The sequence below is a fragment of the Solanum verrucosum genome, unplaced genomic scaffold, assembly GCF_900185275.1.
Source record: "Solanum verrucosum unplaced genomic scaffold, falcon-dt-bn FXZP01000060.1, whole genome shotgun sequence".
In the NCBI taxonomy this organism is placed as follows: domain Eukaryota; kingdom Viridiplantae; phylum Streptophyta; class Magnoliopsida; order Solanales; family Solanaceae; genus Solanum; species Solanum verrucosum.
In genome coordinates this window covers 1,009,674-1,117,369 of record NW_026020129.1, presented here as the reverse complement: position 1 = coordinate 1,117,369, position 107,696 = coordinate 1,009,674, and the positions used below count along the sequence as shown (strand labels likewise).

The 107,696-nt window shown below is 33.7% G+C and overlaps 11 protein-coding genes and 2 non-coding genes across 15 annotated transcripts; 6 read left to right on the top strand and 7 right to left on the bottom strand.

The window, feature by feature from the left end:
* Window positions 1-9,355: 9,355 nt before the first annotated feature.
* On the bottom strand, window positions 9,356-10,385 carry LOC125826296 (uncharacterized). The gene is made up of 5 exons (XM_049505616.1): window positions 10,257-10,385; window positions 10,125-10,181; window positions 9,878-10,060; window positions 9,665-9,757; window positions 9,356-9,472 (listed from the first exon to the last, which is right to left on the bottom strand). Exons 1-5 carry the CDS (start codon window positions 10,383-10,385, stop codon window positions 9,356-9,358), a joined length of 579 nt encoding a protein of 192 aa, XP_049361573.1.
* Window positions 10,386-11,035: 650 nt separating this feature from the next.
* On the bottom strand, window positions 11,036-13,989 carry LOC125826294 (uncharacterized). The gene is made up of 9 exons (XM_049505615.1): window positions 13,400-13,989; window positions 12,814-13,297; window positions 12,477-12,680; window positions 12,247-12,351; window positions 12,044-12,109; window positions 11,796-11,960; window positions 11,606-11,680; window positions 11,367-11,512; window positions 11,036-11,129 (listed from the first exon to the last, which is right to left on the bottom strand). Exons 1-9 carry the CDS (start codon window positions 13,987-13,989, stop codon window positions 11,036-11,038), a joined length of 1,929 nt encoding a protein of 642 aa, XP_049361572.1.
* A 1,315-nt stretch (window positions 13,990-15,304) lies between these two features.
* Window positions 15,305-21,756, top strand: LOC125826977 (uncharacterized). Its single transcript, XM_049506332.1, has 7 exons — window positions 15,305-15,581; window positions 16,191-16,427; window positions 18,679-18,787; window positions 19,329-19,374; window positions 19,501-19,586; window positions 20,624-20,682; window positions 21,328-21,756. Exons 1-7 carry the CDS (start codon window positions 15,514-15,516, stop codon window positions 21,428-21,430), a joined length of 708 nt encoding a protein of 235 aa, XP_049362289.1. The 5' UTR covers window positions 15,305-15,513; the 3' UTR covers window positions 21,431-21,756.
* Window positions 21,757-22,518: 762 nt separating this feature from the next.
* LOC125826838 (uncharacterized) lies at window positions 22,519-26,544 on the bottom strand. The gene is made up of 5 exons (XM_049506182.1): window positions 26,193-26,544; window positions 24,999-25,590; window positions 24,704-24,851; window positions 23,898-24,619; window positions 22,519-22,881 (listed from the first exon to the last, which is right to left on the bottom strand). Exons 1-4 carry the CDS (start codon window positions 26,528-26,530, stop codon window positions 23,940-23,942), a joined length of 1,758 nt encoding a protein of 585 aa, XP_049362139.1. The 5' UTR covers window positions 26,531-26,544; the 3' UTR covers window positions 22,519-22,881; window positions 23,898-23,939.
* A 3,672-nt stretch (window positions 26,545-30,216) lies between these two features.
* Window positions 30,217-38,523, bottom strand: LOC125826968 (uncharacterized). The gene is made up of 8 exons (XM_049506320.1): window positions 38,169-38,523; window positions 33,214-33,363; window positions 32,892-33,026; window positions 32,708-32,773; window positions 31,541-31,591; window positions 31,325-31,438; window positions 30,918-31,002; window positions 30,217-30,681 (listed from the first exon to the last, which is right to left on the bottom strand). The coding sequence occupies exons 1-8, from the start codon at window positions 38,364-38,366 to the stop codon at window positions 30,482-30,484; spliced, it is 999 nt and encodes a 332-aa protein (XP_049362277.1). The 5' UTR covers window positions 38,367-38,523; the 3' UTR covers window positions 30,217-30,481.
* Window positions 38,524-41,547: 3,024 nt separating this feature from the next.
* On the bottom strand, window positions 41,548-55,728 carry LOC125826592 (tryptophan--tRNA ligase, cytoplasmic). The gene is made up of 11 exons (XM_049505944.1): window positions 55,258-55,728; window positions 54,969-55,154; window positions 54,309-54,360; window positions 54,161-54,226; window positions 53,521-53,604; window positions 52,049-52,141; window positions 44,694-44,774; window positions 42,936-43,007; window positions 42,657-42,725; window positions 42,402-42,512; window positions 41,548-41,808 (listed from the first exon to the last, which is right to left on the bottom strand). Exons 1-11 carry the CDS (start codon window positions 55,602-55,604, stop codon window positions 41,758-41,760), a joined length of 1,212 nt encoding a protein of 403 aa, XP_049361901.1. The 5' UTR covers window positions 55,605-55,728; the 3' UTR covers window positions 41,548-41,757.
* A 4,579-nt stretch (window positions 55,729-60,307) lies between these two features.
* On the top strand, window positions 60,308-60,410 carry LOC125827223 (U6 spliceosomal RNA). Its single transcript, XR_007442974.1, has one exon. It is a non-coding gene; the product is annotated as a U6 spliceosomal RNA (small nuclear RNA).
* Window positions 60,411-62,296: 1,886 nt separating this feature from the next.
* Window positions 62,297-62,399, bottom strand: LOC125827242 (U6 spliceosomal RNA). The gene has a single exon (XR_007442992.1). It is a non-coding gene; the product is annotated as a U6 spliceosomal RNA (small nuclear RNA).
* A 3,118-nt stretch (window positions 62,400-65,517) lies between these two features.
* LOC125826782 (F-box/FBD/LRR-repeat protein At1g13570-like) lies at window positions 65,518-66,999 on the top strand. Its single transcript, XM_049506119.1, has 3 exons — window positions 65,518-66,331; window positions 66,446-66,607; window positions 66,686-66,999. The coding sequence occupies exons 1-3, from the start codon at window positions 65,531-65,533 to the stop codon at window positions 66,992-66,994; spliced, it is 1,272 nt and encodes a 423-aa protein (XP_049362076.1). The 5' UTR covers window positions 65,518-65,530; the 3' UTR covers window positions 66,995-66,999.
* A 438-nt stretch (window positions 67,000-67,437) lies between these two features.
* LOC125826896 (uncharacterized) lies at window positions 67,438-68,889 on the bottom strand. Its single transcript, XM_049506239.1, has 3 exons — window positions 68,800-68,889; window positions 67,919-68,133; window positions 67,438-67,723 (listed from the first exon to the last, which is right to left on the bottom strand). The coding sequence occupies exons 1-3, from the start codon at window positions 68,887-68,889 to the stop codon at window positions 67,438-67,440; spliced, it is 591 nt and encodes a 196-aa protein (XP_049362196.1).
* Window positions 68,890-77,826: 8,937 nt separating this feature from the next.
* LOC125826601 (glucan endo-1,3-beta-glucosidase 6) lies at window positions 77,827-79,762 on the top strand. The gene is made up of 2 exons (XM_049505951.1): window positions 77,827-78,215; window positions 78,611-79,762. The coding sequence occupies exons 1-2, from the start codon at window positions 77,872-77,874 to the stop codon at window positions 79,734-79,736; spliced, it is 1,470 nt and encodes a 489-aa protein (XP_049361908.1). The 5' UTR covers window positions 77,827-77,871; the 3' UTR covers window positions 79,737-79,762.
* A 2,460-nt stretch (window positions 79,763-82,222) lies between these two features.
* On the top strand, window positions 82,223-96,406 carry LOC125827220 (DDB1- and CUL4-associated factor homolog 1). The gene is made up of 14 exons (XM_049506586.1): window positions 82,223-82,603; window positions 87,683-87,764; window positions 87,868-87,984; window positions 88,072-88,250; window positions 88,337-89,219; window positions 89,300-89,397; window positions 89,527-89,947; window positions 90,078-90,674; window positions 90,758-90,937; window positions 91,014-91,598; window positions 92,643-92,753; window positions 93,712-93,830; window positions 93,929-95,522; window positions 95,663-96,406. Exons 1-14 carry the CDS (start codon window positions 82,347-82,349, stop codon window positions 96,344-96,346), a joined length of 5,907 nt encoding a protein of 1,968 aa, XP_049362543.1. The 5' UTR covers window positions 82,223-82,346; the 3' UTR covers window positions 96,347-96,406.
* Window positions 96,407-98,926: 2,520 nt separating this feature from the next.
* Window positions 98,927-106,848, top strand: LOC125826427 (probable N-acetylglucosaminyl-phosphatidylinositol de-N-acetylase). 3 transcript variants are annotated; one of them, XM_049505754.1, is made up of 11 exons: window positions 98,927-99,019; window positions 99,357-99,509; window positions 99,693-99,753; window positions 101,978-102,048; window positions 102,454-102,518; window positions 102,694-102,738; window positions 102,817-102,897; window positions 104,768-104,835; window positions 105,706-105,754; window positions 106,065-106,225; window positions 106,619-106,848. In XM_049505754.1, the coding sequence occupies exons 2-11, from the start codon at window positions 99,401-99,403 to the stop codon at window positions 106,683-106,685; spliced, it is 777 nt and encodes a 258-aa protein (XP_049361711.1). In that variant the 5' UTR covers window positions 98,927-99,019; window positions 99,357-99,400; the 3' UTR covers window positions 106,686-106,848. The 3 variants fall into 3 exon arrangements, with proteins under 3 accessions (XP_049361711.1, XP_049361710.1, XP_049361712.1); XM_049505753.1 differs by having other exon boundaries at window positions 99,357-99,515; XM_049505755.1 differs by lacking the exon at window positions 98,927-99,019 and having other exon boundaries at window positions 99,361-99,509; window positions 99,693-99,758.
* The last annotated feature ends 848 nt before the right edge of the window (window positions 106,849-107,696 follow it).

Here is a 107,696-nt window from a genome sequence, read left to right as displayed (position 1 = left end):
TACAATCAAACTTTGTTAATAATCATTCTCTATAATAATATTTAACTAATATCGGTTATGTGAGTTGTAGTTATGCTTAGACGAATTTTGTCTCTCTCAATTCCCTTTTTTTGAGTTCTGTTTCTCATCCTTCTTCTATGATTCTATAATTTCCCTTAATCGGGGAATCTTAGCTTAGTTGATTGGCTACCTAAACTATGAATTCGATTTTTCATCTTATAATTCTCTTTTTCATTTCCCTTTCTCTTACCCCATTTTTTAAATAAAAAAAATTAAAAAATTCCCCTTAATATTTTAGTTATTGATTCAACAATTAGCCTTCTTCTGTCATTGTGAGTGTTGGTATTTGGAGGTTGTTACAAGGTGTTGGTAACCCAAACTAAATAAAGTTTGCAACCTTACTAATTTCCACTAATTACCCACCATTCTTTAAGCACCACATATCATTATTGGGTAATTTGTTAGCTCATCTGAAAGTGAGTTTAGGAAGGTATTAAATTTTGTATAAGTAATACGTATTATGTTTAATAGCTTAGGAGGTAAGTCATTAATGTATAAAATTAACATGGTATTAATTTGGAATTTAGAAATTCGCATGACTAATGCTTGTTTAAGTAATAATGAAATTTTTTATGTTTTATTCTATACAAGACAGAAGGTAGAATAACCAAATCTTGTGTAACTAATATATACATAAAACAATACATGAACTCCCTTATAACTACTTCATTCATAACTTATACATACATAACTCCAATCAATTGAACAACCCTAAGGACAATGGCATAGCCAGTTTTGGGTTAACGTAAGTTCATCCGAACTTCCTGAATTAAACAGAAAATTACAATATTTATACATGATTAAATTATTTTTTTATATAAATACATAGTAATGATGATTGATGAACTCCTTTAGGCTAGTTGTGTGTTTACTCTTTACATTTTTTATTCCCCTTAGAATATCTTTTTTTTAGAGTAGTTTTTAGCTTTGTCACTATTTAAAAGTATGTATGGTATAGAAGAAAATATTTTGTAACAAAATAAGTGAGTTTCTTATTTTTATTCGTATCGAAAATTCTAAATTATAAAGAAAACGTGTAGGGCTTAAGGACGCGGTTTAAAACAAGAGAAGAGACATTCGAAGACATTTCTTGAACACTAGTAGTGTCGTTGTCTAAAATCCACTATTATAATTAGTAGAGTTGTCACTTATCATCGCCGAGGATTGGATCGGGATAAATAGAATTTTTTCATTCTTAATAAAAAAGAAATTGATTCGAGTTTTGAGAATAAAAGAAAAAAAATTGTGATTGGAGGGTTTTCTTTTAATGAGCTCTTATGAGGCACAAATCTAAATTAGTCGAGATAAATATGTATGTACTATACACAAAATGTTGAGTTGCCGATTGATTAAGCAATTTTGATTTATATCCAGATAGTGTATCTTATTGTCTCAGAGTATTTGTCACGATTTGCTTTTAGAGAGAAATTATATGAACTAATAATTAGTTCAGAATTATGATCAATATTTTAAGATGTATTTTCTTTTGGATAAGAAGATCTAAAACACCAGTCAAGGGAAGAAGGTCGGTAACAAAATGAAATCTTTCTTTTTCAGCTAAGTTTGCACATAAATTATTCACTTCCCGCCGATGATGTGATCATCTCTAAAAATATGCCTCAATTTGTGGCATATCAACTATAGGGGGAATGCTATGTCTGATGTATATTAAAAAAGATGGACAATCAAACCTATTTATCGATTCACTCAAAGAGGTGAATAGGGTCCCAAGTGTTGGGAGACGACCTTCCGCCGCGGTAATATGAGCTTTCCCTTTCCTTAATATTACACAGGATGCGCAATGGGGGTAGTACAAGAATATGCAAAAAATTGACAACTTATAAATTTTTCGTATAATTTTTAAATATCTAAATCTTAACTAAATATAAAATTAATCTAATCTAATTTAGCTCAAAAAATTAATCTAGATTGACTCTCGAAAAATAAAACTTACCTAACAACTATTTTGGGAGAGTAAGAATATTAAGGAAGGCATTATGGTAAAGCACTCAAAGTAGGATTAAATTAACTCCTTTAATAAAGATGTACTTCATTTATTGGCTTGATCTACCTAGGCAACATTGATTTGGAAACTAAAATGAGAATTATGGTTAAACCTTTCACTATCTCTAATTAAATTGATGTTAACCATCATATAAGTATTATTATTATATTATTATAAAGAAGATGGAAAAAGAATGTAACAGCCATGTGCTATAATTGCAATATTTTTGGCTCTATGCAGAAACACAGCCAATATTTTGGAGGTTAGCTAAGAACACAAGGCCAACTTGGGATCTGATTTTTTCTCTTGGTTTGCTAATTATCAGATACAAAAGAAATCATCTGGTTCTTCTTTTCCAGCTATTTTTTCTTTCTTTTTGGTACAAAAAATATTACGTGTTTTAGTTTATGTGGCACAATTCAAATTTCATTTAGTTAAAATTTTAAAGTCTAACCATGAATTCAGACATTTAGTTAGAATTTACAAAATAATATTTATATATATGTGTATAAACTACATAAAAAGTATTACAAATCACAATAATTAATAATTTAAAAGACATATCAAGAAAATAATGGTTAAAAAACAAAAGCTCGTACTCTTGAAATATAAGAGATATGGGGCGGACCCTTCTTTATCCCGGGGTGTCAAGCGACGCTCCTTTGTCGGAAAATTACATTGAATATAGAGGTCAAATTTTGGTTCAATAATTGTGTATACAAGTATTGACACTTTTTGACATATGTTAAAGGCTTATAGTCTAGTGGTTAAGGTGTTGTGAAAATTTCTTGAGGTCGTGTGTTAGGTCCTACTAGCCTCATAATTATATTTTTTACTACAACCATTGACACCTCTTAATGAAAATTTTAGGTCCACTACGTAAGAGATGCCACATAAATTGGGAGAGAGTTAAACATGCATCGTAATGGATTTGGAAGAAGAAACAAGATTTCAACTTTATGAGTTCGGAATTTTAGGATAACAACTTCAAATAATAATAACTAAGTTTTAAATCTAATATTAGTAAATATTTTATGAAAATTTCAATACAAATAAACAGTTGAATTAAGTAGGTGTTTGGTCATGTGCATATCGTGTTATGAAATCATAAGATGTTTGGAAATTTCACGTTGATTTCATCTCGTGAGATGAAATCTCAAATTCTTCAAAAATCATGATTTGGGATTTGTTAAATATAAAACTTGACCCACAAATTTATATTTTGTAAAAGAACCTTCTCATTTATATCTACTGATCATTTATTTTGATATATAAATAAAGTTATAAAATTCATACCATTACTTTTTAAATCATTTATATCCCATATACCAATTATTCTCTCCAGTTTGATATTACTTCAAATCAATTCCTACTTTACTATTTATATTCACCAAATTCAGAGTTAATATCTTAAAAGGTCATTGAACTATAGAAAATTATCTAGTAAAGTCAAAATCACTCAACTTAAAGTTTTTATCTTAAAAAATCACTCAGCTTCATTTATCATTAAAACAAATTTGACATGATAAAATATAAAGATTATTTTTATGTCATGTAATTATAAACCCCAAAAATAAATAACCTTATATAATCTATTTATTATTATACCAGATCCACCCATAAATTGGCTTCAATTTTTTTTCCTTATCTGTTTGATCTTATCAGTGACATTTTTGAATTCTTGGATGTTGAGGTCTTTCAGTGGTTTAGTCCATCAGATTTCAAGGTCCTCGACACAAATTTATTTTACGAATTATGTATGGAAATTTTAATTTGACAACTAATAACTTATGTAATTATTTAATGATAATGCACGTAGTATTTTAAAAAATATATATTTTTGATTTGCTGAAATGGAGGGAGTATTAGTTAATTTTACATTTTTATTTTCTACTATATAATTACTTGTTTCAAGTCTCATGACATTACACAGATAAGGATCTTCAATTGTACTAATATTAATTTTTCATATTATTGATATGTAAAAGATTGGACATGAATTTAATGAAGTTAGAGAATATTTTTTAAGAAGTTAATTTGTACAATGAAGGGAATAATTTGACCATAAAAAGATAAAGAAGTTGATTTCTCGTTTTTTTTTATGTGATGATTTAATTTCTCTAATCAGAACTAACAATTGTAACTTGCCAAGAACTTCAATTTTTCAGCTATACAATTTGCTAGAGGAAATAATGAAAATAAGAGCATGAATCGGATATATGGGTTTCAGGGTGGGTTGGTATAATAATAAATAAATTGTATAAATTTTATTTATTTGTGGGATTTATGATTACATGGCATGAAAAGTATTTTATTTTGTTGTGTTTAATTTATTTTAATAATAAATATAGTTGAGTGATTTTTGAAGATAAAAGCTTTAAGTTGAGTGATTTTATTGATACAAAACAAAGTTTAATGACTTTGTTAGATAATTTCTCATACTTCAGTGACCTTTTAAGATATTAACTCCCAAATTCATTATGTTAGATCAAATTTATTTACCAATCAATGTTCAATTTTGATTTTTTTATTAAATTAAGTTTGATCAATTTATGTTGTATTTTTTAGAATAGTTTTGTGATAGTGTATTATGAGATTTTGTAAGCTTTTACTTATTTGGTAATATAGTATAAAAATTTGAGACAATTTGAATAGTTTTACAACTTATGAGAGTTTTATGTATGAGAAACATACAACATAAAAAATTCGCATATCCAAATAAAACTTTAACTTCATCTCATAATTTCATATCACAAAGCCAAATTAAACGATCACTTCTAGATTAAAAAAGGAAAAGAAAAGAAGATATTACTAAGAATTTTTTCGTTTGCTAGTAAGTTGGCCACTTCTTTTTCCTTTTTTGGTTTCTCATTTAGTATTCGGAGCCCACATGGGAGTCCCTACTAAATTCGGATCACGCACTGCATGCATCGCATGACCCGTTTGAAATAGCGCATTCAACAAAATTTTCTTCATATACAAAACTCGAATCTTGAAACCTCTGGTTAAGAATGAAGTGCTCTTGCCACAACCCATGTTAGTTCAGACACATGTTCTTTTCATCTAACTATGAACACAGAATTCTAAGTACTAGTGGGCTATATCTGTATGGGGTACAAAATGTTAGTTGTCCTTGTCAAATGATCGAGTGGCTTAGGATTCACCAAGAAAATATCTTTTTGTTTATTGAGAATTAATTGGAGGGTAGCCCTACAAAAGATTCTACATGTTCAAAAAAAAATTAGTGAAAAAAATGTGTGCTATTTTCTTCAACTAGACAAAAAAATGAAGAATATTAAGGCTAAATAGTTGCATATTTTTTTTAATCAAAGGTTTTGGGTGTTGATTTTTGCTAGCCAAAAAGAAATATATGTATTGTGATGATAGAGGATAATAATCACTTTTTGTTGATTAATAATTAAAATGAAGAAGAAGATGTTTTTTGCATTTTTATTACCAAAACATGTTATTTGAACTTTCTTGGGTTGGTAAGAAATGTGTAAGTGAGATGATGTACAAGAAGTGTGAAATCAAATTATTTTACTAATAAAGGCAGTGATAAATTTGGAAAACGATAGATACTTAAAAATCAAGGCATAAAACACAAATATATTCTTTAATTTTGAATTCAAATAACATCTACGTTTTTCAATTTGGCCTATATATATAAACATACGCATTATTAAGCAAATCTCTTCTTTTTTCTTTTCAAGTATCTATTATTTTCCAAATCGCTATATCATTGTCTTTATTAGTATGATGATTTGATTTTACATATAGAATATATGTGTTTATTTGTTCAATCCTATGATATTTAAATTGTTTTAGTTTTGATTATCTTCTTGAACTTGATAGTGTGATTATCATGTTCCTGACCTTCGTAAATGTTGACGTATGATAAGTAAATACTTCAATTTTGAGTATGAACATCTAGACACCTCATCTTGTTTTTATTGTGTCAGTTGAATACTTCAACTTACAAAATCATTATTTAAACAAATTCAAAAAAATTATGAATCATTTCAACATCAGCTATTTACGAAACTCAGTAAAAACAAATTGGAGTGTTTCGTCTAAATTACAAGCATACATTGTTATAAATTTTACTGCTATGTACTCTGTCTAATGGAATATTTGTATTTTAAAAAATAAAAATTAAAAAGAGGTCCACTACTTAGGGATCATTTGGTCGGGAACAAGTTATACCAAGACTAGTTATCCCGGGATAACTTATCCCACCATGTATATGAGATAACTTGTCTCATCACTATGGTATAAATTGTGAGATAAGTTATCCCAAACACGGCAACCAAACAAGACACCAAAATTTTATTCTTGGACTATTTTTTTTTAATCTCAAGACTATTTATATTTATCCATCACACCAAACGAACAAATGATTAAAGGCTACTCAAAATTTATCCCGAAAGTAACTCCCCTTATCCATCACACCAAAGTCCAAACGACCCCTTATAGTTAAGTTAGCAATGGTTTAGTATATTTGGGCTTTCTATACTCGTTGGTCTCACCTAAGATGAGTTTGGGCTCTTTGAAGCCCAAAAAGAGAGAACCCATAAAAAAGTGGACTCTAAAGTCGGCCCATTTTTAATAAACCTATTAGTGTCCAGGCTAATTTAGGTGAACTATTCTATTTTAAGAAAGGTAAAATTGTATAAAATAGCAAATTATTAATTCAAATTAAATGCTATAATCACAATTTGATTTAATAGTAACCTGTAGCAAACAGTTGTCATTCGCCTCTCTCCCTAGGCTTCTCGCTCGCCAGTCTCTCCCTCGCCTCTCTCGCTTTTATACCAACACAAATGTATAAAATGCGTTTGTGTTTGTATAAAGCGAGAGAAAACTGTATATACAAATACGAATATATATATTTTCGTCCTATACACTTATAACTATACAAATACAAATCTTTCCCGGCCCAGTTCTCTTTTGCCTTTCTCTCTTTCTTGCTTAATACAAACATAGATTATACAAATTATAATGTATAATTTGTGTTGTATAAAGCGAGAGAGAGAGATTTGATATACAAATGTTTTATTTCGATTCAATTGTATAAAAATTCAAATTTTATGCAGATATATACAAACACATAAAATTGAATTGAGAGGCTGCCAACGATTTATACAAATAGCCTGTCAGCGAAATTATACAAATCTGAAGCTCCTGTCAGCGAGTTATACAATCTGATGCTCCATAGCAAACATAAAGTTTACTGTGAAACGCAATTATACAAACTATAACTATAACACACATACATGATTTTTATGTTTGCTATATGTGAAAGTTGTTATATGCAATAACCTTAAAAATGGATCGTTTTCAAATTTTTGAGCCCCCCCCCCCCCCCCAGCTAACCCCATAGACAACTTTTAAGATCAGAAATCAAAATATTTGTCCATAGGTCGAAATTTGTTAAACTTGATGTTTTACCCATGAAGCAAGCACAGTTTAATGATTTTTTTCCTATTTTAAAAAATAATGAAACTTGCTTTAGCTTAGTTTGCCTTTTGAATGGGGGTTTGATTTCCCTCGAGCACATTTAAATTTTTTATATTTATTTTTTAATTTAAGATAAATTGGAAATTCAAATCCGCTTATTTCATAGGCAACAATTTTCAAAATCAAAAGTCAAAACTTGTTGGACTCGAATTGGATTTCAGTTTCTTTTGTCTCTTGTTTAATGAAAACAAATGGTAATTCAAAATGAAAATCTATGTCTATCTGCCCAAGCCTACGTGGACAGAGTTATACAGTATACTACTGCGAGGTATCAGGCATTACCGTGTAAGTAATATTAGTTGAGGTCCATACAAGCTGTCCTGGACATCACGGTTATCAAAACACAAATGATTATGTAACTTGAAGTTTGCCTTGATGATGTTAAGCAAGTTAGTAGACCAAACTGTAACAATGTTCAATTAGTACACTTCAATGGAGTACAAAACAACCTCAGTGCTAAATGATCTTGGCTAGTAACTTCCTTTAATACACAAAAATCTCCTTTACAATGTATACAATCACACTCTTTACAGTAAGCTTTCTCACTCTACAAGTATGACTCTGCGATTTTTCCTGTTAGCTATTTCCGTTCTGTACATGTATCTATCTACTCAAAGAATGCACAAACAGTTTACTAGGTGGACAAGACGATGCGCAACATGTTTTGATGTGGTAAAGGTAATGTTTCAAATATTTTGGACAACACAAGAGGCTCCAGTTCTCTTTGGAACTTCTTCAATAGATTGATAATTCGCGTCCTAGTTTCTTCTGAGGCCAAATTGTTCCCAGCCCATAAAACCTAGAGGATAAAGACAAACTTATGAAATGGAGGAAATCTTAGTGCATATAAGATGAAGGGTACTACTGTAAAGGAAAACTACCTCAGCAAAAATTGCTATTATAATCGGTATATAAGATCCGCCAAGCCCAATAACTTTCTGCTCTGACCTGAAAGATCAAGGCACAGTTGCAAGCATGCATAAGAAATGTTGAAGTTCTGATAATCATTTATTACTTATTGCTGTAGCCTAAAGGGGAATACTTACGTCTCCATCATTGAACAAAGCAGTTCGTGACTGATTTTAGCCTCATCAAGATCACATGTTATTGGTAAGTGGTTAAGCCAGAGCAGGATGTACTGAGACAAGAACATTTATGATATGTCAGTCGATAAATGACAAATTTATCAAAACTGCAATCAAGAGAAATCGTATGTGTGTTCTAGTGTATGAAGTTTTCTTTTGGAATGATATAGGAAGGAGTAGTAAGAGAGCACCTCATAGGAGATGCCTTCTGAGACAAACTGGTTTAGCTTCCCACAGGTAGAAACAGCAGCCTCATAAGCCATGATGTTATCGGGGTGTTTTGCATTAGGATTCTCCAGTGCAGTTTTTAAATGACCGATTATTCCTGCAAACACCATTAGCAGCTAAGTCAGATGCTGCTAGTGGAGACAATAGATACCTTAAGCATATTATAACACACAAAGCTACCTTTAGTATGAGGCGTAAGGAAATCTGCTCCGAATTCAGCACAAATACCAATTGCAGTTGCCACGATCTGAAAAGATAGAGAATGTCAGGTTTGAAGGATACACAAAAGACTTACTAGGGAAACAAATAGTAAAAGAAGGAAAAAATAGAAAACCTGCGGAACATCTGGATTCTTATGATTGTAAATTCTAACCAGGAGAGGTATCCAGTCCTCATAGTACCTGATTTTTAAAATAGTAAAAAAGACGTTCAGCTAAGCCAACTGAGCTTATCATGATTAATAAGACACTGAAAATTGCAAGACGTGCCTGAATGCTTCTTCTCGGCACTGCTCAGCAACATCACGAAAAAGGTGCACTACAATTCTTCTTTCTTCTGCTGTTCTATCATTACTCTGTACAGAAGTATGTAGAAAAGTGAAAAGGAAATGTGTAAGGTCAAAGAAACCTTAAAAGTTCCCCTTAGAATTTATTGATAGACTGGTTTAACGAGAAGTTTATATCAATTTAGCCACTTATAATGCTTCAGTAAGAGGTGTCATGAATTGAATTGTACATAAAGTACATCAAAAGAGAGAGTGACTTACCCACATAAGTGATACATAAGGCAAAAACCTGTCAAAATGTGGCAAGAATGATGCCTTCAATTTTTTCACCATAGTTCCAAGGCAAATGCCAATCTGAATTCAGGAAAACAAAGAAACCGATGAAGGTAAGTCTAAGGTCCTGTTAAGTATATATATATATATATATATATATATATATATATATTAGAGGCTATGTTGAGATAAAACACTAACGTTTCTACATATAGTCAAGTGTTGCTCAGCTTCCTCCTTGAGTAGTTCCTGCTCCCTTGAATCTGTGTGTTCGTTAGCTCGTTTCTCTCTTTCTGTTTTGCGGTATGAGCATCTGGAGAGAACCTTTGATATGCCATCAACAAATTTTGCAGCTTGGTGTTTACTTAGACATGAACCCGGAACCTGTAGTAAGTACTTCTTAGTGCACAGACAAATAAGCTATACAGAAGACAAGAGAGTTATTAACCTGTATGCTTTCGTTGAATGCCTCCAATAGTCTTGCTTGAATTTGTACCTTTGACTCCTAAAGGGAAAGTAAAACTTCCTAAGGATCGTATCACTATTGATTAAACTTTTGCTGCAACACTGGGTAAATTACCTTTTTTAATGCATCAAGCAAAGATGAGATAATAGTGTCAGATAGCTTTTGAACTGGGGACTGGCCACAACCTGTTACAAGCAGCCCTTTCTTCATAGCACAAGAAGCTGAATTTAACAGTAACGGCATTGCTACGAAAAGGAATAAATGCAATTTAGCAAACAATCAGGTTTGGTTTATAATGCGGAAATGAATGATTAGAAGAAGACATATGTAGAAAATTTACCAGAAACGGCAGCCATTCTAACTTCTTTGCTGAATTTAAAGGTAAGATTCGGAACTAAAGCACTAACAACCTGCATAAACCACAAATTAAGTAAAAATCTGCATGCTACTTTGTAAGCCTTGTAAATGAGATTAGCTATGACCTGTCATTTTCTAGACAGACCTCATTAACCCATAAATGCAGCCCTTCCTTTAACTCAGTTGAGAAGAAGAATAGCATATGACAGGCCAAGGCCTTCTCTTCCAGAAGTGCAGCTCTTATCCCGATCTTTTTATTCCCAGCAGTGGCTTTGATCATGCTACAGAAGATATTTATGTCAGCTGAAGACATCCTCAATAACTTTATTCCATTAAAGTTGCTTATTTCACTTTTTTCCTGCAATTTCAGGTTACAACAACAACGACAACATACCCAGTGTAATCCCCACAAGTTGGGTCTGGAGAGGGTAGTGCGCACACAGACCTTACCCTTACCTTGGAAGGTAGAGAGGCTATTTCCGAAAGACTGCAATTAAAGGTTGGTAATAGAAATTTATCTCATCAAACTGTACTATTTAAGTGCAGTGACTAATAACCTCATAAAACATCTGTGAAACCTTAAGTGCCCGGAAAGACCAGATGTTTTCCTTTGACTCGGAGATGTTGTCTCTAAATAAACAGGAAGATACACAGAAGTCACTTAACATATTCACTTTATTTACGTTATAATTCGACATAGCAGTTTCATATGGTATAGCATGTGCGGAACTCTTAATACATCATGAAATGAAATGAAATTGTATGAAAACTCACAACCATCTACATCATTACATAGTGATAGTACTAATGCATATGCCATCCATCTAAATAAAACTTCGTACGAGTTGCTATAGTAAAAGATCCAACCTTTCATAATCAGAATCATCTGTATCTGAATTATCGGAAACACTCAAATAGTTCTTCAGCAAAGCAGATTTTAGCGCAACGGGCATGACAAGACTCAGATAAGAAAGGAAATCTGCCCCCAAAAATTTACATAGTCTACCGCATTCCTGTCATAGAATCAAAGTGTAAATTAGCCAAAAACAGAAAAGAAAAGAAAAGAAAATGAAAGTTGCACAAAATTCTAAGTTGTATCAACATACTAGTAACAAAAGTCTCCTCATTGGATCTTCTATCACCGTTTGAGTTTCGTGCAGTGAAATGAGTATTGCAGTGACCTAAAATAACATATCACACAAGGTAAATGCATTTTCAGATCTTAAGTGATGTTGATAGTTTCACTTTTATATAATGCCTGTTAAGTGCTAATGGAAATTTATAAATTGTATTCACCTTTTCAACATAATCATTGATTGCTAGATTTCCAACAGCCATTGCAGCCATGGTAATGCATTCCATGGATTTGGCCAGTAGCGTGCGACTTGTATCATTAGTAGCAGTTTCCAAGATAACTTTCAGATAAGGCATTAGAGAATCGTATAAGTATGCAGAGTCCTCCTGCAGTGTCCCAAGCAAATGAAGTTTAGAACTTCGAGCATTGGAAAAAAAGAGTTCTTTTTGAACCCCTGAAAGTAAAGTACCTGTGATGAAATAGCTAAAGAGGCTAAAGTTGCAAGAGATGCTTCCTTCATCATTGCCGTTCCTCTCTGGAAGTATGCAGCATGTTACTTGTTAAAGATAAAACTCAAATCACATCAGAGATATGACAGTTAAAAGCTTATGTCATTTACTCTTATACACATGAACAAATAAATATGTTGTAGATTGGTAAAGGTGACATTACCTGTAGAAACCCAACTAATTTACGCACTATATTGTGCAGGTAAGGTTTCAAGACATCTGCACTGCAATTTTGACTGAACAACTGTATCGCTGAAGCTGCACGTGTCTATACACAAGAGAGAATATTAGTCGGCAACCAGATGTACTTGCAATGGATAAGTTATGATATGTCAAGAGTTCTCAATTAGAGAACAAAGAGTTAATACATTGGTCATATGTCATTAAAAGTACCTGCAACCTGGGATTATCAACATCATCCAATACTTCTATCAAAGCTCGAAGGAGCTGCTGATGATATTGCTCTTGAAAACGAGGGCTCAGATATGTTGATAGCTGACCAATTGTACGAATTGTCGCCCAACATACTCGAGGGTGCTCATCATGGATTAGTTTCACAATAGTCTGCACAAGTTTCTCCATTTCCAGTAACAATGCCTGGGAATTTCCAGACCAGAAATCAAACTCAAAACGTATTTCATTTGCCAAAAGTAATCCAGTGTAATCCCATAAGTGGGGTCTAGAGAGGTAGTGTGTACACTGTGTACGCAGCAGAAAGAGTGAATACTACCTTTGAGCATCCTTCTGAAATCAGTCCAATTGCAGTAACGGCAGCATGACGAATTCTCCAATTTTGATCATGCAAGAGGTCGAACAAGCCCACAGCGCAACAAGGCACAATTACACTTCCCCCTAATGCAATTGCTAGCCTATCTAAACTCTCCATAGCATAACTACACATACTCAACTGCCCTTCATTTTCATCATCACTAGTTGCATTTCCCCAACAAGGGTCTTCTTTAATATGCACCAACATCACAATCAACACACTAAGCAATTTAGTAACTTCTTCTTTTGGTACCATCTGCATCATCCCACACCCAATTTCCCTATCCTCAGCCAAAGTAACAATAAACTCTATAGATAGCTGCCTTAACTTTTCCCCTAACTTCGAATTCTCAGCTATCCTCACCATATACTTAACCACAACACCGATATTAACTTTAAAAACCGCGGTCTCTACCCCAACCAAAACAATCAAATCCTCAAGAAGGCTACACACAAGATCTTCCTCACCAAGTGCCACAAACAAAGTCACTATCACATGTTCTAAAAGACCATAAAACTTGCAATAACTCGCGGGCGTTGAATATTACAAAATCAATTTCACAGAAGCCCTAGCAGCAGCAACCCTAGATCGATGATCTTCCAATACAGTAGGCATAAGGTCTGTAAACCCCTCAATCAAAAAATCAACATAAGGTACAAAAACCTCAGGACATTTTGGTATCAATTCATTCCATAAAAGCATAACACACAATTTTCCGTTCGATGAATTCGTACCCAAATACTCAAACATTAAGTGAAACAATAAAACCCATTCATTTTTAGGGAAAAGTAAACCCGCTAAACTCGATACACAAGATGAACAAGCCTTGAGTGTTTCATAATCTGTTTCAAGCCAAACCTTTTCATGTAAACGGATCTTCAAGTCATTTCGCTTACTTAACGAAAGTTTGGTCCAAAGGGATGGTAAAACATCGCTTAAAACATCGTAATAGAGAATACCTGTACGCGATCCTGGTGGGCTACATTCAATTGCTTGGAAAAGTTCCTCAATTAAAGAATTTGGGAAGTATTTTTTGGAATAATTGAAGAGAGTTTTTGCTGATTTACGAAGCTTATCATCGTCACTATAGAGGTCGATAAACGGGAGTTTCTTTGCTGATTTGGGTGTAGTCACCATTGAAGCAGAGCTGGTAAGGAAGAAAGTTAGTTTTTCTTGTTACAGGTTTTGGCGGGGTTTAATAGAATTTGAATATAGTGATTTGTTTTGTTTATTTGGTGATTAATTTAACGGTTGTGATTGAGTTTTGGTTAATAAGATTGGATGGCTAGGATTCTATCTTGGTTTGTTTCTTGGCACTCACGTTTAAGAATTTTGGAATAGAAAGATGAATACTCATTTTATCCCAATTTATGTGACACATTTCGTTTTCCGAGAGTCAAACGATTTAAGTTTGATTGAGAATTCGGGAATAACATCTTCAATTTTTTTTAAATGAAATTAATATATTTGCAAACTAAATAAAAAGTACGATAGGTCACAATAATTGACAATCTAGAATATTTAAAAGATATATGAAAAATTTACAATTAAAGATGGACTTATTTGAATCCGAAATTTAAAATGTGTCACATAAATTAGAACAGAGCGAGTATAATAGAATATGAGTTGTTATAGAAAATACATATATGGTGAATTGGTCTCTATTTTAGACAGGACATGACGCAACATCAGATTACTAATGATATGATTTTAAATACGAAGGTGTGATGATTGCGTATTAGGTTAGCTGGTAATAGAGTGTTGACTTATTTTTGAGGATACAGGTTGATTGCTCTATTCTTGTTAGTTCTAGTTTTTTATATCTATCTTCATCTATTCCACACGTTATTTGTGGGATTTCATTAAATTCATTATTATTGTTATTGTTGTTTGATAATGAGGCATATTTATTAATTGTATTAAAAAATTATTATGTCATATCATATCATAGGTGTTATTGATCCACTAACATTACCTTTCTTGCAGTCAAAATTAGCTCATAAAATTATAATTTGTCTAATTTATTCAAGTTTGAATTGATTATTGACCCGCTTATTTATTAGCTCAACTCATTTCGGTTCAATTCATTTTAGTCCATCAAAATTTGAGTTAATATCTAGTCCAAATTGATCATTTTAGCTCATGAGCTAATTTTATACATAACCTACCAATAAAATCTTTTCACATTATTTTTTATAATTTGGTAGGTTGTATTTAGTCATAGTAAAGAAAAATAATAATTTTGTCAAGTTATTAAATATTACAGTATAAAATAACAAATAAAGCAATAAAAATTTAATAAAAGTTGATTTAACCAATAAATTAAATAGAAAAAATGTAAAGTTTATTTAAAAGCTAGAAATTTAATTATAGACTAAATTATTTTATAAATTAATTTGAAATTATTATCAAAACCAATAAACTTTAAATTCGGACAGAAATCCCTATTTTTGGAGTAGCTTTTTCCAAGTTGTACACGTGAATGGATAGATATGGTGATGAGCCAAACTCCCCAACATGGAGGAACACATAATGTGCACACACCCACTTTCCCAGCTTAAAAAAAAATCATAACTTTGCTTCAATTTCTCCTTCAATGCCATGGCTATTACACATTAATTTGTAAATTAAAGCTTAGAAGCTGCCCATCAACAAGTAGTTATGATGGTTATTCAATATGGGTCTTGCTCAATTCCATCATTTCAATTCCAAGAATGCTCCTTTTCAAGGTGAATTTACTCTTATGCAACCCAAGTGGTGTTATCTTGTTTTGATTTTTGACTATGTTGCTCATGTTAAATTATGAAATTGTTCTTGTTGGGTTGGTGGGGTGGGAGGGGATGGGGTGGGGTGGGGTTAGTGTTATTTTGTTAAATGATATGATTTTAGTTCAGTCATAGTAGAATCAAGAAAAAATTTCACAAATTTGTTCCCATTGAACAATAAATTTCATGTTTTTTCAGAGATATGTTCATGACTTGTTGTTACCCTTATGCTTTGTCTGTTTTACAATGATAAGAGATTAAAGAGTAGAGAAGTAAAGGCAGGAAGGACTGAAAGGGAATGATTGTGTATCTAAGTAAATACTCCGTCTGTTTATTTTTGAACCATGTGGTCTTAAACTAAAGATATGTAGATTGTACGAAAATGCGTTTTAATTTTGTGGTTTTATTCATGTCACGTGGAAAGTTAGAACTAGAGAGTTGCCAAAAAAGGAAAGAGACGTTTTCTTTTAAACGGACTAAGAGGGGAAGTAAGAGAAACAAATTGAATAGTGAGTGTTCAATCTTCTTTTTTTCCTCATCCTATTATGGCTAAATGAAAATGAGGATTTTCAGGAAGAGAGCTGGAGTTGTCGAAGTGATCAAGTCTAACTTGTCAAACTCAGATGCTAAGAGAGCAAACCTTTCTGCCAGGAAGAAGGACAGAATTAAGCTCCCCAAACATGACAGTATTGGTGGAGACAATAAATCATTGCATATAAGTGAGTTTCTGAGCCATAAATCTGGTGTTGAGGCAATGTTGAACAAGAGAGCTTTGCAAAGCTTTGAATCTATTGATTCTAATACGTACAGGTAATGATTTGTATCTTCTTGCCTATTATTCTTGTCTAGGTACTTTGGTCCAAGGACATTCCATCTTTCTCTTCTATCATTTGTTCTTGCTGTGTGAAATGTTGCATTTTATTATTGTAGCTAGGTGTTAAGTAGTTTTCAAGTTATCTGCTTAAGTATTGAAAAACGAGTGGAAACATCATTGATACGTAGAAAAGAAGCTTTGTAGAACAAACGCCACTGTGCAAAGAGATGAAGCTGATTGAACTATTAGGATGCTGAAATAGTTAACCATATCATACAGTGTTATAATTACTCTTATACTTCTATTGGTATATGAACCATAAGACATAGGGAATTCGCCTCTATGCTGCATTCTAAATGATTTACAGATCCACATTCTGTACAGTCAGGTCATCAAATGTGAATGGAATAACTACTATAAATTTGAATTAAAATTAATTAGTGCATCTAATTTCTCTTTGGTAACTTGAGAAGCTTGTTTCTGAGATTCATCAGTAGTTAGAAAGGCTTAATGATTTCTAAGCTTTGTGAGTAGGTGTTGCCTAATGACCGCCTGATATTTGCTGACATAGCCTGATTCTTGCTTTCATATACTATGATGACGTGAGACTTTGGTTCTTTTTTGCTTTTGATTTTCAAAATCTTCATACATCCTAGCTGTAGGTTCTTTTGGTCTATGTACCGATATAAAGAAGTTTCTTGTGGTCTGTGCTAGTTTAGCAACAATAAACTCTTGGTATATCAGCCCCTCTCCCCAGGTTCACACTTCGATCTTCAAAAGAAGAATGTTATTAGCTCCCTGTGCTTGTGATATCAACATAAGATTATAACCTAAACATTTTTTATAATTAAAAGCTAATAAGCTAAGTGCTCCTGACCACAAGGCACCACCTTAAACCAAGACTTACTGCAACTCTTTGTGAAAAGAAACTAAAAACTGCCAGTTGTCGTATTACCACTTAGAAAGAAAGTAGTTAAAACAGAGGCTCATTTAATTAAAAGTCAATTCTTATGAGCATCCAGTAACACTAACCAAGTCACAACGGATGTTTGCAAGAGCCAATTGAATGTGGGGCAAAGAAATGTGCAACCAGCAGCTTACGCAACAAAAACTCCAGTGACTATCAAGCAAGATCTTCTGATGTATAAAGTAGAAGTGCATATAAATGAGATTCTACCCTCCAAATATGAAAGATGACTAATGAATTCCAATAGCGACTAATCAACAATGGACATGGTAAGTAGCCTACCTTCTTACTCAGATCTGAAATCCCACTGGATTTATGTTGAAAAGAACATGGCTATCATTTGCACTAATTATATACTACTTCAATATTTTTTTGAGACTTTTATGGAATCTTACTATAGCATCTTAGTGAGCAGAATATATAAATCTGGTTGTTCTGTAGCATAGATGACCAGAATTTGTCAACCTTAAGTAGATGATGTCAGATGATTGATTTTCTTAAATAAAGATACCTTTTTTAGTTTGGTAAACTCCAGCCCCTAATTCCCCTTCCCCGAGGCCTAACAGTGTTTTTTCATATTTACCTCCTGTGTGACTTAAACTCCCAACTCTTAGTTAGAACTTAGAAGCAAGGGGTTAGCAACCCTTTCTTGGCTTCTTGAATAGAGAATCAAACTTGGGGTAAAAATAATTTTCTTCTCCCCTTTAGTGTGTGGATATCATTACACATTAATTAACCTATTTAGCTTAACGGAGGAAATGATATGGTTAATTAGGTTCTCTAAGCATTTGGAAGAACAGATTTCAGTTCCAGAAGGTAACCACGGGCTTATACCTGGAAAACAAGTGTGTAAACCGAGAAGATATGAAATCCTCAAGAACTATATTGCAATCTTTGAGCTGTGTCTTAGACTTTTATTAGTTTATATGTTACCAATGTAAGGTTAACGTTTAGCATATTTTCCGTGTATGTTGAGGAATCCATCAAAGATATGGCACATCAAAAGAAAGGGTAAAGTGCAGCATAGATTAGGAGATCCGGATAGAACTGTTCAGTGGAGCTGTCAAATAATCATATTATAGAAATCGCTTGTAGTCTCTGAGAGCATTTGACTACTTTAGTGCTAGTACCTTTCTATTTGGTGATTGAAAATCAGGAACATTCATGTATGGATACTAGATACTCCAATCTTCATCAGAGAAAATAGTTCATGTGTCCTCCGCAGCCTATACATCCCATATAAGAGTTATAAGATCTTGCTGATTATGATTTAATTGCAGGTGTACTCTTCCACAAGTTCGACTTCTGAATTTTGAAGTTGCCCCTGTTTTGACACTAAAAGTGAACCCGACCAGCGAAGACTGCACTGTGGAGATGTTGTCTTGCAAGGTAAGGCTCCTTATTCTGGAAACATCACCCAACCGAAGGAATTAGTATCTCTGATGTGCTGTCCAACACCTCTTTCTTCTAGACCAAGAATCTTCAAAAGTTTCTATCACAATTGAGGTTCTAATTGATTTCTTTCACGAGGTAGCTAAAGGCTCGTAGATCTTTAGTTGTCTGAAGACTTATGAATTCATGTTTGTATGATCGCCAGTTATGCAATTGATACAGAGAGTGATAATGTTCTCATTTGCGGCAATCTGCTTTAAGGTAGTTAGTACCATTAGAGAAGAGGGAGTGATAGAAAGAGGAGGGGAGCAAGGAGTGAGTTAAGGTTTAATTTCCCCTGTCTTTGTACATGCAAGAGAACAGTTTTCTTCTGGACGTTAGCATCCCCCACATATAACTTAATACTCCCTCATTGCGATTGAGATACATGTCGTGGGATCTTCTTCTTTTTTTCCATTTAAATCTGAGATCTGTGTTTCTTACAGTTAAGTTATCCTTTAAGAAGATATATAATCCTAAATTCTGATGTTCATTGCAGTTTGAGGGTTCTGATCTGGTAGAGCAGCAGAATGACCACTTTTTAGGTATACCAAAACAACATTCGAGCATGACAATTTTTATCAAATTGAACGAAGCTGAGCTTTTGTAACATATTTATCATAATTTATAATTACATGTTTAAACACATGCAATGTATTTTTAACTTGCAGCATCAATGGTAAACCGTATAACGTGGGAAACAGTTGGGTCTCAGACTTTCCTCGATGTTGATGTGAAATTGAATATATCTCTCGAGGTTATTATCACTCTCTTCCCTAAATATTTTATGCTTATTCTTCATGAAAAATTTCCTTTGGCAAATGTAGAAAAGCTTCTCAGAAAAAAAAGGCCACCGGTTCTTCATCTTAAAATTTCTCTGGGACAACATCACTGTATGCTCGTGCATGTTTAGATACATACAACAAGGGATAAAGAGAGTACTTCCTTGTCCTCATATATGATTTACAGTAGCATATTTTTCCTAACTAAAAGAGCAGCAGGGTGCACGAAGCATCACACGTTCATGCAGGTCTGGGGAAGGCACCCCAAGGGGGTGTCATGTAGAAGCTTACCTTACCCTGACACCACATCAAGGGCTGATTCCACGGCTTGAACCCTTGACCCACACTAATCAGGAAAAGTAAATATTGTTCCTCTGTAGAATGATAGCCGCCTCTCTAGTTATCTATGCTTATTTATGCCTTTTGGATATGCTTCTATGAGGGACCTGCTATTCAGAGAAAAGTACTCTTAGCATGACATCCATAAAACAGTAGGAAACAAAAAGACCTATTATCAAGATTGTTAGATTGATAACACATTATATGTTTATAGTGTCATATATATGTATAGAATCTAAGGTTACTTTTCTCATCATTGACTTGTTAAGGCTTAATTGGAATAGGGATGAACTTTTTAACTGTGCTCCCTGTAAATTCTCAAGTTACAATTTCTTCTTTTGTTCAAGTCTGAACTTCCCAAGGTAAATATCACTGATCCATCTTGTTGTAGACTTGGAGTCAGGCATAGTGACATCATAACGTGGTATGTGGGATTTAACCAGATCTATGGGTCATGAACGATCGATCAATCTTCAAATTTTTGTTCCACTTCACAAAACCGAGGTCTAAATGTATTTGAATGACTAGATTATTTTCATGCCACAGTGAAACGTATTTTGATATGTTTCCTTTGAATATCTACAACTTCAGTACAATTATCATATTGACAAGAGAAGTTTCTTGAATATTATGACCCTCAGATCGGAGTCGTCACCTTAGATTGTTCTTGCAGATATATACGATGCCATTCACCATGCTGCCTACTTCTGCTGTTGAGAGTCCCGGTAACATGTAAGTCTATTGCTACACTGTCTTTACTCTCTGTAATCGGAAATGGTAATAAAAACAAATATTGCAGTTTAAATTACACATTAACACTCTGTTTATTGATATGTGTGCGTTGTTGTGCCTGGATTTTTCTTAGAGCAAGGTCCATATTAAAGCAAAGAATCCGAGGGTCATAAGTGGTCCTTGCTAGATTTTAGAGATACAGTTCTTCGGAATCATTTGCACTAAGAATAGTCCATCTCATTGAACCTCAGTACGTCTGCATGTTTCCATTTGCCAAGTTCTATCTATAATTCCCTTTGCTCCAGAAGATAAGTTGATCATGACCAGTTAGCGGTGACACTTTTTCTTGATAATTTCAGCTTATCAGCGTATAAATGAACATAGAGGTCTTCATAGATTTGGTACTAGTTTTAATGGTGACCAATTCAGTTGAACACTCTTTTATTATTGCATAAACATAGTTCTGCACTTTGCAGACATTTCATTTCCATTTTCAAAATGATATTTCTATAGCAAAATAGAAACGGCCATCATAATTTTCATACACAATGATCATGTTTAACATCAAATTCTATTTCCTATTTCTGTAACTTTTGTACTTCATCTCAAATTCTCAATCCTAATCGTGAATCATGTTTTACACAGAATGATGCAAGCTTTAGTGGACAGGCTAGTACCGTTGCTATTGCAACAACTGCTTCAGGATTATGATAACTGGGTTCGACAATATCAGAAATCTCTGTCGTGAACCCAACCCCTTTTGTACCTGAGTAAGTTAACTACATTTATGGCTCCGCGAGGACACCTCTAGCTATAATACTACATGTGAGCACATTTGCTCCTATCTTGGTGGACAAGTTTACCAGACACTTGTATACTTGTGTGATGTTGCAAGCTTCAACTCAGCTTCCTGACTTCGCACGTGGACTAGTCTAGGTGTGCACAAGCTGGTTCGGCATGTATTTTATGTATGTATATTATATGTATAAAACTTCATCCTTCGGCATGTATTGTATGTATATATATTATATGTATAAAACTTCATCCTTCCATGGCTGAAGTTCAAGCCGCCTATTTGATACTCCTTTCTTTTGTACAATATGTCTACCTTGCCTTAGTGATATTAAGTGAAATAATTATTTTTACCACAAATTTTTGAAGTCACATTAGGACTCTGGAAATAGAAAAAGAATGTCTTTGGAATTGGGGTCTGATCTGAGCAAAATATTTCATCGAAGAGAAAAATGATTTCCCAATTATGACCTTTTTTTTTACCTACAATTATCTTAACTTTTAGTTCGCATGACTTGTTCCATCTATCACTCAGACATTACTATTATGTCTAGTCCTCGAAAGCTAAATCAAAATAACTACTATTACTCGTTATATATTCATTTCAAAAGTACTTTCCACCCACAAATCAAACATCATGAAATACATTTTCTGAATATACTTATCATGAAAATAACTAAAAAGATTTGGTTTCCATCCATACACTAGAGCCTGACTAAAGAGCACATTTGGGAAAACACTCCCCTTCAAGAATTTTTTCGTATTCAAAACACAAAACTAAGACATCTAACTAAGAGAAAAGCAGCTCCATACTATGCCAAATGCTTGAGTGGTTTGTTCACTGCGTACATTTGAAGAGTAGACCAGCCATTTTAGGAGGTGGGATGCTACCAACCTGCTTTTGGCATAGTATGAACTATGAACAAGGATAGAGAAAAGCTCTACACAATACGTGACATGTATGCGTGCGGCGTGTGTGATCATCCTCATTAATAGAAAACCTCAAGTGTACATTAGAACAACCACAAGCATCCAAATCATCTATTCCAAAACAAGTTCTGCAGAATCTATTGCAATCAAAATCACCAAAAGGAAAAACATGCATGTTCTACATGAGCCTGGAACCTCACTTCACCCAAGGAAGCAAATGTAGCACACATTCCCAAATAAGATATCATACAAGAGTCAAAGATATGACAACGAAAGAACTTATAACAGTCAACCCTTGCACAACAATTTCAGGGTCATCAGGAAAATCCCATTTAGGCGTTAGCTACACTTCAGAGTATTTCGACAACTAAACCCCACACACATCCCTTTGGTACTAAACAGCTAACCAAGCTTTGCCTCTTTATGCTTTGTTTTCCAGACATCAGCCACTTCTTCCCCTCCACTGAGCTGCTGAAACTGGCAAAGAAAACAAATTGTAAGGATGTCAGCCTATCACATAATGTAATTCTTCCAAAGGATATAAATGCGCACAATTCTTAAGCTTCATTCTGAAGCATAGCGCACTTGGAAAAGAGCATGTTCAATGCAGTAACCATAAATCTTCGAATCGTTGTGTCAAAATTGTAAGAGAATTGGAGCCCAACGATATAATCAGTTTGAAAGGGGGGAAATAACGAACAATCCTAACGTAGGTGTAAGGAATCTGGCCAAAGAAAACAAGAGCCTCTTATCAAATTTTTGGTGTTGATTAACAATAAAGGAATCATTTGTTCAAATATATAAATACATTCCAGTTTAGCACCAATGTCTCTACATCTCATTGCCTTGGGAATTTACCCTTGCCTTGACCAGCAGTTATATTCCTTCATAGATTAGCTAAGTAACACCCCTAAATAGTAGCAAAACACCTGCCAAAGAGCAAAAAGATTACCTTTCTTTTCAACAGCTCATCCACTCATGCACAATTTAAGTTTCTTTCAAGATTCAGGTAGCAATTTTGAAATTGAAGAATTGTCCACTCAAACAGTAATGGCAGCTTGGTATGATCAAAGCTCCAGTTTCCATGAAAAGCATGGACATCTTTTTAAAATTTATTGGAAGAAAAAACAAACGGGGATGTAAACCCATATACTATAACATATGTAAAAACCAAGACCGCAGACGTAAGCAGAAAGTGACTATCCCATTTGATTGACGCTGTTAGTGAAATTATGGTCAGCAAAGCTCTAAAGCTTTTTTTTTTTACTTTCAAGGACACTTTAGTTTTCACTTCTAGCAGTATATTTTTTATACCTGAGCAGTACATAGTTTAAATGGGAATATTTTGTTAGTGGAAGGACTCTGCAAGTAATTAAGCAGTACATAATTAATAAAAAAGAAACATACTCGAATTATGAGTTTCTTTATGAAATTCATTTTTAAGGAACCTCTCCTGTAAAGAACAAGGCAAGTTATCTCAAGTTTGAACTCACCTATTGATCTTCTGACATGACACAATATCTATAGAGCAGCTTTCACCGCCTACTCTGCCTATCAGCATACTTTTCATCGTCAAATCTTCTCCCTCCACTAGAATGTGAATCATCATGTCTAGCCCTCTTGTATGAATCATGACCTTTGTAACTATCACGCATTCTGCTTCTATGCTCCTCCTCCTGTTCAGGCCTTCCCCGCTGAGATTCCCCTTCTTTCTCATGCTTCCGGTACTGATCTTCCTCTTCATCTCTTTTGTGTTTCCTTTCCCAGCGGTCATCATCCCTGCTTTCTCTTCTCTCCTGTCCACGCACTTCATAATCTCGATTCTCTCGTCGGCTTTCACGTTGCAGCTCATTCCCACTCTGAATCTTATTTTCACGCTCTCCATCATTACCTTCATATTCTCCACCAGATCTTCTTGTCTGTTGATCTTTACTCCTATCCTCTGTACTCCTGTATGACCTATTTGGGTTCTCAGCTTCAGTATCAGCCCTTCCATACTTTTCATCTTTACTAGAATCTCTCCTCCTTGACTTCCCCTCACGTTGATCCAGGCTTTCATCGTCTAGTTTTCTCTTACCCCGCAACAACTCCTGACTAGCACTTGATCCATCAATCACATAATCAGCCTTAGAATTATGTCTTCTCCCTTCCTGAATCTTCCTGCTTTTTACATCAAGATCACCATCATCATCATCATCAGAATAGTGTTTTCTTTGTGACTTCTTATTTTTAGCATCACCAACATCATCATACACAGTAACATGTCTTCTACCTTCCTGAATCTTCCTGCTTTTTACATCACGATCACTACCATCAGAATCATGTCTTCTATCTCTCTGTGACTTCTTGTTTTTAGCATCACGACCATCATCATTGTCATCAGAATCATGTGTTCTACCTCTTTGTGAGGTCTTGTTTTTAGCATCACGACCATCATCATATTTATCCTCAGCAACATGTCGTTTCTCTTTCTGAATCATCTTGTTTATGACATCACGGTCATTGTCATGGTCATCCTCATCAGAATCATGTCTTCTACCTCTTTGGGAGGTCTTGTTTTTAGCATAATGACCATCATCATATTTATCCTCAGCAACATGTCTTTTCTCTTTCTGAATTGTCTTGTTTTTGACATCACGGTCATTGACATGGTCATCCTCATCAGAATCATGTCTTCTACCCTGTTGAAGCTTAATGGTTTTTGCATCACGGCCATCATCATCACCCACAAAATGTCTCCTATGGACTTTCACGTGTTTCTTCTCATGATCAGACTCTGAATAAGAGTCAGAATCAGAATCAGAGGATGAATCGTCACTGTGATGCCGCCTTCTAGCCTTCTTGTCCTTGGCAGACAACTTTCTTGACTTATTACCACCAGCAGTATCAGAATCAGAACTATCATGAGCCTTCTTACGGATCTTCTTAGACTCTTTGGCATGGCTTTCACTGCTGTCAGTGTCAGAAGAATTGTCACGTCCTCTCCTCTTCTCTTTTTTCTTATGACGCTTACCCTCGTCCTTCTCTTTTGCCAAGTCATTAACTTCACCCTCTTCAAAATGAGCTAAAGCATCATGCTGCTGCTTCTGAGTCTCGTGTTCAGCCCCTATCTTGAGAGCAGCTTTTAAGTTTTCCATTTGTTTTTCTTTCAAAGCAGCAATCTGGTGTGTTTGTGTTTCCGAAACCCTGGAATGAACAAGTTTAGTTATTGCATATCAACCTCACAGTATCTATAAAAAGACTGAAAAAAGCTAACAAATTAGGTCCTGATTTTTGGATCTGGTTTAGAAATTTAACATTAAGAGGACACACAAATCAACCGGACTTAATCATATCTGTATCCAAATTCTATTGTTCATCGTCCTAAGCTGACATTTCCCACTTCCTCTCATCGAGACTAAATGAAAGCAAACAGCATTTTTTATCTCCTTAAAAAGCCTACTAAATCAAAAAGATCCCAACTTCTCAAAATAGTACCATAGTCAATAAAAAATTCTTAAAGGTCAAAAACAAAACAAAACAAAATATGAACTAAAAAAGCATCACAAAATTGCAAGTGATAACCACACTTCTTTTCCCTTCCCAATTTCCTTTCTACTTATCATATTTCTATTTCCTTAACAATTCTGCTGGCTCCATAAATAATACATGGAGAATTCTCCAAACACGAATGATAGCAGCAACAAATCAGTCAAATCCAGAAATTCATTAGCTAGTTCATAACGAAAAACTGATCCAACGCGTATATTATGCAAAAAGTATAACAACAATTCAGAAAATCAAATTACTTTTCATAGGTAGGTCCTCCAAATTCCTCAGATGTTGCCTCTAGATTCCTTCGCGCTTCCTCGAGCTTCTCGGAGATCTCAGCATCAGTGTATCCCTGATCGGCAAGCTTCTCCTCAAGGACAAGAAGTTTGAGCTGAATCTGCCGTTTCCGGTCATGTTCGAGAATGTCCTTATTGGCTTTCCTCGACACTCCGGCAGTTCCTTGACCGGATTCGTAACCTTTGCCGCCCTCTACAAGGACTTTGTTCGTCTTCGACTTGACGAAGAACTTGTTGGTCTGGATGTGGCCGTTGGTGCCGGAGCCTCGCGGCGTTTGTAGGCCGATTCCGTTGTACATCTTCGCTGGAAAGAGAAGAGAAAAATATCTAAACCTTAATTTGCCCTAATTTATACATAGATGAGTAGCCTGGAATTTAATCGGATCGGGTAATTCGGTTCATGAATTTCGGGTTACTGCCCGATCTTTCTTTTCTTTTCTTTTTACTTATTTATTACTCTATATTTATAAGTAGGCTTTTCACTTTTGGTTCGATTTCAAATATTTTTCCACTTTATTTAAAAGCTGTAAAGTCGAATTAAAAATAAACTTATATTTGGTTATACGTTTTACGAATAATATTTGAAATAATAGAAAGAAAAATCACTGATTAAAAAAAGGATTTGAAACTTTTATACACCCGGTGCAGATAAGTTTGTTCCGATTGTTTGTGGTATATATAACACAAATTTAACTCCCCAAACCTTTTTGGTTAGGAAAAGAATAATACAAATCCGCTATGGATTAGAATTTAGTTTTTTTTTGGATTAAAGTCCAATTAATTTAAATTTACGAAACTCATTGGTCTTAGGAAGGCTTTTTGTCCCAAAAAAAAAATCAGATCCAAAGCTTGAAAACTAAACTTTTAATTAAGTAAGGATTAACTTTAACTACAATCTTTTATTGGTGATTGGAATAATGTTGGATACAAGAACATTAAAAATATCCCTATAATATGAGTTAATTATATATACACATTTTGATATCAAATATCTAAACATTTATACTAAAAAATTCTACACAAAAAATTAGCTTGATAAGCTTTCTATTTAGATAGATTTTTCAAAATATATACATATATTATGAAGTATATCTATAATTACATACCCAATTTATTTCTTTTTTTTATGACCCATTAGATTAAAAACAGAAGGTAAGAAACAAATAGTTTTTGTTTTTTATAATTAATATATGAGTATAAGTTGTTATTTTATTTTTTTAGTTAGAATATTTTATTTTAGAGAAATTTCCTTTATTTACTTGAGTGTGCTTCTTTATTATCTCACTTCAAAGTCTTATATTTACTTAGACATTACAACATTTTTCTTAACGTATACAAAGTGTACTACTTCTTGATATCAATTTTTTTACATCATTAAATTTTTATACTATAATATAAACTCATTGGAGAAAATTTAGAAATATCAAACGTAACCATCACTTAGTAGGAATTCTACCAAGTAAGAAAATTCTAATAATTTTAAAAATACACATCTTTTTCTTTTTTTTATCTTAGTTCTCTAAATTTTCCAAGTTTCTTTTGCTTTATGAAGTATTTTTGTAGATTCCATTCTTAAATTTGTATGTACATTGAATTTTTTTCTTACTGCTTAGTATTACTGGTAGCTAGTATTTCACATTTACTTTAACTTTTCCACGTTGAGTAAATTCCCTTTTTTTAAAAGAAAAATGTAGGTCATTCGTAGTTATTTATTATCCAAAAAAAATATTTCTAGGGATGGCAATGGAGCGGGGTGGGGTGGTTTTAAGGTTGTGCGGCGCGGGTGGGATGTGGGGCAGAGTAAAAGTGGTTTTTAAAAAAATAAATATTGAGCGGATTGAGTGTATATGTGATTTTATGTGGATTTAAACTTAATTTTAACTTTTACATGTTATAAGAGCGATAAAACATTATTCCTTAAGATAATTTCTTTAAAGATAGTAAATGAAAATTGTTAAATAAAAAATAATAAAATTTTTACATGTTTCCCAATACATTTTAAAGTCCCTATCCTATTAAATTAACACAACTTAATGAAAGAATGAATTTATTTTTATAAAAAAAAAACTAGTATCAAATTAAAAAGAAAAAGATAATATTAAAAAAATTATGCGAGCGGGTACATGCGTGGCGAGGTGGAGCGGATTGAAAGTGAAAAAAGTTGTTATGCGAAGACAGGACGAATTAAAAACTTTGCGGTTAAGCTCAACCTGCCCCCACCCCACACTGCCCCTTTGTCATCCCTAAATATTTCATCAATTTTGGGGATTTTTAAAGTGATTGAACATGATTTCAATATTACGGGAGACCTTTATTATTTGTAATCAGCCCTCTTTCCCACTAAAGTTTATTATGAAAAATCTTTAAAGTAACACGATTTTCAACACTCTCAAATATAACTTAAACATTTAAACTATTAGAACACTTGATATTTGAAATACTTCTTATAAATTATCTAGGAACCAAGTATAGAAACTAAGTAAATCACCTTAAACTTGTTATGAGCATCTTCAAGGTTAGGTTATCTTTCTAAAAGTCGAGTTAAGTTTTCAAGCTTAATGGAAAAAACATATGAGTACTTCTAGCTGCTTCGCCTGCTTCTTATTATGGCGGCTATGTTTTCGTGGCGAAAATGAACGAAAAGCGAGATGAGCGTGCTATTTTCAAATCGATTGATAGATAGCCTGATCTGTTCTAATAGATCGAAAGAGATAGAGAGGGAATCTCTCAAGAATAGGTCTTTCTAAAAGTCGAGTTAAGTTTTCAAGCTTATTGACAAAAACATATGAGGTTTCATGAGATAATTACATGAAAAGTGATTCCGGAGTTGTGAGAACAAAAGTACAAACGGGTCAAAATTGGCAATATGACAACAGTAACATAGCATTATGAATCTATGGCGTGATGCATGAGACACCGATGGCCTCAACCTACAAGTTGGCGAATATAATGCCGGTTAGCTATCGAAATTTAAATTGGTAAAATTTGGAAATTTCAAGAATTAGGCCTAAATGTTGGATTCTTAGTTGATTAATGTTGTATAATTGTTCAGTGTAATTTGAATCTACATTCAGTACTAATTTAATATCAGATTAGTAGTACTGAATGAATCTACAAAGTGCTTCATACCATATCCACCTGATCATCCATGGCAATAACTAATGAAATCTGTATCAAACAAGAGATAATTCAAATGTCAAGTTTGATGCATAGTTGTACAGAAATCAACTATAAATCTGGAATGAATTAACAGGGAAGAATGAATGTAATGGGAATAGCCTCGTCGGTGAAAGCGGAATAAACGCAATTCACCAGTATAAGACTATCAAACACCATTGATATTACTGTTGGTGACATACTGACCATTCACACGGAGTAGAACATCGGCGTTGGGGCCGATGTGTGTGTGACTGGCTAATTGGTCACCTTTTCTTTACACAAATCTATCTAACAAACAATTTCATGAGCAAGATTTTACCAACAAAATTTTGGAACTGGAACGCATAAGAGAGCAAGACGCAGTATTTAGGGTTTTAAGGGGATTTATATAGTATGTGTGTTGTGGAGAAGAATAACAGTGGTGGCTAGGGTTTCCAAATTTTCTGCCGGGTCGGACTATACTTGGATATGTCAATAAAAGCCCGATTCGATTCCAATTTTTTCTTGAAATTACTACCTTTCACTTTCAACAAAAGCTTCAATTTTTTTTCTGGATAAATTTTGCAAAATCCACTGGAAAGGCCGATAAAAAAAAAATATACTCACTCCATCTCAATTTATGTAGGTGGTTGAATGAAAATATTATTTTAGAGTTTTTCTTTTGGAAAATTGTGAGAACCTACAACGACAATGTACCCAGAGTAATCTACTAGCGGATTGTGGTCTAACATAAGCCATAAAGAACTATTTCATGAAAAAAGAGTCGCATAAATTGAAAAAAAAAGACATTTGCTAGAAAGGAGGAAACTAAAGAAGGCAGAGTATATAATGAGAGTAAATGACGGCGGTTTTGCATTAAACATGGGAGGAACTGTTTTTTCGAACCATTGAGATAGTTGTAAAATATGTAAAAATACAACGTATACATCCCAATTGATACTGACAGACGGGGTGGCTAGCAGAGAGCCAAAGCTTGAGCTTGCATACATTTCAACTGTCCATAGAAAGAGCATACCCGATGAAAATCACACCTGCGGTTAATAGTTTTGGCGGATATATCTGGACAAATAGAGATTTAAGGGATCACTAAATCAATCATCGTCATCACTATCATATTGTTGACATAATGAGAGTAGACCACTGCTTGTCGCAGCACCAGTGCTCTGCGCGTCTTGCTTGTTTACTTCTACTGTCTGCTTGCTGTTGGAGTCCAAGACTGGCTTCTTGACTATGGATATTTTGATTGATGAGGACTTCAAAATGATTTTACTATCACCTGCCGATGCTTTATCTGTAAGATAGGTCGTGAAGATAGGGTTAGAGATCCCTCAGAAACTATTTCTATCAGAATGTCCCAAAAAAGTAAAGACGACCATTATTACTACTTTTCCCCAAGTAAAACCTACGAATTCTACGATCATTGAAGAGTTTATAACATTTCATCCACCAAATGTCATACAAGGATGTTGGTATAATGGGAAGCAATGATACCCTCAGAAGAGAATCAGATAAATAAACTGAACCTACCTTTGTTTTTAGAGCTGTCATTAATGCTGGCTTTCGTCAAAAAGTCCGTGGGCTTTTCATCAGGTTCCTCGGAAACCTTTCTCTTCTGCATTTAAACAATAAAAAGTGTAGTGTTAGAAAGGAACAACAAAAAGAAGGTTAAGACATGATATTGCATTCAGATTTAAGTCTAACAGTAGATGCGCTGCTCCCAACAAAACTGTAATCTAATCTATGGATTTACATTGTATTTTTCTACTTTTCTTTAGTTGCATGTCAGACATACGGCAGGTTCAACGTAAAGGAGACTAATCATTTTGTAGATGCTGCCGTTTTAATTATTTAGTTCTGTGTTGTACGGAAATAGGTTGATGGCAATATAATAATTGGAATTTGGAAAACTGAATTAGATGACCAGGCACTTGTACCTTAAGAGAGTTGTTTTCTGACCCTGCAGTTTCAGGGGTAAAGAAAGCCAAGTCGTCATCGTCATCATCCTCAAGTTCTTCATCATTGATTCTTTTGACAGTCTCTCTTGATCCCTGATATGAAATTACAAGGCCAAGAAAACTTGCTAAGAAATTTACACTATTAGAAGTACACCTATGAACAAATAATAGTTATTCAGACTATGATATACCAACCTGGAAAATTAATCTTATGAGAGCTTCATCGTCCTCCTCCATCTTTTTTTCCTGTCAAGGTGATTGACATTAATATGATAAAGAAGGCAGGCAGGCAGTCAAATGTTTTACATTACTCGGCAACTAATTATAAAAAGGTACGTCAACAGATTCTCATAATTAGTTATTAGAGCTTACCACTCGTGATTATTCTCATCATCCTGAATAGCCTATCATTTAAGTCATTATTTTTTCTTACTCCTTACTAGATTTAGAGATACTTTCAGTGCTTCCTAAGAACAAACACCTACGTCATCTCCAAGCTAACGTTCCTTGCATGTAGAGCAAAAATGGAACCTTAAAGCCCACAATCAAATTTACCAAAAGAACTCCAACATATACAGTTAGGATAAGAGTGAGCAAAATTCAACCTAAAAACATCAACTCTCCTATAGATGCAGAAAATATCCTAGATGTGTTAGAATCATGCTACGATTGTGAGTCCTTTGATATATTGCTATACTTTGACTTGATGTAAAGGGGTTTAGCACTACCGAAGTGCTGAGTTATAATACAAAGGTTATTTATTCATAAAAAAAAATGTTTAAGTTTCTTTTTTAAATTTTGCTTTTACATTTATCAGTTTCAATTAAAATTCTCTATGATTCACCACTAACAATTAAACACCTCGCATGATCTAATCAGAGTTCAAAATGTGTGGTTTCACAAAAAAACTATCCTTTACTTTTAATTTCAGTAATTCTGTTCTTTTATTTTTTTCTTTCTGTTTGTTTTAAACAGGTGTCCTGAGCTTGAGGTAGGCAACTACACCATATCTAATAAAAGATGGTGTTCAAGAATGAACTAAATTGAAAATTTTAGCCTGTGATTTGATTCTTAATTAAAAGGGCTATATCATTCAGCACATAGAATTTGAATAGTGGTGGAGCATATTGATTTGATCTGATAAACAACAATTTCTTTTGAAAGCTTTGGCCATGACAGATCTCAAGTGAAATCCATATGCTGTGTCTAAAGAAGTTTAGACATCCAGCAACTTTATGTAGGAAATTTGAAGTTCTCTAAATTAACCAATCAACAGAATTGAGATGATACTGAACACTTAACATCAAGGAGAAAATCTTCACTCCTAATCAAACCTGAAAACAATATAAAACATCATCATACCTTGGATTCATGTGACCGCTGCAAAGCTTCAAGCATTGCATCTACACTCACAGTTGCGTGCCTTGACTGAAAAAGTTGGGTTTAAAAAGTAAGAAAATTGTCACAAACGAAAACAGAATATACACCACAGCAATGTAGCAAGGCAAAAACAAAAAATTACTCAAGAAGAAACTTCATGACTCACCTTCAGAGATTTCATTTCATCTAAACCAGCAAGAATATCCATTTCTCTCTTTGAATCCAGTGTCCTATTTTCTAATGACTTCATTGCATCACCCATTTCTTCATCATCTCTTTTTTGTTTCTCCTTCTCAATTTCCTAAAAGAAAAAGAAAACATAAATATGAATGCACAAGATACGGGAACCTGAAAAATGAAAATACAAAATATTTTATATCAAACATAAGGTTCACGCTCTTTCCTCAACAGAAGGAAGCACTGGATACAAATACAACAACAAGTTGATATAATTCTTAATGATGAAGACAAGTCGAAGAAATTCTAACCTCATCTTTGCCACGCCAAGGCTCAAAATTCCTAGTTGCCCCTGATTCAACAGTATAATCGGAATTCTTGGGATCTGTCTTGTAAGTAATCTCTGCGGAGCACCTTGTGCACTTGAAATAGAATCTGAAGATTTGTATTCCCAAGTAGGTCTGCATAAATTGACACATAATTACGAATCAGGGCAAGAACATAAAAACACATGATTATAATTCAAGTCAAGAACATACACACACACACGCATATACTAGAACATGTCCACTACAGAGTAAGGCCTCATTTGTTTGCACTTAATGGAGGTTGAATCTTAATCATTCAGATCTCAGTCATTAAGGTCTCATTTGTTTCCATTAAGATTAAGACATTTGAAGATTAAGATGTGAAGTTGTGTTCATTAAGAAAAAGATGTCTGAATTTGAATACATATCTAAAAATAAAGATGTGCATTAAGATTAAAACGTCTAAACCTAAATACGCATCAGAATATTAAGACGTTGTCCCAAATCTAAACAGTGAATGATTAAGATGTCAATGGTTTCTATTGGATAACCTACAAATTTTTAGGTGACATGATAGTATGAAAAAGATGTAAATTGTAATCTACAAAATTTCTTGGCAAGGTACTTTGTAGTTGAAAATTAGTTCATAGTTTGAAAATTATGCCATTTCCTTACAATAGAAACAAGGGAACTGACTTTCCTAGTAGAAGTAGAGAAAGCAGGTTTCCCTCGTCGCATTCCACAATGATTGTGTCTTCACCACCCTCCAACACACCTCATTTTCAACCCCCCCCCCCCCAACCTCACTAGTATTGATCTAAATTATATACAAATATTTGTAGGATAATATTTCTTGCTTACATAAGTACGAAACCCACCTATTTTCCTAGAATATATTTTCCAAAAATTATATACAGACATACAAGATTATTAATAGCAAGTCGTAAAGTGTTTTAATGAAGAATTTGAGTAGTAAAGAAAGATTAATAATGCCTACTTATTAATTGGAACAAGGAACATGAAGGTAAAAATTAAGATATCACCGTATCCTCCTCCAGCCCCCTTCTTTTCCAACCTTTCTTTCCTTGTCACAACCATTGGGGACGATACCAACTATTTTGCTGTAGGATTCAAATCTTTCGATATTACCAGAGTAGTTTCTAGGGTGGAAACATGGGACGATTGGGTAGAACGAGGTCGTAACATGATGACCAGGATGAGTATTAGCCAGAAGACAATGGATTGGTTAGCCTTCGCTCTTAAAGAGGCATTGAAAGGACAGGAGAACTCAGTATGCAGATGGAAGTTTCGAGACCAGTTCGTCTTTTGTTCAAGGAATTACAACAAGTCCGATCGCTATGTTAGCATCCTAAAGTTGCAGGGTAAAAGAAGAGTCGTCATCTTTATACCGAAGTGGTCGTTAAATTCTAGTTAGATAGACATAGCCACCAAAATAATGAGACTCATAAATGCTAAAGCACAAAAGGTAGTTACGATGATGCATAGGGAAACAGAGGAGGATTTTTTATATTCGGATACAGTTAGAAACAATAAATGGTCTACAAGAGAAATGAATGTTGGGAAGTAATTAGTACAATCAGGAATTTCCATGAAAGATGTGTTTTTGAGAAAAGCTTCAACTCTACCTATGTAGCGTTGATTCCTAAAAAGATGGGTGCTAAAGAGCTCACACATTTCAGACCTATCAGTTTGATCAGTAGTGTTTATATGTTCATCTCCAAGGTGCTTGCTGAGAGGCACAAAAAGGTTACACACAAATTGGTGGACACCCAACAATTGGCTTTCATCAAAGGAAGGCAAATAATGGATGCCATCCTCATGGCAAATGAACTAGTGGACTCTAGAGCTAGAAGCAATATACTTGACATTCTCTACAAGCTAGATATACAAAAAGCCTATGACCACCTTGATTGGAATTTTTTGTTGGAGACCCTTTCCAAAAGAGGATTTGGAGGCAGATGGATAAATAGATGAAGTTCTGCATAAGCACAATTAAATTCCCTGTTCTTATCAATGGCACCCCTACAGGATTTTTCTCCTCACAGAGAGGTCTAAGGCAAGGAGACCCACTATCCCCTTTCCTTTTCATCATTGCCATGGAGAGTCTAAATGATATGTCGAAAATTGCCCAAGAAAACAGTTGGGTGAAGAGATTCAAAGCTTCACACGGGGAAGGTTCTAACTTGGAGATCACTCATTTGCAGTATGTTGATGATACATTAATCTTCTGTAAGGCCAGTAGGAACCAACTCATTATTCGCAGGGTCATCTTCTGTAAGGCCAGTAGGAACCAACTCATTATTCGCAGGGTCATTTTTGTTCTTTTTTGAAGCAATCTCAGGGTTACACATCAACTGGAATAAGAGCTTCTTAAATCTGGTTGGATGAGGTTCCTAACTTAACCTCATTGGCTTCGATTCTTGGTTGAAGTATTGGGGAGTTACCAACTGTCTATCTGGCATGCCATTGGGAGATCAGAATAGGTCTATAGATATATGGAATGGGGTGGTAGAGAAGTGTGAGAAAAGGTTGGTGAACTAGAAAAGTCAATACCTCTCCTAAGGAGGAAGACTAACACTTATATGATGTCCCTTTTCCCTATCCCTGAAGGGGTCATTGAGAGATTGGATGCTCTAAGAAGAAATTTTCTCTAGGAAGGAAATAGTGAAACCAAGAAATTCCACTTGGTAAATTGGGATGCACTGATCGGGAGTAAACAAAAAGGGGGTATGGGGGTGAGGGACTTAAAAACACAGAACCAATGCCTTATGATGAAGTGGCTCTGGAGATTTGCATCTAGTGAGCTAGCACTCTAGAAAGAAGTAATCCAGCTGAAGTATGAAATGGCAGATCATTGTACCACCAAAATGGTGACCGATACTTATGGAATCAATCTTTGGAGGTCCATCAAGAATTTGTGGCCAAAGCTTAGAGAGAATTGCAGTATAAGAACAGAAGATGGCAAGAAGATTCTTTTTTGGGAAGACAACTGGCTAGAACAAGCTCCCCTAAGGGATACATCAATGACATTTACATCCTAAACAAACAACAAAGGGCCATTGTGGCTGAAGTTTGGTCAGACTAGGGATCAAATTTGAGCTTTAGAAGACCTTTTAATGACTGGGAGATTTTGAGCTTAGTTGAGACTTGAGTTCTACAACGAATTGGAGCAATTCAAAGGAACTTCAACTGACCTAGATAGATTGGAGCAGCAGGGCCACAGTCAAGGTAGATTCAATGTGAAAGGGGCCTACAAAAAGTTAAATCCTTATGATAATCAGATTGATGATTGGCCTTGGTAGCATATATGGAAAGTTAAAATTCCTAATAAAGTTTCCTATTTCACTTGGCTTTTGGCTAAACAAGTTGTGTTAAATCAAGAAAGTCTCATGAAAAGGGGGATCCATCTAAGTTCTACATGTTTTTTTTTGTGAAGAAAAGGCTGAGACAGTAACTCATCTATTTATACACTGCAGGATAACCTTTCAACTATGGGAAATTTTCCTAAGTATGAAGGGTCTGAGTTGGGTGATGCCAAGGAAAATAGATCAGACCTTGAAGATCTAAAGCAGTTATGTTAACATTTCAGACCATAAGGATAGGTGGAAAATTATACCAGCTTGCATCTGGTGGGCTGCTTGGACAGAAAGAAACCTCAGGTGCCACCAGTACAAGAGCAACAACATCCAGAAGATGAAGATGAAGTGTTTAGTTTTGTTCCATTTTTGGGGTAAACGGGAGTATATGAAAGATCTAGAATCAACTATGGATATCTTAAGATCTTTGTAATTTTTGTTAACAGGGTTGAAGATCTTCTGGATACTCCACCTCAATTGTAATTAGAGACCTGTAACTTGTTGTGGCAGGTTTCTGATTTTTTTGAAATAGAATACAAGTTGTTACCTTCTCAAAAAAAAATTAAGATAGTTGTAAGGAAAATTGACTCCGTGGGAAGCTATCCTTCTATCGTGCATGCTATAGTGAAGACTTAGTAAGGAAGAGTAATTTTTCCTTCTTAATGATATTTTCAGATAAATGAACGCCAGAAAATGACTCTCATTAGATACAATTTCCCCCGAAAAAAGACTGGCATATCAAACACATTAGTTTTGATTATAATACCCTTTCAATAGAGAGAATTTCACTTGAGGATATGTTTTGCAGGTGGGACAAGAACATTAAACTTGTTAAAAAGATGACCTTTGTGAGGTAAAGATTGGTGGTGGGCTTTTTCTGGGCTGTTGGTTTCACTACTAATCCTCGGTTCGGATACTGCAGAAAGCTTTCAACAAAGCTTTATGTTCGTCTCACAACAATTGACGACATCTATGATTTTTATGGTACTTGGATGAACTTGAGCCCTTTACTGATATTGTTGACAGGCTTGTCCACATGCTTTACATCTTTTTCATAATATCATGTCACCTAAAAGATAACTCTAACTGGAAACTAAGATAGCAACCATTGTAGATTACAATAAGAAATTTTGGCCAAAACGTAGATGTTAATGGTTGCTATTGGATAATCTACAAATTTAAGAACATTAGCAGCACAGAAGAAGCAATGTATTGCTTAACCAAAACAGTGGAAAAACTAGTTTTAATCAACAACAATTTGCCTAAACACGGTACATATTTGATGCAACCACTATCCCCATAACTCAGTTTAACTATCCGTTTTATTCCCATGCCAAGTCCGAACTTCTCATCAACAGTTACACGATTCTAGAACCTAACAAGAATCTCAGCCACAACATAGGTTATCATATACTCATGAAACTTTCAATTTAAGGTTCACCACCCATATCACATAGTTCTCACAAAATTTCACAAAACCCATCAGAACATTAGTTGAACAGTACATATACACAAACCCCAAATTCCCAAAATTGAAAGATTAGCAACAACTGCAAAAATAAAGGGGTAAATTGGAATTACCTCGCCAACGACGTCTTCTTTGCGGGAATTGAATTTGGTACCCTTATAGATGTAATTACCGCAAGTAGCACAACGAATACTCATTGGAAGCATCATACGCACTTTCATCTGCTGATTCTTTGGCTGTCTTCGCCTAGGAATCTTTGCCGGATCGAAATCCGGCGGATAATACTTGTTTAAAACCTTCCTTTCTCCCATGGCTGCTGCTTCTTCTTCTTCTTCTTCTTCACAGTCCAATAATGGAAACCCAAATTAGTTGAATCGAATGAAGATTTGCGAGTAAGCAACCCTCTGTACCAGAGACAGGCAAAGGGTTTGCTGAGCAGATGTTTTCTCTTACGAAACTCGGGTTTTGGTATATTGAAAGGTATTTGTAGTCTCACGGAATAATGGCGAGATTTAACATAGAGTATAATGATCTATTTTTCATAAGTTATACTTGTGAGCAAATTTGATCTTTTTTGTTATTTCTAGGGTATTTATTTTTCCTTTTGGCCACCACATTGATCACATAATTAATTTTGTAGGTTATTTACAATTTATTTTTAAGATTATAAGTAATTTTTTTAAAAAAATAATTTATTTTTTCATATAACAATATGAAAATGTTATTTTTTAAATTATTTTTGTATCTTTTTTTTTTAGTGTATGAGGAAGTAGACTAAACAAAAATCTTACAATATTACCAACATGGATTGTGATGCAGCAGTGGGACTACTACATTCATAATTAGAGGTCTTGGTTTCGAGCCTGGTATGAAAAAAATCATGTTGCGAGCGCCACCCCCAAATGGACCCTGCAAAGCACGATTCGAATTTAGTCGGAGCTCCAATGTGGGCTCCGAACACCGGGTTGGAAAAAAAATCTTACAATATTCATAAGTAGAGAAAATGACATAAATGGTCCCTCAACTATAAGAGTAGGTCTAAAATGGTCCCGTAACTATACACTTAATGGATTTAATCATTTAACTATTTAAAAACTTATCAACTTTGGTCTCTTAACTATACACTTACCGTTTTTAGTCCCTTAACTATAAACTTACCGATTTTAATCCTTTAAGTATTTAAAAACTTATCAAGTTTGGTCTTTATCCATTTTTTAATACAAATAGTTTAGGTTTATATTAATGAAAACCTTCGTGAAATAAAATCTTTAACCTATTTTTAAGGAGATAATATCTCAAATGGTCATTCAACTTTGAATTATTTTCTCAGAAAGTTTAACTTTAGTTTTTAACTTAAAAGTCACCCAACTATGGGTCTTTTTCTCAGAAAGTCACCCAACTTTGGTTTTTAACTCAAAAGTCACTCAACTATGAATGTTTCACTTATAAAGTCACTCAACTATGAGTGTTTCACTTATAAAGTCACTCAACTATGAATGTTTTACTTACAAAGTCACCCAATCTATTTAATTAATTTTTTTCATTAAAATTTACAAACATGAAAATTTTATTTCTTACTAAAATTTTAAAAAATAAAAAGACATTCATTTAAACCATTTAATAACCCGATCCGCTAAAAATATAATATATTACCTTTTATTTTACCCCTTTTCTCCATTGTGTGTGAATATAGCGATCTCCATGCATTGTTCATAAAATGTAGAAGTTACAAAATTACTTTTTTAGTAAATTCAAAATTTTAAAATATTAGGATAGAAAGATGCATAACTTCTAACAATGATACATAATGAAGGAACAAAAAGATGTGATAAAAAAAAAAAGGAAACTGACTTGAATTTATTACTAATGTTTCTCCTACCGTTAAGTTAATTAAAATTTGGTCTTTACATTTATTTTATTTTTGGTAAAATGGTGTTTACATGTTGATTTTAGAGTGCTAGAGTTAAAATAATTAAATGGTTTAAATGAATATCCTCTTTTTAAAATAAAATAAATTCATGTAAGTAAATTCAGTTGAAAACAATAATTAATTCATTAAAATAATATATTTTCAACCAATCGGGTTATTAAATGGTCTAAATAAATATCTTTTTATTTTTTATAATTTTAGTTAGAAAGAAAAATTTCTTGTGTGTAAGTTTTAATTTAATAAAAAAAAATCAATTAAATAGATTAAGTGATTTTGTAACTGAAACACTCATAGTTGAATGACTTTGTAAGTAAAACACTCATAGTTAAGTGACTTTTGAGTTAAAAATCAAAATTGAATGACTTTCTGAGAAAATAACTCATAGTTGAGTGACTTTATGAGAAAAGAACTCATAGTTGAGTGACTTTTGAGTTAAAAACCAAAGTTGAGTGACTTTCTAAGAAAAGAGTGCATAGTTGAGTGACCATATGAGATATTAACTCATTTTTTAAGTTGTTTCTCTATCCCAACCCTTTTTTCTTCACACTACTCTTATGAAAAGAACAATAACGTCAACGATTCAAAATAAAATTAATGAGGAAAGAAGATATAAGTTTCAATTTTATTCAATGAAGGATAAAATTAAGCATATAATTGTTGTTAATGACTTAAATCCGCACTTGAATATGCTAATCAATGCGGATTTTATTTAAGCTACTCAATTTTTTTTACGTAAAATAAAATGAATAGAATAATAAAATTGATCTATTTAAAAAAAAAAAGTTGCAAATCTACCATTTTATAAGTTTAAATTTCTGAAAAGTTAAACAAATTCCATTCAATGAAGTCGTTGGAGTACAAACTTTGGATTTAACGGGTAATAATTTTTTTTTCTTTTTATAATAAAGTTTAGCATATTCAAATCCTTAGTAGCAATAATATTCTTCATTTTATCCTCTGTTGAATAAAATTATGACTTATATTTTCTTTTCTCGTGAATTTTATTTTAAATCGTTGAGGTTAAGGTTCTTCGCATAAGGTTAATTTGAAGAAAAAGTAGCGGAGAGAGATAAACAACAGAAAAAATTGCTAAAGGATTTAATTTCTCGAGGCTTGGATTCCATTTATATAAACCTAAGCTACTTGTATTAAAAAAATATGGACAAAGACCAAACGTGATAAGTTTTTGAATACTTAAAGGACTAAATTCGATATGTATTATTCAAATAAAGAATTTTGAAAACTAATCTTATTGTCAAAAATTTGCTTTAAATTAACGGGAGATTTGATTTTATTGTGTTTTTATAAATTTATGTTTTTATTCCATGAGATTTTCACTTTTAGAATATCGATTTCAGTTATTGATATATAGTTAGCCTCAACCAACTGAAAAATAGGACAACTTTGTCTTTTTAAGATCTGAACATTCTAATACATGTCTGCAAAACCATTTTTAACATGTCCAGGATGTGCTCTTGTAATTGCAGCAATTAGTGTACATGCAGAGAAATGTTTTCCAGACAATCAAATAAACCAACCAGAAAACAAGAGAAGAACCAGACAAAAAAGGGATACAAGTGAGAAAATATATCATGTTCAATCTACCACAAATCCATCTTCTTGACGTTGTTCTTGTAAGCATAACTTGAGTTGCAATAACGAGTAACTAACTATAGGAAAGAACAAAAAAAAAACAGTTACAATTAAAGAAGAAAAAACTCAGTAAATGGTAAATAATGATGAGCCTCGAGAAGTAATTATACTTTGCTCATTCACTTGAACATATTAGGAAGTGGTCTGACAGCCATGAAAGCATCTACCATCTGTAGAAAAGAGCATGCAACAAGTAAATAAATTAATCATATATTGGAAACAGAAAAGAAAAGGAAAAAACTATTAAACGAGACGAGCATAGAAAGGAGACAAGACATCCAGTAATTTGGACAAGCAAAAAAGGCACTAAAGAACACTTTGATAAAGCAGAAGCCTCTGATTCCCTCCCTCTTAATTCCCTGAGAGTGCCTCGAAAAAGAGGAAATAATTCCTGATGGAATGTCATGCTCATAAGAGGAGACCTTCACACCCTCGGCATATCTTTTTTTATGCTAGGGCAGCTTGCACGAAGCACACCCTTAATATATTTAGTGAAATATACTAGGAAGAATAATTGAAAACACAAGTAGATAAAGAAAATGGAGACTTGGTGCTAATTTCAATCGCCTTGTGTTCACTTAAGCTAGAAGACCAATCTTGAATACCTTGGTCACTAAACAGAAAATCATCTCATTTGAAATTCAGATATAGTAGGGACAAGTTGAATTGATAATCCAAAGCAAAACAACAATGGAGAATGAGTAATTTCAAATTCAGAAAGTCTAGTTAATTTTAGGTTTCACCGAAAATTACTGTTAGTTACCTCATCAGTCACTGCAGCCCTAGCCCGTCGATGTCTTTCAACTAGATCTGTTAGAACTTCAACTAGCCTCTTTTTAATTTCACCTGTCAGCATACGGCCCGAACCATACTCCTGAAAGTTGAGCATATGAGTATTATTGGTAATATAATCAGCCGGTAGTCCGTGCATGGACTGAATTGAATGCTAAAAGCCGGAGTTCTACAAATGCAAATTTGAGATAGCAAAGAAACACTAAGGGAAAGCATGAATACTAACCTCTCTAATGTGTTCCAGCTCTGCATCATCGTCCAGGAAAAAGCCAAGATATTTAAATGGTATATCAACCTGCACAATATCCAAGACAAGAGGTTTAGTTTGCTGACTTTTTTTCCATGGCTAAGATGGTACAAAGTTAACTATATTGATCCAACAGAGATGAAAACAGGCGGAGATAAATTGCATTTACAAGCTGCTATATTCAAGTGTGTACAGTCATTTAATAGAAATGCATACCATCCTACGAATTAGCTATTGGATTCATATAAATTTGGTTACCTCCAGGTTTGCTCCGTACTTCCTGTGCAACTCAATTGAGTCTCGTCCACCTGAGAATGCATATCTGTTTATCTGCACATAGTTACAATTTAAAGGGTCATTATTATGCTTATCGAAATAATTTGTTTAGCATAGAGTAATCAATCTGGATAATGCCCATTTTGGAAACCAACATTAAGAACTTCTTTTTGAAATGATAAGTATTCATTGATTAAAAAAATTAAGAACTAAAATGGCGCTAAACAAATCAACTTCTCACATATTCAAATTGCCTCAGTTTCCAGTTTACCTAGGTAAGAACTCCTGTAATCAAACACTAGCGCACATGATGCACATCTGGAAGCTAGAACAAGTCAAGTGAATCCTTCAAGTTATGAGGATTCAAGCTAAGAAATTACATCGGTTTTACCTCAAAGGATCTCGTATCATCACCTTGAAGACTATGGAGGAAGCAAACAAGGAAATCCAAGCCCAATTAATCTTCTTAAATCAAAGGAATCTTGTGACAAGAACTCTTGTTTAACTCATTTTCGGTAGAGGCAAACTATTAAGTGAATTTGTACATTTGGGTCTTGGGTTATCATAACTATAAATACTCATTTAATTAGTGTCCTTTTTTTAGAATGAATTTGAATGAAGCTTGTGAAAGCTTAAGAGTATTTTATTTCTTATTAGCATCTTTTGTCACTTTAGTTACGATAAGATATTTTTAGCATTAATTCCTCTGCTAACTTAGTATGTTAGTTTGTTTCCTTTAGGTGTTTTATTGTAATGTGGTCAGAATTTTACTATTCTAGTTTTTTTTTTTTGTTTCATTTGATAGTTTTTTCTACATAAGTTGGTTGTTTTTCTATGGTTTCTCCATTTCTTTAATCTTTCAGCTTCTGAATCTGTCTCAACATAGTAACCCGCCCCTCCTCCCACCCCACTCTCCACGAACAAAAACATTAAAAAGAACAAATTGAAGCTTTGGTATTCTTAGAGAAATAAGTATGACACAGAAAAGTAATTGAAGAAAAATCTATCACCAGTATTGAACGAGAATCGGGATACGTTTCATTTCAAGAGTGCCTGTCACAAATATCATTGTTTACCGACTCATAAAGAAAAATATCTTAAGTTTTATTAAATTTAGTCAAGAAAAGGCTCACAACTGGAGTCTGGAGATAAAGACAACTTATTTGAAAATCTTTATGTATTCGAAATTCCATCCTCCAATATTGAATGTCATACTTTGTCTTGTACAACAATCACTTTATTAATTAACTTGCTCAGTTCAGCATGCTTTATTTCTAATAATTTTCTTTATGAAAGTGGTGTCCGTGGCAACTTGTGCACATCACAACTATTCCACCGGATACATGCCACCTCCCACCAATACATATACCGGGTAACTCTATCCATGAAGATTAGACATATGGAAGAAATCACCTAGCGTTTCCTTTATCTCTACTGAGATCTGAATCCTGATCTCAATTGTTTGCAGCCACTTCATGACCATTAGGCCACATCCTTGGGTGCATTCTTTCTAATGAATTTTATAGAATGACTATCTATAGTAATCCTCCCTCCTCCTCCAAGAAGGAAAGGACAACACAGGAAAAGGAGATCAATAATAACAGAATTATGCACAAAATGGATGTCCTTCAATGGATACAAGAGTTGACATATGATGTGCATCAAATGTGTAAAAATATATTTTTTGAGAAGGATTTATTTTGTTTGAGAAGGTGTGCAATTATATATTTAATGCCCAACCTTGTTTTTTATATCTTTTGCTGAATCGGTCACATAAATGGCAGAATTTGGATCACTAGCAGACATTTTTCCATTCTCCCCCTGCAAATGTTCAACAACAGAAAAGTAAAATATCAACAGAAGAAACGTATGACAATTTTTACAAGCAGACACCTTAAACAACATAAGCTGAAACATGTGTGCACAAATTAATTTGACAAATAAAAAGGATGAGAACCAGTTCTATTTCTACTTATTTGGAATCAGACAGATACCAGCATGGAGGTGGGCACATCAGACAAAGGACAAAGATGAAATGATATAACCATTATACAGTTAGTGATATCTTTCATATAAGTTGCAACTCAAGAATCATTTGCAATTGCACAAATAAAGAACCAAATTCAACAGTGAAGAGCATGTACGTGGTAAAAATGGAGGAAAGGTGAAAAAAGAAAAGAACATAGAATCTTTCTGACATTTTCAAATGCGAAAAATGATTTTGTGGCACGCATTCCATCTACCCCAGTAGAAGACAACATTCATACGGAGGCTATTTGCAATATGGACAGAAAGGATTCTACCATACAACATCCAACTAGGACTAATCCTTTATGAAAAAGTTACTGAAGATATGAGGCTTTGATCAACATCTCATAAAGGAAATTGTCTGTTGTGTTTCTTTCATGAAGAAAGGAGGACTGTCATTCACTTGCTTTATGGATTTTTCATTAAACAGATTCTAAATAAGATTAATATCTGTTGAGAAGTTGATGCTATAGTAAATGGCAAGTGTTCTTAACTAAACTATGCATATCTTATGATGCAAGCAACTAGGTCTCGTTGTCGCGAAATGCTACTCTAGCATGAAGAACCACAACTCAGGTTCTAGGTACAGGGAGAATTACAAGGGGAGATAAAGCTATCAAAAATGCTGCATTACTCATCCTATACAAAAATTAAACAAATAAATAAATTTGATTTAAGTTTAACTATGTTTTACAGGTCTATGACCAAAAGATGCATTTACTGGTTTATGAGCTGTAAAGAAGCATATGCTGTGAACTGCAATTTTTTGTCATTCAGAAAGTATTGTAAATAATTGATGAATGTCCATTGTACCCCGATTATGCCTATAAAAGGCATTGTAACTTATATGGAAAAACACACAAAAATAAGAAAGACAAAAGTTCCCTATTTTATTTCTCTACTGCATTCTTTCTTCTTGGTTGTTATTAGTTTAATTTTAGTATGCAGCCTTTATTTTTATAACATGTTATCAGCACGAGACTCTTTCATCTCAAAGTTTGAAGACTAAATTTGAAGGCTAAGGTATTATTATTTTTCTTATCTTTATTATGGCTAATCTTACTAAACTTGAGTTTGTTGCCCTTCATAGTTCGGGCAAGATCTACCTTTCTTGGGTACTGGATGCTGAAACATTTGGATGCAATGGGTTTGGAGACACCACTAAAATTGAAAATAAAAGCATCAAAACAAGATTGTGCTAAAGCACTGATATTCTTGCGTCATCAATAAAATTTTCAAAATTGAATATCTCACAATCAAGAATCCACTCGTTCTGTGGAATAACCTGAAAGAAAGATGTGACCATCATCCAAAGGCACAATATGATTGGATGCATTCAAGGTTACAAGACTTTAAGTCTATTCATGAGTATAATTTTGTCATGTTCAAAATTACTTCTCAATTGAAACTAGGTGGAGATACGGTTAGTGATGTTGATATAATGGAAAAAACATTTTCCACCTTTTATGCCTCGAATGTGCTTCTACAGCAACACTACCGAGAAAAAGGTTTCAAGAAGTATACTGAACTTTCATCTTCTCGTGGATGAACAAAATAATGATTTGTTAATGAAAAATCACGAGAATTATCCTACTGGATCTACACCATTTCCTGAAGTGAATGAGGTGTACGCCCACCACGCTAGGCGTGGAATAGGTCGTGGACGTAATTATGGCCAAGAGCGAAATCCTTTTCCTGGTGTTAATCATTCACCAAGAAAAATCACTATCAAAAGGGAAAATCTAAATATGAGAATTGTGAAGCAGTTAAAACAAACAGTTTTCAATGTGGTAGAGGTCATTATGCACGTGATTGTTGTACTCCTAAACACTTCGTTGAGCTTTACCAAGCATCACTAAGAAAGAAGGATAAAAATCTTGAAGCTAATATTATCGCTGAAAATCTTGTTGGCATCACATACTTGGATGTAGCAGATTTCTTAACGCCTTGAAGGAAAAATAAATCATTTGATTGGTGACGGTTCTGTGGATATGGAAGAATAATCATGGTTAATATGTTATTAATATTTGTTGTTTTTGTACTAGTCATAATGTGGGAAGTAAATAATTAAAGTACTTATATTTATCCACGTATATTCATTGAGTCCCCTTTTAAAAGGTCTATGGAAATATGAGTTGAAATTTTATAATAGTTTGATGATGAATTGGAACATATTAAAATAACGTTTTCTTCTTATCCTTTTGTGAGTATAAAAGAAAATTTATAAAGTTATCTTTAAAATGAATAAGTAGATGCATTATCTAAATAAAGTAAGTGGAAACAATAGATTTTTCATTTGTCACTCAAATGTCTTTTCAGGAAATTAGATCATTATATTAGTACTCATTTTAGATGAGCTAAACTAGACTAAAATTTATTGTTAAAAGTTTGGGTGATAAAGATCTTATGTTGTTATCTATTATATTAAATCATTAATTATCTTCTATTAAATAATTCATAAAATATAATTTGAATTTTCTATTCGTCTCATCATTATAGATTGAGGATATCCCAGTCTCCCAGACGATCATGCCAAAGTATGAAGGTATTGGAATTAGTAAACTTCTGATTTACTATAGAATGTGCCTCAATTGCACTATTTTTTTGTCCAATACAATCCATAACTTATGCATTATTAGTATATGATTATAATAATGATTCAAATGTCATTTTAACACTTTTATTATCTCTTATATTAAATCATTAATTATCTTCTATTAAATAATTCATAAAATATAAGAGATAACGGAAGTGTTAAAATGACATTTGAATATACTAATAATGCATAAGATCTTTTATCACCCTAACTTTTAACAGTAAACTTTAGTCTAGTTTAGCTTGTCTAAAATGAGTACTAATATAATGATCTAATTTCTTGAAAAGACATTTGAGTGACAAAAGAAAAAGCTATTGTCTCCACTTACTTTATTTAGATAATGCATTTACTTTATTCATTTTAAAGAGGGAAAAGGGTCAAAAATGCAAATGATCAAAAATGCCCCTTTGTTTATACTTTGGTCCATTTATGCATAGCCAGTGAAATGGGCCAAAAATGCCCTTGAATAAAACGGAAGCAAACGGAAAAACTTAAACATTAATTAGTGTTAATTTGTTTGCTTCGTCTTTTCATCTGAAGAGAACCCATTTTTCTCCCAGATTTTGTTTCCTTCTCCTTCAAAACCCTAGCCTCCTCTTCTAAATTTCTCATATATGCTCACAAGTGGGTGTAGAACTTTCTTTTATTTTCGGTAATTTCGACATTATTAAAGATGAGATAAGATGAATAGTAGCCACCATAGCCACTAGATTCCAACTCTTAAATGATAAAATCACCTTTAAAATCATATTTTTTTGTTTTTTATATTTAAACAAACTCTCTTTTACACTCTAAAATGGAGAATTATCTAATATTTACATCATCACCTTCCCATGAATTTTCATCAATGAATAACAATACTACTCTTTGTTTGAATGCTGGAAACAAGTATTATTATTGCTGATTAGTTGCCACAAAGTGGTGGTAGTCAAATTTTGGTAATACATATTGGAGAGCAGTGAATTCTTTCATTATATTTATGTTAGCTTTTAAGAATACAAATTGCACTTCAAGTTCTTCAAAAATGTCCTTGAATCTGCTAAAATGTTTTTGGACTAAGCATTATATGCGAATGGGTGCATAAATGCCATCCGAATTGGTGTTTAAGTTTTTCCGTTTGGTTTCGTTTCATTTAAGGGCATTTTTGTCCCATTTCACCGACTATAAGGGCATAAATGGACCAAAGTATAAACGAAGGGGATTTTTGATCATTTCACATAGTACAAGGGCATTTTTTACCCTTTTCCCTTTTAAAGATAATTGTATAAATTCTCTTTTATACTCACAAAAGGATAAGAAGAAAACTATTTTAATATGCTCCAATTCATCTTCAAATCATTATAAAATTTCAACTCATATTTCCATAGATGTTTTAAAAGGGGGCTCAATGAATATACGTGGATAAATATAAGTAATTTAATTATTTCCTTCCCACATTATGACCAGTACAAAAACAACAAATATTAATAACATTATTATTAGCAATATTAACCATGATTATTCTTCCATATCCACAAAACTATCACCAATCAAGTGATCTATTTTTCCTTCAGGGTGTGAAGAAATCTGCTATATTCAAGTGTGTGATGTCAATATGATTTTTCAGAGATAAAATTAGCTTTCAGGATTTTTATCCTTCTTTCTTAGTGATGCTTGGTAAAGCTCAACCAAGTGTTTAGGAGTACGACAATCACGTGCATAATGACCTCCCTTCCACCACATTGAAAATAGTTTGTTTTAAGTGCTTCACGTTTCATATCTTTCCTTTTTCCTTTTTAAGAGTGATTTTTCTTTGGTGAATGATTAACACCAGGAAAAGGACTTCGTTCTTGGCCATAATTACGACCACGTCCACGTCCACGATGTATCCAACAAACTAAACATTTAGATACATGAGTGTCATACAAGTACATTCATATGTATCATAAAAGTATCTAGCATTAATTTCATTATATATATATATATATATTAATTTCATGTATCTTTTATATGTATCTAGTATGAATTTGATGTATCAAGTATCAATTGCACATGTTATATCCAAAAACATGTATCTCGAATACATAGTAAACATATACATCTAATTATGTGTATCTAAATATGGAATATACAAAAAGAAGAAGCATATACATCTAATTATGTGTATCTAAATTTCATACGTTATATCCAAAAACATGTATCTCGAATACATAATAAGCATATACATTTAATTATGTGTATCTAAATATGAAATGTAGTTGAAACACATGAATCTATGAACAAATCACGACTGTAGAGTATCTGTCGTATCATTAATATCATTGTGTTGTTAAAAATCATGTATCCGAAATTTAATATATAGTGGATACATATACATGTTCAGATACCCCATTACTAAAAATACAACTCGGATATTAATTAAGATTACTACTTATTGGATACACATGTTTCAAGGGCTATATCAAAGTAATATTGGAACTACCACATCCATATCACAGTAACCAAAGAAAGTCTTAGAAGAACACCAGCAAACAAAAACTCTCTACAATATTCCCTTTGATCCTTTTGCACTGTGGCATAACATAATCAAAACTAAGATCCATTTCTTTCGGAGACAAACAATCAAGATCCACTATGAATTGAAAGTTTTCGCTGTAGCAGTTACTGTGATTGGAACTCGTGATAAATGAACAATACAAAATGATATTTGGGTTCAGGAGAATTTGTGGTAATGATATCTTGAGAAGAAGAGAGTAGATTAACTATTGTTGAAATTCAATTGTAAGGTGAAATTCTTGAATCAAAAAGGAGGAGACATAATTGAGTGATAAACATGGGAGGGGAGAATTAAGAGATAGTGGTTGATTTGGAGTGAAAGAGTTATTTAAGCAGATAATTAATCAATAATAGTTTTAAGGGATTGGGTATCTAATAGTATTTTCAAATAATATATTAATATATGGTATAAAATACTAAAAGTGGTAATATATGTAATTGTATAAAAGTAAAGAAAATATTAGTATATATAGTAGTGATGTATGTTTAATAAGGTAGTTTATCCTTTTTTTTAAATATAGGCAGATTCCAGTCCAGTGAGCAGAGCACTACAGTCTACCACAGAAGTACAGAACCGAGCATAGTCTCAAACTCTAGATACTGAAAAACAGAGAAGTTCCATCCAAAAAAAAAAACAGAGTAGAGACTAGAGAGTAGAGAGTAGAGAAGAAGAAGAAGAAAAGAAGAGAAGAACTAGAAGAGAAGAACTAGAGAGAAGATTTCGTACCTGAGAAGGAGCAGCAATTGCGATTGCGATTCGCGAAGAAGTCTCCACGAAGGAGCAGCAATCTCGAAATCCGAGGAGAAGAGGAGGAGCGTCTTGCGAAGGTCAAGATTGCAAAAGTACCCAAAAAAACCCTAATTTTGGCTTTTAATTATTAAGTCAGACCTTAAAACAAATAAAAAAAATAAAAAGGTGACGCCTATTGCATCACCACACCACGTCGCCTTATGCCTTTCCGTCGCCATGGCACGCCATTTTGAAGTCGCCTCGCCTCGCCGGAAATAGGCGATGACCCTTCGCCTCGCCTTATCGCCAAAGGCGAAAGGCGAGCGCCTTTCATAACACTGTTCGAGTGATAATGTGGCTGATTTATTCACCAAGTCTTTGCCAACCGCAACTTTCGAGAAGATGGTATACAGGATTGGAATGAGAAAACTTGGACAACTGAATCGTGGTTTTCATCAGAGGGAGTAAAATACGCATTGTACTCTTTTTTCCTTAATCAAGGTTTTATCCCATTGGTTTTCCTGATAAGGTTTTTAATGAGGCATTACTTGCGTAATAGGAATAACTATTTATACTTGTTCCTTCACTAAGAATTTTATTTTACATGGACATTCACGGGGAGTGTTGTAAATAATTGATGAATGTCTATTGTACCCCTTTTATGCCTATAAAGGCATTGTAACTTATATAGAAAACACACAAAAATAAGAAAGACAAGTTTCCTATTTTATCTCTCTACTGCATTCTTTCTTGGTTATTATTAGTTTAATTTTAGTATTCAGATTTCATTTTTATAACAGAAAGGTTCTAGTTAACTATAAAAAAAAAAGATGCTGAAATACACATATATAACCAGAATGTAGCACCAGAACAGAGCTTTCATTTGTAAGGAATTGGGCTTTAGAGATTACCACAGCTCAAAAGGATCATATCACAGGTCATTGAGGTGATAGTGATTCTTTCTAACTATCTGATTAAGGATGCTGCAATTTTTTTCCTTTAGCAGTGGCGTTCAGGTCATCTTGTGGCCAGAAGAGTCAAACCTTCGTGGCAACAAGTTGAGGACAGACGAGCATAATAGAACAAATTATTCTACTAATTAACTGTAAAGGCTTAGTCACAGAACCGTGATCAAAGTGAAATTTGATCGTAAATTTGTAACAAAATTTAAATTGGTTGGTCACTGGTCTATAGGGAGGGAAAAACCTGAAGGGCAGGAAAGAATGATGATTCAATCAAAGCAGGCTTGTGATAGCCTATCCGAGGAGCAACATCTCGAGTCATTCGGAAATACGGATCCTGAAAAATCACTTACTGATGTTAGTTCTTCCAGTAGAAACAGAGGGGAAAACTATCAATAAAAAAATCATGAGAGACATTGCATGTAGGAAAAGAAAGAAATGAAGCAGTAAAAACCAACATGACCTCCATCTTTTAGATTTGTTTTCTTTTTCTTTGAAGATAACATGACACTGTCTATATATCAGCTAATCAATATAATTTAAAGCAAAACAGGAGATTTCCTGCTTATGCCTATTTAATCCAGCAGATCTACAGCTTGAACTTGCTAAATTGTGTCAATAATCATACGCCCACAAACTAGTCAGTTAGAACATTTAACTAGAAAATAGCTCAAGGTTAACAGAGTAAAGACCGCAGCATAGGCTTAGGCTAATGTCTAATGTCTATTCACCACACACACGGATCTAACAACCCAAAAGAAGGACAAGATATATCGTCAGCAGATTACGCAGTACAAAGAAAGGCACCTATCAAGAGAAAATGTTGCTTCCAGTGTTTAAGTTCTCAAAAAAATGTTGCCTCCAATGTTTAGTAATATGACGAGACAATAACTTGAGGCCCAAATATATAATACCATCAATTGAAAAGGAACAAGCAGATTTGTGAGATCGCCCATCCAGCATTTTCTTTTGGGAAGTCAAATATCTTAAGTGCATAACTCACCAAGATGGTGTCGACTTTTAATAGTGGAAAAGGTATAAAATCAATTCAAGTCTCTCATTAGTTTCGCCAACTATACAGATCAGCACATCAAAAATACATTAAAATCAAAAGAGAACTCCTTAAAGGAAATCAATGGTTTCTATCATATTGGAGGTAGTTATGAAGGTTACTATGAGGAGATCTTTGTGGCAGTGAAAAATGAAGATTGCTTCTACTGATTGGGAAATAGCCACCACTGTCAAACAAAATATGCCCATCCCTGTAAACAGTACAGAATAATTTTTTGGATTTTGTTAGCTCCCTAACTCTCTAGCACAGTAGGGTTTAAGGGGGTTTATGTTTTTGGATGCTTTACAGGTTTTTGCACGGTTAGCTTCATGTAATTTTCATGTTTGAAGCAACTTTATATTCAGTTATAACCTCTGCATCCCTGGATGCCTTTCTAATACAATTTAATTACTTCACCCAAAAAAAATATGCCCTTGCGACTATACAACTAGTACTATTTTATTGACAACAAAACATACAGCTTCATTTTTGTACTAAGTTAGGAATATATTGCTTGATCAAGCAACTGTAATTAGACATTTGAAGAAACCACAACAACATACCCAGTGTAATCATGTCTTCTTCTTTTTTTGAAGAAATGACATTACCAGGTTCAAAATATATGTATTTAAAGAAATCTGACAAAAAAAGGAGCAAGGAAAAACCTGGTCAATGGCACATGGAATCAAACAGCGAATGTTCTCATTGCCAAAGATATGGGGAAATGAACTGGGGAAGGATGGCACAGCCTATAATTTTGTAAATTCAGCCATGTTAGTTTCTCCATACATTCAAAACCAAATTCAAATTTCTAAGTTTTGAGGAAAAGACAAAAACCACACAAGATTCAGAGTAAGCTGCTATTACATTTTTAAAATTTTTGTGGGGGGTGGGGGATTAGGTGAAGTATACTATTCCGGCTTCTTCAAGCTTTTGACTTTTCCAAAGTAGATCATCTGACGTGAAAATTGGAAAACAAATATGAAATATTGTGCACATAAGCTTCACAAATGGAAGCACAGAAAGGTTTTAGTAAAAAACCTCTCAGTGCTATATTGTTTCTTTGGTTGAGGACTGTCTATCAAAGCATTGTGGTTTTCTCTATATTTCCTTTATGTTTTCATTTCCTAGAGTTTAGAATGGGGACACTGGAGGGATGGACATATAAAGATAACTTAAGAACAGGAAGTATGAAGATCCTTCCGAAAGCATTTGTCCAAAACTTGAAAAAAAAAAAAATTGCACAATAGAGTAAGCTATAAACACTTAAACAGACTACAGTTATGACATTGAGGAATATGCTACCTGGACTGGTGGAAAACTAACTTTCCCAATGTGATCTTCACCTGTGAAACCAAAAATGCCAACAACCTGAAAAACAAACCACAGAGCACGATACGTTTAAGAACTTTAACATAACATACTCCTCTAGATATAAAGTGGAAGTAATCACCTTATTGTATGTGACACATTTTGCAACCCTGACCATGTTCTTGTAAAAGGCGCTGCGCATAAAGAATTCTTGTTAGCACCAATACTCTAAGTTGTCAAACAAGAAACACATCATAAAGTATGTAAATAAAAATCATGGAGATGTCCACATGAATTTGAAAGAAAGCACAAGTTGAATGCATCCTTGTGCGACCATCAAAATTCTACTTACAACAGACCATATAAGCAAAAATTATCTTTCTAAATAGCAACACCCGCCCTTATCACATCCAAAGCAACAAAACATAACCATGAAAACAATATAACTGAGTCTCCTCTCTCTCCCCGTCCACCGCATCCTAAAAGAAAAATCATTGTTGCATTAAGGACACTTCCCATCAAAAATAGGACAATGACTTTGTGCCACTTTACAAGTATCCCAAGTCTCACTCTGTATACTTCATTAATCCCTTAAAACATTATTTTCAACTTTTAAAACTTCAAAATATCACCAAAACACTATCCTCGTAACATATACTACTTCTAGTATGATTACCATATGTATACATGCTTTTATACCCACCAAACACACGAACAATACAATCTAAAAAAGGAATTCTCACTATGAACATTTTCCTTATAGTATAAACTGCATTCCGGAAGAAAAAGAGAGGTTACTTACCCACCAACATAGTCAAAATCAGAGAAAATAAACGTCTTTGAAATATCAAATCCACAAGCAATAATGTCTTTAGCATTCTCACGAGCAAGTCTTTGGCTTTCTTCCACTGACAAATTCTTCCACATACATTTCTCATCATCAGTCAACTGTATTACAAGTGGCACCTTAAAAGCATCCTGCAAGTACCTGCAGCACAATAAAACACATTCACAAACCCAAAAGTAAGCAAATATTTAAAAAAAAAAAAAAAAAAAACTAAATAAGCCTTGTGTATTCAAATCCCAATTACTTTGTAAACATGAAAGGGATAAGATGACCCAAATGCAAAGCTTCAGAAGAAGGTCCTCTGCCAGTGTACAAATAGAACTTCTCCCCTTTCTCATAAGAATCCAATATATCATTGAAATCACGATGAGCAAAGAAAACTCCACGGCGAAGGAAAACATGAGGTGCCCGATTTGTAAGACGTTGAACTCTCTGAATTAAGGACTCGTCAAGCCTCTGGCAACCAAATTTGTCGATCAATTTGTCATAGTCAATCTTCCCGCCGTCTTTTGCTGATACTTCCCATGGGTTCACTACTTGCTCCTCTTCTACCTCTTTGTTTTTATCATCTTTCAGCTCCATTTTCTCCATTGCGACGACTTGCGGCAAGGTAGTGAGGTTTTCAGGCGAAAATTTTGGTTTTCCGGCACCGGCGACGGCTTGCGGCGAGGCCGGCGAGTTTGAGGATTTGGGATTCAGAGAAGTGAAAAACCTCAGTGCTAAATGGGGTAATGAGATTTATTAGCAGAAATAGACATAAAATGTATCCTTTTTAGTCCTCGGTTATATCATATATTATCAATTTATCCCACTATTAACAAAATTTTCAAAATTACCCTCAAACTTTCCGTTTGGACATAATTTGAAATTTTTTTTGAATAAGCAATTTAGGTTTTTTTTTTTTTTTTTTTTACAGTAAACACTAAAACTTGACAATTCGTAAAAATTATCAAAATTTCTCGATTCTTATATATTATTACCAAATAAGAAAATCATAGTTAATAAATAAGGTAACAAAATATCATAAGACGTTGCATTAATAAATCACACATTTACATATCCCTTTTATAAATGCATGTTTGTGATTATATGTTAGTATTACAAACTTTCAAATACACATAGTAATATATAAATCTTCTTAAAGAGTGTAAAAGTCTTTCTTTACAAAATTTAAAATAATGAAATCTTTATTTGCAAAAAAAAAAAAAAACTTATGAATCAAGCTTTACATTTAAAATTATGATTCAAAAATAAATTAAAATTTTATTCACGTTTCATAAATAAACTTTGATTCTTAAATCAAAACTTCAAACTTAAGCCTCACATCCTTGACCTAACGCCTACTTTATAGATTTTTCACATTTCTTTTACTTACCTAATTTCACTTCTCTAATCCATAATCAAGTTTTGCATAATCGAGCATAAATAGGGGGTTCAAATCTAATTAACATTTTCTTTTTTTCAAGAAGTATGATAAGATTAATTTTCAGAAAAAATTATACACAATTTAAGATATCATGATCTCTAAAATTTTCTATCATTTTAAAAAATTACAAAAATTCTCTCTCGAACACATCCCTACCATTAAGTAATGTACTATTTACAATGTAACGAATAACTGAGGAATATATCTAAGAGCAATAAAAAATTCAAAAATTTTGAAATTGAGGAAACTTCTAGAATAGAATATAACTATCCCCAAATCCCCAAATGTATGGAATTTCTCTACTTTATACTAATTTTTAAGCAAAATATCTTATAGCATCTTGATAATTTAAGTAATGGCCAATTTGTTACAAAGGATTAACACTAAAATATGCAGCTTTAGTATCAATTAAATGAAATGACATAGAATATGAACATAATAAAGTTGTCTTTTTTTTTTTGACAAAAATATATAGGAGGACAATTCTCCCACCAAAAATATTACACAACGAATAATTTCTAAAGAATCAAATTTCTTTTTATTCTAATTGCATTAAATGAGTTATATAAAATTACAGAAAAGAGGTAAAGTAAAAGAGACAAACTATATTCTCTTAAACCACCTTAATCAAAAACAATTTTTATATAGATAAAAATAGAAAGAAAAAATGGAAAAAAAAATGCCAAGAGCTCTTGAATATAATTCAACCACTTAACCTTCTTTAATTTATTTCACAAGTCAAGATTTATTAATCTCATATATCATTTCAATTTTCTGGCCATTGCATTGGTAAATTTGGCCACTTAGTATTTTTTTTTCCTTTTCCAGCGATGTTTGGTATCCACATTGATGCCTGATTAATTTAGATCTGCGTCGTGTATGACTTCATTTGAGAGGAAACACTCCCTATTATAAAAAAAATCATACCAATGAGCTCGAATCCAAACAATATTTAGAGTTTTGTTTGGTAGCGCAAAAATACTTTCTCAAAAAAATTATCAGCTTTTTCATTACTCAAAGAACTTTCCCCCCTATTCAAATGGAAAATGACTTCATTAATATTTAAAATAGTTATAGATAAAATAATAATAATAATAATAATAATAATAATAATAATAAAAAGATTATAAATAAAGTTTTTACAGTTCAATTTTTTCAAAGACACTTAAAAAATTATACATAAAAAAGTTGCTCGTAGTAATATTACCAAACATATTAGGATATGAAGAGTGTATACTACTCTTGTTGTCATATTTTATTTTATGTGATACTATTTGACTACTAATTAAGTTAAAATTAAACTAGTTTTATCCCACAAAATTTTTAAAAATATGTATCTTCATACCAAACACATTAAAATGGAGGTTCTATGTGTGAATTGAAATTAAAGTTTATTGAATGTTACAAACCAAAAGTTGAGGTGAAAAATATGTATTAAAACTTTTGCAAATAATTTCTTCATTGTGTTGTTACTGATTAGTATACTTTATTTTTATTTTTTTGTTTGGGATAAGGGTCTGAAAAATATCCCAACTTTGATCGAATTTGTTGTTGCGATACTAAACTTTCATGATGACCTATTACCTTCCTAGACTATTTAATACTGTATTTTTTACCCCCTGAACTATTTAATAGTGTATTTTAAACGTATATATGTGCCCACGTGGACACATTACTATTTATAATTTTGCATTATTTTTTATGTCCACATGGGCAAATATATATGTTTAAAATACGGTATTAAATAGTCTAGAGAGGTAATAGGTCCTCATGAAAGTTTAGTATCGCAACAACAAATCCGATCAAAATTGGAATATTTTTTAGACCATTATCTCTTTTGTTTCATCTAAATTGGCGTCAAAGAAAGAAGTCAATATCAGAAACTCCAATTCCAATTAAAGTTATTTAGTAAGAAAATTGAGTAAAATTCTCAGTTGGTCACCTTGATGAAATTGTGTTATAAAGTTGTTTATTTTATTTTTATATAGTTACTTAATTTATGCATTATTTTTTACAAGTAACTCTAATCAAAAAGATATTTTCATCACCGGAAAGCTAACTTGGATAAACCACATGTACGGTCAATCAAAAGTTTTGAAAATATATATTCTTTTTAAGAAAATAAGTTACTTAAAAAATAAAGAAAATAAATTTCTCACTCTAATTAGGAAAAATAAATCCTACAAATAGCATTTCATATTAATTGTGTCTTTCCTACCTTTTAATATACCTTATCTTCACCTCACCTTCATTCTCACCACCCCACACCTCATCGCCCAATTACTCTCACCTCTCTCTCTCTCTCTCTCTCTCTCTCTATATATATATATATATATATATATATATATTATATGATAATAATTTCGCATATATGCCGAATACAAGAAAATAGATAAGTATTTTTTTCATGAAAGAACATTTTCCTTCATACTGAACACACCCTAATTTGGTTGTTTATGTTGGTGTTAGTGTGCATTTACTATTAAAATAATTAGTAGGCATAAAATAGAAAGAGTGGTGTCATAATACTTTAAAACTTACATAACCACAATGACATGTTGTTCTCGTTGATTATCGATCTCCTACTAATTGACTCACTAATCTTCAAATGGTTATCCACATTCTTGATATTTATTTGTGGAATATATTTTACACCTATATGAATTGATGTTTTCTTCATTGTGTTAAAATAGAAAAAGATGAGAAGTGGATGAGAAGTATGTTATGTTGTGCTTATATTTTGAGGTAAATGTAGTGAAAGAGAGAGTTAAGACAGAGAAAAATATTTGAAGTCTCCAACTTATTCATTATACAAAGATAGTAATCATGTATTTGAAGGAATATGTTCTTTTGGTAGAGCTTTGGACTCTTTGGCTAATTCAGAGTTGTTTGAGATATACAACGTTATTGAGTTATTGTATTCTGGAGACTAAAAGGGGCAAGTCAAGAGTTATATTGATAAATCTATATAGAACATATCTCAATTGACTTGATCAATCTCCTTAAAGAGAGAGTGAACAATATATTTGCATCTCAAACTGAATATTTATTTATTCAATTTTGTCATTTCATATTCAACTGTAATTTATGGTATATTCACCAACGACTTATTTTAACTCAAACCAAGAACCACCCATGTTAAAACAAATAAAATTAACGTTGGCTATTCTATCTCGATTGAAGTATTCCTTTTATGTAATTAACTAACGAAGGAAATTGTTTGTGATTCATTTTGAATATTTTTATATGTACAAGGTGTTAGTATAATATAATTAAGACATTTTCTATTAAAAAGTCGAAGTAACTATAATTTTCTATTATATGAGTATATATAACTTAAAGTCGACCAAACTACGATCGTGAATTATCATACTACAAAATATCAAAATTGAAATTATCAAATTAAAGTTTTCAATATTGTACCATGCACCCCTATTTGTGACTATATATATTGATAGATCATAAGGTTAGGTAAAACACAAAGCCTATAAAATTTAGAAAGTTATTTGGACTTCATTTGTCTATATTATTGTCTCTCTCTATAAACACATATAACTATAATCAAATATTATATACATATGATTTCAATTAGAATTAAAAATTTATGAGTGTACTTTTTAAGAAATAAATTAAAATTGCACTATATTTTATAGAAACGAACGCTTACACACTATTTATGAAAATGAAAAAAATAATACTATCATAATTTTAAAAAATAAATACCAGCCCATTACAGTTAATGGGCTTTGCTCAGGCCCATACCAGAGAAAACGCCCAAGCTAGTTCTCCCTCATCGTCTGCAGAAAGCTTCTTTGTTGTGTTTAATCAGACAGACTGTTTATAAAGCAAAACATTAACCTATATGTCTGTCCCTTCGGGGACATCCGATAAAATTGAAACGATACAGAGAAGATTAGCATGGCCCCTGCGCAAGGATGACACGCACAAATTGAGAAATGGTCCAAATTTTTTTCTTAAACAAACCCCCGTCATTTTACTAGTTTTTTCCTCCTTTTCAGAGCTACATTTTTTTAGTTACATTTTTGCTATTCTGATAAAAGGTTATTGTTACTAGAAATTAAAGTAAGTAAAAGCAATATTTGATAAGTAAAACCTAAATTTGCTTGATCAGCTAGAAATTCACAACATAAAGTGATTATACAATATAACAACATTTTGCCTTGATCTACCTAAGTTATATGGCCTATGAGGTTCAATCTTTTAAGATTTTTAGTATCGAAACGAGAAGGCAAGCTTGTTGGCTTCACATTCTTAAACAACTGTCTCAAGTTTATTAGTTTTGTTGATCTTGATCTTGTTTGGTGGATATGATGATGTATCATTGCTTTAATTAGTAAAGGAGCCATTTTTAGATTATGTTCAAAAGTTGTAAAATTTACACATATTTGGAATTTTTTTTAAAATATTTTATATATAATAGAACTTTTTATCGAGAGATTTCAAATTAATCCTCGCTACTCTCTAGATTCGTCTCTGGATGGTGATGTTTAGTCATGAAGCTAAGCTCATTCATTGACTTGCAATAGCGGTTGATTTTATCACATGGATTTACAAAGAAGTACAAGCCCCATATAATATTGTCAGATCTATTTAACATAATTGTCACATAATTCTGATTTAAATAATTAAAAAATAGAAACCAGAAGTAATTTAATCTTGATTTTTTTTAGAAATATAAATTTATATAATAATTATTACTCCCTCCGTTCCAATTTATGTGACTTATTTTCTTTTTTTGTCAGTCCAAAATAAAATGACACATTTCTATATTAAGTAATAATTTAACTATAAAATGTTTATTTTACCCTTAATGAAATGATTTACCGTCACACAAATTTCTAACCTTTATTTTGGACCACAAGTTTTAAAGTCTTCATTTCTTTCTTAAACTCCGTATCAAATCAAACTACCTCACATAAAATGAAACAAAGGGAGTACTAGTAATTATGACAACTAAAATGGGAAAAAAAAAATACCACATGAATTACTGTCATATGACATGTGCACTACTACTCTTTTGGAAATGTAAATTTCAATATTATCTGTAGAATCATTTATTAGGTATTTAAAAAATTTATTGCAACATTACATGTGCCATTTAATATGATATACAGAGTAATTGTGGTGTTAGCACTATAAATAGAGCTGAAATCAAGCCATTTGATTCACATCTACTTCTACAATTAACTCAAAACTCTTTGGAAAAAAATAAGGTTTGAGGAATTCTTTGGATACCAATATGGGGTATAGCTTGTGCAAGATGGCAATCTTTCTGGTATTAACTTTGAATATTGCTCGGCATCGAAGATGGACTAAACATCAATATCCCCATACTTGAAAGCGTTACACAGTTTCAAAGTTTGTTGATGTTGATGTACAGTTCATCTTCGGCGCCAAGCGATATTATTGAAAGTTAATAGTAGAAAGGTTGTCGTCCTGCACAATTAATTAACCCTTGATTAAAGAAAAAAAAAATGTACTTTTGTTCTTGGATATGTAACCATATATATCATTATATTGGTAAGTTTTGGGTAATATTATTTCACTACATTTATGAATGTGATTTACATAACTAGTGTTTTGGAAGGCGTGGGATGATAAAAAACATGTCCGCTCCCTTTTTGAAGTGAATCATCGATTAATATAAAAATAAAATATTAAATTTGTATATACATGAATTATGAATAACCAAAAACTTATAGCAAAAACATATTAGGCAAAATAATTTATTGTTTATTAATTATTATCATGCAACTAAAACTGAGGGAAAAAAAAACTAAGCAAAAAAATGCAAGAACAGCTTTACACTTATAAAATTGAAGATTTTGTTTGAGAAAAAAATTTGGACCATTTCTCGATTTGTGCGTGTCATCCTTGCGCAGGGGCCATGCTAATCTTCTCTGTATCGTTCCAATTTTATCGGATGTCCCCGAAGGGACAAATGTATATCTTAATGTTCCGCAATATAAATCCCCCAAACAAATTTTCTGCAAACGATGAGGGAGAATTAACTTGCTAGTTTTTGTGTTTTCCCTGGCACGGGCCTGGGCTTCTTTTTTTGTTGTTTTAGTTGGATCTGAACAAAGCCCATTTTTTGTGCCTGGATTAATTGTAATGGGCCGGCCTTTTTTGTTCCTTTTCTTTAGGACAAATTACTTAACTACACTCCTTTACTTACCTTAATATCCATTTATCCCTACTTATTTCAAAAATTTCAAAAATCCCTTACTTACCTATGTATCCCGCATGTATCCCGTGCACAATGCTATGTATCCCGTGCACAACGCTATGTATCCCGCTATGTGGTATGTATCAAACCTAATGTATCTCGTGCACAATGCTATGTATCCCGCTATGTGGAATGTATCAAACCTAATGTATCCCGTGCACAACGCTATGTATCCCGCAAACATCATTTTTAAGGGATTTTTGGTAAATAGAAAACTAGAAGGGATAGGATGTTATTTAGTACTTATAATATGTGGTTCCTATAATTTATACTTTTCTTTATAGAGAAATTTTCATAACTAGTGTTATTAGCGTTCGTTTTTGTAAAATGTGATGTTTTTTTTAAGGGAAAATTATATAAAATAGCAAACTATTTATTCAAATTAAATTGTATAACCACAGTTTGATTTAATTGTAACCCGTAGCAAACAATTGTCATTCGCCTCTCTCCCTGAATTTCTCGCTCGCTACTCTCCTGATCTCGCTCGGCAGTCTCTCCTTCGCCTTTCTCACTTTATACAAACACAAATGTATACAATGTGTTTGTATTTGTATAAAACGAGAGAAAACTATATATATACGTATCTTTTCATTCACCTCTCTCCTAGAGAATCTCGCTCGCCACTCTCCCAAATCTCGCTCGCCACTCTCACTCGCCTCTCTCACTTTTTATAGAAACACAAATGTATACAATGTGTTTGTGTTTGTATAAAGCGAGAGAAAATTATATATACAAATACAAATACATATATTTTCGTCATATACACTTATAATTATACAAATGCAGATCTTCCCCTGTCCAGTTTTCTTTTGTCTTTCTCTCTTTCTCGCTTTATACAAACACATATTATACAATTGATTCGTATATGTATATTGAAATATACATATTAATAGTCATTCGTATATGTATATCGAAATACACATATTAATAGTCATTTGTATATGTATACCGAAATATACATATTAATAGTCATTCGTATATGTATACCAAAATATACATATTAATAGCCATATTCATATAATTATACCGAAATATACATATTAATAGTCATATCAAACATAAAGTTTGATATGAAGCGTAATTATACAAACTATAACTATAACATACTAATGTAATTTTTATATTTGCTAAACCTAAAATTTACTCTTTTTTGAAACTAAGCAAAATACATTCTATTTACATTTATCTAAAAAAAATCTAATCGTAATTGAAATCCACGAATACAATGTCTCATTGTGCTTCCTCTATTTTATTTTATGTCGCACTTTTTTTTTAATCTGTCTCCGAGAATAATGTTACTTTGTGATAACTAGAAATAATTTAACTTTTTAAAATTCTCTTTTTACTTTTAGTTAAATGATTTACAACCATACAAATATCTCGAAATTTTTTTAGATCACAAATTTCAAAACACAAATATCTTATTTGCAAAATATTGTGTTGTTTTTCGAAACGTAGCAAAATACATACATAAATAAAATAATTTAATCCAAATTGAAATCTCCGAATACAATGTCTCATTATGCTCCCTCAGAACAAGTAATTTTCAAGAAAATAGGGGTTCCGAATGGGAGAAGAATAAGACAGACTTTCCTTTGACTAGTTTGTTGACTGAATGACTCTATAAAATTAGGTCGATACTTCCACATATCATGAATAAGGTAAGTCACTTCTCTATTTTTCTGATACCCTTTTCTTTTTAGCCCGTTTTAAAAAAAAGATACTTTAATATAATTAGAAATTAGAAATAATTTAGTTTTAAAATTCTCCTTTTACAACCACACAAATATTTTATTTTAGATCACTAAAAATGATTATCCTACAATACTTATTCAATTTAAAAAATCAAATTTATTTTTTAACTTTTGTGTCTATTTATCATCTAGCAGATTTCGTGCCCTTGTATTGAACGTTTTTCGTGCATTAAGGGAGGAGTTAAACACCAAACGTGAAACGTCGCCATCTTCCATTAAAACCGGCAGTTTTGATCTCTCTCCGGTGGACTCTTCATCTAAAGGTAACCCTATAGTTTCAATCAACTTCTCGTTTTATGTTACATCTCTTTGCAGTTTCCACTTCAATTACGAACCCTTTTTAACCCCTCTACTTTTGGGTGAATTTGTGTAGCAATAGGAACTCTCCTGTTTCTGCTTACAATGGATTTGTGATTAATTCATATTGAAATTGGTCATAGTTGTTGTCATTCTTCTCTAATTTGCCCTATTTATAAAACTATCACTTTACTTACTTGAATCATAAACTTCTCATCACTATTTTTGAGAAGTTTAAACGGAGGAACACTCTCTAATTAGAGGAAGAAAGTCCTTATATAAAATTTCAGTTAGTTAGATGAACTTTTTTTTGGTTTCCCACCGGACTAAATCTGGATCGTGCACTGCAGGACCCATTTAGGGGTGACGGTCTCAACATGATTTTCATCGTCTGGTTAACGGTGAAGCAGTCCTACACTGCACCATAACCCATGTTGGTTAGATGTACTTAATTTTTTGGTGACTATTGATCTTCTTTTTTTTGTAGACACTAACAATGTTCTCTCAACTTGAAGTTTGTGGTCCTCCAACAATCTTCCAATTTCTTATACCATTACGAAAATTGTTGAAAAATTGTATGTAGATAAAAAACATTGAATTATTAGTCATATGCAAAGGCTATGCATACATTGTTGAAATATGTATTTTTGTATATTTGCATGTGTTATCTTGATGTCAAAATTCTGTTGAGAATATTGAATACTCCGAAAAGTGCATTTGCTTGATACTATTGGTTTAACTTCCCTGATCTTAACTTTCAGAAGTGTATGTAACTTGTAAGTATTCGATCATGAGGAGTGCTACGAGATCCGGTGTAGATACAATTAGTGATTTGCCTTGTAATGTTCTGGATGGAATATTAGGGTGCTTGCCTCTGAAAGATGCAGTGAAGACTAGTATCTTGTCAAGAGACTGGAGGTATAAATGGGTTACACGTCAAGAACTTGAGTTTGATTATCAATTTTTTGTGACGTATTCATGTAATCAAGCTAAGGCAATCATTTACCAAGTCCTATTACGCCATAAAGGACCAATACTTAAGTTTAGTCTTGGGAGCTCTAACATGACAATATATCCTGATATTGATCACTGGATACGTTTCTTGTCAAAGAAAAATGTTCAAGAATTCACCCTTTGCGGAAACGGCTTACACAACAGATATCATTTACCTTCTCACTTTTTCACGTTCCATCACCTAAGGCATCTGAAAGTTGATCGATGCTCGTTCCATCCTCCACCCGATTTCAAAGGGTTTGAGAAGCTTATTAATCTTGACCTTCATTTTGTCACTTTTGATCCAGCAATACTTAGGAATCTTATTTTCAGATGCCCATTGCTTGAAAGATTGACGTTGAGATGGTGCACAAATTTTGACACCCTTGAAATTGATGCACCTAATCTCAAATGCTTTGACTTTAGAGGAAATTCAAAGTCCATTTGCTTCAAGAACGCCCCTATGCTCGAGAAACTTATTGTGCATCTCAATTCACGAGTTTCGATGGTTGCATCTCCTGTTTGTTCCAATATTACAAAGTTCTTCTGTCACATGCCATGCCTAATGCAACTGGATATAAGTGGTCATTTATTGGAGGTAAAGGAGATTTGTGATATAATTAGTTATAGTCTAGTGAAGTTTGGTGCTTATCTACATAACCAAATGGTGCATCTGATTTGTATCTTTAACTAATTTTTGATATTTTACTAGTACTTAACAATGGGAGGTCTGCCGGAGAATCATCTGACTGCTCTGAACAATGTCAAATCTTTCAGTGTTCGGGCAATGTTCTTCAGAAGCATTAAACATGTTTCAGGTGTTATTTACTTGATTAAAAGCTTCCCCAAATTACAAAAGTTGACTATTGAATGTGTAATCACTCTCTCCTATTTCTAATTAAGGTCATTTTATACAGTTTCGTCATCTGATCACTTTCTGATAATCTTTTAGGGAATGAAAAGCGAAGCTGTGGAACCTGTTGTACAATACTTACAAGAACAATCAAGCTTGTGTGGTGCTGTGAAGCTGCTTCAAAAAGTACATATGAGTATGTTTAGTGGTCTTGAGGTGGAAATGGAATTTCTGAGGCTTATATTAGCGTCTGCACCTGTACTTGAGGAAATTTCCGCTTGGAATTATGAACATCTCCTTTGTCTGTCGGGTAGAGAAATTAAGGATGAGATGAAACAATACCAACGAGCATCTCCCAGTGTTAAATTCATAGTTGATGAAATTGTGGTAGAAGATGCTTTACCATGAGTTGAGCATCACCACACCTTGAATGTGGTTTGGATTGGGGCTCGGGTGGTACATCTGAGGACCAGAGGAGGAACAGGTTCTAGGGCGAGTAGCGGAAGTTGAACCTCAACTTTGGATTCAAGTTGTATACTACATCAGTATTCAGTAGTGTAGATAACATTTATATTATAGCGAGCTATTAGTATTATTATATATATACTCCATCCGCCTCAAAATATTTGTCGTTCTTAATAGAAGTATTTGTTATGTTACTATGTCATAAAAGTTTGTGTTTCCATCTTATGCATTCATTTTTGACTTCCTAGCTGGTTAATAGACACAACATCAGCTCAAACAGATCAATTAAAAAGTTGCCCTCTGAATCCTGAAGTACATGGCAAGTTTACCACCTGATTGTGGCAACATCGGAAATGAAACAAGCAAGTGAAAGACATAACTACATCTTAGGCACTCTTGATAACTACATCTTCTTCATAGTTTACTGCATCCCCGCCTCTAAGATCTGCTGCTGTATCTTCAAAGTAATCGTCCCGAGCATTATTAGATAGCATCAAGCAAACCAACCAGAAGAGCGCAGAATCAAGAGACAAGAAGGCACCACCACCAAGAAGACCAGTCTTGGCAGTTGGACACTCCGTTTGCAAGTTGTGGTGTATGTTCCGCGTGATATGAAGTTGCTCACTGATGATAGGCCACAACAACAGCACTGCTGCTAAACCAGTTGTACCCCTTTATTTTACCAGCAGAAGATCAAAGCTAAATGAGTCAAAGTGAAACAAAATTGAAATAACGTAAACCAAAATGACAAGAATTGCTTCTTCTGCTCACTAGTAGACATCAAAATCACTAAAGAGCTAATATGAGGTAACTGAGACACAAAACATAAAATGAGAGGCGGAGGCAGAGTTTAAGAAATATACTTACAAAGCAACATTGAGGAATACAATGAAACTAGTGCTTCTCAGCAGAACAGCCTGAGGAATTGACTTTCCCTTATATGGATAAAACAAAGACGAGAAGCCGGCTACAGCAGATGCAGCAAGAAAGATAACAGACAATAAGCCCAGGGCAACAGTGTGATCAGATCGATATTTACAGATAACAACCCCATTTCCTAGTATTGCAGTTCCATTTGCTGGCTGCAACAAAAGAACACTCAGACAGAGCACAAACAGGGAAAGTGGGGAAAAAACGTTCCATACTACTATTACCCTATGTTGCTCGGACTCTTCAAAAATCCCATTGACTGCGTGCCAGAAACTCCTAAAACAATGCATTTTTGGGGAGTCCGAGCAACATAAACTATACTTGTTCTTCATGTTTATCTTATGGCTATCAGGTTAAGTTCAAGAACATGTTATGTAGCTCTGGATGCATCTCTAGGGGACATAGCAATCTTACTCTCAACTGATGAAATCGAAAAACATCAAGCATATACAATTAATACCTCCCACTCAACTACAATTCTTCACCCTATGCAAGAAAAATCCTCGTTAGAATTACCAGCGGTCACTAAAGTGGATTGAGAACCTCAAGTTCAATTGCCAACAAAGGCCAAAAAAAAAAAATACGAGGTGATTTCTTTTTATCTGTCCAGCTTTGGTAGACATAGTTATTCGTATTTGGCCCGGAAATCAATGTTACAAATAATAACGAGAGAGAAAAAAGGAACCTCACTTTCACATAAATTGAAGGGAGAAAATGAGGGGATGATCAAAAAGTTTAAACTCCAATTTGTTGAAATCTTGGTCTATAATAAATTATTGACAAAATTATTAACGAGTAGCATGATGAAGTTAACAAACCTTTTTATTTTCAGCAATAACACCAAATATAAATGAGAGAACACCAAGAGTTACTATAATAATGTACATATGCTTCACAGACATAGCCATTGTAGCAGCTCCAAATTAAACTTGCCAAAATTACTAAATACCCCATTGATTTACCACTTTATTATCACAAGAAATTGCATTGACAACTCCGAAAAGCTTTGCTCTTAACGAAATTGTGAGCAAGTTGGCAAACAGGCCATTCTTTCTCTACAACGACCTATTCGAGGATTGCAATTTTTTTTTCTATTTTTTATTCGGTCTAAATTGATGTCATGTGTCAAATGATGTGGCATGTCAAGTCAAACGAAGAATACACTGGGAACATGTCACATGTCAAAGCATACCTAGTCATACAAAATGGCAATGTAAATGTGTCATGTGTATGTACAAATAACATGTTTCAGTCAATCACATATCGAGTTTTACATTGTCAGAAGAAAAAAAAGAGCTTGTCCTTATAATTACAACTCTTTCATCCCGTTACCAATATGTTTACTTCCATTGTAGGTAACATATTTGGGTTCAAAGCCCTGCACACTCTATGTCTGGAAGATCTGCGAATTCCTCCTGCTTATGTTAAAACTTTCCAAGGTCCGCCTCATGGGATCCAAGTTGAAAGAGATAAATTGAACAAGATGGTCATGCCCTGCTGGGATGTATGTACTATTAAATCTAAATTGGTTATCTGCAAAAGACTATGGTGGAGGTGTCTATGAATGTCTTCACGGTGGACTTGATTTTACCAAAGATGATGAGAACATGAACTCACAACCATTTATGTGTTCGAGAGATCGTTTCAACTATAAATAAGGATCTTCGATTCCTCATAATTTACAAAAGACACCAAAAATTTAACAAGAAACCGGAGCAAGACTGTGGATCAAGCGCCACATGTTTCTTTACAAGCACTGAAGTATGTCTTTATTAGTTCTAGAAATTAAGATGAATATTCAACATTAAGTTTAAATTCAAGCTCAAGTCAAATCAAGACAATTCAATTCAAAATCAAGTTTTAAATCCTTAAATTCAAATACAATTCAAGATCTAAACATCAGCTTCAAGATCAAATTTTAAAGTCCTTGAATTTTTTTTCAAAAAGAAAAATCAGAGGACTCATAGAAATTATAATACTCGTTATATTTAAAATAAGCTACAATATTTGTCTATCTTGATTATTGACTTTATTGATGAAAATTTATTGTCAACTTTCGTAAGATATTTTTATTTTTGTAGCTTTAGACTTATGTTAGTGTGTTTGGATATTTATGTTAAAATCTTTAACAAACTTCTTATAATTTTTCTTTAATGTTAGATTTATTTTTTCAAAACATATTCGTTTATTTCAAGCTATTATGTCACCAGGTTTACGTCTCAAATGGTGCTAAATAAAATGTCTCTCACATTTTGAAACATACTAACTTCCAATTTCATTTAATGTTTAGAAAGTTTGGATATTAGGTATTGAACTCAAGAATATAAAACAAAAAATGAATTGCCTTGGTAGATTAAAACAAATTTACTTAAATTACAATAAGATTAGAAGAAAATAAACTTTTTACCATTAAAAGGAGGAATTTTATTTAAAGCTAATGGAAAAGAAGTTCCTTATTATATTTTTCTTTGGTTAGCCTTTTGGTTATCATAATGGTGTATAAAATAAAGAATAAATAATAGTCTAAAGGTGAGAGGTCCTTATATTGATTTAATTGTTTAATCACATATTAAGATATGAAAATATATCTTAATGTTGCTTAATTAGATGAACTTTAGGGTTCAACATCATAGCCCTAGGAGGAAGTCACCAAAGTGCACTTCAAATTTACAAAGTAATATATAAAAATAATGCATTATTAAAAGTAATAAAAAGTGTGGGACTTCGAATTAATGCATTACAAAAAGTGATAAAGTGTGGATATATTAATACAACACTTTTTTAATTGATAAAAGGGGCAAAATAAATAGAAGATCAAACAACTAAGGTTTTGTTTGGTAAGACGGAAAATATTTTTTACAATTTTTTTATGTTTGATTGACTAAAAGAATTGAAAAATGTTTTTTCTAAAGAATATTTTGTTTAAATGGGGAAAATGTTTTTTTTCCTAAAAAATAGAAAAAAAAACAAATAATTACTAATTCGTTGAATATATACATTCTCAAGAAGAAATGAACCTCAGTGTTAGACTTGTTAAAAGAGCATATTTTCTACTAAAAAAATACGGGATAAAAGCCATGATGTTGATTTAAAACCAAAATAAAATAAAAATAAAAATCAATTTTAGAAATATTTTACATAAAATAAAAAACAAAACAAAATATTTTAACATAAGATGTGTTAGTATGTTATCGCGTAGTTTCTTATTTTTTTTGTGTGCATTATCATTCGTTGTTGTATCTTGTTACTTTGTTATTTTATATTTTTTACAATTTTGCATTGGTTACACTTCTTTTAAGTTCAGAATCTATTGAAATAACCTTTCTACCTCATAAAAGTAGAAGCAAAATTGTGTATATTTTACTATTCTTGCAACCAACTCATAAAATTGTACTAAATATGTTATTGTTGCTTAATATATGTAAGCAATTTCTCACAAGTGGAATTCATATAATTTTGATCTACCGTAAGACTTATGATTCTTCTTGCTAAAGTATTAAAAAAAAGGAAATAATCTAATTACATAAATATTCCTATCATATTTATTAATGATAAAAAAAAAAGAAGAGAAATAGTCTAATTACACAAATATTCCTATCATATTTATTAATTTTTCTTATAGTTTAAAAATAATTATATTTTATATCACTAATTAATAATTTCATATCAAATTTCAAGTTAAAGGGAAGCGAGCGAGATTTGTTTGTGTATCCGTCAAAATATATAGTAAATAGGTAAATGATGCTATCAAGGATCAATTGAACAAGCAACATGGGTTGTGGTGCATTGGTTGTAGTGTTTCACCCTTAACCATAGGTCTCGGGTTTGAGCCCTGGATATGGAGAAAATCTTGTTGGGAGCGCCATCCCTTAATGGCCCTGCAACGTGCGATCCGAATTTAGTCGGAGCTCCAATGTAGACTTCGGACACCGAGTGGAAAACAAAAAAAAGATCAATTGAACATACAACCTCAAACAAATTTTCCAACCTCTTTACCATTACACTAAACCTTCAACTATTGTCAAGATGTGTCAATACTTATATATATATATATTCATTAAATCAAATTTTGACCTATAAATACTGTAATTTCCCGGCGAAGCTGCCCTAGTGAGATTTCGGTAAATTACCCCAAAAAATTCTTAAAATATACTAAATTAAAAGTAAATAAATTAATTAACAAGAATGCTCATGCAATCAACAATAATTACTCGAAAAATATTTCATCTCATACTTATTTATAATTTTATTTTATTTTTACTAAAGATCAAGGAGATATGTAGGTTAGTGTACAACATTGTGATTTAACTATAGCCTTACAATTGTATATTTTAATTCTATAGAACTATGTATAGGTCTCCCACCTAATCTTTCTTGCAAGTGAGTATACCTAATTCTCTTGTAAAAAGGCAAAAACATCAAAGTGATGACTAAAAGCCATTTGTGACCCAATCTACACACTTGTTTGTGCTCTTTTTTTTTTGCCATCAATCATACAACACTCAAGATACTTTAGCTTTTTCTTCTTCTTCTTAACTTACATTAAAATTGAAATTTAATATGGTTATCTCTTCTTCTTCTTTTTCCGCTCAATCTCTGTTATTTGTATTGAAATTTGGTTAAATTTAAATTTACATATTACATATCCAATTTTTGAAAACAGTACTTCCAACATGATTTATTTTAATTATTTTCAAGGCTCATACTTGATTAAGAGTGAAGAGATTTCTGCTATTTCGACTACAAACAATATTTGGTTTCTCTTTTTCTTATAAGTAAGCAATTCTTTCCAAAAAGAGAAAAAAATATATATTGTTGCATTATAAATGTTGGGAGAATTATTGAGGTTGCACTTTGTGCATGCACATAACCACATTTTCTTTAACATGCCCAGGAGCGGAGCCTCAGTTCAGATGAATTCAGTAACTTTTGTATATATCCAATATTTACATCAGAAATTTCAATAAACTTATCTAAGTACTGTTGTAGTAATTAAGATTTGTGTCAAGTAAATCTGGATTGAAGCACTTCATACAAAGAAGCTCCCTATTTCAAAGGCTCGACCTTAATTAATCTTGATCAAATCACTACTAGAAAAATAATTTTTTTATTGCGAAAAAAAATAAAATTATGTTAGAAAACATGATACGTTTTCACCTTTCACCGAATTGATGCTCATTGAAAAAATGTATGGTGGAAAACAGATTCTCACTGAAATACTGAAAATCTTCTTCTTTTTTTTCTTTTCTTATTTATTCAATCGAAATATATGCGATAATAACAACTGAATAATTTTCAACAAGAATTTACAACGAGAAAATAGTATTTTTTTTAGTAGTGTTATAAAATGAAAAGTTGTAAATTGAAAATGACTATATTTTTATAACTTTTGAGTGATTTAATTTGAATGTTTAATAGACGTATAAATAAATTTGAAATACTTATAAGTCAATTTGACTCTTATTTGCCAACTTATTAAGTTACAAGTGAAGAAAAACAAACATGGAGACTCGAATCGAGGAGCAACGTAACCAAGAGCATTGTTCCATTTAGGGCGAAATAAAATGGATGAACACGAATTATTTGATGTCCAAGTCGATTGATCAGACGACGATTACTTCACTTATTATTTTAATATTAACCATGACAATAGTTCAAATACTCTCTGAAAACACATATTTACAAGGGCTCACTAGTTAATGGTTAGGTGAAAACTCACTATTCATTTCTGGAATGAAATATTACTATTCTATAAATGATAATCCAAACAAAAAATATTTACGTAGAACTTGTGATATCCTTTTCATTTGTCATGGAAATAATGGATCAATTATTGTGTGGAAATTTATTATTAGTGGACCTCAAGAAACTTTTTCCACAATTGAATATAAAATTCACCACTAAAGATTTGTTTGGAAAGTCATTTTCTAATTAAATTTAGTGTAATTATTAAAGGAATAAGGGTCTGAAAAATACTCAATTTTGGTTGGATTTGCTGTTGCGATACTAAACTTTCATGATGACCTATTACTTCTCTAGACTATTTAATACCGTATTTTAAACATATATATTTGCCCACGTGGACATAAAAAATAATGCAAAATTATAAATAGTAATGTGTCCACGTGGACACATATATACCTTTAAAATACACTATTAAATAGTTCAGGGGGTAAAAAATATGGTATTAAATAGTCTAGGGAGGTAGGTCCTTATGAAAGTTTAATATCGCAACAACAAATCCGACCAAACTTGAGGTATTTTTCAGACCCTTATCCCATTATTAAAGTAGTGATTGTTTGTAGTAGAGTACATCTATCAAGACTTATTTATTTATTATAATTATAATGTTGTAATTGCAGTGTAATTTTAAATGTGTTATTTAATTGCACATATTTACTTTCACAACTAGATCTTTGAATTTTAAAAATAAATATTAATTATCAAAAACTAAAATATGCTCATATAAGAAATATTACTAATATTTATCTACGTTAGGTATTCAAGATACATGTTATTTTAAAGGCGAAATAGTTTGGTAGACCCTTATACTTGTATCAGTTTGTATTCTGAACCCTTCTACTTGCGCCTTTGTCATCTGGACCCTTAAACTCAATTAAAATGAGACTTTTAATCCCCTCCAGCCATGTGTGTAGCTCACTCTCCTTCATATAATTGACATGTCATATCCACGTCAGATATATTAATGTCATATCATAATTATTTCATAACTATTTTTAAAAATTATTAACCAAAATTATTTAATAAAATGTAAAATAATAACATTTTAATTTATTATTGGCATTTCTAATTCTCCCTATTTTCACTATTTCACGACCAAAAGAAAGCCATCGCCGGTGTCGTCGCCATTTTTGCCGGCGAAATCACATATACTTTCTTCCTCACCCGTCTTCATCTCCGCCGCATACCATCACTATTTTTCTTTCCTCCACCAACCTCCACGGTAACAACAACTTAAGCCACCGCACAACCAAATTCAAAACTACAACTTGCCCGACTAAAGGCAGCCGAGAAGGTGAAAGGAAGAATACATCAACAGATTGGGCACCAAATGGGGGCTTAAGGTTAAAATCAAAATAATACTAATCTCTACACAGTAACTCGCACTAGGAGATCCTTCACCATATCTGCAAGCAGATTTTTTAAAGGAGCTAATAACATGAAAGCTCGTACAAAACAGCGCATACTCTCTCAACATAACAAAGTGAGCCAATTTGATTTATCTGAAACACAATAAAGTGAAGTAATCAGAAGATTAGCAGTGAAGTACTAGATCTGGCCACCGCACAACCAGATCTGGCCAAACTTTTCGTAATTTAACGCCGACTACTATTTTCACGCCCCAAATTGCTTACAAATACAATTTCACACCAACCTCTGCTGTGAAATTCGTCGAAATCTACCCAAAATTCGCTTGAGATTTTCTTGGGTTATCGAAACCAATTGAAAAAGACAAGTTTAAGGGATTAGAAGGAGACGGTTGCTGTGAAAGATTGAAGATGGGGAAGAAAAGGAAGTCTCTAGCATCGAGCCTTGATGAGGTGAATCAAACCATGTATTCGACTTTCTGTAGCGCTGCTAATTCTCTTTCTCAGCTTTATACTCAGGCTATGAACCAACATAAATTTTCCTTCCTCTCCGGTGAACGCCATGGAATAGTATTGAAATTTGAGATCAACATGTTAAGCATTCCCTTCCGTTTCTTCGAAGATCTATGGCTCGCCAAGATCTACTTACAAAGTTGAAGTTGCCAGAGTTGGAAAGCTTAAGGAAAGCAATTAAGCTTTGGGCAAGAAGAAATAAATTTTAAATTAATTGTTTTTTTTTAAAAAATATTTCTTTTATAATTTTAATATTTTTTTAACCTAAAAAAGTTGTTCACTCGCCTTAAGATGCGTGAAGTCACACACTTTCGCCAACTCAGTCATCTTAAAGATACATAAGTTTGGTCAATGGTCAGAGAGATTTGTTAAATTGTGTTTTTATTGAGTTTAAGGGTCTAGATGACAAAGATGCAAGTAGAAGGGTTCAGAATACAAACTGATACTAGTATAAGGGTCCACCAGACCATTTCGCCTATTTTAAAATATATCATTTTAAATTATTAACTAATAGTATAAAAAATAATTGATAGATAATTCTGAAATAAATGATATTTGAGTTGAATTAATTTTAAAAAATTATAACTAAGCACACATTTTGCACGAATATCATGGATTATATGTTTGACAAAAAAAATTAACATTTATAGCCATAATTATAACATTGTTCAAATATTTGATGAATATAAATTAAATTTGCCTATAACCTTATTCAACAAGAAAATATAACTTCAACCATATCACTCATTATAAGCTAACTTACAATTTGATCATACATTTTAAAGTTGAAATTTGAAAATTTGAATTTTTAAAATTCTATTTAAATATGTATTATACTTGAAAAAATATTAAAATTATATAAGTTGAAGTCCCAAAATTCCATAGCTGATCTATTTGAACAATGAATTTTGAAAATCTGATCAAATATCATAGAGAAAGTTCAAGAGAATTGAAATAATATATGATTGTGGAGAAAAAAAAGTATGTGGCATATGAACAATTATTTTGGTACAAAAACTAAAAAGCAAAAGCAAACATTGATTAAATGTACTAGTACTAGTTAACATAGTTCAGTTGATGCTAGATCACTTGAGTACATATATATATATATATCACTATCTCATGTGTAGCTATCATCTTCACCTTTCTTTGACAAGTATTTGTGACTCAATACTCAGAAAGTCCAGAATTTCCTTCACCTTTTAATTGTTGAATTTCCATTGCTTAACAAGATTGGTTTTCTCTAGTAGACCTACTGTTTTCTTCCTTGGGATGTAAAGTAGTGATCTTTTGAACTCCCTTTTCTTTTTCTCTGTTTTCATTTCAGAATATGCTTTCTTGCCTCCTTTGATTTGGTATATTTTCAGCTTCTACTACAAATGATCTTTTTCCCAATTCAAAATTTGAAACCCCCCTTTTGAAACCCTTTTTATTTATCTTCTCAAGCAAGAACCCATGCACAGACCACAGTTCTCCATTAGATTCTTGAATTCTAAAATCTCTCACACTCTCTGAGTTGGTGACATGGGTGGTGTAAAAACAGATAAAGTTTTCTTCTTTGTTGTTGTTAGTTAGTTTTGAGCCACTTGAAATTCCAATTCTTGAAGACCCTTTTGGATTCTTGAGCTAGTTTGTGAGTGAGAGTTCAAAACAGATAAAAAAAAAATCTTCTTTGTTGTTGTTAGTAAGTTTTGAGTCTCTTGATAATTGAAGACCCTTTTGGATTCTTGAGCTAGTTTGTGAGTAAAGTTTAGAACAGACACAGTTTTCTTCTTTTTTGTTGTTAGTAAGTTTTTTGAGCCTCTTGAAGACCCTTTTGGATTTGTGAGTGAAAGTTCGAAACAGACAAAGTTTTCTTCTTTTTTGTTGTTAGGAAGTTTTGAGCCTCTTGAAATTCCAATTCTTGAAGACCCTTTTGGATTCTTGAGCTAGTTTGTGAGTAAAAGTTCAAAACAGATAAAAGTTCTCTTCTTTCTTGTTGTTAGCAAGTTTTAAGCCTCTTGAAATTCCAATTCTTGGAGACCCGTTTGGATTCTTGAGCTAATTTATGAGTAAAAGGTCAAAACAGATAAAAGTTCTTTTCTTTCTAGTTGTTAGCAAGTTATAAGTCTCTTGAAATTCCAATTCTTGGAGACCCTTTTGGATTCTTTATAAAGTTGATCATGGTGTTTTTGTAATGAAACAATTTCAAGTTTGATTTTTGTTTTCTTGTTTTCAGCAAGTTCTTGGTTCTTGTTTAAGAGGAGGCATTTCTGGTGTAAAAAGGAGATGAGAATTCTGGGTGTGAAGTATGGTTTATGGATTTCAATGATTTTGGGGTTTATGGTGTTAGGGAAAGTGTATGGAATAGGAGCAAACTGGGGAACACAAGCAACACATCCATTGCCACCAAACATAGTAGTGAAGTTACTGAAAGACAATGGGATTCAGAAAGTGAAGCTGTTTGATGCAGATTCAGAAATCTTGAATGCCCTCAGTGGCTCTGGAATTGAAGTCATGGTTGGAATACCAAATGAAATGCTTTGGAGTTTAGCTAACAGTTTGGGTGCTGCTGAGAAATGGGTAGAGAAGAATGTCTCTTCACATGTCTCTTCCAACAGTGTTGATATCAAGTGAGTTTACTTTCTTCTCAATATTCTTCGCGCTTTTTAAGTTATATACACTAACAATATGCAAAATATTCATTTTTAAGGTACTTACATGTATCTCCTTTCTCCATAATTGTAAAAACTACCGCGACTTGCTTGTTGTATTCTAGCATTTATAAGTATGATAATATTTGCTAAATCACCAACCATGTTTAAAGGAGTATACAAACAGAGAAAGTCTGAGAAGAACTTAGCTTTTCCATTGAGAATTGTCAATCTAACTTGTTTGTTTTGGCAACATTACATGGAACATTTCGTATCTAGTCAATATAATGCTAATTGTAGCCTAATGAGGTTGGCTCAAGTAGCTGACCTTTTGCCTTCAATTTTGATAAATATGAGTTCATTTCTGTATACAGATATGTTGCAGTTGGAAATGAACCATTTCTATCTCAGTTAAACGGTACGTTTCTGTCAACAACATTCCCGGCTCTTCAAAACATCCAGGCAGCCCTTATAAAAGCCGGTCTTGGTAATCGGGTGAAAGTCACTATTCCTCTCAATGCTGATGTATACCAGAGTTCAAGTGAAAAACCTTCAACAGGTGACTTTCGCCAAGACATTCGTGATCTCATGGTGAGCATTGTCAAGTTCTTGAGTGACAACGGAGGCGCATTTACTGTCAATATCTATCCCTTTATAAGTCTCTACAATGACCCCAACTTTCCTGCTGACTATGCTTTCTTTGACGGATACTCAAGCCCCATCGATGACAACGGGAAAATCTACAACAATGTGTTTGATGCAAATCACGATACCCTCCTTTCGGCATTGCAGAAAAATGGATTCCCGAATATGTCGATTATAATAGGGGAAATCGGATGGCCAACAGACGGAGACGATAATGCAAACTTGAAAGCTGCCCAAAGATTCAACCGAGGATTCATGACTCACATTTCAGGTGGAAAGGGGACTCCAATGAGACCTGGTCCAATAGATGCTTACCTGTTCAGTCTGATTGACGAGGATGCGAAAAGCATTCAGCCCGGCAACTTTGAGCGCCATTGGGGAATATATTACTTCGATGGTACACCTAAATACAATCTTTCGTTAGGTGCAAACAATGGAGGTGGTTTAGTACCAGCAAGTGGTGTTCGTTACCTGGCTCGTCAGTGGTGCGTGTTGTCACCCTCAGCTAGCCTTGATGATCCTCAGCTAGCTGATAGTGTAGGCTATGCATGTTCACATGCTGATTGCACCAGCCTCGGGCACAGGACATCATGCGCTGATCTAGATGCTCGTGGCAATGTTTCGTATGCATTCAACAGTTACTATCAGGAAAACGACCAGCAATCGAGTGCCTGCAAGTTTCCGAACCTTTCCATGATCACAAACACAGATCCGTCACCACCAGGTGGAACATGTAAATTCAAAATCATGATCCAAGCAAGTAGTCCTAGCAGCCATAAGAACAATGCATTTACAACTAAGCCTGTCAATGTGATGTTTCTGTTTATAGTTTCTTTGTTGTTGAGTGTTTTGTAGAACTTGTTGAGTTATATTTATGTATTCCTGTCACTTCTGTTGAAATTTTCCATCAGTGATTTTTGTTCACTACATTACTCTGTTTGGCACCATTCTTTTTAGGTCTACAATTTTATTCTATTGGCCTGGTTTTACAATTTTTGAAGTTTTTTGTTTTGGAATCAAGATGTGGATATTGTAGTACTCCCTCCGTTTCTATTTTCATGTCGTCCTTACTAAAAATAGATGTTCCTTAATATTTGTCTTTTAACAAATTAATACATAATAACACTATTCTTTCTACAGGGAAGCAACTACCTTGCAGTTCGTCTTAATAATAGTATTCGAAAATTAAAACTTAGCAAAACAGAAATGGAGAAGAAAGCAGAATATTTGATTTGAGCACACTGAATTCATAGTATATCTCCTTGAGGAACTTAATCCCCTCATAATATTCGAGGTAAAAATAAGCTTATGTTTTGATATAAGGATGTTTGATGACATAGTCATTATTTTGGCACGATTTTAATTTGGTACTTGGTGTTTATGTTTGATGATGTGTATCAGACTAATAGTATCAAGATGAATTTTAGCATCAAGTATCCCTGATACGTAACTCTTTGTAAAATAAGTTTAGAGCTACAAATTCAAATTTAGAATGTTTTGTACCACAATTGCTCGCGATGACAGAGTCTCATGTTGCTAACATTTATTCTAATATAATTTTGAGATTAAATTTATCAGCTATGTATTTAACTACAAGTATTAGTTAAAATCAAAATTATCTCAAAATTTTAAAATTATTTATCCCATATAAGAGATAAAATCTCATAATTATAATTGAGATAACCTTATTTTGAAGCAAACAATCTTAAGGGTTGTTTGGTTGGAAACAAGTTATTTCAAAATAAGTTATTTCATCATATTTACGAAATAACTTATCCCAACACTAAAGTATAAATGACGGAATAAATAATCACAAAATTACCTAGTATCTTTAACCAAACACATAATAAAATAATTTTACATTTTATTAATGAGATTATTATTCCTGATACACACCAAACGACTCAAAATCTAATTATACTACGAGCTAAACAATAAACTGAGTCAAGCCTCTTAACATAAATAATCCAATTGTTAAGCTAGTGAAGTGTGTGGGACCATGCTTGAACCATCCCAAAAACTCAAATAGTAGTAGTAAAATTTTAATCAATATAAGGTCAATATTGGTCAAATCATGATCAACACATGTCAACCTTGGTCAACTCTTTGTAAGTCATCATATTACTAATTTTAATGAAAAAATAGGGTTAATTACCCTTTTGAGAGTTTTTTATAAAATATTACGTCTTTATTTATTACCTTGATATATCATATTTAAAAAATATTTATCATCTATAATTATTATACTATTTGTACTAAAAGTAAATTATATATGCAATATATATGTACTATAAACATATATAAAAATGTGTGTTTACTTGTTTTGATAACAAAAATAAATTACACTTGTATTTAAAATGAACTATGCATGTAGTGTAGATGTATTTTACAATGTATAAAGATAAGTTTTATATGCAATACAAATGTATTAAAATGTGTTAGGTTTGTTTTGATAAAAAAATTGCACTGTATATTAAAAGTTATTATACATGTATTTGAAATTATATAGCTATAATTAGCAATATTTTCTAAAAAAGTATATTTAGGTAAGTTCCTCACATTAAAAGTGTTGGGTTTTTATAGAGGGAAGAACTACACAATTTGGACCTATTAGACAAAATATTTACTCAAATTGAACTTAACCTAATATATTTATCATGATTGGATCCACAACCCAAACTATTTACCTGACTCTCTCCTTATTCCATTCACTGAACCAATGTTGATACTATCAGAATATATATATACTCTGATGTATCTATATACACTGATGATATCTATATACTCTGATAGTAACAAACAATCCATTTTTTTAATTAAAACACGGCCTCTTCTGCCTTGATGCCATCAGAGTATCTATATACTCTAATTGTTTCAAGGAGTAACTGAGTAGTAATTTCACTGAAACGTTGCTTCTTCCTCTTTGATACCATTAGAATATATATATACTTATCAAAGTATATATAAAAAATCTTGATGGTATCAGTGAATTAGTAGTTAAAAACAAGAGGTATTAAAGTAAAAGAGTATTAGCTGGTAAATAATTTCTCTTTTTGGGTACACGTATTTTTTTTAAAGAACTTATTAACAAAAGCTGCTCATTTTCAACTTGTAGGATTAAAAAATTTTAAAAGTGGCCATGACTATATTTACCCTTAAATGGCCAATTAGTGAACTTCACCCTTTGGGGTTTGCTGTTAAAACTTCATTGGGCTTTTCATTCGGGTCGGGTCCTAATTTATTCGGGTCGAACGATTCTTTGAGACTCCACTTTCCTTCTTCGCTGTTTTCACACATATAACACAAAAAAGCATGGAGGCGTGGTTTTTTTTCTACTCTCTCTAGAGCATTTGTATTTGCAGAATTACTTCAAACCTAACGCGAACACTTTCTCTCTCTACATATCTGAAAAACCCTAGTTTATTTTTTTTTGAATTTTTTGGTGATTTTTATTTGAGTAGTAATATGGAGGAGGAGCCGCAACAACAATCATTGGCGGCGGAGGGGGAAGAGGAGCGGCAGACGGAGACGGCTCCAACGGAGGAACATGAGGAAGAAGGAGAAGAAGCGGGAGGTGGAGAGGAAGATGAAGAAGAGGCGGAAAGTGAAGGGTTGATCATTAAGGCACAAGCGTTAATGGAGAAGATAACTGCCTTGCCTGATAACCCTAACCCAAATACTATCCATGCTCTTTCTTCTATTTTTGAAACCCAAGAAGCTAGGTACAGTTTCTTTTTGTTGATAAAGTAATAATTTAGTGATACTGGGATTCTAACTCAAGAGTCCAGGTATATAATGGTTATATATATATGCCTTGAGCTGGAATTCACTTTCTTTTTCATTTGTTGATTTTTTTGGGGATTTCGAACTGTGTGGTCCAAGTGAAGTGAATTTTGTGTTATATTTGGGTTGAAGTATGATTTTGTGGGTTTTTGGGATTATATTTCCACACAAGAAAGGTGTGGCCTAGTGGTCAATCAAGTGGTTGAGAACCTGACGTCTCAGGTTTAAATTGCAGCTGAGACAAAAAAACACTAGGTGATTTTTCTCATTTGTTCTAGCCTTGATAAACAAAGTTACGTGATACCTATTGCTGGTGGGAGGTGGCACGTATCCGGGGAATTAGTGGAGGTGTGCAAAAACTGGTCCGGACACCACAGTCATCAGAAAAAAGAAAAAAAAAAAGAAAGTATTCTACTCTGCAATGTTTGTCTATGCATGTCTTTTGATGATTTAATTTTTAGCAAGCAGATAAGTGTGCTATTACTATGTGCATTTTGGAGTATTTCAGTCCTTAGATATATTATAGTAGGGTAGTTGAATTCTGTTAATATGTATGCTGGTCTCTCTCTCTCTTTTTTTTTTGTTTTGATGAACTTTTCCTAGTAAAAAATGTAGTCACATGTGGCTTATTGGTAGTGTTTGGGTGAGTGGGGGTGGATATGAATTATGGGTGTGCCTTTGCTAGTTTATCTTCTTTGTAGTTGTAATTAACTGTGGATACTGGTTCCATATAATTTTATTTAGTTTTAATGTTTCTGGTCCTGGTTGTGAAAAGATAAGGGTGTAGTGGGTTCTTGGTGCATCATGTCTTCTATATTGGCGTGAAATAGTACACTTACATCTTTGTGACACCATTGTGCTATTTGGATAAGGTCAATTATAAAATTCTGCCTCTCTCAGTACTTCCCCTCTATCCTCAACAGAGCCCTCCTTCCTCTGATTAGAAGACCAAATCTGTTTCCCAGAGAAGATTTTTTTTTCTCGCATTTTGTATATCCTGATGATGAATATTTTACTACAATTGTCCCTCCCATATTAGACTGCAGCTTTTGGATTCTGTTTCCATCACTTACCAGTTAATTGGTTGGGATTACCAGCCTGACCAAACTCCAAAGAATAAGATAGAAAGAAGAGTTCTTGCCTACAACTACATGCCTATCAGTAGCTATACTTGGAGTTGAGATAATTGCATAGGCATAGGGGAGCTGGACACATATATCAAAAGCCCAATGCCAAATTTGGGAAACCACTATCTGTGCATATATTTTCAGCCTAGATTGACAAATCTTTTGCTTCTTGGGTGGTGTCAGAAAGATGGTGCTTGCGTTGCGGGAGACTAAGTTGCTCGGACTCTTCACTTTTAGTGCCACACCCGTGTCGACACGACATGGGTGTGGGATCCGTGTCTGATTTGGTCAACTTATTTTGGGTACTTTGACCAAAATCAATGGGGAAAATCTGGGCAATTTTAATGATTTCTGTAATCAATACAGAAGCTAAGGTGAAATTGAAGGAAATGGAATACCTTTATATAGAAATTTATATGTCACTCCTTTTCCTTTGATCTCCTTTCGAGATTCTCCTCAAGTTCTCCACATAATATCTAATAATTTAGGTTTTATAACTCTATTTTTAGATATTTTAATTATTTTTAGGCGAATCCCCGCACCCGTATCCATACATGGATCCATATCCCTGAATCTTAAAAATTAGATCATGAAGGATCCTACCTTTAGATGCGCACCGGTATCGGGCACCTGCACCCGAGTCCGAACAACTTAGGCAGGAGATGCCTACCCTGGATGCAGGGGTGTGAGAACCAATCCAAGTGAACTCAGACATCAATTTGTTTGTAAACCAAACATTTTTAATTCAATCAATTTGTATATCCATATTAAAATGGAGCTTGACGAGATGAATGTACTTTTACTAGAAGTGTACCTCCATACCAAGGTGCAACTTTTGGATCTTTACCAAGTTATGAACTCAGACCTCATTTGTTCACCAGTTACAAAATTATGTTGTCAACATAGTAACCGTTTCAGGACTGGTTAGATTCTTACTTCCCATATGAATTATCTTCTTTGCCTCGAGTCCAAGTCAGAGATTTGGAGTTATACCTTTATTATTTTTTAATCAACAAGTTGAACTGCACCTAATTGCCTTAATTGTCGTATGGGTTGTGTACATTCTCTACATTTCGTTCTATTGACATCTCTGGAAGTTCTTACAGAGCATCTAACATGGGGAATTCGAAACCTAGGCGGTACATTGAAAGATCACCGTAACATTTTGTCAAAATTTATATCTTATGGTATTGTGTAGGGGTGTCAAATGGGTGGATTGAGTTGAAATTAGAGATATTAAAATGGGTTGAAATAGAAATCGGTTTGGGTTAAGCCTGCCCAAGTTTACTTTGGGCTCAAATGGATTGAACTCAAACGGGACAAAAAATTGGGTTGGGTCATGACCCGCCCAATTTGACTCGCTTAATCTCAATAATTTTTACATATTGTTATTTTACTTTTGTAACCACAATTTGAATTTCAACTCAAGAAAATAAAAAAAAGTTACAAATGAAAGATAAATCTTAGAAGATATAAAATAGATAGTAATTCATACATTCAATATAGGAACATATATTAGATCAATGGCAATAAAGAATTTTAAAACGGGTTGAAATTGGAGATTAAATTGGGCTCAATTGAAGATATGTATATATAGTACATGTTGAACCCCTTTGACTACTTTGTGTGTCTATTTTTTCAGATTTTGAACCCCCTTATTAAAAACCCTGGCTCCGCCATTGCCTAATACTGTGAGTAGATTGGTTGATATTTTTAATTTTTTCATATTGTATATTAGATGAGGCAAAAAGTTTGAGGATGTCTGAAATTAAGTTTCTAAATTATATTGACCATTGCTAAGAACTGGGTTTTTAAATTAGATTGAGAAAGAAAATTTGGAAGTGGATCCGAGTAAAGCATCAAATTTGCATTATCTATCTTATGTGGTTCCGTCCACTTTTCCTAGTTTCCGTGCCAAAACAAAATTCTTGATCAAAATTTGTAGTCACAAACGTATACTCTCTTGATCTCATTTTATGTGACGTTGTTTGATTGGGCACACAATTTAAGAAAAAAAACCTTTTTGGAACTTGTGGTTTAAAACAAGCTATAAATATTTGCGTAGCTATAAATCATCTCATGAGAAGTTAAAAGTTAATTTGTTTTTAAAATATAGAAAGGTATCATTCTATTTGTGATAAACTAAAAATGAAAGTGTGTTACATGGATTGGAATAAAGGGAGTAGTTTGGAGAAACCTAGTTGTCAATGAAATAGGTTGGAAACCATGAGGTACCAGGTTCAACTCTGCAGGGGCAAATATCACGAGGTTGGTTCTTCCATCCGTCAAAGCCTTAGTGGACATAGTTACTCAATACTTGTGTTGGTGGGAGGTAGCCAGTACCCCATGAAATTGGTTGAGGTGCGCGCAAGTTGATATCACGGTTATTGAAATAAATTATATCCGAGACATTTCAATAATGGAACTTGGATACTTGGTGGAAAATATTATAATTATACAAGAGAAAGGCCTATGTTACTAGTATACCTGTGGATATATAGAAGTAATGTTACCTTTATAAAAAAAAACGAAAAGAAAGGCCTATGTTACTACGCCACTTTTGGAAAATAAACCATCGTTTCTTGTCATTGAGTGAATTTTCCAATTGCTCAAAGTACAATCCTATTGGTTTTATGATAGTGAAAAGGGTCCTATGAAGTCAAACCAGTAGCCCTTTGCTAAATTATGTAAAACCAATTTTTAAATGTGAATTCAATAACATACCCAAGTGGAGGTCTGGGGAGGGTATAGCGTACTTAGATCATACCTCTACCTTGTGTGAGGTAGAGATATTGTTTCTGATAGATCTTCGACTCAAGAAAAGTATTTTCAAAGCAGGTTTAAAATACACAAGAGTGAAAGAAGCTCTAATGAAAATATTATAGATTTGAAGTAAAAACAATAATCATAACTACCAGTATTTACCGGATAATAGTGGGTTCTATGTGACGATTGGAATTAACTTTTAGTTTCTTGCTTAACTGGTCGGTCTGAATGATATTTCTTGATCTTGAAGTTTTTGATTTTTTTTTTTAATTTCTGTGTAAAGGTTTTAGGTTTACTTCATTAAAGGACCTGAGCACTCGTACACATCAGTAATTAAGGGAACAGGGGATGGGGAACTAGTTCAATTGCATTTTTAGTATAGTTGCTCCCAGTGTCCATTTTGTGATGAAGAATGCAATTTTTTGGTGTGTGTGAATCTTGCCTTGATGACGGTTTTGTATTAGTGCTGCATATTATTCATGATTCTTAGTTGTTGTGATGTTTAAGATTATGTGGATTATGTTTGTTAGAAACTGCTGTAAATCTGTCATGTTGCATGTTGTGTTTGGTGCCAGCAAATTGAAAGGTAGAGTGCTATTTTATTTCAACACAGTTTTAAGATGGGTATCAAAAAGTTATCACATAGTAATTTTATTATTATATGTAGTGGGATACTACTGAAGTGTTACATGACATTTTTTGATAAGTAGGGTGAAGTTTTGTATATGTATAAGCATGAGGAGTATGCTGGTATGAAACATCTGTGTACATCAAGTTAGTTCTCACAGGTTTTGAAGAGTTCGAGCAACACAACTCTACATTATTACAACGTGCTAAATGACATTAAGAATCATTCTCTACAATTGCCTCTTTTTTGTTCTTCTTTGTTATCAGATTCAAATTCCAAGTCAGCACCTTCCAACGACTGTTCCCTTCTTGGGAAATTTTGAAAAAAAACATGATAATTGAGTTTAGTCAACAGCAACAACGTGGGGCTTGGTCTTGTTTCTTGTTTGCATTATTCATATACATTAATTTCTCGTCAGATAGGTGAAACAAATCAGTGCTTTGTCTCACTGGATTAAACAAGACAAATGACATATCTGTTCACTCTTTCAAGTGCAGCTACATGGAAGAGAGTGGTCATTCTGCTCCTAATAATGGACGATCTTCCCATAATGTTGGACGGCTAGGGAACCTTATCCGGGTAGCTTTAGAATCTCTTACTTTACTACTTTGATTTTTTTTTTCTGTACATATACCGAGTGTCGCAGTATTAACTACTCACTTCCCATCATCTCTCCTTGCAGGACAATGATGAATTCTTTGAACTGATATCTTCAAAGTTCCTATCTGAGAGGAGATATTCAGTTTCTGTGAAGGCTGCTGCTGCAAGGCTGCTTTTTAGCTGTTCACTAACATGGATGGTAGAGTTCTATTCTTGATTATTTTATTTAAATTTTTTCTTGGTCATGGTTATTCGTGTAAATTAATTCATCGCAAATGGAATCCAGTATCCACATGTTTTTGAAGACCCTGTGCTGGAAAATTTAAAAAGCTGGACAACGGACGACACAACCAGATTGTCTGGTGATGATCATTATTGGAAGCATGAGTCAGGTGATCGGAGGTCCTCTGATTCTGAGATGCTGAAGACCTACTCTACTGGACTTCTTGCTGTATGTTTGGCAAGGTATGCTCTTAGGCCCATACCTTTTGTTGGTTATATAACACATCTCCTGTTGCAAATTTATTCATTTTTTGCTCTATTGATGGTAGTGGTGGTCAAGTAGTCGAAGATGTATTAACATCTGGGCTCCCAGCAAAACTTATGCACTATCTTCGGATTAGAATTTTGGGGGAGACCACCACAAGCCAAAGAGATGCAACATCTTTGTTGGATGGCAAAGCATCATCTACAGGTACTGGTGTGAGAGCTAGAGAGGAATGTAGAAGTAGATTTCGGCAAGTTGCCGAAAGTTCTCATTTGGATATCCCCAGAGTAGCGGAAGATGGACTTCATGGTGATCAAGTTCTGGATAAGGATCGCGATAGAAGTGCCAGTAGGCATATGCGTGGGGATGAACTTTGGACAAATGAAGAGCCACCTGATTCTATGGCTGTGGATGATGATAATTATCAGGCAGATGGAGATGGTGAAGAAAGATGGCATATTAGAGATTTACGTGACGGAAAGGCAAAGCCTGGTAACAGATCCGTAAGGGAAGACGAACATGATGAGAGTGCTAGAGATGATTTGTCAAGACGCAGGGTGAATCGTGGGTGGACAAGACACAGAGGACGGGGAAGGGTGACTGAGGGTGTTCCGGATAATGAAGCAGCTTTGACCTCTCCAGGGTCTGCTAGTAGATTGAGTGGGCAATCTCGCAGCAGAAATTTAACCCGGAATCAAGAATTGAGAAGAGCACCTGATAACAAGAAGAATTTGAGTAGGACAAATGTTGATGGTTTTGTGATGGAGAGGGATGAAAATGATGAATGTTTCCGGGAATGTAAAGTCGGTTCCAAGGATATCACAGATCTAGTGAAGAAAGCTGTTGGAGCTGCTGAAACAGAAGCAAAAACAGCTAATGCTCCAGCTGAAGCTGTTAAAGCAGCTGGTGATGCTGCTGCAGAAGTAGTCAAGAGTGCTGCTTTTGAGGTTGGTCTTCACTTCTTATCCAGTTTATATTGATGCTTATCTTGAGACCATCTCATTTCTATGTTATCTCTGTATCTCAGGAATTTAAGAAGTCAAATGATGAGGAGGCTGCAGTTTTGGCTGCTTCAAAAGCTGCATCTACAGTCATTGATGCTGCTATTGCTGTTGAAGTTTCAAGGTTGGTGTGTCATTTTTTATATGAGCGATCCTCGATTGATGACTGGGAAGACATTTTATTTTGCATTCATCTGCTACTTTCTGTTGATTTACAGTTAATTTATATTAATGTGGTGCTGATATATTGTAGGAGTGCTATTTCTGAAGGTGAATCACAAGATATAAAAGCAACAGCGCAAGAAGCAAATGAGGATGTTGATGAATTCTTCATTCTGGATAATGACTCTCTTGCAAAGTTGCGAGAGAAGTTCTGCATCCAGTGTCTTATTGTTTTGGGAGAGTATGTTGAAGTTCTTGGTCCTGTGTTGCACGAAAAAGGAGTAGACGTGTGTATTGGGCTACTGCAACGTAATTCCAAGCATATAGAGGGGTGCAAACTTTCACTTCTTTTGCCTGATGTTCTGAAGCTGATCTGTGCTTTGGCTGCACATCGGAAATTTGCTGCAGTATTTGTGGATCGTGGCGGCATGCAAAAATTGCTTGCTGCCCCAAGAGCTCCTCAGACTTTTTGTGGCCTTTCTTCATGCTTATTCGCTATAGGGTCAATTCAGGTAACTGTCTCTCTCCATTTTTCTACTCCTTTTAGTGTTATAATTTGGTTGTGTACCTTAAATCTTGATTCATTGTGGTTCTTGAATTTTTAGTTGCTGACTCAATAACTTCGGAAAATTGATTTCACAGGGAATAATGGAACGTGTTTGTACTCTTCCTTCAAGCATTATCCATCAGGTGGTTGAGTTGGCGCTTCAACTTCTTGAATGTCCTCAAGATCTAGCCAGAAAAAATTCTGCCTTATTTTTTGCGGCTGCATTTGTTTTCAGAGCTGTCGTAGACGCTTTTGATGCTCAGGATGGTTTACAGAAAATGCTTAATCTCTTGCAAGATGCTGCATTAGTGAGGTCTGGAGCTTCTTCGGGGGCATTAACTGCTTCAGGGTCATTACGGAGTGACAGATTACCACCAGAGGTGCTGACTGCTTCTGAAAAGCAGATAGCATATCACACATGTGTCGCACTTCGACAGTACTTCAGAGCACATCTTCTCTTACTGGTGGATTCAATTCGCCCTAATAAAAGTGTTCGCAGTGCTGGACGAAATATCCCAAGTGTTAGGGCTGCGTCTAAGCCTCTTGACATTAGTAATGAAGCTATGGATGCTGTTTTCCGTTTAATCCAGAAAGATCGGAGACTTGGTCCTGCAGCTGTTAGAGCCCGCTGGCCTGTAGTTGACAAGTTTTTAAATTGCAATGGGCATATTACAATGTTGGAATTATGTCAGGTAGTACATACTTTTATAAATTGTTCATTCTTTCTACCTGCATTTGCTTTCTGGTTTACTTACTATTTTTTTTTCAAATGTAGGCTCCACCTGTTGAGCGTTATTTGCGTGACTTGCTTCAGTATGCTCTTGGTGTACTTCATATCGTCACTTTAGTACCTTACAGCCGTAAACTTATCGTAAATGCAACATTAAGCAATGATCGTGTGGGTATAGCCGTTATATTGGATGCAGCTAACAGTGCCGGTTATGTAGAACCTGAGGTATGATCTTAATACACTTTTCATTCTCTCGTTGTAGCTATTCAGATGCTGATCCATTTATTTTTGATGTTGGTAGATTGTTGAAGCAGCATTGAATGTGTTAGTTTGTCTCGTGTGTCCTCCACCTTCAATCAGCAATAAACCATCTGTATCTACACAAGCACAGCAAACCAATGCTGTCCAATCTGCAAGTACTCCTGGTGTGGAGACCAGAGACCGGAATGCAGACCGGAACGAGACCAGGGACAGAAATGCAGAGCGGTTTCTTCCAGATCGAGCTGTTAATATCTCCAGTCAGAATGAAAATAGAGAATCTACTTTATCAGACCGTGGAAGCACAGCAGTTCCTGCCACATCTGCGGTCAGTGGCACTTCTCAAGGGCCTGTGTCTACAATGACATCAGGATTAGTTGGAGACCGAAGAATATCACTAGGTGCTGGAGCTGGTTGTGCTGGCCTTGCTGCTCAACTTGAACAATGTTACCGTCAAGCGAGAGAAGCTGTTCGGGCAAACAATGGTATTAAGGTCCTCCTGCAGCTCCTCCAGCCACGGATAGTTACTCCTCCAGCTGCAATTGACTGTCTTCGTGCTCTTGCTTGCCGAGTACTTCTTGGTTTGGCAAGAGATGATACAATTGCACATATATTAACAAAACTTCAGGTAGGTTGGTCTGACATCATAATTGCTGTTTCCTGCATGGTTGACATTGTTGATTTTAAGGGTCGGTGTGATAACTGGTTTATGTGATTTTTGCTGCAGTCATTGATTCTAACATTTTTTTTCACCTTTGATGTTTCTTGAAATAGTTAAAAGGTTGATCCTATGTTGCAATTAGTCGTTAGAGAAAATGTGAATACCAAAAATGTTTATATGCCACGTGCTTATAAATTAAAATCAGCCAAAAGACATTGGATGTCACCCCTAACTTATGGTTTATAGCTTGTAAGCACTTTCGGTTTGATCAAACTTTTACTATGTTATCCCTAATAAATACTCTTCGTAAGCATAACTTCTAATTATATCTCTATTCTATTTGCATTATTAGTTCTTTTTTTAATGTAAAGATACTTTCAAATCTATCTTTTTGTAAATAGATTTAAGGATATTTTAGTCATCTGTTAAGATGTTTTTGTCATTTTAACAGATAAACCACTGATCTTTTTCCCACACAAACTAGCTGCTTACTATTATTTCAGGGCGTCTCTTAAAGCACCTAACTATTTATTTATAAAATCAGCTTCAACACCTAAAAAGCTATAAGTGTTCTTCAACAAGGTATATTCATCAACTGCTTTTAATGAAAGCTAAATCCAAATGAGCTCTTTTTCATCAACTGCTCTTACTTGAACAAGGTATATTCAACACCTTTTCAGATTTTTCAGGATATCTGTGTTGCTTTATTGTTATTCGTTGTTTTCCTCATTTCCAGGGGGATATGCTAGTGAGTGACTTGATCCTAAAGCATTTTTGGTTTTTACCTACTTCTGTATTGCAGCTAGTGCAGATCTGAATTATGTAGTAATGTAGTTAAACCGAGTAGAACGGACATTTAACATTTTTTCTAAGTTTTTCTTGAACTTTAAAATCAATTTATCCAAGACTCAATGTGGATGACCATTTATGCGATATCAGTTTGAAAGATTTGGTCTTTTGGTGCTGGATGTTCAGATATACTTTTAATATATTGTTCTTTTTGTGGTCTAGGTTGGGAAAAAGTTGTCAGAACTCATACGAGATTCAGGAAATCAGACTCCTGGCAGTGAACAGAACCGGTGGCAAGCAGAACTTGCACAGGTGGCTATTGAGCTTATTGGGGTAAGAAAACAGTACCTATTTCTTTCTCTGTATAATTTCTTAATACGCGGAGTGAAAAAAGGGGGCTTGGGTAGAAGTTGGATGATACTTTTTATTTTGATGATCTCTTTGGGGCAAAGGAAGATGAGGGATTAAGGGACTAAGGGGAGGGATGCATTTTCACTGGTTTTCTGCTGTGTTCAAAGCAAAGAAATGAGACAATCATTTTGATGATCTCTTTGGATGAAGGGAAATGGGAGGGGAAAGAGAAGTAACTGTTTTATTCCTGTAATTCAGCATTTCGACTTCTCCACATCTGGATTTCGTTTTGTAAGGTCTCAAGTGTTAATCTTATTAAGAATATTTCCCCCTCCATTCTTAACTCTTTGTTAAGCCATGCTTTCTTCATGACTATATGTGATTATGTGCATTACACTAATAATTTTGAAGAATATATCTATAATCTCTAATGCTGGCTTACTTTACACACACACACACACACACTCTTGTTAAGTACCATTTTCACGGTGAATAGGGTAGCTGGTTTGATTAGCAAGCAAATGGTGAGGAGAAAAGTGAATAGATTATTGTTGGTTTTAGATAGAGAAGTGTTAATATTTTTGAAATGTAAAGAGGCTGATTAGTTGTTATATAACATGTACCACTTTAAAAAAAAACAGAGGTTGATCATATCATAACTGCACATTATGATATGATCATCATCATTATCATAATGTGCAGTTGTATCAGTTCATTTCAGTTTAATTTTTGGAGAAAGGGAAGTTTTCGACCTAAGGATCAGAATTAACTACATATCATGACAAAAACAAAAGAGTAGGTCAAGGCATTTGGGATGACAATAGTTTATTAGGTTGCTTATACATTTATCTTTCTAGTGTACTCCGCAGAGTTGTCTTTCGCTCCTTTTCCTCTTTTGTTAATTTGCAGGAGTATGGGTTCTTTTTCAATTGTTTTGCAGGTTGTAACTAATTCGGGCCGTGCAAGTTCTCTGGCTGCTACAGATGCTGCGACCCCAACATTAAGGCGTATAGAGAGAGCTGCTATAGCTGCTGCTACTCCGATCACATATCATGCAAGGTAAATTGGCGTTTGCTCCAAATGTAAATTTGAGCAACATGGTTTTCTTCTTTTTACCTTATATACTAGTTTCTGACCTCCTTTATGTTCGAGTTCAGGGAACTTTTACTCCTCATCCATGAACACCTACAAGCTTCTGGTCTTACAGACACTGCAACTATGCTTCTTAAGGAGGCTCAGTTGACACCTTTGCCATCTTTAGCTGCTCCATCATCTCTGGCACATCAAACATCAGGGCAGGAGACATCATCAGTTCAAATTCAGTGGCCATCTGGTCGTGCACCTAGAGGATTTTTGTCAGCTAAACCGAAACTTCCGTCATTGGATGAGGATGGCGGATTGAAATCTGAGTCAATTGTCTGTTCTTCAAGAAGGAAGCCGTTGGCCTTTTCATCTTCGCGTAGTGTGTCCTCAAAATCTCTTCCTGTTGATGTCTCTCCATCTACATCAGGCTGCAAATTCAGTAATTCGAAAAAGTGTGCCACACCTGTAGCTACATCAGAAACTCCATCACTATCTACAGTGAAATCTGGTGGAGATCCAGACATCATGTTTAAAACTCCCATTGTATTGCCAATGAAACGCAAGTTAACTGATCTGAAGGAAGGTGGATCAGTAGCATCAGTTAAGCGACTCAATACTGGTGAACATACAGTCAGGTCTCCGGTTTGTGTCACTCCAAATTCGTTCCGTAGAAGTGGTCTACCATCAGATCCTAATGTGCCTTCAACACCAAATTCTACTTTGAGAGAGATCCATAATCGACCTGGCTCAAGTGCTTTTCCAACTGAAGGTGATGATACTCCTATGGTGTCGTCTTCTCAACATGGTCTTCTGAGTGACTCACAACCCTCAAATGCGGAGCGGTTGACCTTGGACTCTGTGGTTGTTCAGTACTTGAAGCACCAGCATCGCCAATGTCCTGCTCCCATCACAACGTTACCTCCTCTTTCGCTCTTGCACCCTCACGTCTGTCCTGAACCAAAACGAAGCCTTGATGCACCATCAAATGTGACATCACGGCTTAGTACTCGTGATTTTAGAAGTTTGAATGGTGGGACACACGGAAAGCGTAAGGATCGACAATTCGTCTACAGTAGATTTAGACCGTGGCGCACTTGCCGGGATGATGCTGGTGTCTTATTGACATGTGTCTCTTTTATGGGAGATTCTTCGCAAATTGCTGCTGGCACTCATTCTGGAGAGCTGAAAATATTTGACTCTAACAGCAGCAGTATCTTAGAAAGCTTCACCAGTCACCAGGCACCTTTAACACTTCTACAGTCCTACCTTTCTGTTGAGACACAGCTTCTCCTGTCTTCAAGTGCTCACGATGTGCGGTTATGGGATGCAACTTCTGTTTCAGCTGGGCCTAAGCATTCATTTGAAGGCTGTAAAGCTGCTCGATTTAGCAATTTCGGTACAACATTTGCTGCATTGTCTGCAGAGCAATCTCGGCGCGAGATTCTTCTGTATGACACTCAAACCTGCCAAATGGAACTGAAACTTACAGACACATCCAATATTCCTTCAGGCCGAGGACATATGTATTCCCTTGCACATTTTAGCCCATCAGACAATATGCTTCTCTGGAATGGTGTCTTATGGGATACTCGTGGTTCTGGCCCAATTCATCGTTTTGATCAATTTACCGACTATGGTGGCGGGGGCTTTCATCCTGCTGGCAATGAGGTAAAGACATTCCATTCATTTTCCTTTGGTTGGATAGTATTATAAGCCTGATACTAAATCCTTTTTAACAATTTTTCATTTATTCTCACCTTTGTGTATCTTGGTTTTACCTTTGCTGAAACTGTTATCTTTTTGGATAGGTCATCATAAATTCTGAGGTATGGGATTTGCGGAACTTCAGGCTTCTGCGAAGTGTACCGTCTTTGGACCAGACTGTAATAACATTTAATGCAAGTGGTGATGTGATATATGCCATCTTGAGAAGAAATCTTGAGGATGTCATGTCTGCATTCCAGACACGTCGTGTTAAACATCCTCTCTTTGCTGCTTTCCGTACGGTGGATGCTGTTAACTACTCTGACATTGCAACCATTCCAGTAGACCGTTGTGTACTTGACTTTGCGACGGAGCCAACTGATTCATTTGTTGGGCTGGTCACAATGGATGACCAAGATGAGATGTACTCTTCTGCTAGGGTGTATGAAATTGGTCGGAGGAGGCCAACTGAGGATGATTCAGACCCTGACGATGCTGAAAGTGAAGATGAGGATGAAGACGATGATGATGACATTGACGATGAAGTGATCCTTGGAACGGATCTTGATGGGGACGGTGAAAGCGATGCAGATGATTTGAGCAATGATGATGATAGTGTGAGTGAGCTTGATGACGAAGAAGATGAAGACGGTGACTTCATTGTAGATGGTGTGGACTTTGGTGGTGGAGGTATATTGGAGATTGTGACAGATGGTGAAGATGAAGATGACAGTGAGCTTGTTGAATCCTTTAGTAGTGGGGATGATGATGATGATGATCTGTTGTAGGTAAATGACCTTGGCTTTCAATTTAGATGTAATCAATGGATATATTATCCTCTCATATAATTTGCTTGGCCAGTCTTTTAACATTTTTTTATGCATTTTAGGAAAGGGTTAAAGATTACCTTTTTCCTCTAGTTTTGAGTTCTATTTTATGGCGAGGCTTTCTGTGCATATATGAGTCAGAAATGAAAGAGAGATTATGCTACAAGAAATCTCTTTATTTACCTATTTTAAAGCTTAACAGCCTCTCTGGTTTTTTTTCCCTTCGGAGGTCCGACTAAATTCGGATTGCCCATTGGGACTGGTTTTTATCTTTACTCAGGACTCGAATTCGACATCTCTAGTTAAGGATGAAGTAGTCCGATCACTGCAAACTCATGTTGGTTTAGTCTCTCTAGTTTTAAGTTGGGTTTCAGACACTTATATTTATGAAAAATTATTTATCATTTATTTAATACTTATATCTCTTAAATATAAATACACAACAGTTTACCCCTCCTTTTTGTTTAACTATATTGATTAAAATTTAATGTATTTTGTTGTATGTTTGGATTTAAATTAAATTAATGAACTCTTACCTAAACTCTGTCAAACTATTTAAAATCATTTATTTATCTGAATAAATGTAATTCTATAATAAATATCATATTTGTAATTTGACATTTTTGAAATATTGGTCAGATAAAATATTTTAAAATTCTTATACACACTTCATAAATGAATTTGTTGAACATATAGTATTTCTTTCTAAAATCGCTGCTTTGGAAAGCTATTTTCAAAAACATATTTCTCAAAATAACCAATTGGGTCCCTAGAAAATTGGTGAAACATACGATAATCATTTTCCATTTTTTATTTGGAAAAGGGTTAAAATTATCCTCGAACTATTCGAAATAACTCATATATTCCCTTTAATTATGTTTAGGATCAAAACTACCCTTGCCGTCTATGTTTTGGACCACAAATACCCTTAAAACGTTATCTTTACAGACATGGCAGTCCAACATGACAAAAATACCCTCTTCTCAATTTTAAATTTTATTATAAAGTTGTTTAATAATAAATTTAGTATTGAATGAAAATAATAATTTTGTCATAATTTGTTAAAATATGATAATAAAAAAAAAAAACTCTTTTTTCTTTGATATTCCCGTCTTCTTCTCCAAAATTCCATCTCTCCATGGTCGATCCATGTTTGTTTAGGTAAGCTAATCACTCCTATTTCGTCATCTTTACAGTTAAATACACACTTTTCATTCTTCTCAAACGCATTAATAAAGCCTAATAATCTACACTTTGGAATCCATCTTACGTATATTTTCTGATTTGGTTTATGCTGTGTCCTTTTCAAATGCAGCTGCTGCTGTATTGAGATTATTAAATACATGAAGATTTTCAAACTTTAGTAAACCCTGCAGCCTGCAGGGATAATAATGTTATAATAAGGGAATTTGCATTGAAAAAGATGGATTCGTTTCAATTTAGTTATAGGTTAGTCTATCAACAAACCAGAAATTGAAGTAATTTAGTTATAGTTAGTCTATCAACAAACCAGAAATTGAAGTAATTTAGTTATAGGTTAGTCTATCAACAAACCAGAAATTGAAGTAATTTAGTTATAGGTTAGTCTATCAACAAACCAGAAATTGAAGTAATTTAGTTATAGGTTAGTCTATCAACAAACCAGAAATTGAAGTAATTTAGTTATAGGTTAGTCTATCAACAAACCAGAATTGAATTAATAGAACAAAAGTTATCCAAAATCGACCTAATTACCTTAAACTTTTAGTAGACTCTGGGTAGAACCAAAATTTCATTAAGAGGTTCAAAAATATGAAAGCCAAGGGATTCAACATCTAATATATATACATTAAAATATATATTTTTTACCTTGTATCTACAATGTAATTTTCTGTTGAAGGGGTTTGGATGACACTCCTTGCTCCTACCTAGCTCCGCCCTTGAGTAGAGTTTATGTCTCGTGTCTTCAAATCCTGGTCTGTTTGACCAGACTAAACTCCTGCACAGAAAAAGGAACAAGAAAAGCAAAGCCAAAGAAAATAAATACAGATTTTAACAGCAATACATTCATATACCAAAATTTAACTACTGACTCCTCAAACTCGCATGGTATTTCTGAACAGTTCCAATGCATATTGTAATAAACAAGGTTAATACACAAGAAGACAAAACCCAAACATCTTTTAGCATTTGCCGGAGTTAAAATAAATCAAACTCATTTATGCAAGTCAAAACTGAACACTTGAAAAGAGCAAATTATGTGTGGCGAAAAGAAAGCGGAACAAACATAGATGCAAATCTGAATCAAGATGCACAACATGAAGTGTTAATTCAATTAGTCTGCAAGTTAAAACGACTAAACAAGGTTCAATTAGTCTTACAAGAACTTATATTGAAAATTTTCTTTTTGAAGAGCTAGTTTATCTGGTTGTTTGTACATTATGTCACTATATGAATGAGTTTATGTTAGCTTTTCCAATTATTTTTTTCCTTTTCCTTTTTCCTCTTTTAGAAAAAAGGTGTCTTTGAATCCGTAACATATTGATGTAAATAAGCTTAATATTTTTGCAGGGTTTGTAAACTGCACAATAAGATTGAACCAGTTCCAATTTCTGTGTACTAGATCCAACATCCTTGTTCTATAGAAGAAAATTGGTAAGTGTTCCTTTTATCTTTCGAAATGTAATAGTTATGGCTAATGATTAAAATTAAAGGATATAATTCCCTTATTAACTGTTATTTCTTTTAATGTTTTTTCATAGAAGAGGTGATATTCCTCTATTAAGATCACATCCCCAAAAAACCATTCCAATCTACTCTCTTTTGACAAGTTTTGACAAAAAATGATTGAATGTAGAGATACTGATTATTGTAAGGTTTATTGTTGGTAGTCTCCGTGATCTCCTTGAATTATTGATGTTTGATCTCTACTACCGGTTTCACTTGCCCATAATGGGTTTTAGTAATACAACTCATTTAGATTTTCATGCAGATACAACTCTGTGCTATCTGTAGTTCTGCTGGCAAAAAAATTAAATGGAGTGGCTAGTAATCATCATTACATTGGTTGTGCTGTGGGTGGCTTCACTCTTTAAAATTCTCCACGAATCTCTCTCTGCCTCACAAGCTGCAGTTTTAAATGATGGTATGGGTGACTTCTCAACAAAATGTCAATTCTCGTTTTCTTTTGTATTTACTGACTGCCTTGGTGTTGTTATGAATTATTCTCTTAGAATATAAATACATGCATACATACAACTTTCCTATAGTGTTTGTTCCACAGCTAATTGCTTCCCTTCTTAATATGTATATTTTTTTTATGTTTCAGGTGGAGTTTTTCGCAAGAGAAATGTCTTATTGGTTATTGCCCATCCTGATGATGAGTCTATGTAAGGTTGAACATGTTAACTTTGAGTTGTTATTTGTTCGTATCATTAATTTTCTGAGCAATGCAAACTTTTGAATTGCTATGGAGGGAGTTGCAGGCTAAGACACTTGGAACTATTGATGTTTGCGTAATCAAGACACAACTTCCAATGCAAGTGTTTACGATCGTACAATAGTATAGTAACACAACCAAGGGTTGGGGTCGAGTCCCAAGGGAGTGGGCTTGAGAATTAATAGAAAAATAAAAATAAGTTCTAATTAGTCATAGCTAAAAACATTATCGAATATAAACATGTTAAATCTAAGGGGTGACGCAAGCGTCAATTATCAATGGGGGTTTGTGACAAGTAAGCAAAAACAACAAAAATGCAAATGGTACTAATCAAGGAGAGGGGATTCTTGGGATGTGATAGGAATACAGGTTATACTAGATCGTTGGGTACATACTTTTGATAGTAATTTCGTTGAATATTTGTGACTAGGCTAGACTATAGTGGGGTAAGCTTTCTCTTGAACAACTTACCCCGAATCAAATGGGTTCCTCTCGGACACCCACTTGCCAAAGAACAGCCTCCGCCTTAGCCTACTCACTCTCTCTCGCTAAGTGTGTGGGAGAAGGACTAGGGTTCACTCTCTCGAGCTGAACCTCATGTTGACCCACTCCCACCGGCCATCAATTTGGTAGTCTTAGTTTTACGACCTCTCTCTCGAGCAAGCCGAAAACACAAAGGTGAAATCGTATTTGCAACTACAATTTCATTAAGTTCCAACACAACTACTAAACGAAATCACATCTAAACAACAAATAAACTATCAGCAAGCAAGACCCAATAATTAATCTAACCCATATTCACATAATCACACCCCAAGAATTGGGGTTTTAGCTTGACATGTAAAAGAGAGAAATTCTTACTCATTTGCATTCAAATGAGTATGAAGATTTTAGTCTCAAAACAAGTCAAGAGTGAAGAATCCAAGAGACCCAAACCAAAATTGTTGGAGTTGAAACCCTTTGAATCTTCAAGTTCTTCAAAACCCTCTCCAAACTTAGAACTCAAAAATCTATGTGAAAAATTATATATTGAAAATCTCATTTTAAGCTACAACTCTCAACGAGTATTTATAGTTTTCAAAAATCTGTGCTGCAGCGGATCATTCGGCGTCGTTAGTCGAGATCGCCGATCAACTCGGCGATCCGCCCTTTGGTAGGTTTCATCGCCGTCTTGCTCTATCCTTCAGCATCGTCGTGTTTTGGATCATTGGGTGACATAGTACTGCTTCGCGGAACTGCTCGGCGTTACGCCGACTGCTCCTTTTCACCGCCGATTTGTTCCTTTCCTTCCGGGCTTAGCACACTGGAACAAAAGGCGAGGATAAGACCTTTTGGCGACTCGCCGAATGGGTTCGGCGATACTCAGATCTTCATTTCTTCATTCTTTCAGCTGCCTTTGTTCCTTTTTTGCTAAGTAGTGTCCATGCTTTCCCTCAAACTCCAAATACCTGAAACTTAAGGGTTTTCATCAGATATTGAGATAAAATATGCATTTGAGGATACTAATTCTATCAAAATATAGCCCTATATGAGTCCAATTTGTGGACTCATCAACTATACGTTAGTTTTGTTCAAGATTATGAGAGCCCTATGTGTCGTTAGTTATACACTAACATAAAGTTGCTCAATTGAAACAAATTTTATCAGTCGAGTTCATAGTTGAACACATTCACAGAAGAATGAAGTCCATGGATTTGTATGTCCATCTTGAAACGCGGTGGACTAGAAATTTGGTGGGCTAAACTATAAGATTCAATTATGACCCCTTTGTTAAATAAATTATTAAAGAACTGAATTATGATTTGTCTTCATATAAATTATGATTTCAAACCTTTTGTTTTGTTTTGTTAAGCATATGATGTCCTGATACATATGATACTTGAAAATCTATGACCTAATAAAATGCTATAACTTTCTTTTTCTAAATTTTATCAGATTTCCTTAAGGCTTGTTCTAAGAGAAGCATCCTTTCCTGGATATTTTTCTTTGCAAATTGTGTTTAAAAGTAGTTGGTAACAAGGATCATAACTCTCGATGTCAGTTCCCACATATGCTACAATGACCTTTCAATGTTTGGGCAATCTTGTTATTAAGTAATCATTATTATATCTATTTGCTGAAAGCATTACTATTGTGAGATAATGACTTATGGTGCTTTTTACTCTATACTGTAGGTTCTTTACTCCAACCCTTAATTATTTGTCTTCGAGAGGATGTAATTTACACATATTATGCATGTCAACAGGTAAGACTTGTAGAATGTTTCAATTTTTGTTGCAGATGCTGAATATAAAAAATTGTTTATGCCTAATTTTTGGGTGGCATGTGTATTTTGGTTGCCAGATATATTTCTCAAGACACAAAAAGTAAATTTCAAATGAAAAGTTGATTTTTGAACTGGTTGAAATACTTAAGCAATTGATTTTTCTTAGAAGTATGATCCAATTCAAGCAGTGTTGTTAATCCTGAGATTCGCTTTCTAAATTTGAACTATTGCAGTTCTTTTTAAGTGTAGAATGTTTAAATGATCAGAACGCAAATCACTAGAACTGTTCTTTAGCAAATCCTTATCCTAGATAACCAATAGTCTATCACTGATTCTAACTTTCAGTATATTTTTGCTGCTTTGTTGCATTGTACTGAAATATAGGTAATGCAGATGGTATGGGCAGTGTCAGAAAAGAAGAACTTTATTTAGCCTCGATTGTGCTTAAGGTGATGTGAAGATTAATGCTAGATCTGTGATCTTTTATGTTGGCTTTCATGTAAAACTATAACGGATTCCTTTATATCTGCGAATTGCTATAACAGATTTTTTTGTAAAATGTTGGAGAAGCTAGTCAGATATGAGTCATTGATCTTTCTGTTCTCTATTAATTTACTCATGTAGGTTCCACAAAAGCAAGTGAAAGTCCTTGATCATCCAGATCTACAGGTATGCTGGCTGTATCAGAATGGTATATCTATATGTTCTAAATGTTTAAGCAGAGTTCTAATGCGTAGCTCTGACTAGGATGGTTTTGGCAAATCATGGAACTCTAAGTTATTGTCAAAGATTATCAAGGAGGAAATTGTCAATTGTGCAATTGATTTGGTAAGTGATTTCAGTTAATTATCTTGTTCAACTAAGATGGTCTTTCGGATAATCTTCAGTAGCTTCTGCTTCTTTGATCGCTTATTCAAGTTTCCTCCTGTTGATTTCATTGTATAAGCGGCTTTTCTACTTTGCTAGATTAAAATCTTGATCTGTAGTTTGTTTATTTGTTCATTTTAGTTTTTTTTTTTTTTGGGCTAACTAACTGACTTTTATTAATCACCAAAGTATTGAATTACATTGCTATAGCTTGCTACAACTTAGCAAACTATTTCAACTTGCCACTTAAACTATGAGCTAATTAGAACAACAGAATCTAAAAAATGTAGCCATGGACTTCATATTGTATTCTAGGGGGAGCTCTAACACAAATAACATATATACAATCTCCTTAGCTATTGTTTCCCTTGCACGACTTCGTTGAGCCTGCTTTGTCTTGCCCTTTGTTATTCTAATGATCCACTGAAGTGTTGTTCCCAGGTGGTAGGATCATACATTGGTCTCTGCATCCACTGTAGTACTCTATCCCATAGAGCTTTGGAGAAAGGACATCGTACAAATAGGTTCTCTCTGGATTCATCTTGTGTTTGGCACATGCTGCACTTGGTGTCGAACTGTCGATCACCATTCCTCATTTTAGTAACCTATCTGTGCTCGGTAGCTTCCCATGTATCTGTAGCCAGGTAGTAAATCTAGCCTTTGGTCTAGCTGGATTCATAAATACTAAGCATTTCCATGGAACTGAAGGTTTATCACCAATTAGCTGATTGTATACCTTTTGTATGACGCTCCTCTTAGAATCAAGTGAGTGTGACTGCATTGCAAAGGCCCTTGCTTCAAATATTTTCCTAATCATCCAACACGCTTGCTTTGGCACTTGGAGATTGCTCAGAAGTTGTCCTTTTATGTAATAGGTGTGTACCCACCTAATCCACATCCTGTCTTCCTTATGCTCCAAATCCCAGTAGTTCTTTGTGATTGCAGCCTTATTCCAAAGGAGCAAATTAGTGATATTTATACCGCCCACACACGTTGGAGTGCATGCCTTTTCCCAAGCTACTTAGGCTTTCCGTGTGATGGTATTGCTTCCAAACCATAGGTAGCTTCTGCAATGTGCTTCAATTAGTTTTAACATTTTGGATGGTAGCATGAATATTTGTGCCCAATATGCTTGAATTCCAATTATAACAGTCTGAATCAGTTGCACCCTTCCTGCCTATGATAAGTTCCTAGCTGTCCATGAAGAATATACTTTTCATTATTCTGAATTTGATTTGATTTACCCCCTGCTTAATTGGAATTTATACGGAAGAATCCATTATTATGTCTTCATTGAGGCCTACCAATCTGGAATTTAAGCAGAGAACCCAATAGAATGGTTTACATATTTCTTACCTGGTGTCTACCAAATATATCATGGACCTTTGAAACAAGTGCAAAATTTTAATGTGATAGACCGTTGTATTTATGCAGCTTTAATGTTCGGTATTATATAGGAAAGCCTTTCAGAAGGAAAGCTGGAACTTTCATAAAGAAAGATGGGGGTAACCTCATTTTGTTCCAAATTTAGGGAATGAGGCAGCGGTTGCCTATTTCATAGTTCATGTTGTAGACAATAAATTTTGCGTTTAGAAAATACTCAAAACTTTCAAATACTGTAATAAGTGTAGTATTTATTTTAACACTGAATATTACAATCTCAATAATTCCTATGATTCTTCTTTTCACAAATAAATTTGCAGTCACTTTTTCATTTTGTAATTTCTGTTTTTCCTTTGTGTTTTTATCCAAAATGTTGCCTTACATTATTTGTGAGCAGAGGAAAATCTTATTATGTCACCTTTTCATCTCATGGACATTTGTTCTCCAGGTCATAACTTTTGATAATTATGGAGTCTCAGGTCACTGTAACCATCAAGATGTTCATCAAGGTGTACGGTAGGTTATTTGTCATATTCTGGTAGCCATTAGTAGTACTTTGCAAATGAAATTAGTCACCATATATTCTGGTAGTAATTGGATGTGCTCTTGCAGATGTTATAAACAGATTTGTTTAGTATAGACAGTGATATTTAATACTGGCAAAGTTTCATAAATCATAATGATCCTATTTCTTTATAGTTTGATATCTCTCTTATACTTGGTTAAGTTTTTTGAACAGGCATCATTATAAGGGATTCTTTACTTTTCTTTGTTGAATTTGTAATTGATTGACATGCCGATAACATGTTGTGTAAGTTGTATGACAAGGAAACGTTGATGAGTTGGACACTCCTTTGTAGATGTAAGCCTTCAAACTAAATCTTCTTCATGACTTAACAAACTAACTTAACCATAATTCTCCTGTTATTATAGCCATGTTTGTGTGTTTACTTTAGGTCCGATGACTTTTGGAGTCTGTTAGTCATATCAGAGATTTATATACCAGTAGAAAGTAGAAACTGTAAAGAATTCTAGTACTTCTTTTTCTTTTTTTACTTCTTGCTTAGAGTGGCACGGTTAGTGAGGATTCATGTAACCGATTCCAACTTGGTTTTGGGATTGAGGTGTAATTGTTGTTGTAGCATATTCTTCCACTAGTCTTCTAAAATCTTTGGTAGTGAAACATGTAAGGCTTAGAATTAGTAGCTTTATTTTAAATTAAATTTCCTTGCAATATCTACTTTGTTTAAACATTGAAGGCACACCACTATTTTATGTCTTTCAACTGCCCATGCTGTTGATAAAATTACTACTTTAACAATACAAATACCTTTCTACTTCCATACTTTGTAGCACATCTTGATAAAATAGTTTTTTCATTTGCAGAAAACTATTGCAAGATACTTCACATAAAGAAGTTGAAGCCTGGGAGCTTGTGAGTTCTTCCCTTGTCTCATTACCTTTGGCGCTACTTGTAGATTTTTATTTTAGTTTCTTGGGAATATCATAAAACAACTATGTCGATGTCTCACTTCCAAGCATGTTGGAGTTGACTATACAAATTTTACTGACCATGTCGTCCCTTATAACTTATAAGCTCATCCTTTTCTTGGGAGTATCATAGCTTGAAGAATTCAAATGTTCATTGGTTTTGCATTTCTATGACTATGTTTGGAATCTTTGCCTATATATCACAATTTTACGGTTTAAGTTTTTGACTGGAGGCTGTGATTAATCATTTTCAGGTTAGCACTAACATATTGCGCAAGTACAGTGGACCAGTTGACATATGGCTGTCCCTTCTATCTGCTAAGTTCCATTTAAGCGGAGTAAGGCATTGCTTGCTAAATGAACATCCCAGAAGGAGCTTAGCTGCAATGGCTCAGCACAAGAGTCAGTGGGTTTGGTATGTAATACCTTTGCTATATTATCTTGCTTACGATGGTACACGTATAAAAAAGTCCGAAAAAAAGAAACAAAGGAAGGGTCATTTCAATCTCAGCTTCGCTTTCCAGACATTCATTTCCTTCTTCTTTAGGGAGTAGTGGTTTAATCCATTATGGAAGGGAGAAGATAAATCAAATATAAAGTAAATGATCTGTAAGACACATCCAGTCCTCTAGATTGCAAGACATCACACTGTTGTCCTTGATGTATTGCTTTCAGTAGAAAAGTAGTTGCTGATATCACTTGATCTTGGGACTAAGACATCGGTATTTAGCCAGATGAGTCTTCCCAAAAACATTTTATCCACACACATTACATGTTTTATGACTATCTTTTGGTTTGCCTTTTTCAGGTTTCGCAAGCTATTTGTTTCTTTCTCAAGTTACACATATGTTAACTGCCTTAAGAAGATCAATTAGATACATATAAGGTTATTGGTTCCTCAAGACACTTGACCAACTTGATGTTGGTTCAGCAATGAGAACAGTAGGTAAAATCACTGAGTCGATCAGTTCCGCATCTCTGAAGCTTTAGAAAGTGAAGGCAGTGTTAGAATTATTGGTAATTGCAGAAATAGTTGGTCCATCACCCAGTGTCCAGTACTCGCATTGGGGCTTGACTTCATGCTCGCTTTTTTTTATATTATTTATTAAGTAATAAGTGCTTTTGTTTTGGTGAATAATATAGTTTTGGCACACAGCCAGTTAATCATAGACTAGTTCCCATTCTAATTCTCTTCTCTTTTTTGGTTCCTCTTTTGAACAACATTGCTGGACTTTTGAAAATGTAACATTTTTGTGTGATTTACGTGAATGACCTTGAACTTTTGACCCCACTTGCTCCAAGAAGTTTAACAAGTTTTTATCTCATAAATGGAACTTTTGATTTTTTATCTTGAATTTGCCTGTGGGATAAGATGCGATCAAAAGTTCAAGATCAATCATTTTCAAGGTTATTGAGTAATATTTTGAAGGAGCGATTACAAATTGAGGAAGAGAAATGTAATGTTTAGTAGTAAACACATTTAAATATTTCTAGTCTCACTAAGAACTACCATAAATACTCATATACATGAAACAAATAAGATAAATACCTCACCTTGGGCGTTTTTGCTTATATCTAAAATTGTTTATAAAAAACAATATATTATGTATATAAAATTATATCTAAAATTGTTTATAAAAAATATATATATTATGTATATAAAATTATAAAATATATGTATATAATTTGTCAGTTCGATTATATCTTCGTTTTTTAACAAAATAAAACTAAATCCAAATCGATTTACTTAATCAATTTGATTTGATTTTTCAAGATCGATTTTTATCCAAATTGTGAATACCCCTATACAAAACCTATAAAAAAAAATATAATCTTATAGAAAAAAAAAAGCATATACTCTAATACTAATTAAGGAAAACCAAGAA

What these genes read in the sequence shown, in the direction of transcription:
- LOC125826296 (XM_049505616.1), bottom strand. Translation starts at nt 10,385, where the DNA reads ATGCCGTTACTGTTAAATTCAGCTTCTTGTGCTATGAAGAAAGGGCTG. An exon ending in CATTCAACGAAAGCATACAG is followed by an intron (nt 10,061 to 10,124) that starts GTTAATAACTCT and finishes TACTTACTACAG; the next exon opens with GTTCCGGGTTCATGTCTAAG. An exon ending in CTTATGTATCACTTATGTGG is followed by an intron (nt 9,473 to 9,664) that starts GTAAGTCACTCT and finishes ACTTCTGTACAG; the next exon opens with AGTAATGATAGAACAGCAGA.
- LOC125826294 (XM_049505615.1), bottom strand. Translation starts at nt 13,989, where the DNA reads ATGGTGACTACACCCAAATCAGCAAAGAAACTCCCGTTTATCGACCTC. An exon ending in AATTAGTTGGGTTTCTACAG is followed by an intron (nt 12,110 to 12,246) that starts GTAATGTCACCT and finishes GCATACTTCCAG; the next exon opens with AGAGGAACGGCAATGATGAA. An exon ending in TGAGGAGACTTTTGTTACTA is followed by an intron (nt 11,513 to 11,605) that starts GTATGTTGATAC and finishes ATTCTATGACAG; the next exon opens with GAATGCGGTAGACTATGTAA.
- LOC125826977 (XM_049506332.1), top strand. Translation starts at nt 15,514, where the DNA reads ATGATGGTTATTCAATATGGGTCTTGCTCAATTCCATCATTTCAATTC. An exon ending in ATTGATTCTAATACGTACAG is followed by an intron (nt 16,428 to 18,678) that starts GTAATGATTTGT and finishes ATTTAATTGCAG; the next exon opens with GTGTACTCTTCCACAAGTTC. An exon ending in GTTGAGAGTCCCGGTAACAT is followed by an intron (nt 20,683 to 21,327) that starts GTAAGTCTATTG and finishes TGTTTTACACAG; the next exon opens with AATGATGCAAGCTTTAGTGG.
- LOC125826838 (XM_049506182.1), bottom strand. Translation starts at nt 26,530, where the DNA reads ATGTACAACGGAATCGGCCTACAAACGCCGCGAGGCTCCGGCACCAAC. An exon ending in GGAGGACCTACCTATGAAAA is followed by an intron (nt 25,591 to 26,192) that starts GTAATTTGATTT and finishes TGTTCATTCCAG; the next exon opens with GGTTTCGGAAACACAAACAC. An exon ending in TTCTGATGGTAGTGATCGTG is followed by an intron (nt 24,620 to 24,703) that starts ATGTAAAAAGCA and finishes ATAAGAAGTCAC; the next exon opens with AAAGAAAACACTATTCTGAT.
- LOC125826968 (XM_049506320.1), bottom strand. Translation starts at nt 38,366, where the DNA reads ATGGGAGAAAGGAAGGTTTTAAACAAGTATTATCCGCCGGATTTCGAT. An exon ending in CTTGGCGTGGCAAAGATGAG is followed by an intron (nt 33,027 to 33,213) that starts GTTAGAATTTCT and finishes TTTTTCTTTTAG; the next exon opens with GAAATTGAGAAGGAGAAACA. An exon ending in TCATAAGATTAATTTTCCAG is followed by an intron (nt 31,439 to 31,540) that starts GTTGGTATATCA and finishes ATTTCATATCAG; the next exon opens with GGATCAAGAGAGACTGTCAA.
- LOC125826592 (XM_049505944.1), bottom strand. Translation starts at nt 55,604, where the DNA reads ATGGAGAAAATGGAGCTGAAAGATGATAAAAACAAAGAGGTAGAAGAG. An exon ending in TTAGTTTTCCACCAGTCCAG is followed by an intron (nt 53,605 to 54,160) that starts GTAGCATATTCC and finishes ACAAAATTATAG; the next exon opens with GCTGTGCCATCCTTCCCCAG. An exon ending in AGCTGGAACACATTAGAGAG is followed by an intron (nt 42,513 to 42,656) that starts GTTAGTATTCAT and finishes CTCAACTTTCAG; the next exon opens with GAGTATGGTTCGGGCCGTAT.
- LOC125826782 (XM_049506119.1), top strand. Translation starts at nt 65,531, where the DNA reads ATGAGGAGTGCTACGAGATCCGGTGTAGATACAATTAGTGATTTGCCT. An exon ending in TAAGTGGTCATTTATTGGAG is followed by an intron (nt 66,332 to 66,445) that starts GTAAAGGAGATT and finishes ATATTTTACTAG; the next exon opens with TACTTAACAATGGGAGGTCT. An exon ending in AAAAGTTGACTATTGAATGT is followed by an intron (nt 66,608 to 66,685) that starts GTAATCACTCTC and finishes ATAATCTTTTAG; the next exon opens with GGAATGAAAAGCGAAGCTGT.
- LOC125826896 (XM_049506239.1), bottom strand. Translation starts at nt 68,889, where the DNA reads ATGGCTATGTCTGTGAAGCATATGTACATTATTATAGTAACTCTTGGT. An exon ending in TTATTGCTGAAAATAAAAAG is followed by an intron (nt 68,134 to 68,799) that starts GTTTGTTAACTT and finishes CTTTTGTTGCAG; the next exon opens with CCAGCAAATGGAACTGCAAT. An exon ending in GTATTCCTCAATGTTGCTTT is followed by an intron (nt 67,724 to 67,918) that starts GTAAGTATATTT and finishes GGTAAAATAAAG; the next exon opens with GGGTACAACTGGTTTAGCAG.
- LOC125826601 (XM_049505951.1), top strand. Translation starts at nt 77,872, where the DNA reads ATGAGAATTCTGGGTGTGAAGTATGGTTTATGGATTTCAATGATTTTG. An exon ending in TCCAACAGTGTTGATATCAA is followed by an intron (nt 78,216 to 78,610) that starts GTGAGTTTACTT and finishes TTCTGTATACAG; the next exon opens with ATATGTTGCAGTTGGAAATG.
- LOC125827220 (XM_049506586.1), top strand. Translation starts at nt 82,347, where the DNA reads ATGGAGGAGGAGCCGCAACAACAATCATTGGCGGCGGAGGGGGAAGAG. An exon ending in CTTGCTGTATGTTTGGCAAG is followed by an intron (nt 88,251 to 88,336) that starts GTATGCTCTTAG and finishes TATTGATGGTAG; the next exon opens with TGGTGGTCAAGTAGTCGAAG. An exon ending in TGGCTATTGAGCTTATTGGG is followed by an intron (nt 92,754 to 93,711) that starts GTAAGAAAACAG and finishes ATTGTTTTGCAG; the next exon opens with GTTGTAACTAATTCGGGCCG.
- LOC125826427 (XM_049505753.1), top strand. Translation starts at nt 99,401, where the DNA reads ATGGAGTGGCTAGTAATCATCATTACATTGGTTGTGCTGTGGGTGGCT. An exon ending in AGTTTTAAATGATGGTATGG is followed by an intron (nt 99,516 to 99,692) that starts GTGACTTCTCAA and finishes TTTATGTTTCAG; the next exon opens with GTGGAGTTTTTCGCAAGAGA. An exon ending in GATGTTCATCAAGGTGTACG is followed by an intron (nt 104,836 to 105,705) that starts GTAGGTTATTTG and finishes TTTCATTTGCAG; the next exon opens with AAAACTATTGCAAGATACTT.